The following is a 144179-nucleotide window of genomic DNA, read 5'->3' on the forward strand; positions in this document are numbered from 1 at the left end:
CTGATCCATTAGGCCACACGGTCACTGACGACAAACAATAACTTGTATACGACTCATCTCGAAACGCTCACACCCTGAGGAATTGTGTTTTCGTTCTGCACAGCCGCTGCCCCTTGCTCTTTCCCACCCATTTGTTACATTCAACCTCTTACGAGACAGACCAAATATAGACTGGGAAACAAGACCACAAACATTGTGCATTCGGAATCGAAGGCAGGGCGTCCCTCGCCGCATTTGCTACGATGGCCATTTGCAACTTCTGCAAAAGCGTCGGCGGCGGCGACGACGACGACGACGACGACGACGACGACGACGACGACGACGACGACGACGACCGCGAGAGGCTCTGAGATATGTGGGAAATACATCTATAAAATGTAATTCAGACTGCCTCGTCCCACCTTAGGCTGTACCGCTTTGGCAAATGCTTTATCTGCGCCATTCGCCTTAATCACATCTGAGAGTAATTCTTAATAAAAGGCCTGTCGCTAATAGTTCGTCATCACAGATACTGTTTGCTATACGGCCACGACGCGAAACTGATTTCCAAAATTCGTCTTCCTCCTCTGAGGATGGAACTTACCAGCACTGGTTTACTACACCAGTGATCTACCACTGAGCTAAAGAGGCGCGGCCTAGCAGTACTCTTGCGTACTTCGGCCTTACGGTCGCCTGCATCATCAGACTTCAGCTGACAACACATCATATTAGCTTCTAATATTTGCAGCTATGGCGACCCATTACTGCTTGGCTACACATCTGACACGTAACCGATGTGCTCTCCAAACAACAACACTTGCATTTCAGAACATGTCTTTCACACATGTCTACAAAATCACCTTCACCTTCAAATACAGTCTCCTTGCGACTGACAGAGACGTAGGCAAATGTTAAAGTTGCTATTTACATTATATCACGTTAATCAGAAAAACGGTAATTTACATCTGCAACGGAACAAAATTCCGTTCCGCCCAGCGTTGGGCTCGAACCCAAAACCCTGGGATTAAGAGTCTCACGCTCTACCGACTTAGCTAGCCGGTTGCCTCCGTTAATACCTCCCGGGTAGCAAGTCACACAGTACTCGTTTGGGTTGGGTGGTCCCATACAGAATCTCTCCATGCTGCCTAATGTTTTCCTAACGTCACACTCGTCACGTACTTCACTTTTATTTCATAATCATTTCTGAGAGGTAAAGGAATTGCATGACAACATGCAGAGCTAGTGGCGTCAAAATTAACACACATACTTGATGTGACTCAAAAGCCGAACGATTTACTATCCGACGTTGTTTTAGATGTGCAAGTGCCAGTCAAAACTCGCGGTGACGGCACCCTGCCGACCACTTCGCTAGTTAACACCGGTCTTGTTGTGTGTGTTTCAAGCTCAAGAGCAACTCCAAGCAAAAAATGGTCAACAGCAACATTCAGACGGTTTCGTACTGCTCAATTGCTACATTAAAACGGTATGTTTCTTTTTCAGAACTGGAAAAACACGAGCGTGACAGCATTCGAAAATGTAATCTTCAGATCCGAAGTCCGACGCCTGATCCATTAGGCCACACGGGCACTGACGACCAACTATAACTTGTATACGACTCATCTCGAAACGCTCACACCCTGAGGAATTGTGTTTTCGTTCTGCACAGCCGCTGCCCCTTGCTCTTTTCCACCCATTTGTTACATTCAACCTCTTACGAGACCGACCAAATATAGACTGGGAAACAAGACCACAAACCTTGTGCATTCGGAATCGAAGGCAGGGCGTCCCTCGCCGCATTTGCTACGATGGCCATTTGCTACTTCTACAGAAGCGGCGGCGGCGACGACGAAGAAGACGACGACGACGACCGGGAGAGGCTCTGAGATATGTGAGAAATACATCTATAAAATGTAATTCAGACTGCCTCGTCCCACCTTATGCCGTACCGCTTTGGCAAAGGCTTTATCTGCGCCATTCGCCTTAATCACATCTGAGAGTAATTCTTAATTAAACGCCTGTCGCTAATTGTTCGTCATCACAGATACTGTTTGCTATACGGCCACGACGCAAAACTGATTTCCAAAATTTGTCTTCCTCCTCTGAGGATGGAACTTACCACCACTGGTTTACTACACCAGTGATCTACCACTGAGCTAAAGAGGCGCGGCATAGCGGTACTCTTGCGTACTTCGGCCTTTCGGTCGCCTGCATCATCAGACTTCAGCTGACAACACATCATATTACCTTCTAATATTTGCAGCTATGGCGACCCATTACTCCTTGGCTACACATCTGACACGTAACCGATGTGCTCTCCAAACAACAACACTTGCATTTTAGAACATGTCTTTCACACATGTCTACAAAATCACCTTCACCTTCAAATACAGTTTCCTTGCGACTGACAGAGACGTAGGCAAATGTTAAAGTTGCTATTTACATTATATCACGTTAATCAGAAAAACGGTAATTTACATCTGCAGCGGAACAAAATTCCGTTCCGCCCAGCGTTGGGCTCGAACCCAAAACCCTGGGATTAAGAGACTCACGCTCTACCGACTTAGCTAGCCGGCTGCCTCCGTTAATACCTCCCGGGTAGCAAGTCACACAGTACTCGTTTGGGTTGGGTGGTCCCATACAGAATCTCTCCATGCTGCCTAATGTGTTCCTAACGTCACACTCGTCACGTACTTCACTTTTATTTCATAATCATTTCTGAGAGGTAAAGGAATTGCATGACAACATGCAGAGCTAGTGGCGTCAAAATTAACACACATACTTGATGTGACTCAAAAGCCGAACGATTTACTATCCGACGTTGTTTTAGATGTGCAAGTGCCAGTCAAAACTCGCGGTGACGGCACCCTGCCGACCACTTCGCTAGTTAACACCGGTCTTGTTGTGTGTGTTTCAAGCTCAAGAGCAACTCCAAGCAAAAAATGGTCAACAGCAACATTCAGACGGTTTCGTACTGCTCAATTGCTACATTAAAACGGAATGTTTCTATTTCAGAACTGGAAAAACACGAGCGTGACAGCATTCGAAAATGTAATCTTCAGATCCGAAGTCCGACGCCTGATCCATTAGGCCACACGGGCACTGACGACCAACTATAACTTGTATACGACTCATCTCGAAACGCTCACACCCTGAGGAATTGTGTTTTCGTTCTGCACAGCCGCTGCCCCTTGCTCTTTTCCACCCATTTGTTACATTCAACCTCTTACGAGACCGACCAAATATAGACTGGGAAACAAGACCACAAACTTTGTGCATTCGGAATCGAAGGCAGGGCGTCCCTCGCCGCATTTGCTACGATGGCCATTTGCTACTTCTGCAGAAGGGGCGGCGGCGACGACAACGACGACAGAGGGTGGCTCTGAGATATGTGAGAAATACATCTATAAAATGTAATTCAGACTGCCTCGTCCCACCTTAGGCTGTACCGCTTTGGCAACTGCTTTATCTGCGCCATTCGCCTTAATCACATCTGAGAGGAATTCTTAATAAAACGCCTGTCGCTAATTGTTCGTCATCACAAATACTGTTTGCTATACGGCCACGACGCGAAACTGATTTCCAAAATTCGTCTTCCTCCTCTGAGGATGGAACTTACCACCACTGGTTTACTACACCAGTGATCTACCACTGAGCTAAAGAGGCGCGGCCTAGCGGTACTATTGCGTACTTCGGCCTTACGGTCGCCTGCATCATCAGACTTCAGCTGACAACACATCATATTACCTTCTAATATTTGCAGCTATGGCGACCCATTACTCCTTGGCTAAACATCTGCCACGTAACCGATGTTCTCTCCAAACAACAACACTTGCTTTTCAGAACATGTCTTTCACACATGTCTACAAAATCACCTTCACCTTCAAATACAGTTTCCTTGCGACTGACAGAGACGTAGGCAAATGTTAAAGTTGCTATTTACATTATATCACGTTAATCAGAAAAACGGTAATTTACATCTGCAGCGGAACAAAATTCCGTTCCGCCCAGAGTTGGGCTCGTACCCACAACCCTGGGATTAAGAGTCTCACGCTCTACCGACTTAGCTAGCCGACTGCCTCCGTTAATACCTCCCGGGTAGCAAGTCACACAGTACTCGTTTGGGTTGGGTGGTAACATACAGAATCTCTCCATGCTGCCTAATGTTTTCCTAACGTCACACTCGTCACGTACTTCACTTTTATTTCATAATCATTTCTGAGAGGTAAAGGAATTGCATGACAACATGCAGAGCTAGTGGCGTCAAAATTAACACACATACTTGATGTGACTCAAAAGCGGAACGATTTACTATCCGACGTTGTTTTAGATGTGCAAGTGCCAGTCAAAACTCGCGGTAACGGCACCCTGCCGACCACTTCGCTAGTTAACACCGGTCTTGTTGTGTGTGTTTCAAGCTAAAGAGCAACTCCAAGCAAAAAATGGTCAACAGCAACATTCAGACGGTTTCGTACTGCTCAATTGCTACATTAAAACGGTATGTTTCTTTTTCAGAACTGGAAAAACACGAGCGTGACAGCATTGGAACCTGTAATCTTCAGATCCGAAGTCCGACGCCTGATCCATTACGCCACACGGTCACTGACGACCAACTATAACTTGTATACGACTCATCTCGAAACGCTCACACCCTGAGGAATTGTGTTTTCGTTCTGCAGAGCCGCTGCCCCTTGCTCTTTCCCACCCATTCGTTACATTCAACCTCTTACGAGACCGACCAAATATAGACTGGGAAACAAGACCACAAACTTTGTGCATTCGGAATCGAAGGCAGGGCATCCCTCGCCGCATTTGCTACGATGGCCATTTGCTACTTCTACAGAAGCGGCGGCGGCGACGACGAAGAAGACGACGACGACGACGACGACGACGACGACGACGACGACGACGACCGGGAGAGGCTCTGAGATATGTGAGAAATACATCTATAAAATGTAATTCAGACTGCCTCGTCCCACCTTATGCTGTACCGCTTTGGCAAAGGCTTTATCTGCGCCATTCGCCTTAATCACATCTGAGAGTAATTCTTAATAAAACGCCTGTCGCTAATTGTTCGTCATCACAGATACTGTTTGCTATACGGCCACGACGCAAAACTGATTTCCAAAATTCGTCTTCCTCCTCTGAGGATGGAACTTACCACCACTGGTTTACTACACCAGTGATCTACCACTGAGCTAAAGAGGCGCGGCCTAGCGGTACTCTTGCGTACTTCGGCCTTTCGGTCGCCTGCATCATCAGACTTCAGCTGACAACACATCATATTACCTTCTAATATTTGCAGCTATGGCGACCCATTACTCCTTGGCTACACATCTGACACGTAACCGATGTGCTCTCCAAACAACAACACTTGCATTTTAGAACATGTCTTTCACACATGTCTACAAAATCACCTTCACCTTCAAATACAGTTTCCTTGCGACTGACAGAGACGTAGGCAAATGTTAAAGTTGCTATTTACATTATATCACGTTAATCAGAAAAACGGTAATTTACATCTGCAGCGGAACAAAATTCCGTTCCGCCCAGAGTTGGGCTCGTACCCACAACCCTGGGATTAAGAGTCTCACGCTCTACCGACTTAGCTAGCCGGCTGCCTCCGTTAATACCTCCCGGGTAGCAAGTCACACAGTACTAGTTTGGGTTGGGTGGTCCCATACAGAATCTCTCCAAGCTGCCTAATGTTTTCCTAACGTCACACTCGTCACGTACTTCACATTTATTTCATAATCATATCTGAGAGGTAAAGGAATTGCATGACAACATGCAGAGCTAGTGGCGTCAAAATTAACACACATACTTGATGTGACTCAAAAGCCGAACGATTTACTATCCGACGTTGTTTTAGATGTGCAAGTGCCAGTCAAAACTCGCGGTGACGGCACCCTGCCGACCACTTCGCTAGTTAACACCGGTCTTGTTGTGTGTGTTTCAAGCTCAAGAGCAACTCCAAGCAAAAAATGGTCAACAGCAACATTCAGACGGTTTCGTACTGCTCAATTGCTACATTAAAACGGTATGTTTCTTTTTCAGATCTGGAAAAACACGAGCGTGACAGCATTCGAACCTGTAATCTTCAGATCCGAAGTCCGACGCATGATCCATTAGGCCACACGGTCACTGACGACCAACTATAACTTGTATACGACTCATCTCGAAACGCTCACACACTGAGGAATTGTGTTTTCGTTCTGCACAGCCGCTGCCCCTTGCTCTTTCCCACCCATTCGTTACATTCAACCTCTTACGAGACCGACCAAATATAGACTGGGAAACAAGACCACAAACTTTGTGCATTCGGAATCGAAGGCAGGGCATCCCTCGCCGCATTTGCTACGATGGCCATTTGCTACTTCTGCAGAAGCGGCGGCGGCGACGACGAAGAACACGACGACGACGACGACGACGACCGGGAGAGGCTCTGAGATATGTGAGAAATACATCTATAAAATGTAATTCAGACTGCCTCGTCCCACCTTATGCTGTACCGCTTTGGCAAAGGCTTTATCTGCGCCATTCGCCTTAATCACATCTGAGAGTAATTCTTAATAAAACGTCTGTCGCTAATTGTTCGTCATCACAGATACTGTTTGCTATACGGCCACGACGCAAAACTGATTTCCAAAATTCGTCTTCCTCCTCTGAGGATGGAACTTACCACCACTGGTTTACTACCCCAGTGATCTACCACTTTTTTTTTTCTTTTTTTTTTTTTTTCTTTTTTCTGCCTCCCATCACCCCTTTTAGCCCATCCTTGCGCTCTCCATAATCGCCTTCATCGGCGTCGGCTTCTCACGCCATGTACATTACCATAAACTGATGAGACGAAGTTAATCCCTTTATCGTGGAGAAACTAATGTACCCCTTCTTTGGGCTTATTGATAATGTGAAAAAAGAATGAAGTCTTCAGTAGGTAGAAACAGAAGTTATGTTCAGTTTGTTTCCTTCTTCATCGCTGTTTTTTGTTGTCACACTTAAAGCAAATAGTCTTCCTTGACAAAGAAACGTCAGAGGGCATTTCGAAACTGCCTCTTCTCTCTGAAAATGCTTAAAAAACAAACCATATTCGGTGAGAAGCAACTATTTATAATGGCTTCTTGAAAAATAAATTAATAAACGTTGAACTCAAAGAACGGCAATTCCGGTAAAAACTAAAATAATTATTTTTTTTTCACGATAGTTAAGTAAGTTAGTAGTGGTGAACACTCTCTTACGTTTGTCTTCTGTGTCCGCAGATATTTCTTGTTAATTCTTTTACATCAAAGTCTTGATTAAAAAATTTGCGTATGTTTCTTTATATTTACTAGTCTTCAGTAACATGTGATGCTCAGTTACCAGAGAGATCCAAAAATCCTCTTGGCTTTTCTCTTCCTTCGTGAAGAGGTAATGGACCGTTGCCGCTTTCAGCCAATTGACTGCGTTGCGTTTCGTGTTAGGAAAGGGTACATCATCCGGTGTCAAAAAGTCCGCAGGCGTTATAGCGTTAGGTGACGTTCGAAGGATGAGTGCCAGCTTTCGTCGGACATTCAGCCAGATATCTTTAACCTTGTCGCACACGAAACGATGTTCTTCGTTATCAATTAAACTACACGTTGCACACAAAGGCGAATCCGCTAAGTGGATCGAATGAAGTTTCGAGTTTGTTGCAACTTTCCTATTTACAACAAAGTACCATGTTGCTTTCAGATGAGTAGCTAAGTTACGGTTATGAATATTTGCCCATATCACTTTCCAGTTAGAACATGGATAGTTTTGTTCTATTTTGTTGTTCTTCTTTTCTCCCATCAATTTGCCATATATTTCTTTTACGTTTGTCATGTCTTTTTCCGGAATTCTTGAACGTAGGTAGCTATATTCTATTAAAAACCATCGTAAATGGTAAAGTCCGCTCGGTATGTGCTGCACATTAATGGGTGGAGAGAGGTCATCTGGAGCTATTTCAGATAGCAAGTGCGCGGCGATACAGCTGCCGGATTGTCTCCATTGTTGAAATGTATTGGAGATGTACAGAGCCTGCGACTTTTTAGTAACATTCGTTAAGTTTAAGCCGCCATTATTAGCGGCGAGCGTCAGAGTGTCATACTGGATTTTAAATATGTGGCCACGGCTCACAAAATAGCCTATTTCTGACATAATTTGTTTGGCGATGCCGGCGGGTATTGGCAGTATCTGGGCGACATAATTGACTTTGGAAGTAATAGAGACGTTCGCTAAAGACACTCTCTGAATTTCATTTAATTGTCGAATACTATGTGTCCGTACACTAGCTCGTATGGTAGTTAGTACTTGTCTATAGTTGGCCGCAATAGTTTGACGTATATTTTTTCGGAAATCAATGCCGAGACACTTCAAGGCTGTTAGCTCACGTAACTGACCGTGTGTGCGCATGCCAATGCCACATCCGATATTGAATATGCCGGACTTGGTTTTGTTTAACCTCGCGGCTGACGCTCGTTCGTATTTTTCTATTATGTGCATTGCCGTCTCGACTTCCGCTACATTCATAACGAGAAACCCAACATCGTCCGCATAAGCTTTACATATTATTTTGTTTCATCGTATTTGCAATCCTTGTAACCGCTGAGTCAAGGTAGCGAGCAAAGGTTCGATGGCCATGGCAAAAAGTGCCATGGACAACGGACAACCTTGCCTGACGGGACATGCGATCTCGACTGGCCGGCTAGGCTGTCCATTTATGATGATTCTGGAGGAGTTATTCGTTACCAAACGTCGTATGAGGTCGACGAATCTCGGCGGAAATCCCATTGCGCCCATCGTTTTCAGGAGGTAGGAGTGGCTGATCCTGTCGAAGGCTTTATCGAAATCTAACGACACGATGGCACATTTTAGTCGACATACTTCTGCTATTGAAATTATGTCGCGGTAGTCGGACAGCGTCTGCTGAATTTTCCTATCTTTGCCCACGCTAGACTGATATGGGCCGGTGACGCTGTTTTTAAGTCTGTGGGCTAAGAGCAGCGAAAAAATTTTATAGTCACTGTTCAGCAGAGTGATTGGTCTCAAATTTCCAATTTTCTTGCCAGCCGATTTTTTTGCGATTAACACTATCATACCTTCACGAAAATCTTTCGGTATCTCCTTATTGAGGTTCAGAAGTTCATTACAGATGCATGTAATTCTATGTTTTATATGTTCCCAGAAGACTTGATAAAATTCTGCTGGTATGCCGTCAGCTCCAGGGGATTTATTTTTTGCACTTTGATAGACAGCATAGTGTACATCGTCTTCGGTCGCCTCCGCTATTAGAGCTTCTGCGTACGCGTTACCAACGCGTCCTTGCAGGTGGGTCAGTAAATCGTCCTGTGCTTTTTCGTCTACCTCTTTATGTGAAAACAAGTTGTCGAAATGGGTTAGTATTTCTGCTTTTATGTCGTTGTGCATTGTCAAGGTGGTTCCATTATCAGTTTTAAGCTCCGTCAGTATTTTGCGGAATCCTCGTTTAGTTTCACGAATCACATGATATATCGAAGTGGCTTCTTTTTGCGCCACAGTCTCTGCTCTTGACCTTATTTGGTATCCTTCAAGCTGTTGTCGCCTTAATGTCAGTATTTTTGCCTGGAATTTTTTAATTCTCCCATGGTCCCCAATAGCTGTAGCACCTTGCAGGTAAAGTTCTCGGAGACAATGAAAGTAAAATTCTATCGTTCTTTTCCGCCAAAAGCTCTTCTCCCGGGAGTAGTTGATGAAACATCTCCGGATCTGAGGTTTGGCGCATTTGAGCCACCAATCCAAGGTCGAGTGGTAAGAGCTGAGTTTGGTCTCGCAGGCTCTCCAAGTGGTGAGAAAGGCTTCTCGACAGGCAGGATCTTTTAAGTGTGAAACATTAAGTTTCCATGGCCCTTTATATCGACAGGTTCCTTGTCGTTCCAAATTTAATGTGCATATATATGCAGCGTGGTCCGAAAAAACGGTTGGCCAAACTTCAGACTGCAGGATGCGGTGTTTCAGATTGGGCGAGACATATATTCGATCCAACCGGCTCGCTGAATGATTAGTGAGGTGGGTAAAGCCGGGTGCCGCGCCGTGCTTTTGCTCCCACGAATCAGTTAAACGGAGGTCGGTGACGATACGTTCCAGGTCCGGCGATTTGTTGTAGTTCGGTCTTTGGCATGTATGACACTGTTAAAGTCGCCTCCAAGGATGGTATGGGTGCAGTGTACACCAAACAAAGGAACAATTCCCTCCTTAAAAAACTGTGCTCGTTGGCACCGATTGGTAGAACCAGATGGGGCATAGACATTAAGAATCCTGGTGTTATAAAGCGTGCCGGCAATGCCTCTGCCGTTAGGCAGTTTTGTTACGTCTGTAATGACGACGCCCTCTTTGAAAAGAAATGCGGTACCCAAATCACATCCAATGCCAGGATTGACTATAGCATTATACCCCTGTATGAAGTCAAGTTCGATGTTTGTTACTTCTTGTAAAAACAAAATGTCCACATCAGCTGCATACAGGAAATCTTTTAAATTTTGTAAATTAAATGGGCTACAAATTTTATTGATGTTCAGCGTAGCGATCTTATAGGCCTGCAACGGAACTACGTTAGCCAAGACGGGAGTGTAATTAGGAAAAACTCTGGCAACATATCATTTCGAAAAAAACATTAAGAAATCTGACCCGAGAGACATGTGGACACAAGTCAGTAAAACCGTTCAGACTAGAAATATTCATGACTTGGGAAGGGATCAGTCGGCTTCTCCGTGTCTGGGACAGTATCCGTCGCGGCGATGACATTCAAGACGACGTCATCGCGTGGTGTGGCCATCGTGGTGACTGTAACGGTTCCTGTGGTGTCCATAATTTCGTCCTCCTTTGTAGTGTCGTCGACATCGTCTGCCCACGTATTCGACAGCCCTGTCATCGGTTCGTCATTAAGTGGTGCACTATATTCAGGTGTTTGCTGGTGATTTTTATCTTCGGTTCGGGTAATTGCTACGTCATCGGAGGGCAAACTGGCAGAACCGGAGGTACTATCCAAGGACACAGGGTCTTCGTTAGATGACTGCTGATTGCACTGCAAGTTCTCAGATGCAGATTGACGTATTTTGCCCCCTATTTGCTTCGCCTGTTCACGCAGTTGTGGTGCAGTCTGCTCTGCACCTTGACGCGCGATCCTCCGTTTTTTAGATTTCTTGGGAGATGCGTCTCGTGGTGGACTTTGGACGGTACCTGAAGAAGCCTCAGGTTGCAAAGTAGCACTACTCGAAGTGACTGACGCCAGGTCTGATTTCATTGCACTTGACGGGCTGTGGTCAGTGCCTAAGGCAGCTGCAGGATTCGGAAGAGCACCACTAGAAACGGCTGGTTGCGAGTCCGTTTTCTGTGCACCTGATACGCTTTTGATACCTCCTAAAGAAGCTCCAGGATGCAGAGGAGCACTACCCGAAGCGACTGAGGTCGCGTCCGTATCCATTGCCTCATTGGGCGATTCCACGGCGACAAGGGCAGGAGCAGATATGTCTTCGCAGGAGGGTTGGGTGTCTACAGATGCTACACCTGAGTCGGTCGGGTGGTCGGTCGCTTGTGGGTCGGTATTCGTAGTAACTTCGGGGGGCGCAGTGGCACTTGCAAAACCGCGCGCTACGGCGACATACGTCACGGGCAGCGTTGACATGGCAGGGGGCCTGACGGCATCGCCGGCAGGCAGTTGCGCCACTCGCCTTTGAACACAGTCTGCACGAACGTGGCTGGTAAATTGCAGACAGCACACGTTTTCGGTTGGTCATCATACATCACAACAGCTCTATATCCGCAGACGTTTATAAACGACGGAATGTGCTTCTGCAATTCGACTTTTAATTGGCGCACACCATCCAAAACAGGGAATTTGTGTGCAGCAGACCACCGTTCGGCAATATTACTCAAAACTTTCCCGTATGGAGCAATAACAGCATTTATCTGGTCACTTGTAATTTCAAAGGGAAGTTCAAAGACTCGCACGGTCCGAATACCTAGACCAGCATGGGCAACGGTAACCTCCCCAACATTTCCGTCAGCATGTTTAAATTTCAGAATGCCACCACAAGATCGAACTATCCTTTCACACAATTCTGGACTGGCAAGTTTCACGAAAACCACACTGTTCATAATCGAGAAATGTATGCCGATAATATCATCAAGTCCTATTTTAACATCATCCTCTAACCACTGTTCAACATCAAATGACCTCGGTCGGACAAAGTTACGATCAAACGTGAATTTCAAAGTATCTTTTCGTTGCGGTTGCGACATCTCTTAATTCTTTTTCATGTCTACACAAATACTATAGACAGCGACGCGTTACAGCAAGAGCAGAGACTTACCACGCGGAGCTAACGCAGCACAGCACACAGCACGGCACGTCCGACCTCCAGCGCAGCCGCTGGTTTACTGGTCACTGAGCTAAAGAGGCGCGGCCTAGCGGTACTCTTGCGTACTTCGGCCTTACGGTCGCCTGCATCATCAGACTTCAGCTGACAACACATCATATTAGCTTCTAATATTTTCAGCTATGGCGACCCATTACTCCTTGGCTACACATCTGACACGTAACCGATGTGCTCTCCAAACAACAACACTTGCATTTCAGAACATGTCTTTCACACATGTCTACAAAATCACCTTCACCTTCAAATACAGTTTCCTTGCGACTGACAGAGACGTAGGCAAATGTTAAAGTTGCTATTTACATTATATCACGTTAATCAGAAAAACGGTAATTTACATCTGCAGCGGAACAAAATTCCGTTCCGCCCAGAGTTGGGCTCGTACCCACAACCCTGGGATTAAGAGTCTCACGCTCTACCGACTTAGCTAGCCGGCTGCCTCCGTTAATACCTCCCGGGTAGCAAGTCACACAGTACTCGTTTGGGTTGGGTGGTCCCATACAGAATCTCTCCATGCTGCCTAATGTTTTCCTAACGTCACACTCGTCACGTACTTCACTTTTATTTCATAATCATTTCTGAGAGGTAAAGGAATTGCATGACAACATGCAGAGCTAGTGGCGTCAAAATTAACACACATACTTGATGTGACTCAAAAGCCCAACGAGTTACTTTCCGACGTTGTTTTAGATGTGCAAGTGCCAGTCAAAACTCGCGATGTCGGCACCCTGCCGACCACTTCGCTAGTTAACACCGGTCTTGTTGTGTGTGTTTCAAGCTCAAGAGCAACTCCAAGCAAAAAATGGTCAACAGCAACATTCAGACGGTTTCGTACTGCTCAATTGCTACATTAAAACGGTATGTTTCTTTTTCAGAACTGGAAAAACACGAGCGTGACAGCATTCGAACCTGTAATCTTCAGATCCGAAGTCCGACGCCTGATCCATTAGGCCACACGGTCACTGACGACTAACTGTAACTTGTATACGACTCATCTCGAAACGCTCACACCCTGAGGAATTGTGTTTTCGTTCTGCACAGCCGCTGCCCCTTGCTCTTTCCCACCCATTCGTTACATTCAACCTCTTACGAGACCGACCAAATATAGACTGGGAAACAAGACCACAAACTTTGTGCATTCGGAATCGAAGGCAGGGCATCCCTCGCCGCATTTGCTGCGATGGCCATTTGCTACTTCTGCAGAAGCGGCGGCGGCGACGACGACGACGACGACGACCGCGAGAGGCTCTGAGATATGTGAGAAATACATCTATAACATGTAATTCAGACTGCCTCGTCCCACCTTATGCTGTACCGCTTTGGCAAAGGCTTTATCTGCGCCATTCGCCTTAATCACATCTGAGAGTAATTCTTAATAAAACTCCTGTCGCTAATTGTTCGTCATCACAGATACTGTTTGCTATACGGCCACGACACAAAACTGATTTCCAAAATTCGTCTTCCTCCTCTGAGGATGGAACTTACCACCACTGGTTTACTACACCAGTGATCTACCACTGAGCTAAAGAGGCGCGGCCTAGCAGTACTCTTGCGTACTTCGGCCTTACGGTCGCCTGCATCATCAGACTTCAGCTGACAACACATCATATTACCTTCTAATATTTGCAGCTATGGCGACCCATTACTGCTTGGCTACACATCTGACACGTAACCGATGTGCTCTCCAAACAACAACACTTGCATTTCAGAACATGTCTTTCACACATGTCTACAAAATCACCTTCACCTTCAAATACAGTTTCCTTGCGACTGACAGAGACGTAGGCAAATGTTAAAGTTGCTATTTACATTATATCACGTTAATCAGAAGAACGGTAATTTACATCTGCAGCGGAACAAAATTCCGTTCCGCCCAGCGTTGGGCTCGAACCCACAACCCTGGGATTAAGAGTCTCACGCTCTACCGACTTAGCTAGCCGGCTGCCTCCGTTAACACCTCCCGGGTAGCAAGTCACACAGTACTCGTTTGGGTTGGGTGGTCCCATACAGAATCTCTCCATGCTGCCTAATGTTTTCCTAACGTCACACTCGTCACGTACTTCACTTTTATTTCATAATCATTTCTGAGAGGTAAAGGAATTGCATGACAACATGCAGAGCTAGTGGCGTCAAAATTAACACACATACTTGATGTGACTCAAAAGCGGAACGATTTACTTTCGGACGTTGTTTTAGATGTGCAAGTGCCAGTCAAAACTTGCCGTGACGGCACCCTGCCGACCACTTCGCTAGTTAACACCGGTCTTGTAGTGTGTGTTTCAAGCTCAAGAGCAACTCCAAGCAAAAAATGGTCAACAGCAACATTCAGACGGTTTCGTACTGCTCAATTGCTACATTGAAACTGTATGTTTCTTTTTCAGAACTGGAAAAACACGAGCGTGACAGCATTCGAACCTGTAATCTTCAGATCCGAAGTCCGACGCCTGATCCATTAGGCCACACGGTCACTGACGAACAACTATAACATGTATACGACTCATCTCGAAACGCTCACACCCTGAGGAATTGTGTTTTCGTTCTGCACAGCCGCTGCCCCTTGCTCTTTCCCACCCATTCGTTACATTCAACCTCTTACGAGACCGACCAAATATAGACTGGGAAACAAGACCACAAACTTTGTGCATTCGGAATCGAAGGCAGGGCATCCCTCGCCGCATTTGCTACGATGGCCATTTGCTACTTTTGCAGAAGCGGTCGCGACGACGACGACGACGACGACCGCGAGAGGCTCTGAGATATGTGAGAAATACATCTATAAAATGTAATTCAGACTGCCTCGTCCCACCTTATGCTGTACCGCTTTGGCAAAGGCTTTATCTGCGCCATTCGCCTTAATCACATCTGAGAGTAATTCTTAATAAAACGCCTGTCGCTAATTGTTCGTCATCACAGATACTGTTTGCTATACGGCCACGACGCAAAACTGATTTCCAAAATTCGTCTTCCTCCTCTGAGGATGGAACTTACCACCACTGGTTTACTACACCAGTGATCTACCACTGAGCTAAAGAGGCGCGGCCTAGCGGTACTCTTGCGTACTTCGGCCTTACGGTCGCCTGCATCATCAGACTTCAGCTGACAACACATCATATTAGCTTCTAATATTTGCAGCTATGGCGACCCATTACTGCTTGGCTACACATCTGACACGTAACCGATGTGCTCTCCAAACAACAACACTTGCATTTCAGAACATGTCTTTCACACATGTCTACAAAATCACCTTCACCTTCAAATACAGTCTCCTTGCGACTGACAGAGACGTAGGCAAATGTTAAAGTTGCTATTTACATTACCTCACGTTAATCAGAAAAACGGTAATTTACATCTGCAGCGGAACAAAATTCGGTTCCGCCCAGCGTCTAGCTCGAACCCACAACCCTTGGATTAAGAGTCTCACGCTCTACCGACTTAGCTAGCCAGCTGCTTCGGTTAATACCGGCCAGGTAGCACGTCACACAGTACTCGTTTGGGTTGGGTGGTCCCATACAGAATCTCTCCATGCTGCCTAATGTTTTCCTAACGTCACACTCGTCACGTACTTCATTTTTATTTCATAATCATTTCTGAGAGGTAAAGGAATTGCATGACAACATGCAGAACTAGTGGCGTCAAAATTAACACACATACTTTATGTGACTCAAAAGCCGAACGAGTTACTTTACGACGTTGTTTTAGATGTGCAAGTGCCAGTCAAAACTCGCGGTGACGGCACCCTGCCAACCATTTCGCTAGTTAACACCGGTCTTGTTGTGTGTGTTTCAAGCTCAAGAGCATCTCCAAGCAAAAAATGGTCAACAGCAACATTCAGACGGTTTCGTACTGCTCAATTGCTACATCAAAACGTTATGTTTCTTTTTCAGAACTGGAAAAACACGAGCGTGACACCATTCGAACCTGTAATCTTCAGATCCAAAGTTCGACGCCTTTTCCATTAGGCCACACGGTCACTGACGACCAACTATAACATGTATACGACTCATCTCGAAACGCTCACACCCCTGAGGATTTGTGTTTTCGTTCTACACAGTCGCTGCCCCTTGCTCTTTCCCACCCATTCGTTACATTCAACCTCTTACGAGACCGATCAAATATAGACTGGGAAACAAGACCACACGCTTCGTGCATTCGGAATCGAAGGCAGGGCGTCCCTCGCCGCATTTGCTACGATGGCCATTTGCTACTTCTGCAGAAGCGGCGGCGGCGGCGACAACGAAGACGACGACGAAGACCGCGAGAGGCTCTGAGATATGTGAGAAATACATCTATAAAATGTAATTCAGACTGCCTCGTCCCACCTTATGCTGTACCGCTTTGGCAAGTGCTTTATCTGCGACATTCGCCTTAATCACATCTGAGAGTAATTCTTCATAAAACGCCTGTCGCTAATTGTTCGTGATCACAGATACTGTTTGCTATACGGCCACAACGCGAAACTGATTTCCAAAATTTGTCTTCCTCCTCTGAGGATGGAACTTACGACCCCTGGTTTACTACACCAGTGCTGTACCACTTTTTTTTTTTTTTTTACCGGCTAATTTCGCAGCTATGGCGACCCATTACTGCTTGGCTACACATCTGACACGTAACCGATGTGCTCTCAAAACTACAACACTTGCTTTTCAGATCATGTCTTTCATACATGTCTACAAAATCACCTTCACCTTCAAATACAGTTTCCTTGCGACTGACAGAGACGTAGCCAAAGTTTAAAGTTGCTATTTCCATTACATCTCGTTAATCAGAAAAACGGTAATTTACATTTGCAGCGGAACAAATTTCCCTTACGCCCAGCGTAGGTCTCGAACCAACGACCCTGGGATTAAGTGTCTCACGCTATACCGACGGAGCTAGCCGGCTGCTTCTGTTAATGCCTGCCGGTTAGCACGGCACACAATACTCGTTTGGGTTGGGTGGTCCCATACAGAATCTCTCCATGCTGCCTAATGTTTTCCTAACGTCACACTCGTCACGTACTTCACTTTTATGTCATAATAATTTCTGAGAGGAAAAGAAGTTGCATGACAACACGCAGAGCTAGTGGCGCCAAATTAACACACATTCCTTTTGTGACTCAAAAGCCGAACGAGTTACTTTCCGACGTTGTTTTAGATGTGCAAGTGCCAGTCAAAACTCGTGGTGACGGCACTCTGCCGACCATTTCGCTAGTTAACACAGGTCTTGTTGTGTGACTTCAAGCTTAAGAGCATCTCCAAGCAAAAAATGGTCAACAGCAACATTCAGACGGTTTCGTACTGCTCAATTGCTACATTAAAACGGTATGTTTCTTTTTCAGAACTGGAAAAACGCGAGCGTGACAGCATTCGAACCTGTAATCTTCAGATCCGAAGTCTAACGCCTTCTCCATTAGGCCACACGGTCACTGACGACCAACAGTTACATGTATACGACTCATCTCGAAACGCTCACACCCTGAGGATTTGTGGTTTCGTTCTACACAGCCGCTGCCCCTTGCTCTTTCCCACCCATTCGTTACATTCAACCTCTTACGAGACCGACCAAATATAGACTGGGAAACAAGACCACAAACTTTGTGCATTCGGAATCGAAGGCAGGGCATCCCTCGCCGCATTTGCTACGATGGCCATTTGCTACTTTTGCAGAAGCGGTCGCGACGACGACGACGACGACGACGACGACGACGACGACCGCGAGAGGCTCTGAGATATGTGAGAAATACATCTATAAAATGTAATTCAGACTGCCTCGTCCCACCTTATGCTGTACCGCTTTGGCAAAGGCTTTATCTGCGCCATTCGCCTTAATCACATCTGAGAGTAATTCTTAATAAAACGCCTGTCGCTAATTGTTCGTCATCACAGATACTGTTTGCTATACGGCCACGACGCAAAACTGATTTCCAAAATTCGTCTTCCTCCTCTGAGGATGGAACTTACCACCACTGGTTTACTACACCAGTGATCTACCACTGAGCTAAAGAGGCGCGGCCTAGCGGTACTCTTGCGTACTTCGGCCTTACGGTCGCCTGCATCATCAGACTTCAGCTGACAACACATCATATTAGCTTCTAATATTTGCAGCTATGGCGACCCATTACTGCTTGGCTACACATCTGACACGTAACCGATGTGCTCTCCAAACAACAACACTTGCATTTCAGAACATGTCTTTCACACATGTCTACAAAATCACCTTCACCTTCAAATACAGTCTCCTTGCGACTGACAGAGACGTAGGCAAATGTTAAAGTTGCTATTTACATTACCTCACGTTAATCAGAAAAACGGTAATTTACATCTGCAGCGGAACAAAATTCGGTTCCGCCCAGCGTCTAGCTCGAACCCACAACCCTTGGATTAAGAGTCTCACGCTCTACCGACTTAGCTAGCCAGCTGCTTCGGTTAATACCGGCCAGGTAGCACGTCACACAGTACTCGTTTGGGTTGGGTGGTCCCATACAGAATCTCTCCATGCTGCCTAATGTTTTCCTAACGTCACACTCGTCACGTACTTCATTTTTATTTCATAATCATTTCTGAGAGGTAAAGGAATTGCATGACAACATGCAGAACTAGTGGCGTCAAAATTAACACACATACTTTATGTGACTCAAAAGCCGAACGAGTTACTTTACGACGTTGTTTTAGATGTGCAAGTGCCAGTCAAAACTCGCGGTGACGGCACCCTGCCAACCATTTCGCTAGTTAACACCGGTCTTGTTGTGTGTGTTTCAAGCTCAAGAGCATCTCCAAGCAAAAAATGGTCAACAGCAACATTCAGACGGTTTCGTACTGCTCAATTGCTACATCAAAACGTTATGTTTCTTTTTCAGAACTGGAAAAACACGAGCGTGACACCATTCGAACCTGTAATCTTCAGATCCAAAGTTCGACGCCTTTTCCATTAGGCCACACGGTCACTGACGACCAACTATAACATGTATACGACTCATCTCGAAACGCTCACACCCCTGAGGATTTGTGTTTTCGTTCTACACAGTCGCTGCCCCTTGCTCTTTCCCACCCATTCGTTACATTCAACCTCTTACGAGACCGATCAAATATAGACTGGGAAACAAGACCACACGCTTCGTGCATTCGGAATCGAAGGCAGGGCGTCCCTCGCCGCATTTGCTACGATGGCCATTTGCTACTTCTGCAGAAGCGGCGGCGGCGGCGACAACGAAGACGACGACGAAGACCGCGAGAGGCTCTGAGATATGTGAGAAATACATCTATAAAATGTAATTCAGACTGCCTCGTCCCACCTTATGCTGTACCGCTTTGGCAAGTGCTTTATCTGCGACATTCGCCTTAATCACATCTGAGAGTAATTCTTCATAAAACGCCTGTCGCTAATTGTTCGTGATCACAGATACTGTTTGCTATACGGCCACAACGCGAAACTGATTTCCAAAATTTGTCTTCCTCCTCTGAGGATGGAACTTACGACCCCTGGTTTACTACACCAGTGCTGTACCACTTTTTTTTTTTTTTTTACCGGCTAATTTCGCAGCTATGGCGACCCATTACTGCTTGGCTACACATCTGACACGTAACCGATGTGCTCTCAAAACTACAACACTTGCTTTTCAGATCATGTCTTTCATACATGTCTACAAAATCACCTTCACCTTCAAATACAGTTTCCTTGCGACTGACAGAGACGTAGCCAAAGTTTAAAGTTGCTATTTCCATTACATCTCGTTAATCAGAAAAACGGTAATTTACATTTGCAGCGGAACAAATTTCCCTTACGCCCAGCGTAGGTCTCGAACCAACGACCCTGGGATTAAGTGTCTCACGCTATACCGACGGAGCTAGCCGGCTGCTTCTGTTAATGCCTGCCGGTTAGCACGGCACACAATACTCGTTTGGGTTGGGTGGTCCCATACAGAATCTCTCCATGCTGCCTAATGTTTTCCTAACGTCACACTCGTCACGTACTTCACTTTTATGTCATAATAATTTCTGAGAGGAAAAGAAGTTGCATGACAACACGCAGAGCTAGTGGCGCCAAATTAACACACATTCCTTTTGTGACTCAAAAGCCGAACGAGTTACTTTCCGACGTTGTTTTAGATGTGCAAGTGCCAGTCAAAACTCGTGGTGACGGCACTCTGCCGACCATTTCGCTAGTTAACACAGGTCTTGTTGTGTGACTTCAAGCTTAAGAGCATCTCCAAGCAAAAAATGGTCAACAGCAACATTCAGACGGTTTCGTACTGCTCAATTGCTACATTAAAACGGTATGTTTCTTTTTCAGAACTGGAAAAACGCGAGCGTGACAGCATTCGAACCTGTAATCTTCAGATCCGAAGTCTAACGCCTTCTCCATTAGGCCACACGGTCACTGACGACCAACAGTTACATGTATACGACTCATCTCGAAACGCTCACACCCTGAGGATTTGTGGTTTCGTTCTACACAGCCGCTGCCCCTTGCTCTTTCCCACCCATTCGTTACATTCAACCTCTTACGAGACCGACCAAATATAGACTGGGAAACAAGACCACACACTTTGTTCATTCGGAATCGAAGGCAGGGCGTCCCTCGCCGCATTTGCTACGATGGCCATTTGCTACTTCTGCAGAAGCGGCAGCGACGACGACGACGACGACGACGACGACGACGACGACGACGACGACGACGACGACGACGACGACCGCGAGAGGCTCTGAGATATGTGAGAAATACATCTATAAAATGTAATTCAGACTGCCTCGTCCCACCTTACGCTGTAACGCTTTGGCAAATGCCTTATCTGTGCCATTCGCCTTAATCACATCTGAGAGTAATTCTTAAAAAAACGCCTGTCGCTAATTGTTCGACATCACAGATACTGTTTGCTATACGGCCACGACGCGCAACTGATTTCAAAAATTCATCTTTGTGCTGTGAGGATGGAACTTACGACACCTGGTTAATTAGAGCAGTGCTCTACCACTGAGCTAAAGAGGGGCGGCCTAGCGCTACTTTTGGGTACTTCGTCCTTACGGTCCTCTGCATCATCAGACTTCAGCTGACAACACTTCATATTACCGGCAAATATTTGCAGCTATGGCGACCCATTATTGGTTGGCTACACATCTGACACGTAACAGATGTGCTCTCCTAACAACAACACTTGCATTTCAGAACATGTCTTTCACACATGTCTACAAAATCACCTTCACCTTCAAATACAGTTTCCTTGCGACTGACAGAGACGTAGGCAAAGTTTAAAGTTGCTATTTCCATTACATCTCGTTCATCAGAAAAACGGTAATTTACATCTGCAGCGGAACAAAATTCCATTCCGCCAAGCGTGTGGCTCGAACCCGCGACACTGGGATTAAGAGTCTGACGCTCTACCGAATGAGCTAGCCGGCTACCTCGGTGAATACCTCCGGGTAGCACGTCACACAGTACTCGTTTGGGGTGGGTGGTCCCATACAGAATCTCTCCATGCTGCCTAATGTTTTCCTAACGTCACACTCGTCACGTACTTCACTTTTATGTCATAATCATTTCTGAGAGGTAAAGAAATTGCATGACAACATGCAGAGCTAGTGGTGTCAAAATTAACACACATACTTTATGCGACTCAAAAGCCGAACGAGTTACTTTCCGATGTTGTTTTAGATGTGCAAGTGCCAGTCAAAACTCACGGTCTCGACACTCTGCCGACCATTTCACTAGTTAACACCGGTCTTGTTGTGTGTGTTTCAAGCTCAAGAGCATCTCCAAACAAAAAATGGTCGACAGCAACATTCAGACGGTTTCATACTGCTCAATTGCTACATTAAAACGGTATGTTTCCTTTTCAGAACTGGAAAAACACGAGCGTGACAACATTCGAACCTGTAATCTTCAGATCCGAAGTCCGACGCCTTATCCATTAGGCCACACGGTCACTGACAACCAAATATCACATGTATACGACTCATCTCGAAACGCTCACACCCCTGAGGATTTGTGTTTTCGTTCTACATAGCCGCTGCCGCTTGCTCTTTCCCACCCACTCGTTACATTCAACCTCTTACGAAACCGACCAAATATAGACTGAGAAACAAGACCACACACTTTGTGCATTCGGAATCGAAGGCAGGGCGTCCCTCGCCGGGTTTGCTACGATCGCCATTTGCTACTTCTGCAGAAGCGGCAACGGCGGCGACGACGACGACGACGACGACGACGACCGCGAGAGGCTCTGAGATATGTGAGAAATACATCTATAAAATGTAATTCATACTGCCTCGTCCCACCTTATGCTGTACCGCTTTGGTAAATGCTTTATCTGCGCCATTCGCCTTAATCACATCTGAGAGTCATTCTTTAAAAAACGCCTGTCGCTAAGTGTTCGTCATCACAGATACTGTTTGCTATACGGTCACGACGCGCAACTGATTTCCAAAATTCATCTTTCTCCTGTTAGGATGGAACTTACGATCCCTGGTTTATTTGGCCACTGCTCTACCGCTGAGCTAAAGAGGCGCGGCCTAGCGGTACTCTTGCGTCCTTCGGCCTTACGGTCGCCTGCATCATCAGACTTCAGCTGACAACACTTCATATTAGCTTCTAATATTTGCAGCTATGGCGACGCATTACTGCTTGGCTACACATCTGACACGTAACAGATGTGCTCTCCAAACAACAACACTTGCATTTCAGAACATATCTTTCACACATGTCAACAAAATACCTTCACCTTCAAATACAGTTTCCTTGCGACTGACAGAGACGTAGGCAAAGTTTAAAGTTGCTTTTTCCATTACATCTCGTTAATCTATAAAACGGTTATTTACATCCGCAGCGGAACGAAATTGAGTTCCGCCCAGCGTGTGGCTCGAAATCACGACCCTGGGATTAAGAGTCTGACGCTCTACCGACTGAGCTAGCCGGCTACCTCGGTGAGTAACTGCCGGGTAGCACGTCACACAGTACTCGTTTGGGTTGGGTGGTCCCATACAGAATCTCTCCATGCTGCCTAATGTTTTCCTAACGTCACACTCGTCACGTACTTCACTTTTATGTCATAATCATTTCTGAGAGGTAAAGAAATTGCATGACAACATGCAGAGCTAGTGGCGTCAAAATTAACACACATACTTTATGTGACTCAAAAGCCGAACGAGTTACTTTCCGACGTTGTTTTAGATGTGCAAGTGCCAGTCAAAACTCGCGGTGTCGGCACTCTGCCGACCATTTCGCTAGTTAACACCGGTCTTGTTGTGTGTGTTTCAAGCTCAAGAGCATCTCCAAGCAAAAAATGGTCAACAGCAACATTCAGACGGTTTCGTACTGCTCAATTGCTACATTAAAACGGTATGTTTCTTTTTCAGAACTGGAAAAACACGAGCGTGACATCATTCGAACCTGTAATCTTCACATACGAAGTCCGACGCCTTATCCATTAGGCCACACGGTCACTGACGACCAACCATCACATGTATACGACTGGCGTGGGACCTGTCGTCTCGCGGTGCGTTTTGGCGTTGGCCAGTCCGCGCCAGCGCGCCGTAAGGCACAGAGGTTCGCACTGGGGCGTATCGCTTCCAGTCGGACGTGCCCACAGGGGAAGTGATGCGTCATGTATAGCCTCACCTCCTCAAGTGGCTCTTTCCGCCTTCAAGTGGTGCCAGACGTTAAGCTCGGCATTTCTCGTTCTTGCCCGGGTGTGCCTTGCGACAAAAGGAAGAGCTGCGACCCAACCCGATGCGAAAGCGAAGGGTGCGTGGCACAGGGGGAGCTGTGTCGAGGGACGAACATCTGTCCCTTTCTGTTCGCAGGGCCCAGACCAGCAGGAGCTCTGCATGCCGGCGACTTCGTTTGTCGGCGTGGGATCGCGGCGCGAGTCGGCAAGGGTGCTTCGCCGCGCCCCTGGGTAACCGGGGCGTGTTCTGCCAAACCCAGGAGGTGGTGACATCGCCTGGGCCAGGTTAACTGGGTCCAGACCGCCGAACGTCTGGGGAACGGCCCGCCACCTGAGTAGGAGTGGGTCCTTGGCCGAAAGGTGGAAACTCGTGCTAGTAGGCAGCGAAGGGCGAGAGGTGCATCCGCCTCTCCGGAGTGCGGGGTGCAGTTGCCGGAGAGCGTCGCGTGAAATCGCCGATGACGGAGCCATCGATGGGGACCAGTGCGCTGGCGACGGCGCGCTGAACCCGGCAGCTCGGGAGTGCCCTTGACCTTGGGGCGAGGTCGGTGGGCGAGCTGCAAGAAGTCCCCCCCCATGCCAGAGGAGCCGGTCCGGGGCAAGAGACGGGCTCCCATCTCTTTTATCACTCGTATAATCATGGCGACAACCAATACGAGTGACTCGAGTGCGCCTCAACGGGCTTCTTTTGCGCCGCCTGATCCCTCTCCTCAGGACGAGTCGGGACAGGCCGAAAATGAAACAGTGACGCAGAGACTAGCAAGAATCACGTTGCTCATGGAGCAAAACATTAAAAACGGAAAAATATGTCAAGCAGAACTTTCAACAATCAAAAATGAATTGGCTGCATGGGCCATTGCCCACGCAAAATTGGAAGGAAGGGTGGAAGAACTAGAAAAAGAGAACAATCGATTGAGGAAACAGCCAGTTAAAACCTGGGCTGCCGTGGCAGCGCAAGCTCCCACGAAGCCCAACACGACCAGAGATACCATAGATAAGGTGACAAAGAGGCCAGATACGGCAGTCTTCTTGAGGACCCTGCCGGGCCAAGACACAAGCGTTAAAATAATCCAGGAGCTATTCACGACTACTGTGGACCCTGTAAAAGAGAAAATAAAGATCAAAAGAATTAAACCAAGCAAGAATTCAGTAATAGTGGAAGTCGCATCCGAAGAGGATAAAGAAAAAATATTGATGAACCAGAAACTAAATTCAGTGATCAAGTGTGAGCCTCCAAGGAAAAGAAACCCTCTCGTGATTCTGTACGATGTTCCAACAGTAATGACCAATGAAGAGTTATGCGACACAATCAGAAAACAAAACTTTGAGCATCTGAGTGAAGAAGAGTTCAAAGACTGTTTTAAACTCAGATTCAGGACAGGTCCACGGGGTCGAGATGTGGTACATCACGTCGCTGAGGTTACAGCGCAGATGTGGAAAAGCATTACGACTATGGGCAAAATATATGTCGGCTTTCATGCCATCAACACTAGGGACTATGTCGTGGTACCTCGTTGCCACAACTGTGGCGACTTGGACCACATTCTCAGGCTGTGCACCAGGGAGTCGGCCTGCACAAAATGTGGAGAGAACGGTCACAACCGTAAAGACTGCAAGGCAGCGGCAATCTGCATACCATGCAGGAACCGAGGCAAGAAATCATGCGGAGCCACAGGTCGAAACTGCCCAACATTCAGGATGCTTGAACAAAGACTGATTTCCAGGATTGATTATGGGTGAGCCCGGCATACTGAACAGGATGCCGAAACATAAGTCCCCGAGCAAAAGGAGGAGGGATGCTATGAGGGCTAACAAATTTAAGTTGTTCTTAAGGTCGCTTACGAGCACCGAGAAAACTGAAAACAGAGCCACACAGACTGAGATCTATATGATAAATACGGCAATACAGACAGACCCCCCCATAGCTGCAGCTCCCTCCTCCGAAAGCCGGGGAGCAGAGCCGACAGAACACCAGAAACGGCAAGGGCATCCTGTGGCTGTGGCAGTTTCCAGAGAGGAGCAGAAAAAAGTCATTCAACCAATACAGGAAAACTTGGTAACCAGTAGCTCTAGTACAAGTTCTCCCACACAGGGTACTCCAGTGGTTAGACTACCACCTGTGGACCCTGTAAGAGTGTACCCCAACTTGGAGTACACCATGCAATTAGCAAGACTTGAGCAGCCGGCTACCCTGACCACTGCCCTGAGACATGTGGTTCGTGTAGGACACGAAGAGGGACGAAAGATAACCTTCTCGGTGATGGAGGCTGTGGACAGAATTCAACTAAAATCAGTGAATCTCCCCACTGACTTTGGAGCCCTGCGAGACTTGTTAAGAAAGGTGTTTGAAAGAAGGGGCGAGAAATTCGACCTAAACGACATCTATGAACAGGCAGTATTGGCAAACGGACGAATTGCGTTCGACTGGACTAAGACCTGGCCACATGACCGAGTACACACCTACTTTCCATAATGACCAAAATAAACATAGGACAACTAAACACTCACAATAGTCGACTTGTGATGCAGGAACTCCGAAGGGAGGTGGAGGAGAGGAGATTGGATGTGCTCTGTCTGCAGGAGCCGTACTCCCAAGCTGGGAAAGTCGCATTTGCTGCCGCCACATGGCAAGTAATCAGCAGAGGAGAAGACCCAAGGGCGGCAATTATAATTACAAACAAACTCATGAGAGTTACCACTCTCTCAGTTTACAACTCCCCATTGCAACGTCGTGGAGCTCCAATCTCCAGCAGGAATCATCACCATCATTAATATGTACTTCCAGTATGGAGATGACATCGAAATACACCTAGACCACCTGATGAGGGTGACCACGGCGTTGCGAGGAAGGAAAATTGTAATAACAGCTGATATTAATGCCAAGTCCCCCCTATGGTTCAGTGGCACAAGAGACGCAAATGGAGAAAAGGTGGAAGAATACATTATGGCGTCGCAACTCGTGGTGGCCAACAGGCCTGGTAATCCTCCTACCTACACGGCAGGAGGAGGGCAGGGTACAAATATTGATGTCACTCTCGTGACACCAAATGTAACAAACATCATACAAAATTGGAAAGTAATAGGAAACGCCACCACTAGCGACCATAACTTAATAACTTTCACAGTAGGGGAGAGAGAGTGCCGCTAGGCCATGGGGTGGGAAATACAATTTAACTACAGGAAAGCTGACTGGGAACGGCTGGCGAGGGATTGCGACATTCCTCCATTACCGGAAGATGACATACAACAAGACATAAACGTAGACAACAGAGCAGATGAACTAGTAACTGCAGTAACCAGGGCGGTGAGGGCTGCTGTACCGATCAGGAGGAAGGCCATGGCGGCTTCTCCGTCACCGTGGTCGCCTGAACTGGAAGATCTACGCCAATCTGTCAGGAGGCTAAGGAGGCACTACCAGCGCAGTGTCGTCTGGCAGGAGAGACAAAGGTGGCAATTGCAGTACAGGGAGGCAAAACAGAGGTTCCAGAGTGAACTACGCGAAGTCAGAAGGCGAAGCTGGGAACACTATGTGCTCAGCCAGCTAGCACTGGATCCATGGGGACTCCCCTATAAATTAGTCAGGGAGAAAATCCGCTCTCCTATGGAGCTATCTACAGTCAGGCACGGGGACAGGATGACGGAGTCCTGGCAGGAGACTGCTGGGGTCCTCCTCCGGTCCCTGCTGCCTGATGACAATGCGGATGGGGAGACAGAGGGACAGCGGCAATTGCGAGAACAAGACCGTGAAATATATAATAATGACACGGCGGTCTACCCCTTCTCAGAAGAGGAGGTGGCGACCAACATAAAGCAACTTAAAAGAGGCAAAGCTCCTGGGCCAGACGGCATTGTGGCGGAGGTGGTGCAATTCCTGGCACCCCAGCTGGTTGCGCCGCTTACCCACCTCTATAATGATTGCCTGAGGCAACAACAGTTCCCAAGAAGGTGGAAAACTGGGAACGTCGTCATTATTAAGAAGGGACCGGACAAGGATCCTGCAGAAGTAAAGTCGTACAGGCCGATCTGCCTGTTAGATTTGTTTGGAAAAATCTTGGAAAAACTGTTGGCTGACAGATTGGCAGCACACAGAGTATTGTGCGGGATGAGCAGCAGGCAATTCGGTTTCAGGCCGGGGCGGTCGGCATCTGATGCAATCGCCCTGGCGGCCGAGGTCTGTGGCTCGACCCAACACAAATACGTGGTGGGCATCATGGTGGACATCAGTGGCGCCTTCGACCGCCTGTGGTGGCCCTCGCTCTTCTCCTGCTTGCGGGAGAAAGAGTGTCCAGGGCCGCTATATGGCTGCCTGAGGAGCTACTGTGAGGATCGGGAGGTCTGGCTATCATCCCCTAGCGAAAGGGTAGGGAAAGCTGTCACGAAAGGATGTCCCCAAGGATCGGTCCTAGGGCCGCCCTTTTGGGACATCCACATGGAGCCATTACTAGACAGCCTGCAACGAAGTGAGGATGTGCTAGAGGTGATAGCCTACGCTGATGACCTCCTCCTGATGGTCGGTGGCCGTAGCCGAGAGGACATAGAACCTAAAATAGAGAGAGCAATAGACAGACTCCTACAGTGGTGCCACACCACGAAAATGACCGTATCACCAAGCAAATCGACATACTTACTACTTAAAGGACAACTAATCAGGAACCCCACGGTCAGAATTGACGGCACACCGGTACTGCGAAGACGAGACACACGTTACCTAGGAGTCATCATTGATGAGAAATGGAACTTCGGAAAACACATTGAAACTGTAACCCAAAAAGCTCTGCAAATATTAAACAACCTCATTTCCATAGGACACAAAAGATTTCACCTACCTCCACATCTCATTAAACTTTACAACAATAGTATCTTAACTTCAGTAGTGGGTTACGGCTCCGGGGTCTGGGCGCACAGACTCACGAGCGTTGTGCCCGCCATGGCAGTGAGAAGGGTTCAGAGAAGCATGGTTCTAAGATCTGTGGGCGCTTATAGAACATCTCCAGGAGGGGCCCTATTAGACATAATGGGGCTCTGCCCACTTGACATCAAGATTAGGGAGCAAGCAGCCTGGTATTGGACGAAAAAAGGGAACCAGGGGAAAATAGAAGAAATCATGGGTGTGAGGGTAGAGGACAAAAGGGGGATTAGAAGAAGGGGGGAAGAACTTTGGCAGGGGTCCTGGGAGACAGAAGAAACCGGTCGCAGAACCTTTCAGTTCTTGCCGAACGTGAGGGAGCGTTTAGAAATGAAGCACTTTCAGCCAACACGGGGACTGATCCATTTTCTCACTGGTCATGGACCCTACCCGACATACTTATGTCGGTTTGGGAAGAGGGCTACGCCCACGTGTGACTGTGGCGCGCCGGAAGGCACTCCGGATCATGTGATTTACGAGTGCCCTCTCTTCAATGATGTAGCGACCACACTTCGAGACGGACTTCCGAACCATGACACGTATCAACTCCTCAGACGTGAAGACACTTTTCAGATGATTAATACTCTGGCCAACGAGGTATCACGGAAAGTGCTAAATGAATATCTGAGGGAGATAAACTAAGAATGCGAAAATGAACACCGATATTGTCTAGATCCCTTTTCCCATACCGCCAGCGCGCGGACTGGCCGACTTCACATCTCAGTTGGGATCCGCCGCGCGCAGGATTAGGGGGAGGAGGGGTCAATCTCACCGACTTAGAGATGCACCGGATTTGACTTAGGATAAGTTAGTTTCGTAGGACTTAGAATAGGATATTATGTTAGGTTAGGGAACTGCAGCGAGTTAACATCTTGGCCAGCCCAGTGCCAGGGGCAAGCTCTTTGGGGTTAGCTCGAAGAGCAAGGCTTGCAAAGTAGGTTTATATATTCTACTGGCACCTATGTGACGCTGCAGGTGTAGAAATTAGCAATTAGTGACAGTAATAGTTTCTTAAGTAGTAGGGATAGTTGGTGCAGTGCCCATTGTTGTAGTAACCTGTAGCACATCATATTTTGTAGTATGCTGCATTGTAATAGTAATAAATGTATTAATATTATGACCCACTAATGCTATTAAGGAAGTGGGTTAACATTGTATAATTATTATTATTGATGTATACGACTCATCTCGAAACGCTCACACCCCTGAGGATTTGTGTTTTCGTTCTACACAGCCGCTGCCGCTAGCTCTTTCCCACGCATTCGTTACATTCAACCTCTTACGAGTCCGACCAAATATAGACTGAGAAACAAGGCCACACACTTTGTGCATTCGGAATCGAAGGCAGGGCGTCCCTCGCCGCATTTGCTACGATCGCCATTTGCTACTTCTGCAGAAGCGGCGGCGACGACGACAGGCTCTGAGATATGTGAGAAATACATCTATAAAATGTAATTCAGACTGCCTCGTCCCACCTTATGCTGTACCGCTTTGGTAAATGCTTTATCTGCGCCATTCGCCTTAATCACATCTGAGAGTCATTCTTTAAAAAACGCCTGTCGCTAATTGTTCGTCATCACAGATACTGTTTGCTATACGGCCACAACGCGCAACTGATTTCCAAAATTCATCTTTCTCCTGTTAGGATGGAACTTACGACCCCTGGTTTATTTGGCCACTGCTCTACCGCTGAGCTAAAGAAGCGCGGCCTAGCGGTACTCTTGGGTACTTCGTCCTTATGGGCGTCTGCATCATCAGACTTCAGCTGACAACACTTCATATTGCCGGCTAATATTTGCAGCTATGGCGACCCATTACTGCTTGGCTACACATCTGACACGTAACCGATGTGCTCTCCAAACAACAACACTTGCATTTCAGAACATGTCTTTCACACATGTCTACAAAATACCTTCACCTTCAAATACAGTTTCCTTGCGACTGACAGAGACGTAGGCAAAGTTTAAAGTTGCTATTTCCATTACATCTCGTTAATCTGAAAAACGGTTATTTACATCCGCAGCGGAACAAAATTGAGTTCCGCACAGCGTGTGGCTCGAACCCACGATCCTGGGATTAAGAGACTGACGCTCTACCAACTGAGCTAGCCGGCTACCTCAGTGAATACCTGCCGGGTAGCACGTCACACAGTACTCGTTTGGGTTGGGTTTTCCCATACAGCATCTCTCCATGCTGCCTAAAGTTTTCCTAACGTCACACTCGTCACGAACTTCCTTTTATGTCATAATCATTTCTGAGAGGTAAAGAAATTGCATGACAACATGCAGAGCTAGTGGCGTCAAAATTAACACACATACTTTATGTGACTCAAAAGCCGAACGAGTTACTTTCCGACGTTGTTTTAGATGTGCAAGTGCCAGTCAAAACTCGCGGTGTCGGCACTCTGCCGACCATTTCGCTAGTTAACACCGGTCTTGTTGTGTGTGTTTCAAGCTCAAGAGCATCTCCAAGCAAAAAATGGTCAACAGCAACATTCAGACGGTTTCGTACTGCTCAATTGATACATTAAAACGGTATGTTTCTTTTTCAGAACTGGAAAAACACTAGCGTGACAGCATTCGAACCTGTAATCTTCAGATCCGAAGTCCGACGTCTCGTTACATTGACTCTGGGGTTGATCCGCCGGGAACACAGCGTCTGCTTCATCCTCAGTACCAGTGACATCAACCACTGGGGAGTCATCCGTCGTTACCTCCATCGCTGAGTGTGGTAGCGGCGGTGCCGCGTCAGCACTCGGTTCTTTGACGTTATCGGCCAAAACATCATTCAAAAGAGGGGCATCTACAGCCGGGGTCGCGGGTGGAAGACCACAAGCCGCGGCAGCGTATGTCAGTGGCAGTGCCGTCGTCACAGGGGGGCTAGCGGCTTCACCGACAGGTATCTGCGTCACGCGTCTTTGTATACATTCAGAGCGCACGTGGCCGGGCGCACCACAGCCGGCACACGTTTTTGGCTGCCCATCATATATGACAATTCCGCGATGTCCACCTACGTAAATATATGAAGGTATGTGCTTCTGTAGATCGATCTTAACCTGCCTGACGCCGTTAAGCACCGGAAATTTGTGGGCTTTGGACCAACGCTCCGCAAAATTGTTAATGACCCTCCCGTAAGGTGTTAATGCAGAATTTATTTGCGCGGCTGATATTTCAAACGGGAGTTCGAAAATACGTGCCGTTCGGATGCCCATTCCAGCATGCGTAATGCTGACGTCACTGACGGTACCATCTATATGTTTAAACTTCAGTACACCTCCACTGGACTCCACAATTCTATCACACATTTCAGAGGACGTTAATTTCACATAAACAACACTAGTCACGATAGAGAAATTTATCCCTACAATGTCATCAAAAGTAATCTTAGCTGTTTCCTCTAACCATGCTTCAACTTCAAACGAATTTGGTTTCGAAAAGTTCCTATCAAAGGTAAACTTCAAGGTATCTTTCCTGTTAGTCGGATTCATAATTCCATATCAGATCCTACAGAACGGAACGAATACTAATAAGCAGACGCTGTAAGCACGCGACTCACCGCCTGACGTAAACACTTCCTGCCACAGCGCGCTGGCCCTGGAGGTCCGCTCACCACCGCTGCCGTAGGCAGACTGTCCATTAGGCCACACCGTCACTGACGACCAACTATAACTTGTATACGACTCATCTCGAAACGCTCACACCCTGAGGATTTGTGTTTTCGTTCTACACAGCCGCTGCCGCTTGCTCTTTCCCACCCACTCGTTACATTCAACCTCTTACAAGACCGACCAAATATAGACTGAGAAACAAGACCACACACTTTGTGCATTCGGAATCGAAGGCAGGGCGTCCCTCGCCGCATTTGCTACGATCGCCATTTGCTACTTCTGCAGAAGCGGCGGCGGCGACGTCGACGATGACCGCGAGAGGCTCTGAGATATGTGAGAAATACATCTACAAAATGTAATTCAGACTGCCTCATCCCACCTTATGCTGCACCGCTTTGGTAAATGCTTTATCTGCGCCATTCGCCTTAATCACATCTGAGAGTAATTCTTAAAAAAACGCCTGTCGCTAATTGTTCGTCATCACAGATACTGTTTGCTATACGGCCACAACGCGCAACTGATTTCCAAAATTCATCTTTCTCCTGTGAGGATGGAGCTTACGACCCCTGGTTTATTAGACCACTGCTCTACTGCTGAGCTAAAGAGGCGCGGCCTAGCGGTACTCTTGGGTACTTCGCCTTTACGGTCGTCTGCATAATCAGACTTCCGCTGACAACACTTCATATTACCGGCTAATATTTGCAGCTATGGCGACGAATTTCTGCTTAGCTACACATCTGACACGTAACCGATGTGCTCTCCAAACAACAACACTTGCATTTCAGAACTTGTCTTTCCCACATGTCTACAAAATCACCTTCACCTTCAAATACAGTTTCCTTGCGACTGACAGAGACGTAGGCAAAGTTTAAAGTTGCTATTTCCATTACATCTTGTTAATCAGAAAAACAGTAATTTCCATCTGCAGCGGAACAACATTCCGTTCCGAACAGCGTGGGGCTCGAACCCACGATCTTGAGATTAAGAGTCTGACGCTCTACCGACTTTTTTTTTTTTTTTTTTTTTTTTTTTTTTTTTTTTTTTTTTTTTTTTTTTTTTTTTTCCGACTGAGCTAGCCGGCTACCGCGGTGAGTACCTGCCGGGTAGCACGTCACACAGTACTCGTTTGGGTTGGGTGGTCCCATACAGAATCTCTCCATGCTGCCTAATGTTCTCCTAACGTCACACTCGTCACGTACTTCACTTTAATGTCATAATCATTTCTGAGAGGTAAAGAAATTGCATGACAACATGCAGAGCTAGTGGCGTCAAAATTAACACACATACTTTATGTGACTCAAAAGCCGAACGAGTTACTTTCCGACGTTGTTTTAGATGTGCAGGTGCCAGTCAAAACTCGCGGTGTCGGCACTCTGCCGACCATTTCGCTAGTTAACACCGGTCTTGTTGTGCGTGTTTCAAGCTCAGGAGCAACTCCGAGCAAAAAATGGTCAAAAGCAACATTCAGACAGTTTCGTACTGCTCAATTGCTACATTAAAAGGGTATGTTTCTTTTTCAGAACTGGAAAAACACGAGCGTGACATCATTCGAACCTGTAATCTTCAGATCCGAAGTCTTATCCATTGGGACACACGGTCACTGACGACCAACTATAACATGTATATGACTCATCTCGAAACGCTCACACCCCTGAGGATTTGTGTTTTCGTTCTACACAGCCGCTGCCCCTTGCTCTTTCCCACCCATTCGTTACATTCAACATCTTACGAGACCGACCAAATGTAGACTGAGAAACAAGACCACACACTTTGAGCATTCGGAATCGAAGGCAGGGCGTCTCTCGCCGTATTTGTTACGATGGCCATTTGCTACTTCTGAAGGTGCGGCGGCGGCGGTGACGACGACCGCGAGAGTCTCTGAGATATGTGAGAAATACATCTATAAAATGTAATTCAGACTGCCTCGTCCCACCTTGTGCTGTACCGCTTTGGCAAATGCTTTATCTGCGCCATTCGCCTTAATCACATCTGAGAGTAATTCTTAAAAAAACGTCTGTCGCTAATTGTTCGTCATCACAGATACTGTTTGCTATACGGCCACAACGCGCAACTGATTTCCAAAATTCAGCTTTTTCCTGTGAGGATGGATCTTACGACGCCTGGTTTATTAGAGCAGTGCTCTACCACTGAGCTAAAGAGGCGCGCCCTAGCGGTTCTCTTGGGTACTTCGCCCTTACGGTCGTCTGCATAATCAGACTTCAGCTGACAACACTTCATATTACCGGCTAATATTTGCAGCTATGGCGACCCATTACTGCTTAGCTACACATCTGACACGTAACCGATGTGCTCTCCAAACAACAACACTTGCATTTCAGAACATGTCTTTCACACATGTCTACTAAATCACCTTCACCTTCAAAAACAGTTTCCTTGCGACTGACAGAGACGTAGGCAAAGTTTCAAGTTGCTATTTCCATTACATCTCGTTAATCAGAAAAACGGTAATTTACATCTGCAGCGGAACAAAATTCCGTTCCGCCCAGCAAGTGGCTCGAACCCACGAACCTGGGATTAAGAGTGTGACGCTCTACCGACTGAGCTAGCCGGCTACCTCGGTAAATACCTGCCGGATAGCACGTCACACAGTACTCGTTTTGGTTGGGTGGTCCCATACAGAATCTCTCCATGCTGCCTAATGTTTTCCTAACGTCACACTCGTCACGTACTTCACTTTTATGTCATAATCATTTGTGAGAGGTAAAGAAATTGCATGACAACATGCAGAGCTAGTGGCGTCAAAATTAACACACGTACTTTATGTGACTCAAAAGCCCAACGAGTTACTTTCCGACGTTGTTTTAGATGTGCAAGTGCCAGTCAAAATTCGCGATGTCGGCACTCTGCCGACCATTTCGCTAGTTTACACCGGTCTTGTTGTGTGTGTTTCAAGCTCAGGAGCCACTCCAAGCAAAAAATGGTCAACAGCAACATTCAGACGGTTTCGTAGTGCTCAATTGCTACATTAAAACGGTATGTTTCTTTTTCAGAAATGGAAAAACACGAGCGTGACATCATTCGAACCTGTAACATTCAAATCCGAAGTCCGACGCCTGATCCATTAGGCCACACAGTCATTGACGACCAACAATAACATGTATACGACTCATATCGAAACGCTCACACCCCTGAGGATTTGTGTTTTCGTTCTACACAGCCGCTGCCCCTTGCTCTTTCCCACCCATTCGTTACATTCAACCTCTTACGAGACCGACCAAATGTAGACTGAGAAACAAGACCACACACTTTGTGCATTCGGAATCGAAGGCAGGGCGTCCCTCGCCGCATTTGCTACGGTGGCCATTTGCTACTTCTGCAGAAGCGGCGACGACGACGACGACCGAGAGAGGCTCTGAGATATGTGAGAAATACATCTATAAAACGTAATTCAGACTGCCTCGTCCCACCTTATGCTGTACCACTTTGGCAAAGGCTTTATCTGCGCCATTCGCCTTAATCACATCTGAGAGTAATTCTTAATAAAACGCCTATCGCTAATTGTTCGTCATCACAGACACTGTTTGCTATACGGCCACGACGAGAAACTGATTTCCAAAATTCGTCTTCCTCTTCTGAGGATGGAACTTACGACGCCTGGTTTATTAGAGCAGTGCTCTACCACTGAGCTAAAGAGGCGCGTCCTAGCGGTTCTCTTGGGTACTTCGCCCTTACGGTCGTCTCCATAATCAGACTTCAGCTGACAAAACTTCATATTACCGGCTAATATTTGCAGCTATGGCGACCCATTACTGCTTAGCTACACATCTGACACGTAACCGATGTGCTCTCCAAACAACAACACTTGCATTTCAGAACATGTCTTTCACACATGTCTACAAAATCACCTTCACCTTCAAATACAGTTTCCTTGCGACTGACAGAGACGTAGGCAAAGTTTAAAGTTGCTATTTCCATTACATCTCGTTAATCAGAAAAACGGTAATTTACATCTGCAGCGGAACAAATTCCGTTCCGCCCAGAGTGTGGCTTGAACCCACGACCCTGGGATTAAGAGTCTGACGCTCTACCGACTGAGCTAGCCGGCTACTTCGGTGAATACCTGCCGGGTAGCACGTCACACAGAACTCGTTTGGGTTGGTTGGTCCCATACAGAATCTTTCCATGCTGCCTAATGTTTTCCTAACGTCACACTCGTCTCGTACTTCACTTTTGTGTCATAATCATTTCTGAGAGGTAAAGAAATTGCATGACAACATGCAGAGCTAGTGGCGTCAAAATTAACACACATACTTTATGTGACTCAAAAGCCGAACGAGTTACTTTCCGACGTTGTTTTAGATGTGCAAGTGCCAGTCAAAACTCGCCGTGTCGGCACTGTGCCGACCATTTCGCTAGTTAACACCGGTCTTGTTGTGTGTGTTTCAAGCTCAGGAGCAACTCCAAACAAAAAATTGGTCAACAGCAACATTCAGACGGTTTCGTACTGCTCAATTGCTACATTAAAAAGGTATGTTTCTTTTTCAGAACTGGAAAAACACGAGCGTGAAATCATTCGAACCTGTAATCTTCAGATCCGAAGTCCGACGCCTTACCCATTAGGCCACACGGTTACTGACGACTAACTATTACATGTATACGACTCATATCGAAACTCTCACACCACTGAGGATTTGTGTTTTCGTTCTACACAGCCGCTGCCCCTTGCTCTTTCCCACCCATTCGTTACATTCAACCTCTTACGAGACCGACCAAATGTAGACTGAGAAACAAGACCACACACTTTGTGCATTCGGAATCGAAGGCAGGGCGTCCCTCGCCGCATTTGCTACTTCTGCAGAAGCGGCGGCGGCGACGACGACGACGACGACGACGACGACAACAGGCTCTGAGATATGTGAGAAATACATCTATAAAATGTAATTCAGACTGCCTCGTCCCACCTTGTGCTGTACCGCTTTGGCAAATGCTTTATCTGCGCCATTCGCCTTAATCACATCTGAGAGTAATTCTTAAAAAAACGTCTGTCGCTAATTGTTCGTCATCACAGATACTGTTTGCTATACGGCCACAACGCGCAACTGATTTCCAAAATTCAGCTTTTTCCTGTGAGGATGGATCTTACGACGCCTGGTTTATTAGAGCAGTGCTCTACCACTGAGCTAAAGAGGCGCGCCCTAGCAGTTCTCTTGGGTACTTCGCCCTTACGGTCGTCTGCATAATCAGACTTCAGCTGACAACACTTCATATTACCGGCTAATATTTGCAGCTATGGCGACCCATTACTATTTAGCTACACATCTGACACGTAACCGATGTGCTCTCCAAACAACAACACTTGCATTTCAGAACATGTCTTTCACACATGTCTACAAAATCACCTTCACCTTCAAAAACAGTTTCCTTGCGACTGACAGAGACGTAGGCAAAGTTTAAAGTAGCTATTTCCATTACATCTCGTTAATCAGAAAAACGGTAATTTACATCTGCAGCGGAACAAAATTCCGTTCCGCCCAGCAAGTGGCTCGAACCCACGAACCTGGGATTAAGAGTCTGACGCTCTACCGACTGAGCTAGCCGGCTACCTCGGTAAATACCTGCCGGATAGCACGTCACACAGTACTCGTTTTGGTTGGGTGGTCCCATACAGAATCTCTCCATGCTGCCTAATGTTTTCCTAACGTCACACTCGTCACGTACTTCACTTTTATGTCATAATCATTTCTGAGAGGTAAAGAAATTGCATGACAACATGCAGAGCTAGTGGCGTCAAAATTAACACACATACTTTATGTGACTCAAAAGCCCAACGAGTTACTTTCCGACGTTGTTTTAGATGTGCAAGTGCCAGTCAAAATTCGCGATGTCGGCACTCTGCCGACCATTTCGCTAGTTTACACCGGTCTTGTTGTGTGTGTTTCAAGCTCAGGAGCCACTCCAAGCAAAAAATGGTCAACAGCAACATTCAGACGGTTTCGTAGTGCTCAATTGCTACATTAAAACGGTATGTTTCTTTTTCAGAAATGGAAAAACACGAGCGTGACATCATTCGAACCTGTAACATTCAAATCCGAAGTCCGACGCCTGATCCATTAGGCCACACAGTCATTAACGACCAACAATAACATGTATACGACTCATATCGAAACGCTCACACCCCTGAGGATTTGTGTTTTCGTTCTACACAGCCGCTGCCCCTTGCTCTTTCCCACCCATTCGTTACATTCAACCTCTTACGAGACCGACCAAATGTAGACTGAGAAACAAGACCACACACTTTGTGCATTCGGAATCGAAGGCAGGGCGTCCCTCGCCGCATTTGCTACGATGGCCATTTGCTACTTCTGCAGAAGCGGCGACGACGACGACGACCGAGAGAGGCTCTGAGATATGTGAGAAATACATCTATAAAACGTAATTCAGACTGCCTCGTCCCACCTTATGCTGTACCACTTTGGCAAAGGCTTTATCTGCGCCATTCGCCTTAATCACATCTGAGAGTAATTCTTAATAAAACGCCTATCGCTAATTGTTCGTCATCACAGACACTGTTTGCTATACGGCCACGACGAGAAACTGATTTCCAAAATTCGTCTTCCTCTTCTGAGGATGGAACTTACGACGCCTGGTTTATTAGAGCAGTGCTCTACCACTGAGCTAAAGAGGCGCGTCCTAGCGGTTCTCTTGGGTACTTCGCCCTTACGGTCGTCTCCATAATCAGACTTCAGCTGACAAAACTTCATATTACCGGCTAATATTTGCAGCTATGGCGACCCATTACTGCTTAGCTACACATCTGACACGTAACCGATGTGCTCTCCAAACAACAACACTTGCATTTCAGAACATGTCTTTCACACATGTCTACAAAATCACCTTCACCTTCAAATACAGTTTCCTTGCGACTGACAGAGACGTAGGCAAAGTTTAAAGTTGCTATTTCCATTACATCTCGTTAATCAGAAAAACGGTAATTTACATCTGCAGCGAAACAAATTCCGTTCCGCCCAGAGTGTGGCTTGAACCCACGACCCTGGGATTAAGAGTCTGACGCTCTACCGACTGAGCTAGCCGGCTACCTCGGTGAATACCTGCCGGGTAGCACGTCACACAGTACTCGTTTGGGTTGGGTGGTCCCATACAGAATCTCTCCATGATGCCTAATGTTTTCCTAACGTCACACTCGTCACGTACTTCACTTTTATGTCATAATCATTTCTGAGAGGTAAAGAAATTGCAGGACAACATGCAGAGCTAGTGGCGTCAAAATTAACACACATACTTTATGTGACTCAAAAGCCGAACGAGTTACTTTCCGACGTTGTTTTAGATGTGCAAGTGCCAGTCAAAACTCGCCGTGTCGGCACTGTGCCGACCATTTCGCTAGTTAACACCGGTCTTGTTGTGTGTGTTTCAGGCTCAGGAGCAACTCCAAACAAAAAATTGGTCAACAGCAACATTCAGACGGTTTCGTACTGCTCAATTGCTACATTAAAAAGGTATGTTTCTTTTTCAGAACTGGAAAAACACGAGCGTGAAATCATTCGAAGCTGTAATCTTCAGATCCGAAGTCCGACGCCTTACCCATTAGGCCACACGGTTACTGACGACCAACTATTACATGTATACGACTCATATCGAAACTCTCACACCCCTGAGGATTTGTGTTTTCGTTCTACACAGCCGCTGCCCCTTGCTCTTTCCCACCCATTCGTTACATTCAACCTCTTACGAGACCGACCAAATGTAGACTGAGAAACAAGACCACACACTTTGTGCATTCGGAATCGAAGGCAGGGCGTCCCTCGCCGCATTTGCTACTTCTGCAGAAGCGGCGGCGGCGACGACGACGACGACGACGACGACGACAGGCTCTGAGATATGTGAGAAATACATCTATAAAATGTAATTCAGACTGCCTCGTCCCACCTTATGCTGTACCGCTTTGGCAAATGCTTTATCTGCGCCATTCGCCTTAATCACATCTGAGAGTAATTCTTAAAAAAACGCCTGTCGCTAATTGTTCGTCATCACAGATACTGTTTGCTATACGGCCACAACGCGCAACTGATTTCCAAAATTCAGCTTTCTCCTGTGAGGATGGAACTTACGACGCCTGGTTTATTAGAGCAGTGTTCTACCACTGAGCTAAAGAGGCGCGTCCTAGCGGTTCTCTTGGGTACTTCGCCCTTACGGTCGTCTGCATAATCAGACTTCAGCTGACAACACTTCATATTACCAGCTAATATTTGCAGCTATGGCGACCCATTACTGCTTAGCTACACATCTGACACGTAACCGATGTGCTCTCCAAACAACAACACTTTTATTTCAGAACATGTCTTTCACACATGTCTACAAAATCACCTTCACCTTCAAATACAGTTTCCTTGCGACTGACAGAGACGTAGGCAAAGTTTAAAGTTGCTATTTCCATTACATCTCGTTAATCAGAAAAACGGTAGTTTACATCTGCAGCGGAACAAAATTCCGTTCCGCCCAGCGTGTGGCTCGAACCCACGACCCTGGGATTAAGAGTCTGACGCTCTACCGACTGAGCTAGCCGGCTACCTCGGTGAATACCTGCCGGGTAGCACGTCACACAGAACTCGTTTGGGTTGGGTGGTCCTATACAGAATCTTTCCATGCTGCCTAATGTTTTCCTAACGTCACACTCGTCACGTACTTCACTTTTGTGTCATAATCATTTCTGAGAGGTAAAGAAATTGCATGACAACATGCAGAGCTAGTGGCGTCAAAATTAACAGACATACTTTATGTGACTCAAAGCCGAACGAGTTACTTTCCGACGTTGTTTTAGATGTGCAAGAGCCAGTCAAAACTCGCCGTGTCGGCACTGTGCCGACCATTTCGCTAGTTAACACCGGTCTTGTGTGTGTTTCAAGCTCAGGAGCAACTCCAAGCAAAAAATGGTCAACAGCAACATTCAGACGGTTTCGTACTGCTCAATTGCTACATTAAAACGGTATGTTTCTTTTTCAGAACTGGAAAAACACGAGCGTGACATCATTCGAACCTGTAATCTTCATATCCGAAGTCCAACGCCTTATCCATTTTTTTTTGTCGCGCTGACCACTTTTTTTTGTTATTTTTTTTTTAATTAAAGACTGTTCAGTTATGAGTAGGTGGAGACAAGGTGGGCAGGGGTCGGAACCCGAGGCCTGGCTGCAATGCCTCCCCCGTCCCGTCCCTGAATCACTCCCTCAAACAAGCTTTGTTATTTATTGTTGTTTTATTTTATTATTTTTATTATTTTTTTTCTTCACCAGGAACAGGGTAATTGAACAAAAGATCTTTATTGGTACAAACTTAAATACAAGAAAAATGCCATCCTTCCGGCGAAAATAACATAAGACATGATATTTGTATAAGGTGTAGGAAAAAAAAACTAATAATACTGATGGAAGCTAAGAGGTGTAAAGCATTTTACAGTGGAGTGAGGGAAAAGCCAGTGTTTATCAGGTGTAGTGCATAAAAGAAAGGAGGCGTGTGTCCATGCGCCTACTCCACTATGGGTTACAATGTAGAAAGCAGCGCGAGGGGTCTCCGATGTCAGCAAGGGGGGGGGGGGGGGGGCGGGAGTGCTGTCGGCGTGTGGTACCATCCAACTGAGCGGGGGTTACGTAAAGATCGCGTGTAGGTAATTAGCGAAGAAGGCGCGGTAGCGCGGTCGCTGTTCGACTTCGCTGTGGGCGGTTTGTAAGTACTGCCAGAAATCAAGGCGTGATTTGTCGCCATCATTATATATGTAGGTGATGGTCCATCCCTTGACCCATACAATCGCATGATTTTTGGTGGCGGGGAAATAAGTATTCTCAGGATGGATAAAAGTCCATGGGTCAATCGAGTCCGGCGGAACACGGAGGTAACAGGCAACGAACTGTCCGGCAAGTTTCCAGACGTCACTGGTGGCAGCACAAGTCAGTTGATGGACATCGTCATCCATGAGGTGGCAGATGGAGCAGAGTGGAGAGTCCTTTAGTCCGATGGCGTGAAGACGATGATTTGTGGCGAATTTTTCATTTGCGACCTGGTACCATGTTGTCCGGACTTTGGAGGGAAGAAAAGGCTGGTGGATGTGACGCCAAACCGTGGGCCACCGCGTGGACGGATGTCGCAGTTCGATATTGTTGCTGGATATGGAACGAAGGAGTGGGGTGTAAAAATCTTTAGGTCGAGGAGAACGCGTGGTCGGTAAGTGTGTGTGAGCATAACTGAAGTCGATGATGAAATCAGAAATGTGCGTCAGATGGTGCTTGATGTGTCCGACTGGTACTGGTGGTGTTATGGTCGCGGGCACAAGAATTTCCAGCAAGCTGCGCGTAAGGGAGGTGCCCCCGTGCCACTGCTTGTGCATGGTGGATATGTACAAGGACGCCGCGCGGAGTCGCACATTGACAAGTCCGAGGCCACCCGCTCGCGGGGGAAGGGTGAGCGTGTCGTAGCGGACCTTAAAGAGCGTACCAGCCGTAAGGAAGTATCCGAAGGCAGCCTGGAGGCTACGTCCAATAGTTGATGGCAGCGGGAGGACCTGTGCAATGTGGACCATTCTGGACGCCACATGTTGATTGAGGTATTGGACACGTTGTAAAGAATCGAGTCGTCGGAGAAGATTTTGTCGCACCGTCGTGCGGATGGTTTGAAGAGCACGCCGAAAATTGATGGCAGCGGAGCGGCGCACGGTGGAAGTGAAAATGATACCAAGGTATCGTAGTTTCTGTACACACGGGAGAGGTGCTAAGTCGTCGTGTGAGAGGCCGCGTCCAATGGGCATCGCCGCGGATTTAGTCACATTCATGTTACTGCCCGCTGCAGTGCCGTACGTTGATATCAAATCAAGTACCGTGTGTGTTTCACTTCGTGAGCGGATCAAGAGGAGGAGGTCGTCCGCATACGCACGACATCGAAAACTGTGCTGTCGCAAAGTGAGATCAGAAAGGTGGCTCGTCAGACTCCCGATGAGTGGCTCCAGGCTGATGGCATAGAGTAGGGTCGAAAGTGGGCAGCCTTGCCGTACGGAACGTCGGATCGCCACTGGTCCCGCCACACGCCCATTAACCTGAATCAGCGATTCGGCGGTGCCGCACAGGCGCCGGATTACGTCAATAAAGGCTGGTGGAAAACCCATGCGGTTCATCACGGAGAACAGAAAAGGATGCCGCACTTTGTCGAATGCGCTGTCAAAATCAATGGCAACCACTGCGGCGCGGAGTCTGCACGCCGCTGCCAGTGCAATTAAATCGCGACATTCTCCTGTGGCCGTTTGTACATTAACTGACCCGCCCGGAGTTGTCTGTTCCGGGGATAGAATGCTAGGCAGGACCTTGCGGCATCGCGTTGCCAAGAGGCGTGTAAAAATTTTACAGTCTGCGTTAAGTAGAGTCAGGGGACGGTAATGTGCTGTCGTCACACCTGGTGTCGGTTTGTGGATGGGTATAATAATTCCCGTGACGAAGGACGGCGGTACGCCGTTCCCCATCGTCAGCAGTTCATGAAACATCGTTGTCCACCGTGACGCCATTAGTGTGAAGAAAGCGCGATAAAATTCTATCGGCCATCCGTCGACGCCAGGTGACTTATTCAGAGCACCTTTTTTGATTGCATCGTGGATTTCGTCGCGCGTAATGGGCTCCATCAGCTCATCCGCTTCGTCGCTGGTGAGGGTGCGAGTTACGTGTGGTAACACAGACTCCTCAGCGTGGTTGTTGGTAGTCTCCTCCTGGTACATTGTGCGGTAGTGGTCAACAAAGGCACTGACGATTTCGGCCTGGCAAGTGACGTGCTGGCCGCGACAGGTTGTGATCTCGGTGATGAGTTGTTGTCGCCGATGTTTCCTATCGGAGGCGATATGATGCGTGGTCGGATGTTCCTGTTCCGCCGAATCTTGATATCGGGTTCGCACCATAGCCCCCTGCAGTCGACGGCGTGTCAAAGTTACAATTTGGGCCTTAATCCTGCTGCGTTCCCTCTGGGTGTCGGGTGTGGGCGGTTGGGCGTCCAGGTCGCGGAGTACGGCGTAGAAATAGTCGGTAGTGTGCCGGCGCCACATAGCAACTTCCTTTCCATACTGAATCAAAGTACGTCGAATGGCAGGTTTGGCATATTCCAGCCACCAGGTCAAGGTCGTGCAGTATTTAGGTAAGCGACGTTCACAGGTGGCCCATGTCTCGGTGACACGTTGAAGACATTCGGGATCATGAAGATGGGAGGTGTTTAGCTTCCACGGTGCACGACCACGCCAGACCACTTGCTTGGGGAAGAGAATGTTGCAGATGTAGGAACAGTGGTCCGAAAAGGCCAGGGGCCAAAGTTCTGCACCTTGGACTGCAGGTGTGAGTTCCCGAGAGACGTAAATTCTGTCCAGGCGGCTCGCGGAGTGACTCGTCTGGTAAGTATGTCCAGGGGCGTCGCCGTGCTGAACTTCCCAAGTGTCGCGGAGCAACAGATCTCGGACGACAAGACGCAGTTCTTGACAGGTGTTGTAGTGGGGCACTTGATCTTTAGGGTGCAAGACACAATTAAAATCACCCCCAAACAAGTAATGGTCGCAGCGTCCAAGAAACAGAGGAGCGATTTCTTCTGAATAGAAGAGTGCCCTGTCGCGTCTGCGTGTGGAGCCCGACGGAGCGTAAATGTTGACGATAAGCGTCCCCATGACGGTGACGGCCATGCCTCTGGCAGATGGAAGGTATGTGATATCGGCCACTGGAATGCCTTCTCTGGCGTAGATGGCTACGCCGCGTCCCAGGTGGTCACCAGGAGAAGGATAAGTGTTATATCCCGCGACGTCTGGAAGTGTGGCCAAGTGTACTTCCTGTAGTAGTGCTATATCGACGTCTGACGCCCATATCATCTCTCGCAGCAGTTGAAGTTTCACGGGTGAGCTGATGGTGTTAGTGTTGATCGTCGCTATTCGGTAGGTTTGGAACCGTCCCCCGCCGTGAAGGGGAACTCCACCGGCGGAGGATGAAGAGGGGCGAGGCAACGGCGAGTCGTGCCGTGCGCCACCTGACGGCGTTATCAGCGGCGTAACGATGCTTCCGTCTGGGGTAACTCTGTCCCCAGCGTGTGGTCCGGGTCCTCGTCGACGTCCTCACTCCACACCATTGAGGGCGCTGTCGTTGTGATGGTCGTACGTTCCACTTCGGTCGTAGAGGCGGAGGACGTCTCGGCGGCAGCAGCATCGGTGGAGTCCATTGGTTCAGGAGCACCTGAGCGAGCCAGTTGAGTTGGCATCGAAACATCCACAGTCGGCGTCATGTTGTCGTCATTCGTATCGTCGTGTAGGTTCTCTGAGGCCTCGTCGTGTTGGACGGCCTCTGGAGCATCAGGGGGAAGTGATCCGTCTCGTTCCGAGACCGTACGACGCCTCCTCTTGCGTCTCTTAGGTGAACGTTGCTTGCGGGTTCGTCCCTCTGTGTCGGAAGACGGAAGGGAGTCGCGTCGCTCTGAGAGGAAGGCCGTTGCGGGAACGTCAAATGAAGGGGTGTCCATATGTTCAGGCTGGTGGGTGTCGGAAGTCGTCGCTGTTGGTAGTGGCGCCGTAGTAGCGTCTGGCTTTCAGCGCGACGTGTCGGCCCCGGCGGTATCCATAGCAGCTGGAAGGGTCACCGGTACATGGTCTGATGAGCGGCGGCCGATGGGAGGAGAAGAGAGCGCCGATGCGTAGGTGATCGGTAAAATCGTCGTCGGAGCCGTAGGTGCCACGGTAGCGCCTGGCAATTGGGTGATCCGTCGCTGAAGACACTCAGATCTGAGGTGGCCTTCTTTTCCGCACCCAGAACAGGTCTTGGGTTGGCCGTCGTATATGACAACCGCTCGGCACCCGCTAATTTGCAGGTAAGATGGCACGTGGCGATGGAGGTCGATGGTGATCTGCCGTACACCGTTAAGAACGGGGTACGTTTGGAATTGCGCCCAGCGTTCGGCAGTGTGGCCATGTACAGTACCAAAGGGGCGGAAAGCCGCGATAACGTCTTCCGCCGGTAGCTCGAACGGGAGTTCGAAAACTCGTATGGTGCGCATTCCTAAGCCGGCATGGTCGACAGTGACCGCTCCGACATTGCCGTCGGCGTGGCAAAAGCGTAATCCATGGTTGGTGTCACGAAGTATTCTTTCACACACCGCGTCGTTGACAACTTTCACGTACACAGTACTGCTTAATATGGACAAATTGATGCCCAAGATGTCGGAAGCTGGGATCTTAGCAACGTCGCGTAGGAAGCGTTCCACTTCCAAGGCCTTTGGTCGTGCGTAATCGTTGCAAAAGTTGAATCGTAAAGTTGATTTTCAAAAACGATTGGCCATGGCTCTAGTGCATGTAAGCGACACGTAAGTGACGGCCGCTGAAATGTAAACAACAGCGAGCGCGCGCGCTCCGCAGGTGGAAACAACAACACGTCCGCACTGCACGGCGGCGAAAGCCAGACTGAATCCATTAGGCCACACGGTCACTGACGACCAACTATAACATGTATACGACTCATATCGAAACGCTCACACCCCTGAGGATTTGTGTTTTCGTTCTACACAGCCGCTGGCACTTGCTCTTTCCCACCCATTCCTTACATTCAACCTCTTACGAGACCGACCAAATGTAGACTGAGAAACAAGCCCACACACTTTGTGCATTCGGAATCGAATGCAGGGCGTCCCTCGCCGCATTTGCTACGATGGCCATTTGCTACTTCTGCAGAAGCGGCGGCGGCGACGACGACGACGACGACGACGACGACGACGACGACGACGACGACGACGACGACGACAGGCTCTGAGATATGTGGGAAATACATCTATAAAATGTAATTCAGACTGCCTCGTCCCACCTTATGCTGTACCGCTTTGGCAAATGCCTTACCTGCGGCATTCGCCTTAATCACATCTGAGAGTAATTCTTAGAAAAACGCCTGTCGTTAATTGTTCGTCATCACAGATACTGTTTGCTATACGGCCACAACGCGCAACTGATTTCCAAAATTCAGCTTTCTCCTGTGAGGTTGGAACTTACGACGCATGGTTTATTAGAGCAGTGCTCTACCACTGAGCTAAAGAGGCGCGTCCTAGCGTTATTCTTGGGTACTTCGCCCTTACGGTCGTCTGCATAATCAGACTTAAGCTGACAACACTACATATTACCGGCTAATATTTGCAGCTATGGCGACCCATTACTGCTTAGCTACACATCTGACACGTAACCGATGTGCTCTCCAAACAACAACACTTGCATTTCAGAACATGTCTTTCACACATGTCTACAAAATCACCTTCACCTTCAAATATAGTTTCCTTGCGACTGACAGAGACGTAGGCAAAGTTTAAAGTTGCTATTTCCATTACATCTCGTTAATCAGAAAAACGGTAATTTACATCTGCAGCGGAACAAAATTCCGTTCCGCCCAGCGTGTGGCTCGAACCCTCGACCCTGGGACTAACAGTCTGACGCTCTACCGACTGAGCTAGCCAGCTACCGCCGTGAATACCTCCCGGGTAGCACGTCACACAGTAATCGTTTGGGTTGGGTGGTCCCATACAGAATCTCTCCATGCTGCCTAATGTTTTCCTAACGTCACACTCGTCACGTACTTCACTTTTATGTCATAATCATTTCTGAGAGGTAAAGAAATTGCATGACAACATGCAGAGCTAGTGGCGTCAAAATTAACACACATACTTTATGTGACTCAAAAGCCGAACGAGTTACTTTCCGACGTTGTTTTAGATGTGCAAGTGCCAGTCAAAACTCGCGGTGTCGGCACTGTGCAGACCATTTCGCTAGTTAACACCGGTCTTCTTGTGTGTGTTTCAATCTCAGGAGCAACTCCAAGCAAAAAATGGTCAACAGCAACATTCAGACGGTTTCGTACTACTCAATTGCTACATTAAAACGGTATGTTTCTTTTTCAGAACTGGAAAACACGAGCGTGACATCATTCGAACCTGTAATCTTCAGATGCGAAGTCCGACGCCTTATCCATTAGGCCACACGGTCACTGACGATTAACTATAACATGTATACGACTCATCTCGAAACGCTCACACCCCTGAGGATTTGTGTTTTCGTTCTACACAACCGCTGCCCCTTGCTCTTTCCCACCCATTCGTTACATTCAACCTCTTACGAGACCGACCAAATGTAGACTGAGAAACAAGCCCACACACTTTGTGCATTCGGAATCGAAGGCAGGGCGTCCCTCGCCGCATTTGCTACGATGGCCGTTTGCTACTTCTGCAGAAGCGGCGGTGGCGACGACGACGACGACGACGACGACGACGACAGGCTCTGAGATATGTGAGAAATACATCTATAAAATGTAATTCAGACTGCCTCGTCCCACCTTATGCTGTACCGCTTTGGCAAATGCTTTATCTGCGCCATTCGCGTTAATCACATCTGAGAGTAATTCTTAAAAAAAACGCCTGTCGCTAATTGTTCGTCATCACAGATACTGTTTGCTATACGGCCACAACGCGCAACTGATTTCCAAAATTCAGCTTTCTCCTGTGAGGATGGAACTTACGTCGCCTGGTCTATTAGAGCAATGCTCTACCACTGAGCTAAAGAGGCGCGTCCTAGCGGTATTCTTGGGTACTTCGCCCTTACGGTCGTCTGCATAATCAGACTTCAGCTGACAACACTTCATATTACCGGCTAATATTTGCAGCTATGGCGACCCATTACTGCTTAGCTACACATCTGACACGTAACCGATGTGTTCTCCAAACAACAACACTTGCATTTCAGAACATGTCTTTCACACATGTCTACAAAATCACCTTCACCTTCAAATACAGTTTAGTTGCGACTGACCGAGACGTAGGCAAAGTTTAAAGTTGCTATTTCCATTACATCTCGTTAATCAGAAAAACGGTAATTTACATTTGCAGCGGAACAAAATTCCGTTCCGCCCAGCGTGTGGCTCGAACCCACGACCCTGGGACTAAGAGTCTCACGCTCTACCGACTGAGCTAGCCAGCTACCACGGTGAATACCTCCCGGGTAGCACGTCACACAGTAATCGTTTGGGTTGGGTGGTCCCATACAGAATCTCTCCATGCTGCTTAATATTTTCCTAACGTCACACTCGTCACGTACTTCACTTTTATGTCATAATCATTTCTGAGAGGTAAAGAAATTTCATGACAACATGCAGAGCTAGTGGCGTCAAAATTGACACACATACTTTATGTGACTCAAAAGCCGAACGAGTTACTTTCCGACGTTGTTTTAGATGTGCACGTGCCAGTCAAAACTCGCGGTGTCGGCACTGTGCCGACCATTTCGCTAGTTAACACCGGTCTTGTTGTGTGTGTTTCAAGATCAAGAGCCTCTCCAAGCAAAAAATGGTCAACAGCAACATTCAGACGGTAACGTAATGCTCAATTGCTACATTAAAACGGTATGTTTCTTTTTCAGAACTGGAAAAACACGAGCGTTACAGCATTCGAAGCTGCAATCCTCAGATCTGAAGTCCGACGCCTCATCCATTAGGCCACACGGTCACTGACAACCAACGATGACATGTATACGACTCATCTCGAAACGCTCACACCCCTGAGGATTTGTGTTTTCGTTCTACACAGCCGCTGCCCCTTGCTCTTTCCCACCCATTCGTTACATTCAACCTCTTACGAGACCGACCAAATGTAGACTGAGAAACAAGACCACACACTTTGTGCATTCGGAATCGAAGGCAGGCGTCCCTCGCCGCATTTGCTACGATGGCCATTTGCTACTTCTGCAGAAGCGGCGGCAGCGACGACGACGACGACGACGACAGGCTCTGAGATATGTGAGAAATACATCTATAAAATGTAATTCAGACTGCCTCGTCCCACCTTATGCTGTACCGCTTTGGCAAATGCTTTATCTGCGCCATTCGCCGTAATCACATCTGAGAGTAATTCTTAAAAAAACGCCTGTCGCTAATTGTTCGTCATCACAGATACTGTTTGCTATACGGCCACAACGCGCTACTGATTTCCAAAAATCAGCTTTCTCCTGTGAGGATGGAACTTACGACGCCTGGTTTATTAGACCAGTGCTCTACCACTGAGCTAAAGAGGCGCGTCCTAGCGGTACTCTTGGGTACTTCGCCCTTACTGTCGTCTCCATAATCAGACTTCAGCTGACAACACTTCATATTACCGGCTAATATATGCAGCTATGGCGACCCATTTCTGCTTAGCTACACATCTGACACGTAACCGATGTGCTCTCCAAACAACAACACTTTCGTTTCAGAACATGTCTTTCACACATGTCTACAAAATCACCTTCACCTTCAAATACAGTTTCCTTGCGACTGACAGAGACGTAGGCAAAGTTTAAAGTTGCTATTTCCATTACATCTCGTTAATCAGAAAAACGGTAATTTACATCTGCAGCGGAACAAAATTCCGTTTCGCCCAGCATGTGGCTCGAACCCACAACCCTGGGAGTAAGAGTCTGACGCTCTACCGACTGAGCTAGTCGGCTACCTCGGTGAATACCTGCCGGGTAGCACGGCACACAGTACTCATTTGGGTTGGTTGGTCCCATACAGAATCTCTCCTTGCTGCCTAATGTTCTCCTAACGTCACACTCGTAACGTACTTCACTTTTATGTCATAATCATTTCTGAGAGGTAAAGTAATTGCATGACAACATGCAGATCTAGTGGCGTCAAAATTAACACACATACTTTATGTGACTCAAAAGCCGAACGAGTTACTTTCCGACGTTGTTTTAGATGTGCAAGTGTCAGTCAAAACTCGCGGTGTCGGCACTGTGCCGACCATTTCGCTAGTTAACACCGGTCTTGTTGTGTGTGTTTCAAGCTCAGGAGCAACTCCAAGCAAAAAATGGTCAACAGCAACATTCAGACGGTTTCGTACTGCTCAATTGCTACATTAAAACGGTATGTTTCTTTTTCAGAGCTGGAAAAACACGAGCGTGACATCATTCGAACCTGTAATCTTCAGATCCGAAGTCCGACGCCTTATCCATTAGGTCACACGGTCACTGACGACCAACTATAACATGTATACGACTCATATCGAAACGCTCACACCCCTGAGGATGTGTGTTTTCGTTCTACACAGCCGCTGCCCCTTGCTCTTTGCCACCCATTCGTTACATTCAACCTCTTACGAGACCGACCAAATGTAGACTGAGAAACAAGACCACACACGTTGTGCATTCGGAATCGAAGGCAGGGCGTCCCTCGCCGGATTTGCTACGATGGCCATTTGCTACTTCTGCAGAAGTGGCGGCGACGACGACGACGACGACGACGACGACGACGACGACGACAGGCTCTGAGATATGTGAGAAATACATCTATAAAATGTAATTCAGACTGCCTCGTCCCACCCTATGCTGTACCGCTTTGGCAAATGCTTTATCTGCGCCATTCGCGTTAATCACATCTGAGAGTAATTCTTAAAAAAACGCCTGTCGCTAATTGTTCGTCATCACAGAGGCTGTTCGCTATACGGCCACAACGCGCAACTGATTTCCAAAATTCATCCTTCTCCTGTGAGGATGGAACTTCCGACCCCTGGTTTATTAGAGCAGTGCTCTACCACTCAGGTAAAGAGGCGCGGCCTAGCGGTACTCTTGAGTACTTCGCCCTTACGGTCGTCTCCATAATCAGACTTCAGCTGACAACACTTCATATTACCGGCTAATATTTGCAGCTATGGGGACCCATTACTGCTTAGCTACACATCTGACACGTAACCGATGTGCCCTCCAAACAACAACACTTGCATTTCAGAACATGTCTTTCACACATGTCTACAAAATCACCTTCACCTTCAAATACAGTTTCCTTGCGACTGACAGAGACTTAGGCAAAGTTTAAAGTTGCTATTTCCATTACATCTCGTTAATCAGAAAAACGGTAATTTACATCTGCAGCGGAACAAAATTCCGTTCCGCCCAGCGTGTGGCTCGAACCCACGACCCTGGGATTAAGAGTCTGACGCTCTAACGACTGAGCTAGCCGGCTACCTCGGTGAATAGCTGCCGGGCAGCACGTCACACAGTAATCGTTTGGGTTGGGTGGTCCCATACAGAATCTCTCCATGCTGCCTAATGTTTTCCTAACGTCACACTCGTCACGTACTTCACTCTTATGTCATAATCATTTCTGAGAGGTAAAGAAATTGCATGACAACATGCAGAGCTAGTGGCGTCAAAATTAACACACATACTTTATGTGACTCAAAAGCCGAACGAGTTACTTTCCGACGTTGTTTTAGATGCGCAAGTGCCAGTCAAAACTCGCGGTGTCGGCACTCTGCCGACCATTTCGCTAGTTAACACCGGTCTTCTTGTGTGTGTTTCAAGCTCAGGAGCAACTCCAAGCAAAAAATGGTCAACAGCAACATTCAGACGGTTTCGTACTGCTCAATTGCTACATTAAAACGGTATGTTTCTTTTTCAGAACTGGAAAAACACGAGCGTGACGTCATTCGAACCTGTAATCTTCAGATCCGAAGTCCGACGCCTTATCCATTAGGGCACACGGTCACTGACGACCAACTCCAACATGTATACGATTCATATCGAAACGCTCACACCCCTGAGGATGTGTGTTTTCGTTCTACACAGCCGCTGCCCCTTGCTCTTTCCCACCCATTCGTTACATTCAACCTCTTACGAGACCGACCAAATGTAGACTGAGAAACAAGACCACACACGTTGTGCATTCGGAATCGAAGGCAGGGCGTCCCTCGCCGCATTTGCTACGATGGCCATTTGCTACTTCTGCAGAAGCAGCGGCGGCGGCGACGACGACGACGACGACGACGACGACGACTACGACGACGACGACGACTTCTGAGATATGTGAGAAATACATCTATAAAATGTAATTCAGACTGCCTCGTCCCACCTTATGCTGTACCGCTTTGGCAAATGCTTTATCTGCGCCATTCGCCTTAATCACATCTGAGAGTAATTCTTTAAAAAAACGCCTGTCGCTAATTGTTCGTCATCACAGATACTGTTTGCAATACGGCCACATCGCGCAACTGATTTCCAAAATTCAGCTTTCTTCTGTGAAGATGGAACTTAGGACGCCTGGTTTATTAGACCAGTGGGCTACCACTGAGCTGAAGAGGCGCGGCCTAGCGGTACTCTTGAGTACTTCGCCCTTACGGTCGTCTCCATAATCAGACTTCAGCTGACAACAATTCATATTACCGGCTAATATTTGCAGCTATGGGGACCCATTACTGCTTAGCTACACATCTGACACGTAACCGATGTGCCCTCCAAACAACAACACTTGCATTTCAGAACATGTCTTTCACACATGTCTACAAAATCACCTTCACCTTCAAATACAGTTTCCTTGCGACTGACAGAGACTTAGGCAAAGTTTAAAGTTGCTATTTCCATTACATCTCGTTAATCAGAAAAACGGTAATTTACATCTGCAGCGGAACAAAATTCCGTTCCGCCCAGCGTGTGGCTCGAACCCACGACCCTGGGATTAAGAGTCTGACGCTCTAACGACTGATCTTTTTTTTTTTTTTTTTTTTTTTCCCACGCGTGCAGAGCACATTGGATTAGCAGTCCAACGCCTTAACCATTTTTTTTTTTGTTAACAGCCGAACGCGCTAGCCGATTTTTTTTTTATTTTTTTTTTTTTTTTTTTTTTTTTTTTTTTTTTTTTTTTTTTTTTTTTTTGTAAGGAACTTGGCAGCATGAGGCAGGCGGAGGCAAAGCGGGCAGGGGTCAAAATCTCGAGGCCTGGCCGCGATGTCTCCACCCAGTCCTGTTGCTGAGGCGTGTCTTTATCATAGTTTTCAATAAGAAATTTTACAACTTGTGTATACGTAGATATATGCTGTTTTGCCTTCGAAATCCTGAACCAAAAGATGCTTCATTTGAAACAAAAAATTTATGTCATGCCGAGGCAATAGAGATTGAAGGTGATAGCTTTAGTGCTCTTTTTTTTTTTTTTTTTTTTTTTTTTTTTTTTTTTTTCCTCATCCACTGCTTCTCGGCAACCTAGCATACTTCTTTGTAATAGATAATAAAGTTGTGGGAAGTAGTGGACCCTGAACCTGTATATTATTTTTTTTTAATTTCTGTTTAGTTTTTTGTTTTATTGTTATTATTATTATTTTTGTTTGTTTGTTATTTTTTTTTTGTAAAAGAAAAATCTTCATGGAATTTGAAGAAGGAATTTTATGTTAAGGCACTAATTCCATAGCCTCCTTTCCTTCTTAAGATTAATAATAATAATAAAAAAGTATGTTCCCTTCCATGGAAACAAATGAGACTTCCTTCTCAGTCATAAAATGAATGTATAAGAAAACAATTTATCTTTAACCCTGCGATACTGGCTTTCGGCTTCGGCTTCTTCTGTGCAATAAACAAAATAGTCTTCTTTGCCAGCAGAAGATAAGTGATTGTAATATGAAACTGTAAAAGTGTACTTCTCCCCAATTGTTTTTGTTTAAGCGTCGTTTCGCTTAAATAAACGATTTTTGTTTATCTCGTTGGCTTGTCAACCAATGCCCAGTCGCTCGAATACAATTTTAAGCATATTGCCGTAGTTTTTCTTGTGGTCTTTATATTTCAGGGCGTTATAAAAAGCACACTTTAAGTACATGTAAAAATCAGTGGAATTGTCATTTCCCAGGTGATTAATTACGTAATTCACATAGTGTCCCATTAACCAATGGACCGAGTTGTTTTTTGCTGCTGGAAAATAGCAAGTCTGAGGCCTGAGGAATGTAACAGGGGGAAAATTTTCCACCGAAGATCTCGTAAGAAAAGCCAGTTGTTCCCTAATCCAATTACAGAGTTGTAGATTGCCACCGCACGTGAATCTGTGCACTAACGTGTCGATCAATTTACATTTGAGACATAGGTTCGTGTCGCTGACGCCGATTGCATGTAACCTTTCATTGGTGCTTACGGTCTCATTCACTGTTTTATACCACGCTGACTTGACGTCCGATGGTAGACCACGCATATTAATATTTTTCCATATGGCGTCCCAATCAGTGTGTGGGTATTTACTTTCCAATTTGTTTCTCCCCTCCATTTTCTTTCGATGGGACAGAATATCGCGGGCCGTGATCCGTCGTGAGTTGATGATGACACCGCCGAGATAGCTGAATTCCACAAAATATACACGAACGTACTGGAGCCGGTTATTTATTTTTTGCACATTCACCGGCGCCTGTAAACTGGCAGGCCTGACAACTTCAAATAATTTAGTTGTAATGCTATCAGCGTGGTCGCTAAGGATAGTGGCGGTCCTTTTTATAAAAAGCGCAGACGCCTTATTTCTGATGTCAACTAACCCCAAACCTCCATTCCTGGGATCTAAGGTCGCAGTTTGTGCGTCGACTCTGAATATATCCCCTCTCCAAAGATAGCTGGCAATGGTAGACATTATCTTTTTTCCAATCATTTTCGGTAGTGGGAAGATCTGTGCTATAAAGTAACTCCTGGAGAGAATGCAGTGGTTAATGAAAATCACCCTCTGAACTTGGTTCAAGTTACGGTGGAGGTTTTCTCTTGTTGTTCCAAGAAGTTGTCCCGACGTATTTCTCCAATTGATAGCTGCCATTTTTAACGGACAAGGTGTCAGTGTTATTCCTAGTGCTTTGCATTGGGTGACCATTGTGGCCCAGGCTAAGGTGGTATGTTGAAAACCCCGCAGGTTTAGGAGTTTGCTTTTGTTTGCGTTGACACCTGCTCCGGAGACTCTACAGTACTTTTTAATTAGCGTTTCCAATTTCAAAATGTCATCGGGATTTCGCAGGACGACTCCGACATCATCGGCATAGGCGTTTATGACTGTTCGGTGACCAGATAATGTGATGCCAGTTAGAGTGGCATGAACACTGCGGAGGAAAGGTTCTAATGAAAGCACGAATAGGAACATGGAGAGGGGGCTTCCTTGAGGAACGCCGCGCCTGATCTGAATCTGCTTTGTCCTCTGGCAGTTAACTGATATACAAACGCTGAAGCCTGTTGCAACATTGCTGATCACACTTACGACTCGCTCATTAAAACCTATTTTGTTCAGTGTGGCACTAAGGAATCTATGATCCACACGATCAAATGCTTTCTGGAAGTCAATAAACATGATAGCACATTTTATGGTGGTCACAGCAGTGATGGCAATTATATCTCTATATTCAGCTATGCTTTTGAAAATGCTCTTGGTAGGCACACAGGACTGGTATGGACTTACTATCTTTTTAGCCAACTGAGAGAGTCTGTTGTTTAAAATTCTGCCGATGATTTTATAATCAGAGTTTAACAGGGAGATAGGACGAAAGTTGTTGAGGTTTCTTTTTGCAGCATTTTTTGGGATTAGTACTATTGTGCTCTCTTTAAAAACAGCAGGTAAATGCTTTCCCTGAAGCACCTCGTTCGTCATTCGGGTAAACATGTCACCAATCAGTGGCCAGTATCGTTTATAAAATTCAACAGGCAAACCATCCGGTCCCGGCGATTTCCTCAGAGGAGATTTGCAGATGATTCTGTGGATATCTTCGTTAGTACACTCAACGAGAAGGTCTTCGTTTTCCTCGTCCGAGACCTGTGGAGCTATGTAAACAAGGAACTCATCGAAGGACTCTTCACATACCGGGTTGGCAGTGTATAGGTCTTCGTAATATTTGTGCACTGCATTGACGATGTCTCTCTGAGTCGTGAGTGTCTCGCCAGTTTCAGACTGAAGTCCATCAATGAAGGTGCGTCTCCTGTTTCTTTCGTGCTTCAGTAGATGGTACAAGGAAGCATGTTCATCCTCCACGACTGTCTTAGCCTTGGATTTTAATTTCAGACCCTCCATCTGCTGTCTTTTAAGACTGAGCAATTTGGCCTTAGTTTGCTTGATATCTGCCAGACGGACGTTGGAAGTGTTTGCCTGCTCATATAAATTTCGCAGCATGGTATAATAAAATTCGATGGAATTTTTCAAGTCTTTCGATCGTTGTACACTATACTGGATGAGAACTTTTCTCAGTTTAGGCTTTGCCCTGTTGCACCACCAGTCTAGTACTGAGACGTGTCTATCTGCAGAGCGGAGGCACAATGCCCACGCTTCTGTCAAACTTTCTTCTAATCCGTCGTCCTGCATCAGTGACGTATTAAGGTGCCATGAACTTCTAAAACGGCGAGTGGGTTGCGCAGTAAGGTTGATGGAAGCTAGCACGGAGCTATGATCAGAAAAGTAAACTGGAATCGCCTCTGCTTTAATGAAGGAGCTAACTAGACTTTGCGATATGTACAGTCTGTCGATCCTGCTACGTGAGTGAGGACCTAGGAATGTAAATGCCACAAAAGTGGGATACATTATTTCCCAAGCATCTTTAAGCTGTAAAACAGTGACGAAACGCTTCAGTTCACTGCAGTTATTAAAATTCGGAACCTGGTCTTTCTTATTTATCACACAATTAAAATCACCGCCTATTATAAGATCTTTTGGGTTTTTCCGTAATAAATAAATGATTTCTTCTTTATAGAACTGTGCTCTTTCCATTCTATTGGATGTGCCAGAAGGGGCATACAGATTGATAAGGGTAGAACCAAAGACTTTTATACCTATCGCTCTGCCGGAGTCCAACCTCTCGATATCCGAGACAGGAATCCCCTCCCTGACTAAAATTGCTGTACCGACGTTGGTGTCAAGTGAGACATTTAAAATCGCCAAATATCCAGGCACTGTAAGATTAGTCAGCACTACTTCCTGTAGGAAAGCAATGTCCGTCCCTGACTCATATAAATAATCCTTGAGCGCTGTAACTTTAGTCACGGATGTAATCCTGTTAATATTGATAGTCGTAATTGTATATGCCTGGGACATTTAGTTTGCATAAAAAGTAAATAAGTGATGAAAAAGATAACAAAAAAAAAAAAGAAAAGAGATGTGCAGCTTCTAGAAGAGAGAAACGACTCCGCTTAAACAAACATCTAAAAGAATAGTCAGTATTTGAAGCTCGGTAAACACTTCATCTGGTTCCTCTGAAATATGACTAAGACAGTAGTACAATTAGAAATGAAACTGGTTCAACAAAATCCCTTTTTTTTTTCATCTTACAGCCTCATTTTGGTGCAGGATTCCGAACATCTCGGGTTTTAGTTTTACCGAGGGGCTTTGCATCACTAATGTCACTTGAAGGTACCTCCTTAGGTCTTTCCGTGATGATTTCATACAAGACGTTCTTGGCCGTCGCTTCCTCTTGTGCTGGTTGTTGTTTGCTTTGGTTACGGGAAGCTTTGAGAGTAGGTAGCGGTTTGAGTCGGCGTCTTCGGACATCTTGGTTCAACGCGCCGTCATTCGGATTGTCTATCTTTACCACCGTTGTGACCGAAGCTGCCTCAACAGCGTCCTTTTTACGAGTGCCATTTCCTTGTTCTTCCGTCACTAGCTCCAGAGCACTGACTGAGTCGGCGGTTTGTGGGTCTGTAAGTTCTTGAGTTGGGTTCCGCTCCGTCACCTCTTGTGCTTCGGAGTGCGCCTCTTCCGTCTCCGCGACAATCGTTACTGCGTCCCCTCCGTGGACCGTTTGTACCTGTTCAGCCGCCGACAGCGGCCGGGTTGCCTCAGCGGCTGTCGTCACGTCAATACATGTACTGTTTGTTTCCTCGAGCACATCCGCATTACACTGCTTCTGCTTGCGGGTGGAAGGCGAATTACGGGCGGACTCGCCGTCCGAGCCGTCATCGGTCGTTTCCAACGGTCGCTTCTTATTCTGGAGATCGCAATCGGGGACAGAAGGGTGTGATGTAATGACGCTCAGGGGAGGGAACTCCGTAGTAGTTATGGCGGGCACTGCAGAAGTACATGCACCACTGTCGTTAACCGAAAGAAGGGAAGTGCTATTTGGTAAGACATCGCTGAGGGTCAGTTTTTGACGCTGTGTTAGATTGTTCCGAAGAACAAAAACACGGCGCGGACAATCTTGTCGGAAATGACCTGTCTCATTGCAAATATTGCACGTGCGCTCCTGACCAGAATACACAACATGTGCTTTATGGCCTGCAACGGATATATGGGACGGGATGTTGGCTTTCACCTCCATTTCAACGGATCTAATGCCATTAAAACACTGTATCTTGTATAGCTTCGACCAACTTTCGTTATAGATAGATTTAACTTCGCCATATTTAGATAGAGCGTCCTTGATCAACTGATTATCAATTTCAATTGGAACATTCAAAATCCTGACATTGGTGTACATGATATCAGCTTTTCGTACAGAGACATTACTTTTTGAACCGTCTCGATGAACAAATTCGACGGAATTACCCCATTTTGCAAGCAACTTATCGACTGTCACTGAGTTCAGAAATTTAACAAAAACACAGTATTTTTCAGCATCTAATTGCGTGGTATGAACAGAGTCAGAATTAATACCGATTACCTCAGTCAGCCAATCGTGGATTTCCAGCGCAGTGGGTTGGACCGGCCGTGTTCCTTTCTCGAACGAGAAGACTAAAGTATTCTTCCTGACGGTGTCAGACATGGTCGTCGGTTCCGACGAAATTCCGGCAACAACCGAAATTGCGGCGAAGCACGAAACGTGGAACGGACGAAAGCACTATAAAAACACTTATCAGAGACACCACTCAAAAAATAACAGCGAAAATGTACAGCTAACTTCACGTAAACACCAAACACCGGCGATAGCGCTAACGTACGCGGAGTAAACAACAAGCACGTCCGACCGCGGCGACGGCTAAAGCCAGAATGTATCCATTAGGCCACACGGTCACTGACGACCAACATTTACATGTATACGACTCATCTCGAAACGCTCACACCCCTGAGGATGTGTGTTTTCGTTCTACACAGCCGCTGCCCCTTGCTCTTTCCCACCCATTCGTTACATTCAACCTCTTACGAGACCGACCAAATGTAGACTGAGAAACAAGACCACACACGTTGTGCATTCGGAATCGAAGGCAGGGCGTCCCTCGCCGCATTTGCTACGATGGCCATTTGCTACTTCTGCAGAAGCGGCGGCGACGACGACGACGACGACGACGACGACGACGACGACGACGACGACGACAGGTTCTGAGATATGTGAGAAATACATCTATAAAATGTAATTCAGACTGCCTCGTCCCACCTTATGCTGTACCGCTTTGGCAAATGCTTTATCTGCGCCATTCGCCTTAATCACATCTGAGAGTAATTCTTAAAAAAACGCCTGTCGCTAATTGTTCGTCATCACAGATACTGTTTGCAATACGGCCACAACGCGCAACTGATTTCCAAAATTCAGCTTTCTTCTGTGAAGATGGAACTTAGGACGCCTGGTTTATTAGACCAGTGGGCTACCACTGAGCTGAAGAGGCGCGTCCTAGCGGTACTCTTGAGTACTTCCCCCTTACGGTCGTCTGCATAATCAGACTTCAGCTGACGACATTTCATATTACCGGCTAATATTTGCAGCTATGGCGACCCATTACTGCTTAGCTACACATCTGACACGTAACCGACGTGCTCTCCAAACAACAACACTTGCATTTCAGAACATGTCTTTCACACATGTCTACAAAATCACCTTCACCTTCAAATACAGTTTCCTTGCGACTGACAGAGACGTAGGCAAAGTTTAAAGTTGCTATTTCCATTACATCTCGTTAATCAGAAAAACGGTAATTTACATCTTCAGCGGAACAAAATTCCGTTCCGCCAGCGTGTGGCTCGAACCCACGACCCTGGGATTAAGAGTCTGACGCTCTAACGACTGAGCTAGCCGGCTACCTCGGTGAATAGCTGCCGGGCAGCACGTCACACAGTAATCGTTTGGGTTGGGTGGTCCCATACAGAATCTCTCCATGCTGCCTAATGTTTTCCTAACGTCACACTCGTCACGTACTTCACTCTTATGTCATAATCATTTCTGAGAGGTAAAGAAATTGCATGAAAACATGCAGAGCTAGTGGCGTCAAAATTAACACACATACTTTATGTGACTCAAAAGCCGAACGAGTTACTTTCCGACGTTGTTTTAGATGCGCAAGTGCCAGTCAAAACTCGCGGTGTCGGCACTGTGCCGACCATTTCGCTAGTTAACACCGGTCTTCTTGTGTGTGTTTCAAGCTCAGGAGCAACTCCAAGCAAAAAATGGTCAACAGCAACATTCAGACGATTTCGTACTGCTCAATTGCTACATTAAAACGGTATGTTTCTTTTTCAGAACTGGAAAAACACGAGCGTGACGTCATTCGAACCTGTAATCTTCAGATCCGAAGTCCGACGCCTTATCCATTAGGGCACACGGTCACTGACGACCAACTATAACATGTATACGACTCATATCGAAACGCTCACACCCCTGAGGATGTGTGTTTTCGTTCTACACAGCCGCTGCCCCTTGCTCTTTCCCACCCATTCGTTACATTCAACCTCTTACGAGACCGACCAAATGTAGACTGAGAAACAAGACCACACACGTTGTGCATTCGGAATCGAAGGCAGGGCGTCCCTCGCCGCATTTGCTACGATCGCCATTTGCTACTTCTGCAGAAGCGGCGACGGCGACGGCGACGACGACGACGACGACGACGACAGGCTCTGAGATATGTGAGAAATACATCTATAAAATGTAATTCAGACTGCCTCGTCCCACCCTATGCTGTACCGCTTTGGCAAATGCTTTATCTGCGCCATTCGCGTTAATCACATCTGAGAGTAATTCTTAAAAAAACGCCTGTCGCTAATTGTTCGTCATCACAGAGGCTGTTCGCTATACGGCCACAACGCGCAACTGATTTCCAAAATTCATCTTTCTCCTGTGAGGATGGAACTTCCGACCCCTGGTTTATTAGAGCAGTGCTCTACCACTCAGCTAAAGAGGCGCGGCCTAGCGGTACTCTTGAGTACTTCGCCCTTACGGTCGTCTGCATAATCAGACTTCAGCTGACAACAATTCATATTACCGGCTAATATTTGCAGCTATGGGGACCCATTACTGCTTAGCTACACATCTGACACGTAACCGATGTGCCCTCCAAACAACAACACTTGCATTTCAGAACATGTCTTTCACACATGTCTACAAAATCACCTTCACCTTCAAATACAGTTTCCTTGCGACTGACAGAGACTTAGGCAAAGTTTAAAGTTGCTATTTCCATTACATCTCGTTAATCAGAAAAACGGTAATTTACATCTGCAGCGGAACAAAATTCCGTTCCGCCCAGCGTGTGGCTCGAACCCACGACCCTGGGATTAAGAGTCTGACGCTCTAACGACTGATCTAGCCGGCTACCAAGGTGAATAGCTGCCGGGCAGCACGTCACACAGTAATCGTTTGGGTTGGGTGGTCCCATACAGAATCTCTCCATGCTGCCTAATGTTTTCCTAACGTCACACTCGTCACGTACTTCACTCTTATGTCATAATCATTTCTGAGAGGTAAAGAAATTGCATGACAACATGCAGAGCTAGAGGCGTCAAAATTAACACACATACTTTATGTGACTCAAAAGCCGAACGAGTTACTTTCCGACGTTGTTTTAGATGCGCAAGTGCCAGTCAAAACTCGCGGTGTCGGCACTGTGCCGACCATTTCGCTAGTTAACACCGGTCTTCTTGTGTGTGTTTCAAGCTCAGGAGCAACTCCAAGCAAAAAATGGTCAACAGCAACATTCAGACGGTTTCGTACTGCTCAATTGCTACATTGAAACGGTATGTTTCTTTTTCAGAACTGGAAAAACACGAGCGTGACATCATTCGAACCTGTAATCTTCAGATCCGAAGTCCGACGCCTTATCCATTAGGGCACACGGTCACTGACGACCAACTATAACATGTATACGACTCATATCGAAACGCTCACACCCCTGAGGATGTGTGTTTTCGTTCTACACAGCCGCTGCCCCTTGCTCTTTCCCACCCATTCGTTACATTCAACCTCTTACGAGACCGACCAAATGTAGACTGAGAAACAAGACCACACACGTTGTGCATTCGGAATCGAAGGCAGGGCGTCCCTCGCAGCATTTGCTACGATGGCCATTTGCTACTTCTGCAGAAGCGGCGGCGACGACGACGACGGACGACGACGACGGACGACGACGACAGGTTCTGAGATATGTGAGAAATACATCTATAAAATGTAATTCATACTGCCTCGTCCCACCTTATGCTGTACCGCTTTGGCAAATGCTTTATCTGCGCCATTCGCCTTAATCACATCTGAGAGTAATTCTTAAAAAAACGCCTGTCGCTAATTGTTCGTCATCACAGATACTGTTTGCAATACGGCCACAACGCGCAACTGATTTCCAAAATTCAGCTTTCTTCCGTGAAGATGGAACTTAGGACGCCTGGTTTATTAGACCAGTGGGCTACCACTGAGCTGAAGAGGCGCGTCCTAGCGGTACTCTTGAGTACTTCCCCCTTACGGTCGTCTGCATAATCAGACTTCAGCTGACGACATTTCATGTTACCGGCTAATATTTGCAGCTATGGCGACCCATTACTGCTTAGCTACACATCTGACACGTAACCGACGTGCTCTCCAAACAACAACACTTGCATTTCAGAACATGTCTTTCACACATGTCAACAAAATCACCTTCACCTTCAAATACAGTTTCCTTGCGACTGACAGAGACGTAGGCAAAGTTTAAAGTTGCTATTTCCATTACATCTCGTTAATCAGAAAAACGGTAATTTACATCTTCAGCGGAACAAAATTCCGTTCCGCCCAGCGTGTGGCTCGAACCCACGACCCTGGGATTAAGAGTCTGACGCTCTAACGACTGAGCTAGCCGGCTACCTCGGTGAATAGCTGCCGGGCAGCACGTCACACAGTAATCGTTTGGGTTGGGTGGTCCCATACAGTATCTCTCCATGCTGCCTAATGTTTTCCTAACGTCACACTCGTCACGTACTTCACTCTGATGTCATAATCATTTCTGAGAGGTAAAGAAATTGCATGACAACATGCAGAGCTAGAGGCGTCAAAATTAACACACATACTTTATGTGACTCAAAAGCCGAACGAGTTACTTTCCGACGTTGTTTTAGATGCGCAAGTGCCAGTCAAAACTCGCGGTGTCGGCACTCTGCCGACCATTTCGCTAGTTAACACCGGTCTTCTTGTGTGTGTTTCAAGCTCAGGAGCAACTCCAAGCAAAAAATGGTCAACAGCAACATTCAGACGGTTTCGTACTGCTCAATTGCTACATTAAAACGGTATGTTTCTTTTTCAGAACTGGAAAAACACGAGCGTGACGTCATTCGAACCTGTAATCTTCAGATCCGAAGTCCGACGCCTTATCCATTAGGGCACACGGTCACTGACGACCAACTATAACATGTATACGACTCATATCGAAACGCTCACACCCCTGAGGATGTGTGTTTTCGTTCTACACAGCCGCTGCCCCTTGCTCTTTCCCACCCATTCGTTACATTCAACCTCTTACGAGACCGACCAAATGTAGACTGAGAAACAAGACGACACACGTTGTGCATTCGGAATCGAAGGCAGGGCATCCCTCGCCGCATTTGCTACGATGGCCATTTGCTACTTCTGCAGAAGCGGTGGCGGCTGCGACGACGACGACAGGTTCTGAGATATGTGAGAAATACATCTATAAAATGTAATTCAGACTTCCTCGTCCCACCTTATGCTGTACCGCTTTGGCAAATGCTTTATCTGCGCCATTCGCCTTAATCACATCTGAGAGTAATTCTTAAAAAAACGCCTGTCGCTAATTGTTCGTCATCACAGAGGCTGTTCCCTATAGGGCCACAACGCGCAACTGATTTCCAAAATTCATCTTTCTCCTGTGAGGATGGAACTTCCGACCCCTGGTTTATTAGAGCAGTGCCCTACCACTCAGCTAAAGAGGCGCGGCCTAGCGGTACTCTTGAGTACTTCGCCTTTACGGTCGTCTCCATAATCAGACTTCAGCTGACAACAATTCATATTACCGGCTAATATTTGCAGCTATGGGGACCCATTACTGCTTAGCTACACATCTGACACGTAACCGATGTGCCCTCCAAACAACAACACTTGCATTTCAGAACATGTCTTTCACACATGTCTACAAAATCACCTTCACCTTCAAATACAGTTTCCTTGCGACTGACAGAGACTTAGGCAAAGTTTAAAGTTGCTATTTCCATTACATCTCGTTAATCAGAAAAACGGTAATTTACATCTTCAGCGGAACAATATTCCGTTCCGCCCAGCGTGTGGCTCGAACCCACGACCCTGGGATTAAGAGTCTCACGCTCTAACGACTGAGCTAGCCGGCTACCTCGGTGAATAGCTGCCGGGCAGCACGTCACACAGTAATCGTTTGGGTTGGGTGGTCCCATACAGAATCTCTCCAGGCTGCCTAATGTTTTCCTAACGTCACACTCGTCACGTACTTCACTCTTATGTCATAATCATTTCTGAGAGGTAAAGAAATTGCATGACAACATGCAGAGCTAGTGGCGTCAAAATTAACACACATACTTTATGTGACTCAAAAGCCGAACGAGTTACTTTCCGACGTTGTTTTAGATGCGCAAGTGCCAGTCAAAACTCGCGGTGTCGGCACTGTGCCGACCATTTCGCTAGTTAACACCGGTCTTCTTGTGTGTGTTTCAAGCTCAGGAGCAACTCCAAGCAAAAAATGGTCAACAGCAACATTCAGACGGTTTCGTACTGCTCAATTGCTACATTAAAACGGTATGTTTCTTTTTCAGAACTGGAAAAACACGAGCGTGACATCATTCGAACCTGTAATCTTCAGATCCGAAGTCCGACGCCTTATCCATTAGGGCACACGGTCACTGACGACCAACTATAACATGTATACGACTCATATCGAAACGCTCACACCCCTGAGGATGTGTGTTTTCGTTCTACACAGCCGCTGCCGCTTGCTCTTTCCCACCCATTCGTTACATTCAACCTCTTACGAGACCGACCAAATGTAGACTGAGAAACAAGACCACACACGTTGTGCATTCGGAATCGAAGGCAGGGCGTCCCTCGCCGCATTTGCTACGATGGCCATTTGCTACTTCTGCAGAAGCGGCGGCGACGACGACGACGACGACGACGACGACGACGACGACGACAGGTTCTGAGATATGTGAGAAATACATCTATAAAATGTAATTCAGACTGCCTCGTCCCACCTTATGCTGTACCTTTTTCTTTTTTTTTTTTTTTCTTTTTTCTTTTATTGTCATTTTATACCTACAAAGGTAGGCCGGCAGCGGCCTAATATGCCGCTCTTCGGCCACAAGAAACATACAAGAGATAAAAACAGGAAGACATAATCTCAAAACACAGACATGGAGGACAAAAATCAGAAGACAACAGAGAATAAAAAGAAATGAAGTCGTTCACCGACGCAGCACTGTTTCAGTTTTAAAAAGACGGGCAGCACAGCACGGAACAGAGAACACTAGCACAGGTGAACGGTGGAGCAGAAAACGAAGAAACACTCGAGGCACAGACGGGACGAAAGACACGGACACTGCGGAGATGGGCTTCGGCGCTTGCAGGGGCACTGTCCACACCGAATAGCTGGGGGCCTGCCAAGGGAAAAAACAGGGGGAGGGAAGGAGGGAGGAGGATGGGAGAAAACGAAAAAAGGGGGGTGGAAGCCCAGGGAGAGGGGGAGGGGAGGTAAGGATGAAAGGAGGGAGAGAGGGAGGGAGAGAAGGGAGAGAGGGTGCCCACAGGAAAATGAGAGGAGAGGGGAAGGCAAGGCTCAAAGTTGGTAGGAGGGGTAGATGGAGGGGAGGAGGGCATCATCCGGGAGGGGGAGTCGGCGGAAGCCACCTTGGGAGAGGGTGTGGAGAGTGTGAAGATGGAGAGTAGGTGGGATACAGGAGTACAGGCGCGGCAGTGGGTTGGGGTGGGAGAGGATGGAAGAGACAAGCGGGTGGGGAGGATCAAGCTTGCGGGAGGTGTAGAGGATCCGTATCCGTTGGAGGAAGAGAAGGAGGTGTGGGAAGGGGATGAGGTCATAGAGGAGCCGCGTGGGGGAAGGGAGGCGGATGCGATAGGCGAGGCGGAGTGCATGCCGTTCAAGGATTTGAAGGGATTTGTAAAAGGTAGGCGGGGCAGAGATCCAGGCGGGATGGGCATAACAGAGGATAGGGCGGATGAGAGATTTATAGGTGTGGAGGACGGTGGAGGGGTCCAGACCCCATATGCGGCCAGAAAGGAGCTTCAGGAGGTGGAGTCGGGAGCGTGCCTTGGCTTGGATTGTCCGGAGATGAGGGGTCCATGAGAGGCGACGGTCAAGGGTGACGCCCAGGTAGTTGAGGGTGGGTGTGAGGTTAATAGGACGGCCATAAATGGTAAGATAGAAATCAAGGAGACGGAAGGAAGGGGTGGTTTTGCCTACGATGATTGCCTGGGTCTTGGAAGGATTGACCTTGAGCAACCACTGGTTACACCAAGAGGTGAACCGGTCAAGATGGGATTGGAGAAGGTGTTGGGAGCGTTGCAGGGTGGGGGCAAGGGCAAGGAAGGCGGTGTCATCGGCGTACTGGAGAAGGTGAAGGGGGGGTGCAGGTGGAGGCATGTCCGCCGTATAAAGAAGGTAAAGAAGAGGGGAAAGGACGGAACCTTGGGGCACACCGGCAGAGGGGTAGAAGGTGTAGGAATCAGTGTTGTGGATAGTGACATAGGAAGGGCGGTGGGAAATGAAGGAGGCGATCAGACGGACGTAGTTAATAGGAAGAGCAAAGGTTTGGAGCTTGAAGAGGAGACCAGAATGCCACACTCGGTCATAGGCGCGTTCAAGGTCAAGGGAGAGGAATATGGCGGAGCGACGGGAGTTGAGTTGTTCGGAGAGGAGGTGAGTGAGGTGAAGGAGAAGGTCATCGGCAGAGAAGGATGGTCGAAAGCCACATTGGGTGGAGGGAAGGAAGCGGTGCCGGTGGAGATGCTGGTGGATGCGGCGGATTAGAATGGATTCCAGGACCTTGCTGAAGACCGAGGTAAGGCTTATAGGACGGTAGGAGGAGACAGCGGAAGGTGGTTTATCGGGTTTGAGGAACATCAGGATCCGGGAGGTTTTCCACAGGTCGGGGTAGAAGCCGGTGGACAAGACCACATTGTACAGCCTGGCCAGGGTGGAGAGGAAGGGGGCGGGAGCTTCACGGAGGTGACGGTAAGTAACACGGTCGTGACCAGGAGCAGTGTTGCGTTTGGTGCGGAGTATATCGATGATGTCTTGAGTAGTTATAGGGGTATTGAGTTCAGTGTGTGTAATGTTGTCCAAGTACTGGAAGCCAGGAGCTAGTGGAGGGATAGAGGTGTCAGTTCGATCGCGGACATCGGGGAAGAGGGAATAATCGAACTGGGGATCGTCAGGGATGGTAAAGACATCGGTGAGGTAGGAGGCAAAATGGCTGGCCTTACTAAGGTTGTCAGGAAAGGGATTGTCATTATGAAGGAGAGGATAGTAAGGGGGGGGTTTTGATCCAGTAAGGCGGCGGAAGGCTGACCAGTATTTGGACGAGTTAATAGGTAGGGTAGCATTAAGACGGGTGCATGTCTGTCGCCAGTCCCGGCGTTTCTTAGCCGCGAGCAAGTTCCGGATGTGTCTGGAGTTGCCGGTGGCGTTGTAGTATGTCCCGGTCACGCGTGTGGAGGAAGGCACGGTAGAGACGACGGGATTCTCGAAGGAGGAGGACGGCCTGTGGGGGTAAAGTGGGACGGTGCGGGTGGATGGCGACGGTAGGGATGTGGGCCTCCACGGCCTCAGACAAGGTCTGCTGGAGAAAGGATGCGGCATGGGTTATGTCATGTGGGCGGTGGTAGGTGAGGGGGTGGCTATCGACCCAGGTAGTAAGGGTATCCCGGTATGCATTCCAGTCGGCACGGGAGTAATCATGGACATACTTGGGGGGAGGGTCAAGGCGAGGATCGGGACGGGGGCGACGACCGTCTGATATGGTAAGAAGGACAGGGAGATGGTCACTGCCAATAGGGTCGAGGACGACACCGCTATGCGGCCAAGGAGATTGGGGGAGGCTAGGACGACATCGGGTGTGGTATTGGATTCAGGGCGGGTGTGTTGGGGAAGAGGAAGGACATCTCCTTGGATGGTGGCGAGGAACCGATGCCACCGCCGTAACTGGGTGGCGGAGCGACGATGGATATTGAGATCTGCGGCAATCACGTAGGAGGAGAAGGTACGGTCGATGTGGGAAAGGAAGTCAAAAGGAATAGGGGCAGAGGGGCGGACATAGATGGTGGCGCAGGTAACGGTGAGGCCGGGGAAGAATAGACTAAGGATCAGGTGTTCCGTGGGGTTGGGAAGGAGGGGTTGGAGCCGAACAGGGATCTGGCGATGGTGGCCAATGGCAACTCCGCCACGCGCTATCGGGAGGGGGTTGTCAGAGCGGTGAAGGAGGTAGGGCGAGGTATGGACAGTATGGTGGGGCTGGAGAAATGTTTCGTTTAGGAGGAAGGCATCCACGCGGTGGGTGGTGAGGGTATGCATAAGGAGATTCTTGTTGACAGGAAGGGAACGGATGTTGTTAAACAGGATACGTTGCTGTCGCGCCATAGTGGGAATTTAGACGAGGGTGTCGAGACGGGAGAAGGTAAAATGGGCCTGGTTATGGGAGTAGGTGGCGTAAGTGTTGAGCTGGAAGACGGAACGGGCGGCAAGGGATACCTGCTGGAGGGTGTGGGGGCGCTGAAAGGGGTGGATGTTCTGAAGGACAACGGTTACAAAGCGGATGATGTCCTCAGCTGTGGGGGGGGGGACGGAGGGAATTGCCGGGAGGGGTGGGGGCATCCAAGGGGCGGACAGGGACAGTGAGTTCAGGAGCGGAGGGAGGGGGTCGGGCCTTGCACTTTTGGGAGTAGGTTGGGTGTTGGAGGTTACAGGTGTTACAGGAGGGGGGGGACTGAAGGTTGGGGCACTGCCGGAGGAAGTGCGCTTCTTTGCAGTGCGGGCAGACGGGGGCCTCGCGGCACTCAGATGTAGGATGTGCATTATAGCGCAAGCACCTCTGGCAGCGGATGGACTGTGGAGGGGAGCGGGAGGGGTCGACCTTATAACGGCGGTTGAAAAGGAGGGCACCCTCCTTGAGGAGGAGGTCTATGGAGGGAGCATGCTCGGAGAACACCCGCATGAGGCGGGTGGGGCCGGCTGGATTGTGAATCCGGCGGACAGCTCGAACCTCTAGATAGGGATGGGCCTTCAGCTCCGCCAACACCTCCTCCTCCGTGATCATCGGGCTAAGCCGAGTGATCACGGCAGTGAGGGTCGGTGGGCGATGGGGCGGCTGGGGTTGTCCGGATGAGGAGGGGGGGGGAGCAGGGGCAAGGGAGGCATGGGGACCAAACCGGGTGAGGGGAATGCGGGAGAGGATGTCGGAGTGGAGGGTGGGGCTGGGGGATGTGATCAGGACGGAGTCCCGACGGGGGGTGAGAAGGGAGATCGGGGCTCCGGGGAAGTGCTGGCGGAGGAGAAGGGTAAGATTGCGGGCCTCCAGGAGAGAGGGATCAGGGTGAGAAAGGAGGTACCTGTAGGAGGGGGAGGTAGAGGAGGGAGTAGATAGGGAAGGTGAGGTGGTATCCATGGCATCCTGGGGGGTTGGAGGGGGGAGAGTCTGCGACTTCTTGGGAGCAGAAGAGGCTGGGGTGCCGCTGGGACGTTTCACAGCGGGAGAGGGACGGGAAGAGGTGTGGGGGATGGGGACGACCGGGAGATGGCGGGAGACGGCAGGTCCCACCGGCGGTGCAGGCACTGGTGGTGGTGCTGGTGCTGGCGCTGGAGCTGGCGCCACAGAAGATGCAGTGGCAGTGGTTGGCACTGGCGATGGCGAGGGCGATGGTGATGGTGATGGTGATGGTGATGACGATGATGATGGTGTGGCGTGGGTGGTGGCCCGACGGGCAACAACCCTGACGGGGGTGGCATGAGTCACATGTGGGAGGGGAGGGAATGGGTCACGTGAGGCATGGGGGGTAGGAACAGGGGAGGGAGCAACAAAAGGAGCGGGGGTGGGAAGAGTGAGGAGGGGGGGAATATATGGGGGAGGCGGTGAATGAGCACACCACGTGATGGTGGTGGCAGCAAGTGAGGGGGACGTGTACACGATTGCAGTGGTAGTGGCGGTAGTTGTGGGGGTTGTCATGGTGAGAGGATAAGTGGGAGAGGGGAAAAGAGGAAAAATAACAGGGGACAGTCAAAGGACAAGGACAAGAGACTGACGAAGAGGAAGGGTAAGACGTAAGCAGAGACGACAGAAAGAAAGACGGGCAGGGAGCGGCGGCGGCGGCGGCGGCGGCGGCGGCAGCGGCGGTCGGCAACAGCAGCAGCGGCAGGAACCGGATACGGTGGCGGCGACGTCGGCGGGAGACCGGCGGCGGCGGCGGCGGCGGCGGCGGCGGCGGCGGCAGGAACCGGATACGATGGCGGCAACCGGCGTCGGCGGGAGACCGGCGGCGGCGGCGGCGGCGGCAGCGGCGGCTGGGACCAACGGCGGCAAAGGCTCGGGACAACGGCAGCTGCAGCGATCACTGAATCTCCTAGCACTTCGAAATTAACGACAATAATATCGAAGGGCGCAACCCTCTCGAGTTACGCCGAAGAACGTATGCTGTACCGCTTTGGCCAATGCTTTATTTGCGCCATTCGCCTTAATCACATCTGAGAGTAATTCTTAAAAAAACGCCTGTCGCTAATTGTTCGTCATCACAGATACTGTTTGCAATACGGCCACAACGCGCAACTGATTTCCAAAATTCAGCTTTCTCCTGTGAAGATGGAACTTAGGACGCCTGGTTTATTTGACCAGTGCTCTACCACTGAGCTAAAGAGACGCGTCCTAGCAGTACTCTTGGGTACTTCGCCCTTACGGTCGTCTGCATAATCAGACTTCAGCTGACAACACTTCATATTACCGGCTAATATTTGCAGCTATGGCGACCCATTACTGCTTAGCTACACATCTGACACGTAACCGACGTGCTCTCCAAACAACAACACTTGCATTTCAGAACATGTCTTTCACACATGTCTACAAAATCACCTTCACCTTCAAATATAGTTTCCTTGCGACTGACAGAGACGTAGGCAAAGTTTAAATTTGCTATTTCCATTACATCTCGTTAATCAGAAAAACGGTAATTTACATCTGCAGTGGAACAAAATTCCGTTTCGCCCAGCATGTGGCTCGAACCCACGACCCTGGGAGTAAGAGTCTGACGCTCTAGCGACTTTTTTTTTGTTTTTTTTTATTTTTTTTTTAAATTTCTAATAAGACGCTACCCCCTTTTTTTTTATCTGGACAGGAAAGGAAAAACTACAAAAAAATGTCTATTTGCCACCGCCACTTGTATTCTAACAAAAAAATAAAATTAAATGCACCTCTTCAGGCGTTGGCACCTATCTACACCTATTCCAAAACAACTAACCTTTTACTGCAAAGGTGTAGGAAAGGAAGAAAGTAGGGGGGAAGAAACATAGAGAGTAGCGATAAAAAAATGAATTTTGTTGTGAACAGGAACTTTTTTTATATAATTTATTGTATTGCATTTTTGTTTTCTTTATTTTTCTTTGTTTTTTTTTGTATGTATGTTTTTATTTATTCATTTTTTTTGTATTATGGCAGTCGTTGCACCAGAATTCTAGGAGTCGCTTGCGCCGTCTGATTGGCGGAACATCCAAACATGTCTTCTCGAAATTTTAGTGGGGATTCCGTGTGTAGTACGTTCAGAACATCATATCGGCAAAAAAGCATCAGCATCTCATTGCTTGGACGTTCCAGCTGGAAGGCGGGTCATGAAAGGCGCTCCGTAGAAAATTGGAAAAGAACTGCTTGTATCTGGGGTTGCGAACAAGTGCACAATGTCGATCGTTAAGGTACGTCCAATAACCTAGTTCTGAATTCTCATCGGGCCCAAAAAGGTAGCGGACTGTATGACCGCGTATCCAATTCACGGCATTAGTTTTTGTTGTGGGGTAATGAATCACATCCGGGAATAGAAGCGTCAGGAAAGTAATCTGAGCAGGCGGCTGTCGGGTGAGGAAAGCCAGGATACGCTGCGCGAGCCTCCAGACGTCAGCAGACGGACCACATGAGAACCGATGAGCGTCCGTGTCCTCTACACCACAGTGAACACAGAGTGGTGTGTCAGCAAGGCAGATGCGGTGCAAACGAGACGGGTTGACCTGTTTGCCATTGACGGTGATATACCAGGTGGACTGAACTCTGGTGTCGAGGTAACCAGCATGCACTGCTTTCCACACACGGCACCATATGATCTGGGGAAACTTGTGTTTAATGGGGTTGGGGGTTTGACACTTTTGTAAGGTGTCGTATACAGTCTTTGTCTGGAGTATACGGAGAAGGGGTAAGGAGTGCAGAATGTAACTGATTTCAAAGAAGAAGTACCGAAAGTGATAAAAGGGGGGTGGAATGTCGGATAACATGACCGGGGCTGACATGGAGACTGGTGCGTATTCACGCAAAAGCAGTCCGGTCAGGCTCGTCGGGCAGCGACGCCAGACTTTCAGTTGGGAGCTAACAAAAAGTGCGGTAACTCTGTCTGGCACATGGAATAAGCCCACTCCACCACGCTCCCGCGGGAGGGCAAGGGAGGAATATTGAACTTTAAATAACATCCCGGCACAGACAAAGGATCCCATCGCCATCAACATACGACGTGCGAGGGTAATCGGAACCGGGAACACTTGTGCCACATGGGGGATGCGTGAGGCGTGATAAACATTCACGTATTGCGCGCGCTGTATAATGTCGAGGGATCGAAGCCGGTGGTCCACAAGGCCAGCCCTGATCGTTTGTAGGAGACGTCGACCGTTGGTTGCCGCTGAGCGACGGAGGTCATTCATAAAATCAATGCCCAAACAGCGGACGCTGGTGGCCACACTTAGAGGAGCGACAGATCTTTCTGGTAGACCCTCACCAATGAGCAGAACCTTCGATTTGGAAATGTTAAGAGAACTGCCCGATGCCTCCCCATAAGTCGTCACCCAAGTCAGAGCAGCGCGAACATCGTCTTCATTGCGGAGGTAGAGGACTAGATTGTCAGCATAGGCTGTACAACAGAAGCGGTGCCCATGCAATGTCAGGCCCACCAGGCGTTGGCGAAGCCCCTGTAGGAGGGGCTCTAATGCCAAAGCATACAGTATCGTGGAAAGTGGGCATCCCTGTCGGACAGAGCGCTCGATCGCTAGAGGCGCGGTGAGGTGACCATTACAGAGTATTCTTGAAGTTGCGCCGCTCAAGAGCCGCATTACCACGGTGATTGTACGAACCGGAAAACCGATGTGTTGGAGGACCGATTTCAGAAAAGTATGGTCGACACGGTCGAAAGCTTGACGGAAGTCAAGCGATGCCAATGCGCCAGGTAAATGTCGCGAGCGCGCGAGCGCAATCATGTCCCTATAACGGCAAAGGGCCGTATGGATGTTATTGTCACCGCCCAACGAAGTCTGATCAAGGGAGGTGACGGATCTTGCTGCCTTCTTGAGGCGTGAGGCCAACAAACGGGTGAAAATTTTCATGTCACTGTTGAGTAGAGTGATGGGCCGGTAATCACAGATCCGTGATCGCCCATGTGGCTTAGGGACCAGGATGATGACCCCATCAAGGAAGGTGGCTGGGATCATCGTTGTGGGTGACATCAATTCACGACAGATGGACGTCCAAGCAGGTAACAAAAGGTAGCTAAAATACTTGTAAAAGTCGAGGGGGAGGCCGTCAGGTCCAGGGGACTTGTTGGCAGCCCCCACCTTGATTGCATCTAGGACTTCATCAGAGGTCACTTGTTCCTGAAGTTCTTGAGCCACATCCTCTGGCATGGTGTTGACAGTCATTGCTGCCACCTCCTCAATTAAGGTCGGGGGATGAGGGACGGCAGCGAACAGTTGACGGAAATGAGAATAGAAAGCGTGACCAATGTCGCATTGCGTAGTGTGTCGTCGTCCTTCCGCATCTGTGAGATCGTGGATGAGGGTTCGACGACGACGTCGGCGTTCCCTGAGAAGGTGGTACATCGATGGCGTTTCATGAGGCATATGGTCACGGGTGCAGGATCTGACAAGAGTCCCTTCTAAGCGCCGTCGCGTGAGGGAAGTGATCTGCGCTTTAGCACGATGCACCATTATCTGACGATCAGGAGAGAAGGCCATCGAAGTGCAGTCACGAAGGACTGCATAATAAAAGTCCATGGTGCTCGCTTGCCAGGCTTTGAAGTCTTTGCCATATCCTATCAGCGCCCTGCGCAGAGCTGGTTTCGCGCATGAGACCCACCACGATAAGGTGGATGCATAGGCGGGGCGACGACGATGACAGAGGGCCCACGCATCCTCAACGATTCGTCGGCAGTCAGGGACAGTCAGGTGGGAAACGTTGAATTTCCACAAGCCGCGGCTGTGCCACACTTGTTGGCGGGCGAGGACGACATCGCAGATGTAGGCGTCATGGTCAGAGAAAGCCAGAGGCCATACTTCGGCATGTCGAGTGTCGGCAGCAAGGGAACGTGTGAGGTATATACGATCGAGACGACTAGATGAATGCGCCGTATAATATGTGAAACCTGCACGGGTGCCATGCACCTTTGTCCATGTGTCAACAAGCTGGAGTTTGTCGATGATGACGGAGAGGGCCGTACAAGGGGAATGATGCGGTAATTGATCTTCAGGCCTTTGCGTGGAGTTGAAATCGCCACCGAGGACCATATCATCTAGGGGACCCTCAAACAGCGGCGTTACCTCGTCAGCAAAGAAAGTGTGTCGATCACGACGTCGACTGGAGCGGGACGGCGCATATACATTGAGGATACGGACGCCGAACAGCGTGAGAGCCATACCCCTAGCATTAGCGAGGTACACTACATCTTCAGCAGGGAGTCCAGAACGGAGGAGGATGGCAACTCCACTACCGTTGTCAGAAGCATGGGAGATGTGTGCCACGTAGCCAGTGGGGGCATGGAAATCGGCGACAAACACTTCTTGGAGGAGGGCAATGTCGACATCAGCAGCATAAATGGTCTCACGGAACATTGCCAGTTTATGGGGGGCCCGAATGGTGGCCAGATTCATCGTCGCTATGCGGTAATGTTGGGGGCGTGCTCCCACCATTTGCACAGATGTTCCGGCAGAGATGTCTGGCTGGCGTGTAACATCTGACGTAGTCACCGTTGTCGTGATCACTGGCTGGAAGGTGGGTCAGGCACCTCCATGGGGCACTGCCTGATGGGAGGACCACCATCTCGAACTGCTCCTTCGTCGATATCATCAGCCCAGGAGACTGGAACAGACGGTGAGCGACTGTCACACTCCTCGAGGGCGAGTTGTAGCGACGCTGCTGTAGTGGGGTCCAGGGAGGCACCCTCCTTGGAATCCGTCATATTCGTGTGAGATCGTTCTTCAGATGGGACATCAGGAGCAGCCTCTCCTGTCGTCAGAACGCTCGAAGGGAGATCACTGTCGTGTATCAGCTCCACTGCCTGTGATGCCACATGAAGAAGTGTGTCGTCAGATGGCGTTTGACTCCTCTTCTTCCGTTTTCTGGGCGACCGTTGCTTTCGGAGGTGCTGTTCTGAATCAGAATGTGGATGTTCGATGTCCGAGGTCGCGCCAGTCTGAAGAAAGGCAGAGGTAGGCACCGCATTCGCGTCGATGTCCATCGAGCTCTGGAGAGTTGGTGGTGTCGTAGCCGTCAGAGGAGATGGTGCCGGTGAGGCCATGGCAGCACCGTCATTTCCAGTGGGGAGTGCCGGGTGGAGAAGAGGTGCTTCCTGAAGTGACGCATCGGGGCTGCGTACGGCTGTGGCGTAGCTATCTGGTAAAGAAGCGGACGTCACTTTGGGAGCTGAGTCACTGGTCGGGACCTGGAGCAAACGTCGGCGGAGACATTCTGACCGAACATGGCCCTCCTGTCCGCAACCGGCACACGTCCGCGGCTGGCCATCATACATAACGATGGCTCGCACGCCACCTATCAGCAGATAGGATGGTACATGTTTCGAGAGTTCGATTTTGATTTGGCGGACACCATTCAACACGTTGTATGTCGTGAATGTCTGCCATTTCTCCGCGATGTGCCCCACAACATTGCCATAGGGTCGGAAAGCTTTGACGACCACATCTTGCGGCACTTCGAAAGGGAGCTCAAAAACCCGGATTGTTCGAAGTCCGAAACCAGCGTGATCGACCGTCACCTCTCCAATATGCCCGTCAGAATGTTTGAACTTGAGTCCGCGTGCGTGTTGTCGAACTACGTTAGCACACGCTTCCTCCGTCGTCATCTTAATATAGACGATGCTGCTAGTGATAGAGAAATGAATACCTATCACTTCCTGAGGGTCCAGACGTAGCTCTTCGCGAATGAATTGCTCAATTTCAAAAGCGCGTGGTCTAGCATGTTCGGCTTGGAATGTTACTTTAACTGTCGCTCGGCGGTAACAGTGCGCCATGAGGTGCAATAGAAATGGACGCTACACAACACGAAATACCGCGACGCGGAAGTAAACAAACTACGGTGCGCTGTCCGGCGCGCGAAGGCGGTCCGCACGCGACCACGGCCGAAAGCCGACTGGCTACCACCGACTGAGCTAGCCGGCTACTTCGGTGAATACCTGAAGGGTAGCACGGCACACAGTACTCGTTTGGGTTGGGTGGTCCCATACAGAATCTCTCCATGCTGCCTAATGTTTTCCTAACGTCACACTCGTCACGTACTTCACTCTTATGTCGTAATCATTTCTGAGAGGTAAAGTAATTGCATGACAACATGCAGAGCTAGTGGCGTCAAAATTAACACACATACTTTATGTGACTCAAAAGCCGAACGAGTTACTTTCCGACGTTGTTTTAGATGTGCAAGTGCCAGTCAAAACTCGCGATGTCGGCACTGTGCCGACCATTTCGCTAGTTAACACCGGTCTTGTTGTGTGTGTTTCATGCTCAGGAGCAACTCCAAGCAAAATATGGTCAACAGTAACATTCAGACTGTTTCGTACTGCTCAATTGCTACATTAAAACGGTATGTTTCTTTTTCAGAACTGTAAAAACACGAGCGTGACATCATTCGAACCTGTAATCTTCAGATCCGAAGTCCGACGCATTATCCCTTAGGACGCACGGTCACTGACGACCATCTATAACATGTATACGACTCATCTCGAAACACTCACACCCCTGAGGACTTGTGTTTTCGTTCTACACAGCCGCTGCCCCTTGCTCTTTCCCACCCATTCCTTACATTCAACCTCTTACGAGACCGACCAAATGTAGACTAAGAAACAAGACCACACACTTTGTGCATTCGGAATCGAAGGCAGGGCGTCCCTCGCCGCATTTGCTACGATGGCCATTTGCTCCTTCTGCAGAAGCGGCGGCGACGACTACGACCGCGAGAGGCTCTGAGATATGTAAGAAATACATCAATAAAATGTAATTCAGACTGCCTCATCCCACCTTATGCTGTACCTTTTTTTTTTTTTTTTTTTTTTTTTTCCTTTATTGTGATTTTAATACCTGTGACAAACAGGTAGGCCGGCAGCGGACCAAGTATGCCGCTCTTCGGCCTCAGAGTATACACAGAACAGAGATGAGTGAGATATAAAAACAATCAAGACGGCGGGGTACAAACAGTAGACAAAACAGAGTTAAAACGGAGTCGGTCACGTGCGTAGCACAATGGATAAAAGCGGAGAAACACGGTGCACAAACGCAGATGGCAGATGGCCACACGTGAACCAGCGGAGCACAAACGACGAAACACAAACACACTGCAGGAGAGTCGAGGCACAAACACATGCGATGGTCTTCGGCGTAGGACGATGAAAGTAACTGACGGAAGACAGCAGAGTCGTGGCCTGCCAAGGGGAAAAGGTGTGGGGAAGAGGAGAGAGAGGGGGAGGGGAAGATGCCAGTGGAGGAGAGGGATGGAGGAGAAGGGGGAGGGTAGGGGGAGTGGAAGCCCAAGGAGAAAGGGGAGGGGAGGGAGGGAGAGAAGGGAGAGAGGGTGCCCACAGGAAAAGGAGAGGAGAGGGAAGGTAAGGCTCAAAGTTGGTAGGAGGGGTAGATGGAGGGGAGGAGGGCATCATCAGGGAGGGGGAGTTGACGGAAGCCACCGAGGGAGAGGGTGTGGAGGGTGTAAAGATGGAGAGCAGGTGGGATATAGGAATGCCGGCGCGGCAGCGGGTTGGGGTGGGAGAGGATGGGAGAGACAAGAGGGTGTGGAGGATCAAGCTTGCGGGAGGTGTAGAGGATCCGTAACCGTTCGAGGAAAAGGAGGAGGTGCGGGAAGGGAATCAGGTCATAGAGGATCCGCGTGGGGGAAGGGAGACGGATGCGATAGGCGAGGCGGAGCGCATGGCGTTCTAGGATCTGAATGGACTTGTAGAAGGTAGGAGGGGCAGAGATCCAGGCGGGATGAGCATAGCAAAGGATAGGACGGATGAGGGACTTGTAGGTGTAGAGGATGGTGGAAGGGTCCAGACCCCATGTACGGCCAGAAAGGAGCTTAAGGAGGCGGAGGCGGGAGCGTGCCTTGGCTTGGATCGTCCGGAGATGTGGGTTCCAGGAGAGGCGACGGTCGAGGGTGACACCAAGGTACTTGAGAGTAGGTGTGAGGGTGATGGGACGGCCATAAATAGTAAGATAGAAATCAAGGAGACGGAAGGAACGAGTGGTTTTGCCTACAATGATCGCCTGGGTCTTGGAAGGATTGACCTTGAGCAACCACTGGTTACACCAAGTGGTGAACCGGTCAAGATAGGATTGGAGAAGGTGCTGGGAGCGTTGCAGGGTGGGAGCGAGGGCAAGGAAGGCAGTGTCATCGGCGTACTGGAGAAGGTGTAGGGGAGGTGCAGGTGGAGGCATGTCTGCCGTGTAAAGGAGGTAGAGAAGAGGGGAAAGGACGGAACCTTGGGGCACACCGGCGGAGGGGTAGAAGGTGTAGGAATCAGTGTTGTGGATGGTGACATAGGAAGGACGGTGGGAAAGGAAGGAAGCGACCAGACGGACATAGTTGAGAGGAAGAGCAAAGGTTTGGAGCTTGAAAAGGAGACCGGAATGCCACACACGGTCATATGCGCGTTCGAGGTCGAGGGAAAGGAAGATGGCGGAACGACGGGAATTGAGTTGTTCGGAGAGGAGGTGAGTGAGGTGAAGGAGGAGGTCATCGGCTGAGAAGGACGGCCGAAAGCCACATTGGGTAGGGGGGAGGAGGCGGTGTTGGTGAAGGTGCTTGTGTAGGCGGCGGGTAAGAATGGATTCCAGGACCTTGCTGAAGACTGAGGTAAGGCTGATGGGACGGTAGGAGGAGACAGCGGAAGGCGGTTTGTCGGGCTTGAGGAACATCAGGATCCGGGAGGTTTTCCACAGGTCGGGGTAGTAGCCGGTGGACAGGACCACATTGTAGAGCCTGGCCAATGTGGAGAGGAAGGAGGCAGGAGCTTCACGGAGGTGACGGTAAGTAACACGATCGTGACCGGGAGCAGTGTTGCGTTTAGGGCGAAGTGTAGCAATGATATCTTGAGTGGTGATTGGGGTATTTAGTTCTGTGTGTGTGATGTTGTCCAAGTACTGGAAGCCAGGAGCAAGCGGGGGGACAGAGGTATCAGTTCGATCACGGACATCAGGAAAGAGGGAATAATCGAACTGGGGATCGTCAGGGATGGTAAGGATATCGGAGAGGTAGGAGGCGAAATGGTTGGCCTTACTAAGGGCATCAGGGAAGGGGTGGTCATCATGAAGGAGAGGGTAGTAGGGAGAGGGTTTAGATCCGGTAAGGCGGCGGAAGGCTGACCAGTACTTGGACGAGTTGATAGGTAAGGTGGCATTAAGACGGGTGCATGTCTGTCGCCAGTCCCGGCGTTTCTTTGCCGTGAGTAAGTTCCTGATGTGTCGCTGTAGTTGCCGGTGGCGTCGTAGTGTGTCCTGGTCACGTGTGTGAAGGAAGGCACGGTAGAGCCGGCGGGATTCACGCAGGAGAAGGACGGCCTGTGGGGGTAAGGTGGGGCGGTGCGGATGGATGGCAATGGTAGGGACGTGGGCCTCCACGGCCTCAGACAAGGTCTGCTGGAGAAAGGAGGCAGCACGGGTAACGTCGTCAGGTTGGTGGTAGGTGAGGGGGTGGCTATCGACCTGGAGAGCAAGGGAGTCCCGGTAGGCATTCCAGTTGGCACGGGAGTAGTCATGGACATATTTCGGGGGAGGGTCATGGCGCGGGTCGGGACGGGGGCGACGACCGTCTGATACAGTGAGGAGGACAGGGAGATGGTCACTGCCAATGGGATCAAGGACGTCCACCGCTATGCGGCCAAGCAGGGTGGGGGAGGCTAGGACGACATCGGGAGTGGTATTGGATTCAGGGCGGGTGTGTTGGGGAATTGGAAGGACGTCGCCTTGGAGGGTGGCAAGGAACCGATGCCACCGCCGTAACTGGGCGGCAGAACGACTATGGATGTTAAGGTCGGCGGCGATCACGTAGGAGGAGAAGGTACGGTCGATGTGGGAAAGGAAGTCGAAAGGAATAGGTGCAGCGGGGCGGACATAGATGGTGGCACAGGTAAGGGTAAGGCCGGGGAAGAAGAGACTAAGGATCAAGTGTTCTGTGGGGTCAGGAAGGAGGGGTTGGAGCCGGACAGGGATCTGGCGGTGGTGGCCAATGGCAACTCCGCCACGCGCTATCTGGAGTGGATTGTCAGACCGGTGAAGGAGGTAGGGCGAGGTGTGGACGGTGTGGTGGGGCTGAAGAAAGGTTTCGTTCAGAAGGAAGGCGTCCACACGGTGGGTCGTAAGGGTATGCATAAGGAGGTGCTTGTTGGTGGGAAGGGAGCGGATGTTATTGAACAGGATACGGTGCTGTCGTGCCATAATGGGAATTTAAACGAGGGTGTCGAGACGGGAGAAGGTGAAATGGGCCTGGTTGTGGGAATAGGTGGCGTAGGTGTTGAGGTGGAACACGGAACGGGCAGCGAGGGAAATCTGGTGGAGGGTGTGGGGACGCTGAAAGGGATGGACGTTCTGGAGCACTATTGTGACGAACCTGATGATGTCCTCTGCGGTGGGGGGAGGACGGAGGGAATTGCCAGGAGGGGTGGGGTCATCCAAAGGGCGGAGAGGAACAGTGAGTTCAGGAGCGGATGGAGGAGGTCGAGCCTTGCATTTCTGGGAGTAGGTAGGGTGTTGGAGGTTGCAGGTATTGCAGGAGGGAGGAGACTGAAGGTTGGGGCACTGCCGGAGGAAGTGCGCTTGCTTACAATGCGGGCAGACTGGGGCCTCGCGGCACTCTGATGTTGGGTGTGCGTTATAACGCAGACACCTCTGGCAGCGAATGGATTGTGGTGGGGAGCGGGAGGGGTCAACCTTATACCGGCGGTGGAAGAGGAGGGCACCCTCCTTAAGGAGATGGTCGATGGAGGGAGCGTGTTCGGAGAAAACTCGCATAAGGCGAGTGGGGCCCGCAGAGTTGAAAATGCGGCGAACAGCTCGCACCTCCAGGTACGGGTGGGCCTTCAACTCCGCCAGCACCTCTTCCTCCGTGATCGTCGGGCTAAGCCGAGTGATCACGGCGGTGAGGGTCGGCGGGCGACGTGGGGGTTGGGGTTGACGGGGGGAGGAAGGGGAAGGAGCAGGGGCAAGGGAGGCATTAGGTCCAAATCGGGTGAGAGGAATTCGGGAGAGGATGTCGGAGTGTAGGGTAGGGCTTGGGGAGGTGATCAAGACAGAGTCCCTACGGGGGGTAAGAAGGGAGATGGGGGCTGCAGGGAAGTATTGGCGGAGGAGCAAGGTCAGGTTGCGGGCCTCCAGGAGAGAGGGATCAGGACGGGAGAGGAGATACTTGTAGGAGGGGGAGTTAGAAGAGGAAGTAGAGGGGGCTGGAGGGGAGACATCCATGGCATCTAGGGGTGGGGGAGGGGGAAGATGCTGGGACTTCTTGGGTGCGGAGGAGGCGGGGGTGCCACTGGGACGCTTAACAGCGGGGACAGGATGGGAGGAGGTGTGGGGCACAGGAGTGACGGGGAGATGACGGGAAGCGGCAGGTCCCGGTGTCGGTGCTGGTGCTGGTGCTGCTGTTGGTGCTGCTGTTGGTGCTGCTGCTGGTTGTGGCGCTGCTGCAGGTGGTGGTGCTGGCGCCGGCGATGGTGCGGCATGGGTCGTAGCCCGACGAGACACAACCCTGGCAGGGGCCGCATGAGTGGTGTGGGGGAGTGGGGGAAAGGGGTCGTGTGTGGAGGCTTGGGGAGAAGGAGCAGGGGATGGGGCGACAAAGGGAGCTGGGGTGGGAAGGGTGAGGAGGGGCGGGATATAGTAGGACGGGGGCGACTGAGCACACCAAGTAAGAGTAGTGGCAGCGAGGGAGGGCGTCGTATAGACGATGGCGGTGGTAGTGGCGGTGGTGGTGGGGGTGGTCATGATGGCAGTAAGGAAAACTGGAAACACAGAAAAGAAGAATGGGGACAGACAAGGGACAAAGTCAGGAACAGATTACAGATGACAGATGAGAGACGTCGAGGAGCGAAAGGATGAAGGCAAAGACGAAGACGAGAATAGCGACGACAACGAAAGCAGGAGAGGAAGACGAAGCACTGGGTCCTGGCGGCGGCGGCGGCGGCGGCGGCGGCGGGGGCCGGAAGCTGCGGCGGCGGCGGCGGCGGCGGCGGCGGCGGGGGCCGGAAGCTGCGGCGGCGGCGGCGGCGGCGGCGGCTGGGTCCGGAAGCTGCGGCTGGGTCCGGCGACGACTGCTACTGCCAAACTGGCGGCACTGGAAACTGCTGCTGCTGCTGCTGCTGCTGCTGGCGGTTCCGGAACTGCGACTGCGACTGCGACTGCGACTTCTGCGAAGCCCTAACACTTCGATACGTAGCAGGACTCTGCAAGGTATCGAAGGGCGGAACTCTTCCGAGGTCCGCCGAAGAATGGTGATGCTGTACCGCTTTGGCAAATGCTTTATTTGCGCCATTCGCCTTAATCACATCTGAGAGTAATTCTTAATAAAACGCCTGTCGCTAATTGTTCGTCATCACAGAGGCTGTTCGCTATACGGCCACAACGTGCAACTGATTTCCAAAATTCATCTTTCTCCTGTTAGGATGGAACTTACGACTCCTGGTTTATTAGAACACTGCTCTACCGCTGAGCTAAAGAGGCGCGGCCTAGCGGTACTGTTGGGTACTTCGTCCTTACGGTCGTCTGCATCATCCGACTTCAGCTGACAACACTTCATATTACCGGCTAATATTTGCAGCTATGGCGACCCATTACTGCTTAGCTACACATCTGACACGTAACCGACGTGCTCTCCAAACAACAACACTTGCATTTCAGAACATGTCTTTCACACATGTCTACAAAATCACCTTCACCTTCAAAAATACAGTTTCCTTGCGACTGACAAAGTCGTAGGCAAAGTTTAAAGTTGCTATTTCCATTACATCTCGTTAATCAGAAAAACGGTATTTTACATCAGCAGCGGAACAAAATTCCGTTCCGCCCAGCGTGTGGCTCGAACCCACTACCGTGGGATTAAGAGTCTGTTGCTCTACCGAATGAGCTAGCCAGCTACCTTGGTGAATATCTGCCGGGTAGCACGTCACACAGTACTCGTTTGGGTTGGGTGGTCCCATACAGAATCTCTCCATGCTGCCTAATGTTTTCCTAACGTCACACTCGTCACGTACTTCACTTTTATGTCATAATCATTTCTGAGAGGTAAAGAAATTGCATGACAACATGCAGAGCTAGTGGCGTCAAAATTAACACACATACTTTATGTGACTCAAAAGTCGAACGAGTTACTTTCCGACGTTGTTTCAGATGTGCAAGTGCCAGTCAAAACTCGCGGTGTCGGCACTCTGCCGACCATTTCGCTAGTTAACACCGGTCTTGTTGTGTGTGTTATTCACGATCAAGAGCATCTCCAAGCAAAAAATGGTCAACAGCAACATTCAGACGGATTTGTACTGCTCAATTGCTACATTGAAACGGTATGTTTCTTTTTCAGAACTGGAAAAACACGAGCGTGACATCATTCGAACCTGTAATCTTCAGATCCGAAGTCCGACGCCTTATCCATTAAGACACACGGTCACTGATGACCAACTATAACATACATACGACTCATCTCGAAACACTCACACCCCTGAGGATTTGTGTTTTTGTTCTACACAGCCGCTGCCCATTGCTCTTTCCCACCCATTCGTTACATTCAACCTCTTACGAGGCCGACCAAATGTAGACTGAGAAACAAGACCACACACTTTGTGCATTCGGAATCGAAGGCAGGGCGTCCCTCGCCGCATTTGCTACGATGGCCATTTGCTACTTCTGCAGAAGCGGCGGCGGCGGCGACGACTACGCCGAGGACGACGACGACGACGACGAGGACCGCGAGAGGCTCTGAGATATGTAAGAAATACATCTATAAAATGTAATTCAGACTGCCTCGTCTCACCTTATGCTGTACCGCTTTGGCAAATGCTTTATCTGCGCCATTCGACTTAATCACATCTGAGAGTAATTCTTAAAAAAACGCCTGTCGCTAATTGTTCGTCATCACAGATACTGTTTGCTATACGGCCACAACGCGCAACTGATTTCCAAAATTCAGCTTTCTCCTGTGAGGATGGAACTTATGACGCCTGGTTTGTTAGACCAGTGCTCTACCACTGAGCTAAAGAGGCGCGTCTTAGTGGTACTCTTGGGTACTTCGCCCTTACGGACGTCTGCATAATCAGACTTCAGCTGACAACACTTCATATTACGGGCTAATATTTGCAGCTATGGCGACCCATTACTGCTTAGCTACACATCTGACACGTAACCGACGTGCTCTCCAAACAACAACACTTGCATTTCAGAACATGTCTTTCACACATGTCTACAAAATCACCTTCACCTTCAAAAATACAGTTTCCTTGCGACTGACAAAGTCGTAGGCAAAGTTTAAAGTTGCTATTTCCATTACATCTCGTTAATCAGAAAAACGGTAATTTACATCTGCAGCGGAACAAAATTCCGTTCCGCCCAGCGTGTGGCTCGAACCCACGACCCTGGGATTAAGAGTCTTTTGCTCTACCGACTGAGCTACCCAGCTACCATGGTGAATACCCGCCGGGTAGCACGTCACACAGTACTCGTTTGGGTTGGGTGGTCCCATACAGAATCACTCCATGCTGCCTAATGTTTTCCTAACGTCACACTCGTCACGTACTTCACTTTTATGTCATAATCATTTCTGAGAGGTAAAGAAATTGCATGACAACATGCAGAGCTAGTGGCGTCAAAATTAACACACATACTTTATGTGACTCAAAAGTCGAACGAGTTACTTTCCGACGTTGTTTCAGATGTGCAAGTGCCAGTCAAAACTCGCGGTGTCGGCACTCTGCCGACCATTTCGCTAGTTAACACCGGTCTTGTTGTGTGTGTTATTCACGATCAAGAGCATCTCCAAGCAAAAAATGGTCAACAGCAACATTCAGACGGATTTGTACTGCTCAATTGCTACATTGAAACGGTATGTTTCTTTTTCAGAACTGGAAAAACACGAGCGTGACATCATTCGAACCTGTAATCTTCAGATCCGAAGTCCGACGCCTTATCCATTAAGACACACGGTCACTGATGACCAACTATAACATACATACGACTCATCTCGAAACACTCACACCCCTGAGGATTTGTGTTTTTGTTCTACACAGCCGCTGCCCATTGCTCTTTCCCACCCATTCGTTACATTCAACCTCTTACGAGGCCGACCAAATGTAGACTGAGAAACAAGACCACACACTTTGTGCATTTGGAATCGAAGGCAGGGCGTCCCTCGCCGCATTTGCTACGATGGCCATTTGCTACTTCTGCAGAAGCGGCGGCGGCGGCGACGACTACGCCGAGGACGACGACGACGACGAGGACCGCGAGAGGCTCTGAGATATGTAAGAAATACATCTATAAAATGTAATTCAGACTGCCTCGTCTCACCTTATGCTGTACCGCTTTGGCAAATGCTTTATCTGCGCCATTCGACTTAATCACATCTGAGAGTAATTCTTAAAAAAACGCCTGTCGCTAATTGTTCGTCATCACAGATACTGTTTGCTATACAGCCACAACGCGCAACTGATTTCCAAAATTCAGCTTTCTCCTGTGAGGATGGAACTTATGACGCCTGGTTTGTTAGACCAGTGCTCTACCACTGAGCTAAAGAGGCGCGTCCTAGTGGTACTCTTGGGTACTTCGCCCTTACGGACGTCTGCATAATCAGACTTCAGCTGACAACACTTCATATTACGGGCTAATATTTGCAGCTATGGCGACCCATTACTGCTTAGCTACACATCTGACACGTAACCGACGTGCTCTCCAAACAACAACACTTGCATATCAGAACATGTCTTTCACACATGTCTACAAAATCACCTTCACCTTCAAAAATACAGTTTCCTTGCGACTGACAAAGTCGTAGGCAAAGTTTAAAGTTGCTATTTCCATTACATCTCGTTAATCAGAAAAACGGTAATTTACATCTGCAGCGGAACAAAATTCCGTTCCGCCCAGCGTGTGGCTCGAACCCACGACCCTGGGATTAAGAGTCTTTTGCTCTACCGACTGAGCTACCCAGCTACCATGGTGAATACCCGCCGGGTAGCACGTCACACAGTACTCGTTTGGGTTGGGTGGTCCCATACAGAATCTCTCCATGCTGCCTAATGTTTTCCTAACGTCACACTCGTCACGTACTTCACTTTTATGTCATAATCATTTCTGAGAGGTAAAGAAATTGCATGACAACATGCAGAGCTAGTGGCGTCAAAATTAACACACATACTTTATGTGACTCAAAAGCCGAACGAGTTACTTTCCGACGTTGTTTTAGATGTGCAAGTGCCAGTCAAAACTCGCGGTGTCGGCACTCTGCCGACCATTTCGCTAGTTAACACCGGTCTTGTTGTGTGTGTTATTCACGATCAAGAGCATCTCCAAGCAAAAAATGGTCAACAGCAACATTCAGACGGTTTTGTACTGCTCAATTGCTACATTGAAACGGTATGTTTCTTTTTCAGAACTGGAAAAACACGAGCGTGACATCATTCGAACCTGTAATCTTCAGATCCGAAGTCCGACGCCTTATCCATTAAGACACACGGTCACTGACGACCAACTATAACATGCATACGACTCATCTCGAAACACTCACACCCCTGAGGATTTGTGTTTTCGTTCTACACAGCCGCTGCCCATTGCTCTTTCCCACCCATTCGTTACATTCAACCTCTTACGAGGCCGACCAAATGTAGACTGAGAAACAAGACCACACACTTTGTGCATTCGGAATCGAAGGCAGGGCGTCCCTCGCCGCATTTGCTACGATTGCCATTTGCTACTTCTGCAGAAGCGGCGACGACGACGACAGGCTCTGAGATATGTGAGAAATACATCTATAAAATGTAATTCAGACTGCCTCATCCCACCTTATGCTGTACCGCTTTGGCAAATGCTTTATTTGCGTCATTCGCCTTAATCACATCTGAGAGTAATTCTTAAAAAAACGCCTGTCGCTAATTGTTCGTCATCACAGAGACTGTTCGCTATACGGCCACGACGCGCAACTGATTTCCAAAATTCATCTTTCTCCTGTGAGGATGGAAATTCCGACCCCTGGTATATTAGAGCAGTGCTCTACCACTGAGCTAAACAGGCGCGGCCTAGCGGTACTCTTGGGTACTTCGTCCTTACAGTCGTCTGCATCATCAGACTTCAGCTGACAACACTTCATATTACCGGCTAATATTTGCAGCTATGGCGACCCATTACTGCTTGGCTACACATCTGACACGTAACCGATGTGCTCTCCAAACAACAACACTTGCATTTCAGAACATGTCTTTCACACATGTCTACAAAATCACCTTCACCTTCAAATACAGTTTCCTTGCGACTGACAGAGACGTAGGCAAAGTTTAAAGTTGCTATTTCCATTACATCTCGTTAATCAGAAAAACGGTAATTTACATCTGCAGTGGAACAAAATTCCGTTTCGCCCAGCATGTGGCTCGAACCCACGACCCTGTGAGTAAGAGTCTGACGCTCTACCGACTGAGATAGCCGCCAACCTCGGTGAATAGCTGCCGAGTAGCACGGCACACAGTACTCGTTTGGGTTAGGTGGTCCCATACCGAATCTCTCCATGCTGCCTAATGTTTTCCTAACGTCACACTCGTCACGTACTTCACTTTTATGTCATAATCATTTCTGAGAGGTAAAGAAATTGCATGACAATATGCAGAGCTAGTGGCGTCAAAATTAACACACATACTTTATGTGACTCAAAAGCCGAACGAGTTACTTTCCGACGTTGTTTTAGATGTGCAAGTGCCAGTCAAAACTCGCGGTGTCGGCACTCTGCCGACCATTTCGCTAGTTAACACTGGTCTTGTTGTGTGTGTTATTCACGATCAAGAGCATCTCCAAGCAAAAAATGGTCAACAGCAACATTCAGACGGTTTCGTACTGCTCAATTGCTACATTATAACGGTATGTTTCTTTTTCAAAACTGGAAAAACACGAGCGTGACAGCATTCGGACCTGTAATCTCCAGATCCGTAGTGCGACGCCTTATCCATTAGGCCACACGGTCACTGACGGCCATCTATAACATGTATACGACTCATATCGAAACTCTCACACCCCTGAGGATTTGTGTTTTCGTTCTACACAGCCGCTGCCCCTTGCTCTTTCCCACCCATTCGTTACATTCAACCTCTTACGAGACCGACCAAATATAGACTGAGAAAGAAGACTACACACTTTGTGCATTCGGAATCGAAGGCAGGGCGTCCCTGCCGCATTTGCTACGATGGCCATTTGCTACTTCTGCAGAAGTGGCGGCGGCGACGACGACGACGACGACGACGACGACGACCGCGAGAGGATCTGAGATATGTGAGAAATACATCTGTAAAATGTAATTCAGACTGACTCGTCCCACCTTATGCTGTACCGCTTTGGCAAATGCTCTGGCGTGAGGTCGGTCGCTCGACGGCGCGTTCGGCGCGGGCCCGCCCGTAGCCGGCGCGCCGTAAGGCACGGAGGCTCGCACTGGGGCGTATCGCTTCCAGACGGGCGTGCCGCGGCACTCCTCACAGGGGAAGTGATGTGTCTCTTACAGCCTCTCCTTCCCAAGTGGCTCTTTCCGCCTTCCCGTGGTGCCAGACGTTAAGCTCGGCATTTTGCCTTGCGACAAAAGGGAGAGCTGCGACCCAACCCGATGCGAAAGCGAAGGGTGCGTGGCACAGGGGGAGCTGTGTCGAGGGACGAACATCTGTCCCTTTCTGTTCGCAGGGCCCAGACCAGCAGGAGCTCTGCATGCCGGCGACTTCGTTTGTCGGCGTGGGATCGCGGCGCGAGTCGGCAAGGGTGCTTCGCCGCGCCCCTTGGTAACCGGGGCGTGTTCTGCCAAACCCAGGAGGTGGTGACATCGCCAGGGCCAGGTTAACTGGGTCCAGACCGCCGAACGTCTGGGGGACCGGCCCGCCACCTGAGTAGGAGTGGGTCCTTGGCCGTAAGGTGGAAACTCGGGCTAGTAGGCGGCGAAGGGCGAGAGGTGCATCCGCCTCTCCGGAGTGTGGGGTGCAATTGCCGAGGAGCGTCGCGTGAAATCGCCGATGACGAAGCCATCGATGGGGACCAGTGCGCTGGCAACGGCGTGCTGAACCCGGCAGTTCGATAGGGCCCTTGACCTTGGGGCGAGGTCGGTGGGCGAGCTGCAAGAAGTCCCCCCCCCCCATGCCAGAGGAGCCGGTCCGGGGCAAGAGACGGGCTCCCACTTTCTTCTTTATCACTCGTTAATCATGGCGACAACTATAACGAGTGATTCGAGTGCGCCTTCGAGGGCTTCCGCTGTGCCTGATCCCTCTCCACAAGACGAGGTGGGGCAGGCAGATGTTGATATTGAAACCGTCGCACAGAGGCATAACAGAATCGCCCTGTTGATTGATCAGAATGTGAAAAATGGTAAGATCAGTCAGGCTGCTTTGACCATTATTAAGAATGAACTTTCGGCCTGGGCTATTGCCCATGCAAAATTAGAAGGCCGTTTAGAAGAATTAGAAAAAGAAAACAGCAGGCTGCGAAAACAACCAGCCAAATCCTGGGCGGCAGTGGCTGCGCAAGCGCCCATTAAGCCAACTACCACAAAAGATACAATCGACAGGGTAGCAAAGAGACAAGACACGGCAGTTTTTCTTCGGACGCTGCCAGGACAGGACACAAGCGTAAAAAAGCTACAAGAACTTTTAACTACCTCAATAGATCCTGTAAAGGACAAAATTAGAATCAAGAAAGTTAAACCCAGCAAGAACTCTGTAATAGTAGAAGTAGCCTCAGAAGAAGACAAAGAAAAACTACTAAAAAACCAAAAACTGAATGCAGTAATGAAATGTGAACCTCCACGGAAAAGGAATCCTTTGGTGATTTTGTATGACGTGCCAACTATAATGACTAACGACGAGTTAAGCGAGACAATAAGGGGACAAAATTTTGAAAGCATGAATGCCGAAGAATTCAATAATAAATTCAAACTCAAATTCAAAACACGACCCCATGATCGGGACGTTGTCCATCACGTGGCCGAGGTAAATCCACAAATGTGGAAACAAATTACTGGAATGGGCTGGCTATATGTCGGGTTTCATGCAATTAATGTAAGGGATTACATCGTGGTACCTCGTTGCCACAATTGTGGGGACTTGGACCACATTCTCAGGCACTGCACCAGGGGGTCGGCGTGCTCCAAGTGCGGTGACAAAGGACACGTACGAAAGGACTGCAAGGCTGCCAGTGTTTGTATTCCCTGTAAGAGCAGAGGGAAAAAACCATGTGGAGCTACAGGACGGAGTTGCCCTACATACAGGATGTTAGAACAACGCCTAATATCTAGAATCGATTATGGCTGAGTCTGACACAACCTAAAGGATGCCAAAGCGAAAATCCCCGAGCAAGAGAAGGAGGGATGCTATGAGGGCTCACAAGTTCAGGGAATTTTTGAGATCGCTTTCGAGCTCAGAAGTCGAAACAGCAGACACAGCTGTCCAGACAGAGGCATACATGGTAGACAAAGGACAGCAAACTGAATTTCCCATGCCACTCATGGCTCCCTCCCCTCGAAGCCGGGGATCTGAGCCGAAAACAGACCATCCACGGCAAGGGCATCCTGTGGTAGTGGCAACCCCCAAGGAGAAAATTGAAAAACCACCCATACAGGAAAATATAGTCACAAGTTCGAGTTTGGGTTGCACCACTGATACATCAATTGTCAGGCTTCCGCCTGTCGATCCGGTGAGGGTGTACCCAAACCTCGAATTTACGATGCAGCTGGCAAGACTGGAGCAGCCGGCAACCCTGACCACTGCCTTGAGACATGTGGTCCGAATTGGACATGAGAACGGTAGAAAGGTAACCTTCTCGGTGATGGAGGCTGTAGATAGAATACAGCTAAAGTCGGTGAATCTCCCCACGGACTTCGGAGCCCTGCGTGACCTGCTAAAGAAACTGTTTGAAAGACGAGGAGAGAAATTTGACTTAGAGGATATATACGTCCAATCAGTGTTGGCAAATGGAAGAATAACTTTCGATCCGAACAAGACCTGGCCATATGACCGAGTACACACATATTATTCATGACGACTAGGACATCTGTCGGCCAACTAAATACGCACAACAGTCGACTTGTGATGCAGGAACTCCGTAGGGAAGTGGAGGAGAGGAGACTGGATGTACTCTGTTTGCAGGAGCCTTACTCTCTGGCTGGCAAAATTGCTTTTGTGGCCACCACATGGCAAGTCATCAGCTGTGGGGATGCCCCCAAAGCAGCTGTGGTAATCACCAACAAAAAATTGCAGGCAACCTTACTTTCGCAGTACTCAAACAGTCACTGCAACGTCATAGAACTGCAATCTCCAGCAGGCACTATAATACTCATTAACATGTATTTCCAATATGGAGATGATATTGACATACATTTAGACCACCTAACAAGAGTAGCTATGGCGTTGCAGGGACGGAGAGTTGTCATAACTGCGGACATAAGTGCGAAGTCCCCCCTATGGTACAGTGGCACAAGGGACGAAAATGGTGGAAAGGTGGAAGAAGTGATTATGTCGTTGCAGCTTGTGGTGGCAAACAAACCGGGAAACTCTCCCACCTATGCGGCGGGAAAGGGGCAAGGCACGAACATCGATGTGACCTTGGTCACGCCAAATGCGGCAAACCTAATACAGAACTGGAAGGTGATAGACAGTGCCACCACAAGCGATCACAACCTTATCACTTTTACCTTAGGGAGCAGGGAGTGCCACTGGGCCAGGGGTGGGAGGTGCAGTTGAACTTCAGGAAAGCCAACTGGGAACGCTTAGCCAGAGAGTGTGACATTCCTCCGTTACCGGATGGGGACAGACAAATTGACATTGACAACAGAGCTGAGGAACTGGTGTGTGCAGTGACTAGAGCGATGAAGGCGGCCGTGCCAACTAGGAGGAGGGCCATGGCGGCCTCGCCGACACCATGGTCTCCTGAGCTGCAGGAGCTGCGTCAGTCTGTCAGAAGGCTGCGGAGGCACTACCAGCACAGTGTCGTCTGGTGGGAGAAGCAGAGATGGTTACTGCTATACCGGGAGGCAAAGGAAAGATTTCAAAAAGAATTAAAAGCGGTCCGAGTTAGAAGCTGGGAGACATTCGTGACCAATCAGCTGGCCTTGGATCCATGGGGGATTCCGTATAAACTAGTAAGAGAAAAGATCCGCTCCCCTATGATGCTGTCCACAGTCAGGCATGGGGATGGGATGACGGACTCATGGCAGGAGACTGCTGAGGTCCTACTCCGATCCCTGTTGCCTGACGACGACAGAACAGAGGATACTGAGGAACAGCGACGGTTGCGGGATTTAGATCTGGGCGACTATACAAATGATGAGGCAGTCCTCCCTTTCTCGGAGGAGGAGGTCGCTGCCCTCATAAAGACAATAAAGAGAGGGAAAGCCCCCGGGCCAGACGGCATTGTGGCGGAGGTGGTGCAGTTCTTGGCCCCACAACTGGTCGCTCCTTTAACCCAGCTGTACAACGAGTGCCTTCGGCAAGGCAAATTCCCGAGGATCTGGAAGGCAGCAAACGTTGTAATCATTAAGAAAGGCCCCGATAAAGATCCAGCTGAGGCAAAGTCTTACAGACCCATCTGCCTTCTGGATGTGTTCGGGAAAATCCTTGAAAAGCTGCTTGCTGATAGGCTGACTGCCCACCGAGTGCTGCACGGGATGAGCGACAGACAGTTTGGCTTCAGGCCTGGGCGTTCCGCATCTGATGCGATCGCCCTGGCGGCCGAGGTCTGTGGTTCGGCCCCGTGCAAGTACATCGTCGGCATCATGGTGGACATTAGTGGCGCCTTTGACAACCTGTGGTGGCCTTCGCTCTTCTCCTGCTTGCGGGAGAAAGAGTGCCCAGGGCCGCTATACGGTTGCCTTAGGAGCTATTGTGTAGATCGGGAGGTCTGGCTATCATCCCCTAGCGGGAGGATTGGAAAACCCATAACAAAGGGATGTCCCCAGGGTTCCGTCTTAGGTCCCCTATTTTGGGATATCCACATGGAGCCACTCTTAAATGCATTGCAACAGAATGAAGATGTGCTAGAGGTGATAGCCTACGCTGATGACCTCCTTCTACTGGTTGGCGGCCGAAGTCGCGAGGATATTGAACCTAAAATAGACAGAGCCATGACGCAACTACTATCATGGTGCCGTAATACCAAGATGACCATCTCACCGACTAAATCAACCTATCTATTACTAAAGGGACAGTTAATAAGAAACCCGACTGTAAGAATTGAGGGCACACCAGTACTCCGACGACGAGAGGGACGATACTTAGGGATCATCATCGATGAAAGGTGGAACTTCGGAAAGCACATTGAAACCGTGACACAAAGAGCTCTGCAAATTCTCAATAACCTCACCACCATAGGTCATAAAAGATTTCATCTCCCCCCTCACCTTATCAAATTGTATCATAATAGCATATTAACATCAATAGTGGGTTACGGCGCGGGAGTCTGGGCACACAGGCTCACGAGGGTTGTGCCCGCCATGTCGGTGAGAAGGGTTCAAAGGAACATGATATTAAGATCTGTGGGGGCATACAGAACATCTCCGGGAGGGGCCCTATTAGTAATAATGGGGCTTTGTCCTCTGGATATCAAAATCAGGGAACAGGGTGCTTGGTATTGGGCAAAGAAAGGGGACATAGAGAAAGTAGAAGAAATCTTGGGAGTTAGGGTCAGGGATAAGGGCGAGATACGGAAGAGGGGTGAAGAGCTATGGCAAGAAGTTTGGGAGGCAGAGGAATCCGGCAGAAGAACTTTCAGCTTCCTGCCGAATGTGAGGGAAAGAATGAGCATGGGTTATTTTGAACCAACTAGGGGTTTGTTCCACTTTCTCACTGGACATGGGCCTTACCCGACGTATCTATGTCGGTTTGGGAAGAGGGCAACGCCTACGTGTGACTGTGGTGCATCGGAGGGAACTCCCGACCATGTGGTCTACGAGTGCCCCCTTTTCGATGATGTAGCAACTACACTTAGACAACAATTACCCAACCATGACACTTATATGTTATTAAGACAAGACGAGACCTTTCGACTGCTAAATCAGTTGGCAAATGAGGTATCACGAAAGGTCCTAACACAATATATGAGAGAGCTTTAAGACTTAAAGAAATCACATACTAGGTCAATACCCCAATCCCGTACCGCCTGTGCGTGGACTGGTCGACTGGTAAAGTTGGAATCCGCCACGTGCAGGATAGGGGGAGAGGGGCGACCATACCGGATTTGACAACGCACCGATTTTGACTTAGAATAGTTCATTAGGTTAGGAAATTAGAATAGGAATTAATATAGAAACCTGCAGCGAATAAAAGTATTGGCCTGCCCTGTGCCAGGGCGCGTTCACCGGGGTTAGCTCGGTGAGCAAGGCACACAAGTAGGATTGTATATTTACTGGAATGTTTGTAACGCTGCAGGCACTAGAGACTAGTGTAAGTAGTAATATTAGGAGTAGCAGATTTGTTAATTAGTAGGTCTGCCCATTCAACTAACAATACTGTCTGTAGAATAGAATTAGAAATGTATAAGCTGTACCTAAGTAATGTATTATATCATGACCCACTAATTCATAAGGTGGTGGGTTTTATTGTATAAAAACATTTTGTTAGAAATAAAGATTTTTTTAAAAAAAAAAAAAAAATGCTTTATCTGCGCCATTCGCCTTAATCACATCTGAGAGTAATTCTTAATAAAACGCCTGTCACTAACTGTTCGTCATCACAGACACTGTTTGCTATACGGCCACGACGCGCAATTGATTTCCAAAATTCATCTTTCTCCAGTGAGAATGGATCTTACGACCCCTGGTTTATTAGAGCAGTGCTCTACCACTGAGCTAAAGAGGCGCGGACCAGCGGTACATTTGGATACTTCGTCCTTACCGTCGCCTGCATCATCAGACTTCAGCTGACACCACTTCATATTACTGGCAAATATTTGCAGCTATGGCGACCCATTACTGCTTGGCTACACATCTGCACGTTATCGATGTGCTCTCCAAACAACAACACTTGCATTTCAGAACATGTCTTTCACACATGTCTACAAAATCACCTTCACCTTCAAATACAGTTTCCTTGCGACGGACAAAGACGTAGGCAGAGTTTAAAGTTGCTATTTCCATTACATCTCGTTAATCAAAAAAACGGTAAATTACATCTGCAGCGGAACAAAATTGAGTTCCGCCCAGCGTGTGGCTCGAACCCACGACCGTGGGAACAAGAGTCTGACACTCTACCGACTGAGCTAGCCGGCTACCTCGGTGAATACATGCCGGGTAGCACGTCACACAGTACTCGTTTGGGTTGGGTGGTCCCATACAGAATCTCTCCATGCTGCCTAATGTTTTCCTAACATCACACTCGTCACGTACTTCACTTTTATGTCATAATCATTTCTGAGAGGTAAAGAAATTGCATGACAACATTCAGAGCTAGTGGCGTCAAAATGAACACACATACTTTATGTGACTCAAAAGCCGAACGAGTTACTTTCTGACGTTGTTTTAGATGTGCTAGTGCCAGTCAAAACTCGCGATGTCGGCACTTTGCCGACCATTTCGCTAGTTAACACCGGTCTTGTAGTGTGTGTTTCAAGCTCAAGAGCATCTCCAAGCAAAAAATGGTCAACAGCAACATGCAGACGGTTTCGTACTGCTCAATTGCTACATTGTAAAGGTATGTGTCTTTTTCAGAACTGGAAAAACACGAGCGTGACAGCATTCGGACCTGTAATCTTCAGATCCGAAGTGCGACGTCTTATCCATTAGGCCACACGGTCACTGACGACCAACTATAACATGTACACGACTCATCTCGAAACGCTCACACCCCTGAGGATTTGTGTTTTCGTTCTACACAGCCGCTGCCCCTTGCTCTTTCCCACCCATTCGTTACATTCAACCTCTTACGAGACCGACCAAATATAGACTGAGAAACAAGACCACACACTTTGTGCATTCGGAATCGAAGGCAGGGCGTTCCTCGCCGCATTTTCTACTTCTGCAGAAGCGGCGACGACGACGACGACGACGACGACGACGACGACGACGAGAGGCTCTGAGATATGTGAGAAATGCATCTATAAAATGTAATTCAAACTGCCTCGTCTCACCTTATGCTGAACCGCTTTGGCAAATGCTTTATCTGCGCCATTCACCTTAATCACATCTGAGAGTAATTCTTAAAAAAACGCGTGCCGCTAATTGTTCGTCATCACAGATGCTGTCTGCTATACGGCCACGACGCGCAACTGATTTTCAAATTTCATCTTTCTCCTTTGAGGATGGAAGTTACGACAGCTGGTTTAATATAGCAGTGCTCTACCACTGAGCTAAAGAGGCGCGGCCTAGCGGTACTCTTGGGTACTTCGTCCTTACCGTCGTCTGCATCATCAGACTTCAGCTGACAACACTTCATATTACCGGCTAATATTTGCAGCTATGGCGACCCATTACTGCTTGGCTACACATCTGAAAAGTAACCGATGTGCTCTCCAAACAACAACACTTGCATTTCAGAACATGTCTTTCACACATGTCTACAAAATCACCTTCACCTTCAAATACAGTTTCCTTGTGACTGACAGAGACGTAGGCAAAGTTTAAAGTTGCTATTTCCATTACATCTCGTTAATCTGAAAAGGGGTAATTTACATCTGCAGCGGAACAAAATTCCGTTCCGCCCAGCGTGTGGCTCGAACCCACGATCCTGGGTTGAGAGTCTGACGCTCTACCGAATTTTTTTTTTTTTATCTCCTGTGAGGATGGAACTTACAACCCCTGGTTTATTAGACCAGCGCTCTACCACTTTTTTCTTTTTTTTTGCTTTTTTTTAAATTTGCATTTTTTTTCTTCATTGTAATTTGTATATTCGTTTGTTTTCTATCCATCTTCTTTGCTCGTTTCTGCTGTCTGTTTTGCGCTTTTGTTTCATTCAAAATACACCAAATTTAATATGTCGTAGAAATAACTGCTCCTGGGAAGGACATATTCTTGATCTCATACGTTGCTTTATTCAGAATCACAATGAGACAAATGGAAGTCTTTGCAGTGAGTATAACCTTGACTATAGTACAGGAAAAACGAATTGTTATAACAGATATTCATGTTATCCACGTCCTACTTCATCTCAAGGACGATGTGAAGAAAATTTTGAAATGTTGACTGATACCGGTGCCATTATTTGTTGGTTGTGCGCCAGTGTCGGTGTGAGAGATATACTTGAAAATCTAAGACATTATTAGGCGCACTGCCGGACAGAATAAAGTGGATAAAATGTCCCATGAGCCATAGGTAGCTGTTATGTTTGGCTGTAGGGAAGAGTCGGTAGTCCGGGCGCAGATTGTCGTGGATCTGAATCGCATGAGGCGCAGTCCGGTTGAGCACAGCGAGTTTTTTGCGCGTCCAATTCCAGATGTGCACTTGATCCTTGCAGACAAACAGATGTGTAATAGTCTCAACCATGTGGCACAAGTCGCAGTAGGGACTGGGTGCAATATTAATCCTGTGCCGCTTTTCTTTCGTCGGAATAGTTTCAGCGACCACGTCATACCATTTGGAGCGGACATCTGTCGGAAGCGTTGGATTATGGATGTTAGCCCAAACGAGGGACCAATTGCAAGCCGGATACTTCTTTTCCAAGGGGCCAGGCAGTGACGGCCGAAGTAAGTGGTGGTACAGTTTTACCGTCGGCTTCTTGAAAAGCTCGTCGTCGAGATAGCTACTTTCAAGGTAATACAGTGCTATATGCTGAAAGTGCGGGTCGACGTGGCCAATGTCCACAGGCGGAGATAAGTTGCGGGGGCGGGACAGTTGATAGAGCCGCTTCGTGACGGTGTCCTCGCTGGCGGTGAGTATCTGCCATGAGCGTTTCAGATACAGGGCTAGGGCATGAATGCCGGGGTTTTTCAAGCCAAGGCCTCCCATATCGCATGGCAGTGCTGTCGTGGTGAAGGAAACCTTAAAAATATTGAGCTTCCAAACGTACCAGGCGGCCGCCGCTAGGAGTGATCTTGCTACTGTGGGTGGCATAGGTAGGACGGCGGCAACAAATTGTAATTTGGAGAGGGCATAAGAGTTGACGAAAAAGGCTCGCTGCCGACGATCGAGGTGTCGCATGTTCTTGTCGCGCAGGAGTGCTTTTATCGCCTGAATTTTGGGTATCCAATTTTTGTGAGACATGTCCAGAGGCCGGGCCGTAACGTAGAGACCAAGGTGTTTTCTAGTCTGTACACAGGGCAGCCAAGCGTCGCCTGTGATAGATCGTTCTTGACCAAGCGTTAAGGCGGCGGATTTATTGACGTTTAACATGGCACCACTATCTCTTTGGAATTCCTCAAGAATGCGTTTCGCTGCGGTGACATCGCGAACGTCGTTAAGAAGCACGCTGACATCGTCTGCGTAAGCTTGGACCACAGACTTGATACCATAAAACTGGAATCCAGGGAGGCTATGATGTAGATGGCGCAACAAGGGTTCCATGAGGATCGCATAGAGCGTCGTTGAAAGAGGACAGCCTTGCTTGATACCCCGTGAGAGCTGGACGTACTCCGTCAATGTATTATTGATCAGGAAGCGTGTACGGGTACCACTGATACAGTTGTTGATGAGGTGGATAAAATTAAGACTGAAGCCCATTGATCCCATCACGCCGCTGAGATAGTGATAGCTCGATCGTAAGCCTTATCGAAGTCAAGAAATGCTATGGCCATAGGAGTGCGGGTGGCCCAGGTGAGGGAGACGAGATCCCGATATAGCGCCAAAATGGTGGACAGCGACCGACCACGGATCGCACTCATTTGGTATGGTCCCAGAAGATAGGGTAACAGCTGCCGTAATCGGGCATTGAGGGCGCGCGTCAGAAGCTTAAAGTCGGCATTGAGCAGAGTAATGGGCCGCAGATCTTTGGTGGTGGTCGGCGTCGGCGTCTTAGGTATTAAAACAGTTAACCCCTCTGTAAAGGCTGGGGGTACAGCAATCCCACGTAGTACTTCATTGTACATCTCTGTGAGTTCGTCCCCTAATATAGGCCAATATTTGACGTAAAACTCGACAGAGAGTCCGTCCGTGCCCGGAGATTTATTTCGTGGCGCAGCAAGCAGGGCATCCTTCAGTTCTTCTTTGGTAAAGGGAGCAAGCAGGTCCCGATTGAGGTCGTCGGTAAAGCGGTACGGCGGGGGTCCATAATGATACCATTCCCGCACTTTCTCATGTGGTACACCAGCACAGGTGTAAAGTGCAGCAAAGTGGTTGGTAACATGGTTTTTGATGTCTCGCTGTAGGGTATAACAAGCACCGTCTGCATCCTGCAACTTATGAATAAGTTTCCTACGCGCTGCACGTAACTGTTGGACGATATGATGGACTGACGTCTGCTGTTGCGTCAAGTTTGTGGAGTCACGTGCTCGAATCTGGTGGCCGACGGCGGTGCAGCCCGTCAAGGATGTAATCTTGGCTTGGAGTCTGCGTACGTGCGTGATGTTATTAGGCACCTGATGATAATCCCGGTACAATTCTCGCAGGGCACAGAAATAGAATTCAGTGATTTCCTTCTCACCGCGAGCACGAATCCGGGCGTGGTGCTTGATGCAAGTAATGAGTTTCCCCTTTGCATGAAGCGTCCACCAATCAATCCACGTGGAATACGTGGGCCTGTTTGATGTTACGGAGTGCCAAACTCACCGGATCTCACGCTCTAAAGTGGCGTCTTGTAAGAGGCGACAGTTGACTTGCCATCGTCCGAAGCCTCTATAAACTTTCTGCGGTGTGTGATTAAAGACGATGTGGTAAGCGATATGGTCACTGAAATTAACGGGCCAATATTCGCAAGTTCCCACGTCGTCTAAAAGACCGCGTTGCACATATATGCGATCTAACCTGCTGGAAGATGTCTGCGTAAAGTGAGTAAAGGCAACTTCATCTGGGTGTAAGGTCGCCCACGTGTCGACTGACTGCAATTCTGTAACCAGTGTTAGCAGTTCCTGGCTGAAGTTAAAGTTCGGCGTTTGATCGGTGCGGCGCAATACGCAGTTAAAGTCACCACCCATAATAATACGCAGACGCAAGTCGGTGATTAGATTCGCTATCTCACCCGTGTAAAACTCCCTCCTCGCCGCTCGCGCGTTGGAACCGGAAGGGGCGTACACATTAAGAAGGAGTACATCAAGGAACTGTGCGGCAATGCCTCGTCCGGTAGGTAACATGGACAAACAAGAACATTCAATGCCTTCCCGATACAGAATGATCGTACCTGCCTCCGTCCCTATATTGACAATGGCGTCATAACCGGGGACGTCGGCTAGGAGTGGAGTCAGTGCTTCCTGTACGAACAGAATATCTATATCAGCGGCCCGTAAATAATGTCGAAGGCTGTGGATTTTTGCTTGAGAGATAATGCGGTTAACATTTATGGTAGAAATCTTATAGGATTGTCGTGAACGGAGCGATGTGGGATGAGTGGTCATCTGCAGATGAAAACAGGTACGATTTTTATCCCTTCAACAGTCGTCCGCTTCGGAGGTCGTATAAGTCTAGACGTCGCCGTCCGTGGACGCTGCATTGCGCCGAGACGTAAGCAGCGTATCACCAGTTGCCATCGGTTCTTCACGCTTGGGATTGCCAGTCATATCTTCAATATCATCCGCCCAATTATCGACAGACACAGCCGTCGTCGCGCCTGCTGCAGCAGTTCCGGAACCGCATTGCGGGCCGTCACCCTGCAAATCTGCAACTTGGGCCGTCCGCGGTGGTGCACTAATATGTGCCCTCCCCGTGTCAAGGTTGGATACATCATCGTCAATATTCATGGGTGAGGCCAACGACGGAAGACAATCTTCGGTCTCCGAAGTGTCATCGCAGATCATGCGGCCCGCGTGTTTGGCCTTTTCACGCAAGGGAGGTGCCGATTGAGCTGCCGCCGGACGAGCGATCCGACGTTTCTTGTGCTTTTTCGGGGAGGACCCACTGACAGAGGCTTCCGCATTCTTTAAAGGAAGAGGAAGAGTCTCTGTCTCTTGCTGGCTGTCAGTGGCGGTAGTGGCCGCCTCCACAACGTCAACCCTGGCTTCCTCACGTGAGGCGTCACGGGGCACCGCGGCTAGCAAGCCAGCGACCGGCAAGGCTTCCTGAGCGGTAGAGATTTCCATAGGTACATCTCCGTCATTCGTAACATCGGCCACACTAAGTCCGACTTCCGCAGCCGACGCAGTGGGTGTATTTGCACGGACCGCCGCTACATAAGTAGTCGGTAATATTGTCGGTTGCGGGGGAGGGCCCAGTTCACCCGCTGGCAGCTGCGTTACACGTCGTTGGATGCACTGTGCCCGGACGTGTCCCGCGGAATTACAGCCTGAACATGTACGAGGCTGTCCCTCATATATGATTATCGCCCTATATCCACAAATCGTTAGGTAGGACGGAATATGCCGTTGCAATTCGATCTTAATTTGCCGCACACCGTTCAAAACAGGGTACTTATGGAACGGGGCCAACTTTTCGGCAATGTTACTGATAATTTTGCCATAGGACTTAATAGAAGCATTAATTTGTTCAGCCGAGATTTCAAAAGGCAACTCGAAAATCCTGACGGTACGAATACCAAGACCAGCGTGGACAACAGTCACCTCACCAACATTCCCGTCACTGTGTCGAAATTTATAGGTACCGCCACATGAATCGATGATTTTGTCGCACAATTCTGGGTCACGCAATTTGATATAAACTGTGCTACTGACAATAGACAAATGGATACCAATGATATCGGTGGGAGGCAATTTTACGTCTTCATCGAGAAATCGTTCGACTTCGTAATATTTCGGTCGAGAAAAACTTCCATCAAACATAAACTTCAAAGTATCTTTCCGCTCTGGGTGATCCATGTTAGGTTCTATTCGTTACAAACAAGATGTTTGCGCGCCGCAACGGCCCTCGACTCACCACGTGCCGCACCGCAAGCCGCAGCTGAGCACGTAAACAACGCTCCAGGCACGTCCGACCTGCACGACGGCCGCGCCTCGACTGACGGTTTTCTAAAGACATCACACACATCCATGCCCGAGGCAGGATTCGAACCTGCGACCGTAGCCGTCGCACGGTTCCGCACTGCGCGCCTAGAACCGCGAGACCACCACGGCCGGCACCGACTGAGCTAGCCGGCTACCTCGGTCAATACCTGACGGGAAGCACGTCACACAGTACTCGTTTGGGTTGGGTGGTCCCATACAGAATCTCTCCATGCTGCCTAATGTTTTCCTGACGTCACACTCATCACGTACCTCACTTTTATGTCATAATCATTTCAGAGAGGAAAAGAAATTGCATGACAACATGCAGAGCTAGTGGCGTCAGAATTAACAAACTTAATTTATGTGACTCAAAAGCCGAACGAGTTACTTTCCGACGGTGTTTTAGATGTGCAAGTGCCAGTCAAAACTCGCGGTGTCGGCACTCTGCCGACCATTTCGCTAGTTAACACCGGTCTTGTTGTGTGTGTTATTCAAGCTCAAGAGCATCTCCAAGCAATAAATGGTCAACAGCAACATTGAGACGGTTTCGTACTGCTCAATTGCTACATTAAAACGGTATGTAACTTTTTCAGAACTGGAAAAACAGGAGCGTGACAGCATTCGAACATGTAATCTTCAGATCCGAAGTCCGACGCCTTATCCATTAGGCCACACGGTCGCTGACGACCAACTATGACATTTATACGACTCATCTCATAACGCTCACATCCCTGAGGATTTGTGTTTTCGTTCTACACAGCCGCTGCCCCTTGCTCTTTCCCACCCATTCGTTACATTCAACCTCTTACGAGACCGACCAAATACAGACTGAGAAACAAGACCACACACTTTGTGCATTCGGAATCGAATGCAGGGCGTCCCTCGCTGCATTTGCTACGATGGCCATTTGCTACTTCTGCAGAAGTGGCGACGACGACGACGACGACGACGACGACCGCGAGAGGCTCTGAGATATGTGAGAAATACTTTTGTAAAATATAATTCAGACTGCCTCGTCCCACCTTATGCTGTACCGCTTTGGCAAATGCTTTATCTGCGCCATTCGCCTTAATCACATCTGAGAGTAATTCTTAAAAAAACGCCTGCCGCTAATTGTTCGTCATCACAGATGCTGTTTGCTATACGGCCACGACGCGCAACTGATTTTCAAAATACATCTTTCTCCTGTGAGAATGGAACTTACGTTCGCTGGTTTATTAGAGCAGTGCTCTACCACAGAGCTAAAGAGGCGCGGCCTAGCGGCACTCTTGGGTACTTCGTCCTTACGGTCGTCTGCATCATCAGACGTCAGCTGACAACGCTTCATATTACCGGCAGATATTTGCAGCTATGGCGACCCATTACTGCTTGGCTACACATCTGACACGTAACCGATGTGCTCTCCAAACAACAACACTTGCATTTCAGAACATGTCTTTCACACATGTCTACAAAATCACCTTCAACTTCAAATACAGTTTCCTTGCGACTGACAGAGACGTAGGCAAAGTTTAAAGTTGCTATTTCCATTACATCTCGTTAATCAGAAAAACGGTAATTTACATCTGCAGCGGAAAAAAATTCCGTTCCGCCCAGCGTGTGGCTCGAACCCAAGACCCTGGGATTAAGAGTCTGACGCTCTACCGACTAAGCTAGCCGGCTACCTCGGTCAATACCTGCCGGGTAGCACGTCACACAGTACTCGTTTGGGTTGGGTGGTCCCATACAGAATCTCTCCATGCTGCCTAATGTTTTCCTGACGTCACACTCGTCACGTACTTCACTTTTATGTCATAATGATTTCTGAGAGGTAAAGAAATTGCATGACAACATGCAGAGCTAGTGGCGTCAAAATTAACACACATACTTTATGTGACTCAAAAGCCGAACGAGTTACTTTCCGACGGTGTTTTAGATGTGCAAGTGCCAGTCAAAACTCGCGGTGTCGGCACTCTGCCGACCATTTCGCTAGTTAACACCAGTCTTGTTGTGTGTGTTATTCAAGCTCAAGAGCATCTCCAAGCAATAAATGGTCAACAGCAACATTGAGACGGTTTCGTACTGCTCAATTGCTACATTAAAACGGTATGCTTCTTTTTCAGAACTGGAAAAACGCGAGCGTGACAGCATTCGAACCTGTAATCTTCAGATCCAAAGTCCGACGCCTTATCCATTAGGCCACACTGTCACTGACGACCAACTACGACATGTATACGACTCATCTCGAAACGCTCACACCCCTGAGGATTTGTGTTTTTGTTCTACACAGCCGCTGCCCCTTGCTCTTTCCCACCCATTCGTTACATTCAACCTCTTACGAGACCGACCAAATATAGACTGAGAAACAAGACCACACACTTTGCGCATTCGGAATCGAAGGCAGGGCGTCCCTCGCTGCATTTGCTACGATGGCTATTTGCTACTTGTGCAGAAGCGGCGGCGGCGGCGACGGCGAGGACGACGACGACGACCGCGAGAGGCTCTGAGATATGTGAGAAATACATCTATAAAATGTAATTCAGACTGCCTCGTCCCACCTTATGCTGTACCGCTTTGGCAAATGCTTTATCTGCGCCATTCGCCTTAATCACATCTGAGAGTAATTCTTAAAAAAACGCGTGTCGCTAATTGTTCTGCATCACAGATACTGTTTGCTATACGGCCACGACGCGTAACTGATTTCCAAAATTCGACTTCCTCCTTTGAGGATGGAACTCACGACCCTTGGTTTACTAGACCAGTGCTCTACCACTTTCTTTTTCTTTTCTTTGTTTTTTGGGTGAGAGCCAGGTATCGTAGCCACTTTTTTTTATTTTTTTTATTTTTTTTCTGATCCATTTTTTTCTTCTGTTTTGTAAAATGCGGTAAACAATCAGGGAGAGGCAAAGTGGGCAGGGGTCGTGCAATCCGAGGCCTGGCCACAATGTCTCCCACCGTAACTGTCACCATGTCACCCTACCTGTTCTGCGAAATAAAGAAAAAACTGCGGCTTGACTGCGCCGCCGGTAACAGAAAAACAGAAAATAATCCGAAGACGAAATGGTGCTTCCAAACGCAGTTTAAATTAATTATGTCCATTTCATTTTTATGCAGGAGAATAGGGAAATCCGTGCATTTTGCACCGCATGATTGCACCTCGCTCCTCAATCAATGTTAATAATTGATGAACAAAATAAATTAAAATTCTTCTACCGTTGTTCTCTCTATCGTATCTTCTGTTATAATAAAAAAAAAAAACTAGGAAATGCAGTTCTGTGAAAGGCATCCGCCAATGAGACGTAACGCGCTACATCAAACGAGCTGTTATTTTCTGAATCCGACGAATTATCAAGATGACACACTAGTAAAGTCGTCCCCGCACTAACGTCTTTTGTCTTCACTCTGGGCGGCCGATAGGAGAGTAGAATCCAACATGTCGGAAAATGGCTGTATGCACTCCATCCTATATTGGCTGTGAAATGATTGTGTGGCTTAAAAAGTTTGCAAAATTAGCTTTATAGCTTTTAGTCTTCTGCAGTCGGTGGTGCTGTATCATTAAATACAGAAGAAAGTCTTCTTTACTCGTTTCGTTCACATTGAAAAAATAGTAAACTGTGTGGCCTTTAAGCCAGTTTACTGAATTTCGTTTGGTCTGCGAGTAAGGCACCACCTCCGGAGTGAGGAAGTCGGCTGGCGTTATGGTGGCAGGGCATGTTCTAGTGATGCTTGCCAACAACTGTCTTATGACCGTCCAAACATCTCGCACTGTTTCGCAGACAAATCTGTGTTCCTCGCTATCTTGTACCCGGCATATGTTGCATAAGGGTGAATCGGCCAGATAAATGGAATGGAGCCTGGCATTGGTTGCTGTTTTACGGTTCACCGTTAGATACCAAGACGCTCGCACGTGAGACGGTAAATGGCGTGAATGAATATTATCCCAAATGACCCGCCAATTGTGAGCTGGATATTTCTCTTCGATGTTATTCCGGGATGTGAACTCGATCAAAGTCTTATACAATTGCTTCACCACCGTTATTTCCTTCTCCGGAATTCTTTGTCGAGCATAACTATATTCCAAAAGGAAGTATTTTAAATGGTAAAGGTCGTGTGGAATATGATGTACATCAATCGGGGGGTTGAGGTCCGCCGGTGATATTTCGTTGAGCAGGTAAGCAGTGAGGCAATGTGGAGATTTTGTCCACAGCTTATACATACTGCTTAGATAGAGCGCCTGTGCCTTCTTATAAACATCAGTGAGGTTTAATCCGCCCTTCCGAGTAGGGAGCGTCAACGTAACAAATTTAACTTTGAAGATATTGCCTCTGGTCACGAAATGGCCAAGAGCGGACAGCATTCTATTCGCAATGCCACTGGGAAGAGGCAACACTTTGGCTACATAGTTGATCTTCGAGACGATATAGGTGTTGACCAGTTCAACTTTTTGGAGAGCATTCAGTTGCCTCATACTATGCTGTTGTACACATGCCCTTACCTTGTGAAGTAAATCCCTATAATTTACAGCAATGGTATTCTGTATCTTCCGGCGAAACTCAAGACCTAAGCACTTTATACTGGTAAGTTCCCGTAATCGGGTATGGTTGGGGAAATGTATTCCCCGTCCGACATTCATGATTCCAGATTTTTGCCAGTTCACCTTCGCCCCTGATGCCGCCGCATATCGTTGAAGTATTTCAAGTGAGGACCTCACTTCTTGCGCGTTCACGACAAGAAAGCCGACATCATCTGCGTACGCACGGCACACAATCTTCTGTCTATTGATTTCCAATCCCTGCAAACGTTCAGTTAGCGTAGCAAGCAGAGGTTCTATGGCGATGGCAAAAAGAGCCATCGACATCGGACAGCCTTGCCTCACCGAACACGCGATATCAATCGCACCACTGAGGCGACCATTAATTTGGATTCGCGAAGTACTATTACGGATCATATTGTCGATTACTTGCGTGAACTGGTGGGGAAATCCCAATTCTCGCATGTCGTGGAAATGGAATCGGTGGCTCACTCTGTCGAATGCTTTTTCAAAGTCTATCATTAAGAGGGCGCATTTTAATTTGCAGGCCTCCGCTACGGCTATCACATCTCTGTAATCCGTGAGCGTGTGGTAAATAGATCTATTTCTACCAACACTCGTTTGATACTGTCCTGTGATTGTGGACATACATTTTTGAGCCGTTGGCTGAGGACACGGGCGAATAGTTTATAATCACTATTTAACAACGTGAGAGGTCTCAAGTTTGTTGGGTTGTCACTGCAAGGGGTCTTGGGCAGTAAAACAACAATTCCCTGTCGAAATTCCTGCGGAATAACGTTACATGGGTTCATGAGTTCGTTACAAATTGCAAGTAGTTTCGATTTCATCTGCGGCCAGGAGGTTTGATATACTTCTGCAGGTAGACCGTCCGAACCTGGAGATTTATTTTTCGGACTCCGTAGGATAATGTCTGTTAATTCATCTTCTGTCACCTCTGTAATAAGCTCATTTGCCTCTGTGGGGCCGAGTCTCCGTGATAAATTTGTCGTAAAATCCGCAAACACGGTATCATCTGTTATTTTATTGGACATCAGGTTCTCGATAGTACTCTTCAATCGCACTCAAGATTGCACTTTGTTTAGTAACTATGGCACCGGTGCTGGTTCGGATCTGTGTAAGGATTTTCCGACGGCCTCGTCGACTTTCACGTAACAATTGATACATAGCAGCCTCTTCTTCTTGCACCGTCGTAGGAACTCGCGCCCGAACTTGAAAACCTTCCAACTGTTTCCGTTGCAGCGTTAAAATTTTTGCCTGAATTCTTTTGATCTGTGCAAAATTGCCGATATCGGTCGCGTCAAATTTATGTAACTCCCGAAGACACTGAAAGTAAAATTCCATCGTCCGTTTGTGCCACTGATTTTTCTGACGGGAGTAAATCACTAAAGTTTTCCTAAGTTGAGGTTTGGCGCATTGGAGCCACCACTCGATCGCGGAGTTGTAGGAATTGAATTTACGTTCACATACCGTCCAAGTGGACAGGAAGGCTTCTCGACATGCAGTATCTTGCAAATGTGCAATTTTGAACTTCCATAACCCTCGACTCCGGTAGGTTTCCTGTTGTTTCATGTTGACGGTACAGATATAGGCAGCATGGTCGGAAAATACAGTAGGCCATATTTTGGTCTGTAGCAGGTGTTGCTTTAAATTACACGATATGTAAATTCTATCTAACCTACTTGCCGAATGACTGGTAAAATGTGTAAAACCCACTGCCATTCCGTGCGTGGACGTCCAGGTGTCAGTTAAGGGGAGTTCTTGAATGATCTGTTCTAATTCAACACACCGATTAAAGTGCGGAGTTTGTTCTATTTGACTAAGCACACAATTTAAATCTCCGCCAAAAATGACATCAGTGTAGTTGGTCCCGAAGAGGGGAAGGATCTCGTGGCGGAAAAATTCTGCACGGCGTTGCCTATTACTGGACCCAGAAGGTGCGTAAATATTAATCAGTCTGATGTTATTGACAGTTACTGCTATCCCTCTGCCGGTCACAAGTTTTGCCTCACAATTGGCAATGATCCCTTCTTTTAAGAGTAATGCTGTTCCAAGTTCGAAACCGTTGCCAGGGTTTATGAACGCGTTATACCCGGCTATGTGGTCTAACTCGATATCACTTACTTCCTGAAGCACTGCTATATCTATGTCAGCTGCGTATAACAAGTCTTGTAAATTTTTCAGATTCAAATCGCTACGTATCTTATTGATATTGAGAGTCAGGATCTTGTAGGCCTGCAAGGTGGTCATTGATGTTCCGTACGAAAGGAGTAGACGTTAGGATACGTCAGCTAGCTGTCAATTGGAGGCGCTGACAGTTTCGGTCGTTTGAGTAGCCATGGCCACGTGGACTTTGCTTCCATCAACCGCTGAGAGAGGGGGCAAGGAGCCAGTCGCGGGTGTTGAATCCTCCTGCTTCTCTACATCATCTTCATTCGTTTAACACTCGTCTGCCCAATTAGGAGAGGAAAGGGTGCCTACTGGTTCAGGAAACGGTGGGGCTCAGTGTGCTGAATCGGCATCTCGTCTTGTCTGCTGTCGGACGTCGCGGGCGGCTCCGACACGGTGTTGTCAGATCGTGGTGTGTTACGTGAGCGCGAAGTCGAGGCGACAGCGTCAGCTGGTCCTTCTTTTAAATTCTGGCCGATTAATTTTGCCTTTCCCCGCAAGCTCGGTGCTGTATCTTCCGTATCTTGATGAGCCATCCTCCGTTTTTTATTTTTCTTTGGAGATCTATTACCGCGTATTACTGCGTCAGATTTCGGCATCGTTTCAGTCACTTGTTCGGACATGGTAGCAGGAGCCAGGGACACCTCCGTTAACTCAGCACCCTGTATGGGTTGTTCTACCACCATATCACTGGTCCTGTTAGTGTCATGGATTTCAGAAACAGCCATCCCGGACGTGACTGGAGTGTCCGGTGATGCTACATTAACTGCGAGACTGGGTCCGGCAGGTGGATCACGAATCGGTTGTATTGCCGGCTCACCGCGAGCAACCGACACGTACGATGTCGGTAATGTTGACATTGCGGGAGGGCGAACACTCTCTCCGGTTGGAAGTTGAATTACACGACGCTGTAAACATTTCGCACGCACATGTCCCGTCGAGTTACATCTAGCACATGTCCTAGGTTGGCCATCATACATTACGACTGCACGGTACCCACAAACCGTGACGTACGACGGAATGTGTCGTTGCAAGTCTACTTTAAGCTGCCTGACGCCATTCAACACCGGATATTTATGAGCCGGAGACCAACGTTCAGCAAAGTTACTCAAAACTTTGCCATATGGCGATATCGCAACATTTATCTGATCGGCTGGTACCTTAAAGGGTAGTTCAAAAATGCGAATTGTTCGAAGTCCAAGCCCTGCGTGGGAAACAGTAACTACACCCACATTGCCATCACTATGCAAAACTTCAAACCGGAACTGAAGGAGTCAACTATTTTGTCACAAAAATCGGCATCTCTCATCTTGATATAAACTATGCTAGACAACATCGACAAATGTATACCAATAATCTTATCGATTATAATTTTCAACACGTCTTCGAGGAAATCCTCGATTTCGAAAGAGGTTGGTCGAGCAAATGAATTATCGAAAGTTAACTTCAAAGTATCTATCCTCATAGCTTGTGTCATCACTGATTCATCAACATCATTCCTCACACGCAAGAATAACCGCTGCTAGCGAGCGACTTACCCCGTAGAAGTAAACAAGCCAGCCACAGCGCTGAGCACAGACAACCGCACGCCACGGCCGCTGCAGGCAGACTTGAATTCAACTTTCTCCTGTGAGGATGGAACTTACGACGCCTGGTTTATTAGAGCAGTGCTCTACCACTGAGATAAAGAGGCGCGGCCTAGCGCTACTCTTGGGTACTTCGTCCTTACGGTCGTCTGCATCATCAGACTTCAGCTGACAACACTCCATATTACCGGCTAATATTTGCAGGTATGGCGACCCATTACTGCTTGGCTACACATCTGACACGTAACCGATGTGCTCTCCAAACAACAACACTTGCATTTCAGAACATGTCTTTCACACATGTCTACAAAATCACCTTCACCTTCAAATACAGTTTCCTTGCGACTGACAGAGACGTAGGCAAAGGTTAAAGTTGCTATTTATGTTATATCACGTTAATCAGAAAAACGGTAATTTACATCTGAAGTGGAACAAATTTCCGTTCCGCCCTGCGTGTGGCTCGAACCCACAACCCTGGGATTAAGAGTCTCACGCTCTGCCGACTTTGCTAGCCGGCTGCCTCGGTTAATACCTGCCGGGTAGCAAGTCACACAGTACTCGTTTGGGTTGGGTGGTCCCATACAGAAGCTCTCCATGCTGCCTAATCTTTTCCTAACGTCACACTCGTCACGTACTTCACTCTTATTTCATAATCATTTCTGAGAGGTAAAGGAATTGCATGACAACATGCAGAGCTAGTGGCGTCGAAATTAACACACATACTTAATGTGACTCAAAAGCCGAACGATTTACCTTCCGACGTTGTTTTAGATGTGCAAGTGCCAGTCAAAACTCGCGGTGACGGCACCCTACCGACCACTTCGCTAGTTAACACCGGTCTTGTTGTGTGTGTTTCAAGCTCAAGAGCAACTCCAAGCAAAAAATGGTCAACAGCAACATTCAGACGGTTTCGTACTGCTCAATTGCTACATTAAAACGGTATGTTTCTTTTTCAGAACTGGAAAAACACGAGCGTGACTCCATTCGAAGCTGTAATCTTCAGATCCGAAGTCCGACGCCTTATCCATTAGGCCACACGGTCACTCACAACCTACTATAACATCTATACGACTCATCTCGAAATGCTCACACCCCTGTTGATTTGTGTTTTCGTGCTACACAGCCGCTGCCCCTTGCTCTTTCCCACCCATTCGTTACATTCAACCTCTTACGAGACCGACCAAATATAGACTGAGAAACAAGACCGCACACTTTGTGCATTCGGAATCGAAGGCAGTGCGTCCCTCGCCGCATTTGCTACGATGGCCATTTGCTACTTCTGCAGAAGCTACGGCGGCGGCGACGACGACGACGACGACCACCACCACCACCGCGAGAGACTCTGAGATATGAGAGAAATACATCTATAAAATGTAATTCAGACTGCCTCGGCCCACCTTATGCTGTACCGCTTTGTCAAATGCTTTATCTGCGCCATTCGCCTTAATCACACCTGAGAGTAATTCTTAAAAAAACGCCTGTCGCTAATTGTTCGTTATCACAGATACTGTTTGCTATACGGCCACGACGCGCAACTGATTTCCAAAATTCATCTTTCTCCAGTGAGGATGGAACTTACGACCTCTGGTTTATTAGAGCATTGCTCTACCACTGAGCTAAAGAGGCGCGGCCTAGCGGTACTCTTGGGTACTTCGTCCTTACGGTCGTCTGCATCATCAGACTTCAGCTGACAACACTTCATATTACTGGCTAATATTTGCAGCTATGGCGAACCATTACTGCTTGGCTACACATCTGACACGTAACCGATGTGCTCTCCAAACAACAACACTTGCATTTCAGAACATGTCTTTCACACATGTCTACAAAATCACCTTCACCTTCAAATACAGTTTCTTTGCGACTGACAGAGACGTAGGCAAAGTTTAAAGTTGCTATTTCCATTACATATCTATAATCAGAAAAACGGTGATTTACGTCTGCAGCGGAACAAAATTCCGTTCCGCCCAGCGTGTGGCTCGAACCCACGACCCTGGGATTAAGAGTCTGACGCTCTACCGACTGAGCTAGCCGGCTACTTCGGTGAATACCTGCCGGGTAGTACGTCACACAGTACTCGTTTGGGTTGGGTGGTCCCATACAGAATCTCTCCATGCTGCCTAATGTTTTCCTAACGTCACACTCGTCACGTACTTCACTTTTATGTCATAATCATTTCTGAGAGGTAAAGAAATTGCATGACAACATGCAGAGCTAGTGGCGTCAAAATTAACGCACATACTTTATGTGACTCAAAAGCCGAACGAGTTAGTTTCCGACGTTGTTTTAGATGTGCAAGTGCCAGTCAAAACTCGCGGTGTCGGCACTCTGCCGACCATTTCGCTAGTTAACACCGGTCTTGTTGTGTGTGTTTCAAGCTCAAGAGCAACCCCAAGCAAAGATGGTCATCAGCAACATTTAGACGGTTTCGTACTGCTCAATTGCTACATTAAAACGGTATGTTTCTTTTTCAGAACTGGAAAAACACGAGCGTGACAGCATTCGAACCTGTAATCTTCAGATCCGAAGTTCGACGCCTTATCCAATTTTTTTTTTTTTTTTTTTTTACTATTCCCATTTCCAAACCAAAGATACTTCTAAACCTAATGCATAGTCCCGCATTGGTGACAAAGTAGATTTTTTTTTTTTTTTTGTGCGTGTGTTGTATTCCATTTTCAGAGATTTGTCCTGGGCCTTCACGGCTACCGTAGCGGCGAGAGGGCCCACGAAGTCCCCACCGTACTTCACCCCATGCAGCAATCCCCTGCTTCTGGTCTGCAACACTCTTTCTGTTGTTTGTTGTTCTTTCTAGTGCTTTCGTTGTGTTGTTGGTTTTTTTATCAACTTTTATAATTGTTTATTTTTTTATTATAATTTATTTATTTATTTATCTTTTTATTTTATTTTATTTTGTTTTTTAAATAGAAAATGAAAAAAGGAACTCTGGTCCGCTAGAAAAATAGAAGAAAATAAAATAGTCCTTGTCGTAACACTGTTCAGTATACGTCACTGTGACATTTGAAGAAGAAAAGAAAAAAAAACAAAGCAATGTAGAATGAAGGAAAGAAAAAAAATACTTCTTTCATCGAAGAACGACTTCTAAAAAATTCGCATATCGTTTCCTGTAATGTATCGTCTGTGAAAGTATGTGAAACTGTAATGCCAGGTAAAGACAGAACGCCGCCTCACTCTTGGGTTCTTGCGTCTGTAAATAATGAACATAATGACCCTTCAACCAATTGACAGAGTTCCGTTTGGTGTTCGGGTACGGCACTGAATCCGGATACAGGAAATCTTCAGGTTTAATACAAAGCTGGGAAGTCCTCATAATCGTAGCCAGTTTTCGGCGAATGCATGGCCAAACTGCTTGGACAGTGGTGCACAGAAAACGATGTTCATCAGTATCAGGCAAGTTGCACGTAAGGCACAAAGGTGAGTCAGCCAAATGTAGAGCATGAAGTCGTGAATTGGTACTTATTTTACGGTTCACGACCCTGTACCAAGAGGCTTTCACTGACGTTGGTAAATCACGGCTATGTATGTTTTTCCATATCACTGGCCAGCGATGATTGGGGTATTTGTGTTCGATGTTGTTCCTGTTCTTGGTTGCCAGTAGTTTATTATAAACTAACTTCACCACGGAAAGCTCATTTTCTGGGAGAGTTGACCGTAAGTAACTGAACTCAATGAAAATGCTCTTAAAGTGAGTCAGCGCAGGCGGAATATGTTTAACAGAGACGGGAGGCTGCAGGCAGGCCGGCGCTATTTCGGTTAACAAGTGAGCCGTTAGACTGTTCGGTAACGACCTCCACCGTTTGTAGATGGTGCATACGTACAAAGCTCGTGACTTGGAACGAACATCTGTTAAATTTAAGCCTCCATCGGTCGTGGAGAGAGTGAGCGTATCATACTTGACTTTAAAAATGTGTCCACGTGTGACAAAATGGCCGAGAGCGGACATCATACGCTTCGCTGTCTCCTGTGGCATGGGCAGTACTTGTGCAACGTAGTTAATCTTTGAGGTGAGGTAGACATTAGCGAAGGTGACTTTCTGCAGTTCATCAAGGCTCCTTAGGTAGTGGGTCTGCATGCAAGCACGCATACTTGCCAGGAGATGCCTATAGTTCACCGCAATTGTGTGCTTTATGTTGCTCCTGTACTCAATACCAAGGCATTTCATTTTAGAAAGTAGTTGCAACTGACCGTGATGGTGCAGCGAGATGCCGCGTCCTACGTTCATAATGCCAGATTTCCTGGCATTCAACTTCGCACCCGCAACAAGTTCGTAGTTTTTGACGATCTGAAGGGCGTCCTCGACTTCACCTTTGTCCATGACCAAAAATCCGACGTCATCCGCATATGCAGTACAAACAATCTTAATGCCGTGGATGGTTAATCCTTGTAGACGCTATGTCAAGGTGACAAGCAAAGGCTCAATGGCAATGGCAAACAAGGCCATTGACATAGGGCATCCCTGTCGCACTGAATTAGTAATATTAATCGATGCGCTCAGCTGGCCATTCACCATGAGTCGAGTTACTCCTTTACGAAGGAGCTCATGTATAAGATTGATAAAACGTAGTGGAAATCCCATGGCATGCATCGTCCGGATGAGAAACTGATGGTTTACTCTGTCGAATGCCTTTGAAAAGTCAAGGGAAACTAGCGCACACCGTATCTTGCACGCATCTGCAATGGCTATGACGTCCCTGTATTGAGACAAATTTTGGAAGATCGTCCTACCGACACCTACACTGGTCTGGTACTGACCAATGACAGTATTCATCAACATTTTCAATCTATTAGAAATAATACGTGCTAAAATTTTGTAGTCACTGTTCAGTAAAGTAAGCGGCCGAAAATCGTCAACAGAACTGCACATTGGGCGTTTAGGGATTAAAACCACGATGCCTTCCACGAGAGCCTTAGGAACATTAAAATCAGGCCGTAAAATTTCATTAAACATACTCAACAACTTGAGCTTTAATTTGTCGCAGAAAGTAAGATAAAATTTGGCAGTGAGACCGTCGGGTCCCGGCGATTTATTTTTCGGACTTCGTGATAGCGCAGAATCCAATTCGTCTTCATCAATTTCTCGCATGAGAGTTTCGACTTCAGCAGCACCCAAAGTCCTTTGCAAGTTATTGAGTAATTCATCGTGAGTTCCGTCGTCGGTATGTGTCGTTGCCAGCAGATCTGCCAGGTGATTGTGAAGTGCGTTTCGTATGTCTTGTTGCCGCGTGAGCGCAACGCCTTCACTCAACTGAAGACGAGTTATTAATCTCCGCCGCCCCCTCTTATTTTCACGAATGACGTGAAACATGGATGTCATTTCGTCGTCTATCACATTCTGGGGCCTGGACCTTATTTGAAAGCCTTCTGCCTGCTGCCGCTGAAGTTTTAATAATTTTGCCTTAATTTTTTTAATCTGCATAAAATTTTCAGGTACAGTCACATCGGACTGGTAAAGCTCCCTGAGACAAGTAAAATAAAACTCAGACGTTTGCCGTTGCCACCAGGATTTGTCCCGAGCGTAGCGTTTAAACATTTTTGATAAAGTTGGTTTGGCATGTGTTATCCACCATTCAGTAACGGAGGCATACTGTGCAACCCGTCGTTCACATGCCTCCCATGTTTCGTTAAAGACACGATGACAGTCAACAGCGTTAAGGAGAGCATTGTTAAGTTTCCAGAAACCTCTGCCGCGAAATGTGCCTTGCTTGACCATGTTAACAGTACAAATATATGCGGCATGATAGGAAAAAATTGTGGGCCAAACTTCGGATTGGAGGACTTGAGTCTTTATACACGCCGATACATAGATTCTGTCTAGCCGGCTTGCAGAGTGGTTCGTGACATGAGTGAACCCAGGTGCCGCTCCGTGCGTATGCTCCCATGTGTCAATGAGGTTCATTTCTTGGACGATACGTTCTAGTTCTCCAGATTTGTTAAAATTAGGCGTCTGGTCTTTTGGACTTAAGACACAACTGAAGTCACCCGCAAAAATTATACGATCGTAGGTTCCCCTAAAAAGTGGGACTATGGCGCTTGTGAAGAACTCAGCCCTAGCATGCCTATTGCTACTGCCGGACGGGGCGTAAACATTGATTATGCGTGTCCGATGGAAAGTGACAGCGATCCCTCTATGATCAGGCAGTTTTTCTGCGTCGGTCGCTACAATCCCTTCTTTTAACAGAATCGCTGTCCCTAAATTCGCACCGCTCCCGGAATTGGAGAGAGTAGCATAACCAGTTATTCGGTCAAGTTCAATCGCAGCGACTTCTTGAAGTAACAGAATATCGATATCCGCTGCGTATACAAAATCTTGTAAATTACGGAGCCGCCAGTACGACTGTATCTTATTGATGTTTAACGTGGCAATTTTATAGGCTTGGGGCTCGTTCATGGGAGAAGGCACGTACTATTAATTAAACAGTCTTAGAAGGATGGCTAACGAAATTGAGGCCAAGCGCGTCAGTCGGAGTTCCTGTAGTTCCCGGTACGGTTGGTGTATGCTGCTCTGTGGGGGGTGCCGAAGATTCCGTCTCAATGGTCCGCATGACAGCCGCATCATTGCTCGCATCCAATACTTCCATTTCCTGTGCCCAATTCCGAGTGAGGGTGGCCTCTGACACAAGCGATCCTGCGTTTCCTTGAGCGTGGGTATCCGGCAAAACGACTCTACTCGAGGTATCACTATCTTCCACCCGTCGTGGATTCACAGGGGGAGACACTACAGGATCAATGTCCATTCGACCATTCCTTGATGTGCAAGTCTCCCGTTCTTTTTGGAAGGCTTCCTCTTAGGGTTCGCAGTATCATCAACATCCGAAGTGGACTGTTGACTCTGGGGTTGATCCGCCGGGAACACAGCGTCTGCTTCATCCTCAGTACCAGTGGCATCAACCACTGGGGAGTCATCCGTCGTTACCTCCATCTCTGAGTGTGGTAGCGGCGGTGCCGCGTCAGCACTCGGTTCTTTGACGTTATCGGCCAAAACATCATTCAAACGAGGGGCATCTACAGGCGGGGTCGCGGGTGGTAGACCAGAAGCCGCGACAGCGTATGTCAGTGGCAGTGCCGTCGTCACAGGGGGGCTAGCGGCTTCACCGACAGGTATCTACGTCACGCGTCTTTGTATACATTCAGAGCGCACGTGGCCGGGCGCACCACAGCCGGCACACGTTTTTGGCTGCCCATCATATATGACAATTCCGCGATGTCCACCTACGTAAATATATGAAGGTATGTGCTTCTGTAGATCGATCTTAACCTGCCTGACGCCGTTAAGCACCGGAAATTTGTGGGCTTTGGACCAACGCTCCGCAAAATTGTTAATGACCCTCCAGTAAGGTGTTAATGCAGAATTTATTTGCGCGGCTGATATTTCAAACGGGAGTTCGAAAATACGTGCCGTTCGGAAGCCCAGTCCAGCATGCGTAATGCTGACATCACTGACGGTACCATCTCTATGTTTAAACTTCAGTACACCTCCACTGGACTCCACAATTCTATCACACATTTCAGAGGACGTTAATTTCACATAAACAACACTAGTCACGATAGAGAAATTTATCCGTACAATGTCATCAAAAGTAATCTTAGCTGTTTCCTCTAACCATGCTTCAACTTCAAACGAATTTGGTTTCGAAAAGTTCCTATCAAAGGTAAACTTCAAGGTATCTTTCCTGTTAGTCGGATTCATAATTCCATATCAGATCCTACAGAACGGATCGAATACTAATAAGCAGACGCTGTAAGCACGCGACTCACCGCCTGACGTAAACACTTCCTGCCGCAGCGCGCTGGCCCTGGAGGTCCGCTCACCACCGCTGCCGCAGGCAGACTGCCATCCATTAGGCCACACGGTCACTGACGACCAACTACAACATGTATACGACTCATCTCGAAACGCTCACACCCTGAGGATTTGTGTTTTCGTTCTACACAGCCGCTGCCCCTTGCTCTTTCCCACCCATTCGTTACATTCAACCTCTTACGAGACCGACCAAATATAGACTGAGAAACAAGACCACACACTTTGTGCATTCGGAATTGAAGGCAGGGCGTCCCTCGCCGCATTTGCTACGATGGCCATTTGCTACTTCTGCAGAAGCGGCGGCGACGACGACGACGACCGCGAGAGGCTTCGAGATATGTGAGAAATACATCTGTAAAATGTAATTCAGACTGCCTCGTCCCACCTTATGCTGTACCGCTTTGGCAAATGCTTTATCTGCGCCATTCGCCTTAATCACATCTGAGAGTAATTCTTAAAAAAACGCCTGTCGCTAATTCTTCGTCATCACAGATACTATTTGCTATACGGCCACGACGCGCAACTGATTTCCAAAATTCATCTTTCTCCTGTTAGGATGGAATTTACGACTCCTGGTTTATTAGAAGACTGCTCTAACGCTGAGCTAAAGAGGCGCGGCCTAGCGGTACTCTTGGGTACTTCCTCCTTACGGTCGTCTGCATCATCCGACTTCAGCTGACAACTCTTCATATTACCAGCTAATATTTGCAGCTATGACGACCCATTACTGTTTGGCTACACATCTGACACGTAACAGATGTGCTCTCCAAACAACAACACTTGCTTTTCAGAACACGTCTTTCACACATGTCTACAAAATCACCTTCAAATACAGTTTCCTTGTGACTGACAGAGACATAGGCAAAGTTTAAAGTTGCTATTTCCATTACATCTCGTTAATCAGAAAAACGGTAATTTACATTCGCAGCGGAACAACATTCCGATCCTCCCAGAGTGTGGCTCGAACCCACGACCCTGGGATTAAGAGTCTGACGCTCTACCGACTGCGCTAGCCGGCTACCGCGGCGAATACCTGCCAGGTAGCACGTCACACAGTACTCGTTTGGGTTGGGTGGTCCCATACAGAATCTCTCCATGCTGCCTAATGTTTTCCTAACGTCACACTCGTCACGTACTTCACTTTTGTGTCATAATCATTTCTGAGAGGTAAAGAAATTGCATGACAACATGCAGAGCTAGTGGCGTCAAAATTAACACACATACTTTATGTGACTCAAAAGCCGAATGAGTTACTTTCCAACGTTGTTTTAGATGTGTAAGTGCCAGTCAAAACTCGCGGTGTCGGCACTCTGCCGAACATTTCGCTAGTTAACACCGGTCTTGTTGTGTGTGTTTCAAGCTCAAGAGCATCTCCAAGCAAAAAATGGTGAACAGCAACATTCAGACGGTTTCGTAGTGCTCAATTGCTACATTAAAACGGTATGTTTCTTTTTCAGAACTGGAAAAACACGAGCGTGACAGCATTCGAACCTGTAATCTTCAGATCCGAAGTCCGACGGCTTATCCATTAGGCCACACGGTCACTGATGACCAACTATAACATGTATACGACTCATCTCGAAACGCTCACACCCCTGGGGATTTGTGTTTTCGTTCTACACAGCCGCTGCCGCTTGCTCTTTCCCACCCACTCGTTACATTCAACCTCTTACGAGACCGACGAAATATAGACTGAGAAACAAGACCACACAGTTTGTGCATTCGGAATCGAAGGCAGGGCGTCCCTAACCGGATTTGCTACGCTGGCCATTTGCTACTTCTGCAGAAGCGGCGGCGGCGGCGCCGACGACGACGACGACGACGACGATTACGACGACCGCGAGAGGCTCTGAGATATGTGAGAAATACATCTATAAAATGTAATTCAGCCTGCTTTGGTAAATGCTTTATCTGCGCCATTCGCCTTAATCACATCTGAGAGTAATTCTTAAAAAAACGCCTGTCGCTAATTGTTCGTCATCACAGATACTGTTTGCTATACGGCCACGACGCGCAACTGATTTCCAAAATTCATCTTTCTCCTGTTAGGATGGAACTTACGACTCCTGGTTTATTAGAACACTGCTCTACCGCTGAGCTAAAGAGGCGCGGCCTAGCGGTACTGTTGGGTACTTCGTCCTTACGGTCGTCTGCATCATCCGACTTCAGCTGACAACACTTCATATTACCGGCTAATATTTGCAGCTATGACGACCCATTACTGTTTGGCTACACATCTGACACGTAACAGATGTGCTCTCCAAACAACAACACTTGCATTTCAGAACATGTCTTTCACACATGTCTACAAAATCACCTTCACCTTCAAATACAGTTTCGTTGTGACTGACAGAGACATAGGCAAAGTTTAAATTTGCTATTTCCATTACATCTCGTTAATCAGAAAAACGGTAATTTACATCTGCAGCGGAACAAAATTCCGATACTCCCAGAGTGTGGCTCGAACCCACGACCATGGGATTATGATTCTGACTCTCTACCGACTGCGCTAGCCGGCTACCTAGGTGAATACCTGCCGGGTAGCACGTCACACAGTACTCGTTTGGGTTGGGTGGTCCCATACAGAATCTCTCCATGCTGCCTAATGTTTTCCTAACGACACACTCGTCACGTACTTCACTTTTGTGTCATAATCATTTCTGAGAGGTAAAGAAATTGCATGACAACATGCAGAGCTAGTGTCGTCAAAATTAACACACATACTTTATGTGACTCAAAAACCGAACGAGTTACTTTCCGACGTTGTTTTAGATGTGTATGTGCCAGTCAAAACTCGCGGTGTCGGCACTCTGCCGACCATTTCGCTAGTTAACACCGGTCTTGTTGTGTGTGTTTCAAGCTCAAGAGCATCTCCAAGCAAAAAATGGTCAACAGCAACATTCAGACGGTTTCGTAGAGCTCAATTGATACATTAAAACGGTATGTTTCTTTTTCAGAACTGGAAAAACACGAGCGTGACAGCATTTGGACCTGTAATCTACAGCTCTGAAGTCCGACGCCTTATCCATTAGGCCACACGGTCACTGACGACCAACTATAACATGTATACGACTCATCTCGTAACGCTCACACCCCTGAGGATTTGTGTTTTCGTTCTACACAGCCGCTGCCGCTTGCTCTTTCCCACCCACTCGGTACATTCAACCTCTTACGAGACCGACCAAATATAGACTGAGAAACAAGACCACACACTTTGTGCATTCGGAATCGAAGGCAGGGCGTCCCTCGCCAGATTTGCTACGATGGCCATTTGCTACTTCTGCAGAAGCGGCGGTGGCGACGCCGCCGCCGCCGCCGACGACGACCGCGAGAGGCTCTGAGATATGTGAGAAATACATCTATAAAATGTAATTCAGACTGCCTCGTCCCACCTTATGCTGTACCGCTTTGGTAAATGCTTTATCTGCGCCATTCGCCTTAATCACATCTGAGAGTAATTCTTAAAAAAAATGACTGTCGCTAATTGTTCGTCATCACAGATACTGATTGCTATACGGCCACGACGCGCAACTGATTTCCAAAATTCATCTTTCTCCTGTTAGGATGGAACTTACGACTCCTGGTTTATTAGAACACTGCTCTACCGCTGAGCTAAAGAGGCGCGGCCTAGCGGTACTCTTGGGTACTTCCTCCTTACGGTCGTCTGCATCATCCGACTTCAGCTGACAACTCTTCATATTACCAGCTAATATTTGCAGCTATGACGACCCATTACTGTTTGGCTACACATCTGACACGTAACAGATGTGCTCTCCAAACAACAACACTTGCTTTTCAGAACACGTCTTTCACACATGTCTACAAAATCACCTTCAAATACAGTTTCCTTGTGACTGACAGAGACATAGGCAAAGTTTAAAGTTGCTATTTCCATTACATCTCGTTAATCAGAAAAACGGTAATTTACATTCGCAGCGGAACAACATTCCGATCCTCCCAGAGTGTGGCTCGAACCCACGACCCTGGGATTAAGAGTCTGACGCTCTACCGACTGCGCTAGCCGGCTACCGCGGCGAATACCTGCCGGGTAGCACGTCACACAGTACTCGTTTGGGTTGGGTGGTCCCATACAGAATCTCTCCATGCTGCCTAATGTTTTCCTAACGACACACTCGTCACGTACTTCACTTTTGTGTCATAATCATTTCTGAGAGGTAAAGAAATTGCATGACAACATGCAGAGCTAGTGTCGTCAAAATTAACACACATACTTTATGTGACTCAAAAACCGAACGAGTTACTTTCCGACGTTGTTTTAGATGTGTATGTGCCAGTCAAAACTCGCGGTGTCGGCACTCTGCCGACCATTTCGCTAGTTAACACCGGTCTTGTTGTGTGTGTTTCAAGCTCAAGAGCATCTCCAAGCAAAAAATGGTCAACAGCAACATTCAGACGGTTTCGTAGAGCTCAATTGATACATTAAAACGGTATGTTTCTTTTTCAGAACTGGAAAAACACGAGCGTGACAGCATTTGGACCTGTAATCTACAGCTCTGAAGTCCGACGCCTTATCCATTAGGCCACACGGTCACTGACGACCAACTATAACATGTATACGACTCATCTCGTAACGCTCACACCCCTGAGGATTTGTGTTTTCGTTCTACACAGCCGCTGCCGCTTGCTCTTTCCCACCCACTCGGTACATTCAACCTCTTACGAGACCGACCAAATATAGACTGAGAAACAAGACCACACACTTTGTGCATTCGGAATCGAAGGCAGGGCGTCCCTCGCCAGATTTGCTACGATGGCCATTTGCTACTTCTGCAGAAGCGGCGGTGGCGACGCCGCCGCCGCCGCCGACGACGACCGCGAGAGGCTCTGAGATATGTGAGAAATACATCTATAAAATGTAATTCAGACTGCCTCGTCCCACCTTATGCTGTACCGCTTTGGTAAATGCTTTATCTGCGCCATTCGCCTTAATCACATCTGAGAGTAATTCTTAAAAAAAATGCCTGTCGCTAATTGTTCGTCATCACAGATACTGATTGCTATACGGCCACGACGCGCAACTGATTTCCAAAATTCATCTTTCTCCTGTTAGGATGGAACTTACGACTCCTGGTTTATTAGAACACTGTTCTACCGCTGAGCTAAGTAGGCGCGGCCTAGCGATACTCTTGGGTACTTCGTTCTTACGTTCGTCTGCATCATCCGACTTCAGCTGACAACACTTCATATTACCAGCTAATATTTGCAGCTATGACGACCCATTACTGTTTGGCTACACATCTGACACGTAACAGATGTGCTCTCCAAACAACAACACTTGCATTTCAGAGTATGTCTTTCACACATGTCTACTAAATCACCTTCACCTTCAAATACAGTTTCCTTGCGACTGACAGAGACGTAGGCAAAGTGTAAAGTTGCTATTTACATTACATGTCGTTAATCAGAAAAACGGTAATTTACATCTGCAGCGGAACAATATTCCGTTCGGCCCAGCGTGTGGCTTGAACCCACGACCCTGGGATTAAAAGTCTGACGCTCTACCGACTGAGCTAGCCTGCTACCTCGGTGAGTAGCTGCCGGGTAGCACGTCACTCAGTACTCGTTTGGGTTGGGTGGTCCCATACAGAATCTCTCCATGCTGCCTAACGTTTTCCTAACGTCACACTCGTCACCTACTTCACTTTTATGTCATAATAATGTCTGAGTGGTAAAGAAATTGCATGACAACATGCAGAGCTAGTGGCGTCAAAATTAACACACATACATTATGTGACTCAAAAGCCGAACGAGTTACTTTCCGACGTTGTTTCAGATGTGTAAGTGCCAGTCAAAACTCGCGGTGTCGGCACTCTGCCGACCATTTCGCTAGTTAACACCGGTCTTGTTGTGTGTGTTTCAAGCTCAAGAGCATCTCCAAGCAAATAATGGTCAACAGCAACATTCAGACGGTTTCGTAGTGCTCAATTGCTACATTAAAACGGTATGTTTCTTTTTCAGAACTGGAAAAACACGAGCGTGACAGCATTCGAACCTGTAATCTTCAGATCCGAAGTCCGACGCCGTATCCATTAGGCCACACGGTCACTGACGATTAACTATAACATGTATACGACTCATCTCGAAACGCTCACACCCCTGAGGATTTGTGTTTTCGTTCTACACAGCCGCTGCCACTTGCTCTTTCCCACCCACTCGGTACATTCAACCTCTTACGAGACCGACCAAATATACTGAGAAACAAGACCACACACTTTGTGCATGCGGAATCGAAGGCAGGGCGTCCCTCGCCGGATTTGCTACGCTGGCCATTTGCTACTTCTGCAGAAGCGGCGGCGACGACGACGACGACGACGACGACGACGACGACGACGACGACGACCGCGAGAGGCTCTGAGATATGTGGGAAATACATCTATAAAATGTAATTCAGACTGCCTCGTCCCACATTATGCTGTACCGCTTTGGTAAATGCTTTATCTGCGCCATTCGCCTTAATCACATCTGAGAGTAATTCTTAAAAAAAAATGCCTGTCGCTAATTGTTCGTCATCACAGATACTGATTGCTATACGGCCACGACGCGCAACTGATTTCCAAAATTCATCTTTCTCCCGTTAGGATGGAACTTACGACTCCTGGTTTATTAGAACACTGCTCTACCGCTGAGCTAAATAGGCGCTGCCTAGCGATACTCTTGGGTACTTCGTTCTTACGTTCGTCTGCATCATCCGACTTCAGCTGACAACACTTCATATTACCAGCTAATATTTGCAGCTATGACGACCCATTACTGTTTGGCTACACATCTGACACGTAACAGATGTGCTCTCCAAACAACAACACTTGCATTTCAGAACATGTCTTTCACACATGTCTACTAAATCACCTTCACCTTCAAATACAGTTTCCTTGTGACTGACAGAGACGTAGGCAAAGTGTAAAGTTGCTATTTACATTACATCTCGTTAATCAGAAAAACGGTAATTTACATCTGCAGCGGAACAATATTCCGTTCGGCCCAGCGTGTGGCTTGAACCCACGACCCTGGGATTAAAAGTCTGACGCTCTACCGACTGAGCTAGCCTGCTACCTCGGTGAGTAGCTGCCGGGTAGCACGTCACACAGTACTCGTTTGGGTTGGGTGTTCCCATACAGAATCTCTCCATGCTGCCTAACATTTTCCTAACGTCACACTCGTCACCTACTTCACTTTTATGTCATAATAATTTCTGAGTGGTAAAGAAATTGCATGACAACATGCAGAGCTAGTGGCGTCAAAATTAACACACATACTTTATGTGACTCAAAAGCGGAAAGAGTTACTTTCCGACGTTGTTTCAGATGTGTAAGTGCCAGTCAAAAATCGCGGTGTCGGCACTCTGCCGACTATTTCGCTAGTTAACACCGGTCTTGTTGTGTGTGTTTCAAGCTCAAGAGCATCTCCAAGCAAAAAATGGTCAACAGCAACATTCAGACGGTTTCGTACTGCTCAATTGCTACATTAAAACGGTATGTTTCTTTTTCAGAACTGGAAAAACACGAGCGTGACAGCATTCGAACCTGTAGTCTTCAGATCCGAAGTCCGACGCCTTATCCATTAGGCCACACGGTCACTGACGATTAACTATAACATGTATACGACTCATCTCGAAACGCTCACACCCCTGAGGATTTGTGTTTTCGTTCTACACAGCCGCTGCCGCTTGCTCTTTCCCACCCACTCGGTACATTCAACCTCTTACGAGACCGACCAAATATACTGAGAAACAAGACCATACACTTTGTGCATTCGGAATCGAAGGCAGGGCGTCCCTCGCCGGATTTGCTACGATGGCCATTTGCTACTTCTGCAGAAGCGGCGGCGGCGGCGGCGGCGGCGGCGCCGACGACGACGACGACGACGACGACCGCTAGAAGCTCTGAGATATGTGAGAAATACATCTATAAAATGTAATTCAGACTGCCTCGTCCCACCTTATGCTGTACCGTTTTTTTTTTTTTTCCTTTATTGTCATTTTATATCTACAAAGGTAGGCCGGCAGCGGCCTAATATGCCGCTCTTCGGCCACAAGAAACATACAAGAGATAAAAACAGGAAGACATAATCTCAAAACACAGACATGGAGGACAAAAATCAGAAGACAACAGAGAATAAAAAGAATTGAAGTCGTTCACCGACGCAGCACTGTTTCAGTTTTAAAAAAAACGGGCAGCACAGCACGGAACAGAGAACACTAGCACAGGTGAACGGTGGAGCAGAAAACGAAGAAACACTCGAGGCACAGACGAGGACGAAAGACACGGACACTGCGGAGATGGGCTTCGGCGCTTGCAGGGGCACTGTCCACACCGAAAAGCTGGGGGCCTGCCAAGGGAAAAAACAGGGGGAGGGAAGGAGGGAGGGGGAGATAGGATGCCAGGGAGGAGGAGGGGAGAAAACGAAAAGAGGGGGGTGGAAGCCCAGGGAGAGGGGGAGGGGAGGTAAGGATGGAAGGAGGGAGAGAGCGAGGGAGAGAAGGGAGTGAGGGTGCCCACAGGAAAATGAGAGGAGAGGGGAAGGCAAGGCTCAAAGTTGGTAGGAGGGGTAGATGGAGGGGAGGATTGCATCATCCGGGAGGGGGAGTCGGCGGAAGCCACCTTGGGAGAGAGTGTGGAGAGTGTGAAGATGGAGAGCAGGTGGGATACAGGAGTACAGGCGCGGCAGTGGGTTGGGGTGGGAGAGGATGGAAGAGACAAGCGGGTGGGGAGGATCAAGCTTGCGGGAGGTGTAGAGGATCTGTATCCGTTGGAGGAAGAGGAGGAGGTGTGGGAAGGGGATGAGGTCATAGAGGAGCCGCGTGGGGGAAGGGAGGCGGATGCGATAGGCGAGGCGGAGTGCATGCCGTTCAAGGATTTGAAGGGATTTGTAAAAGGTAGGCGGGGCAGAGATCCAGGCGGGATGGGCATAACAGAGGATAGGGCGGATGAGAGATTTATAGGTGTGGAGGACGGTGGAGGGGTCCAGACCCCATGTGCGGCCAGAAAGGAGCTTCAGGAGGCGGAGTCGGGAGCGTGCCTTGGCTTGGATTGTCCGGAGATGAGGGGTCCAGGAGAGGCGACGGTCAAGGGTGACGCCAAGGTACTTGAGGGTGGGTGTGAGGTTAATAGGACGGCCATAAATGGTAAGATAGAAATCAAGGAGACGGAAGGAAGGGGTGGTTTTGCCTACGATGATTGCCTGGGTCTTGGAAGGATTGACCTTGAGCAACCACTGGTTACACCAAGAGGTGAACCGGTCAAGATGGGATTGGAGAAGGTGTTGGGAGCGTTGCAGGGTGGGGGCAAGGGCAAGGAAGGCGGTGTCATCGGCGTACTGGAGAAGGTAAAGGGGGGGTGCAGGTGGAGGCATGTCCGCCGTATAAAGAAGGTAAAGAAGAGGGGAAAGGACGGAACCTTGGGGCACGCCGGCAGAGGGGTAGAAGGTGTAGGAATCAGTGTTGTGGATAGTGACATAGGAAGGGCGGTGGGAAATGAAGGAGGCGATCAGACGGACGTAGTTAATAGGAAGAGCAAAGGTTTGGAGCTTGAAGAGGAGACCAGAATGCCACACTCGGTCATAGGCGCGTTCAAGGTCAAGGGAGAGGAATATGGCGGAGCGACGGGAGTTGAGTTGTTCGGAGAGGAGGTGAGTGAGGTGAAGGAGAAGGTCATCGGCAGAGAAGGATGGTCGAAAGCCACATTGGGTGGAGGGAAGGAAGCGGTGCCGGTGGAGATGCTGGTGGATGCGGCGGGTTAGAATGGATTCCAGGACCTTGCTGAAGACCAAGGTAAGGCTTATAGGACGGTAGGAGGAGACAGCGGAAGGTGGTTTATCGGGTTTGAGGAACATCAGGATCCGGGAATTTTTCCACAGGTCGGGGTAGAAGCCGGCGGACAAGACCACATTGTACAGCCTGGCCAGGGTGGAGAGGAAGGGGGCGGGAGCTTCACGGAGGTGACGGTAAGTAACACGGTCGTGACCAGGAGCAGTGTTGCGTTTGGTGCGGAATATATCGATGATGTCTTGAGTAGTTATAGGGTTATTGAGTTCAGTGTGTGTAATGTTGTCCAAGTACTGGAAGCCAGGAGCTAGTGGAGGGATAGAGGTGTCAGTTCGATCGCGGACATCAGGGAAGAGGGAATAATCGAACTGGGGATCGTCAGGGATGGTAAAGACATCGGTGAGGTAGGAGTCAAAATGGTTGGCCTTACTAAGGTTGTCAGGAAAGGGATTGTCATTATGAAGGAGAGGATAGTAAGGGGGGGGGGGGGGTTTGATCCAGTAAGGCGGCGGAAGGCTGACCAGTATTTGGACGAGTTAATAGGTAGGGTAGCATTAAGACGGGTGCATGTCTGTCGCCAGTCCCGGCGTTTCTTAGCCGCGAGCAAGTTCCGGATGTGTCTCTGGAGTTGCCGGTGGCGTTGTAGTGTGTCCCGGTCACGCGTGTGGAGGAAGGCACGGTAGAGACGACGGGATTCTCGAAGGAGGAGGACGGCCTGTGGGGGTAAAGTGGGACGGTGCGGGTGGATGGCAACGGTAGGGATGTGGGCCTCCACGGCCTCAGACAAGGTCTGCTGGAGAAAGGATGCGGCATGGGTTATGTCATGTGGGCGGTGGTAGGTGAGGGGGTGGCTATCGACTCGGGTAGTAAGGGTATCCCGGTATGCATTCCAGTCGGCACGGGTGTAATCGTGGACATACTTGGGGGGGAGGGTCAAGGCGAGGATCGGGACGGGGGCGACGACCGTCTGATATGGTAAGAAGGACAGGGAATTGGTCACTGCCAATAGGGTCGAGGACGTCCACCGCTACGCTGTAACGCTTTGGTAAATGCTTTATCTGCGCCATTCGCCTTAATCACATCTGAGAGTAATTCTTAAAAAAACGCCTGTCGCTAATTGTTCGTCATCACAGATACTGTTTGCTATACGGCCACGACGCGCAACTGATTTCCAAAATTCATCTTTCTCCTGTTAGGATGGAACTTACGACTCCTGGTTTATTAGAACACTGCTCTACCGCTGAGCTAAAGAGGCGCGGCCTAGCGGTGCTCTTGCTACTTCGTTGTTACGGTCGTCTGCATCATCCGACTTCAGCTGACAACACTTTATATTACCGGCTAATATTTGCAGCTATGACGACCCATTGCTGTTTGGCTACACATCTGACACGTAACAGATGTGCTCTCCAAACAACAACACTTGCATTTCAGAACATGTCTTTCACACATGTCTACAAAATCACCTTCACCTTCAAATACAGTTTCCTTGTGACTGACAGAGACATAGGCAAAGTTTAAAGTTGCTATTTCCAATACATCTCGTTAATCAGAAAAACGGTAATTTACATCTGCAGCGGAACAAAATTCCGGTCCTCCCAGCGTGTGGCATGACCCCACGACCCTGGGATTAAGAGTCTGACGCTCTACCGACTGCGCTAGCCGGCTACCTCGGCGAATACCTGCCGGGTAGCACGTCACACAGTACTCGTTTGGGTTGGGTGGTCCCATACAGAATCTCTCCATGCTGCCTACTGTTTTCCTAACGTCACACTCGTCACGTACTTCACTTTTATGTCATAATCATTTCTGAGAGGTAAAGAAATTACATGACAACATGCAGAGCTAGTGGCGTCAAAATTAACACACATACTTTATGTGACTCAAAGGCCGAACGAGTTACTTTCCGACGTTGTTTTAGATGTGTAAGTGCCAGTCAAAACTCGCGGTGTCGGCACTCTGCCGACCATTTCGCTAGTTAACACCGGTCTTGTTGTGTGTGTTTCAAGCTCAAGAGCATCTCCAAGCAAAAAATGGTCAACAGCAACATTCAGACGGTTTCGTAGTGCTCAGTTGCTACATTAAAATGGTATGTTTCTTTTTCAGAACTGGAAAAACACGAGCGTGACAGCATTCGAACCTGTAATCTTCAGATCCAAAGTCCGACGCCTTATCCATTAGGCCACACGGTCACTGACGACCAACTATAACATGTATACGACTCATCTCGAAACGCTCACACCCCTGAGGATTTGTGTTTTCGTTCTACACAGCCGCTGCCGCTTGCTCTTTCCCACCCACTCGGTACATTCAACCTCTTACGAGACCGACCAAATATAGACTGAGAAACAAGACCACACACTTTGTGTATTCGGAATCGAAGGCAGAGCGTCCCTCGCCGGATTTGCTACGATGGCCATTTGCTACTTCTGCAGAAGCGGCGGCGGCGACGACGACGACGACGACGACGAGGAGGACGACGACGACGACGACGACGACGACAACGACCGCGAGAGGCTCTGAGATATGTGAGAAATACATCTATAAAATGTAATTCAGTCTGCCTCGTCCCACCTTATGCTGTAAAGCTTTGGTAAATGCTTTATCTGCGCCATTCGCCTTATTCACATCTGAGAGTAATTCTTAAAAAAACGCCTGTCGCTAATTGTTCGTCATCACAGATACTGTTTGCTATACGGCCACGACGCGCAACTGATTTCCAAAATTCATCTTTCTCCTGTTAGGATGGAACTTACGACTCCTGGTTTATTAGAACATTGCTCTAACGCTGAGCTAAAGAGGCGCGGCCTAGCGGTACCCTTGGGTACGTCGTTCTTACGGTCGTCTGCATCATCAGACTTCAGCTGACAACACTTCATATTACCAGCTAAAATTTGCAGCTATGACGACCCATTACTGTTTGGCTACACATCTGACACGTAACAGATGTGCTCTCCAAGCAACAACACTTGCATTTCAGAACATGTCTTTCACACATGTCTACAAAATCACCTTCACCTTCAAATACAGTTTCCTTGTGACTGACAGAGATATAGGCAAAGTTTAAAGTTGCTATTTCCATTACATCTCGTTAATCAGAAAAACGGTAATTTACATCTGCAGCGGAACAAAATTCCGTTCCTCCCAGCGTGTGGCTTGAACCCACGACCCTGGGATTAAGAGTCTGGCGTTCTACCGACTGCGCTAGCCGGCTACCTCGGCGAATACCTGCCGAGTTGCACGTCACACAGTACTCGTTTTGGTTGGGTGGTCCCATACAGAATCTCTCCATGCTGCCTAATGTCACACTCGTCACGTACTTCATTTTTATGTCATAATCATTTCTGAGAGGTAAAGAAATTGCATGACAACATGCAGAGCTAGTGGCATCAAAATTAACACACATACTTTATGTGACTCAAAAGCCGAACGAGTTACTTTCCGACGTTGTTTTAGATGTGTAAGTGCCAGTCAAAACTCGCGGTGTCGGCACTCTGCCGACCATTTCGCTAGTTAACACCGGTCTTGTTGTGTGTGTTTCAAGCTCAAGAGCATCTCCAAGCAAAAAATGGTCAACAGCAACATTCAGACGGTTTCGTAGTGCTCAATTGCTACATTAAAACGGTATGTTTCTTTTTCAGAACTGGAAAAACACGAGCGTGACAGCATTCGAACCTGTAATCTTCAGATCCGAAGTCCGACGTCTGATCCATTAGGACACGGTCACTGACGACCAACTATAACTTGTATACGACTCATCTCGAAACGCTCACACCCTGAGGAATTGTGTTTTCGTTCTGCACAGCCGCTGCCCCTTGCTCTTTCCCACCCATTCGTTACATTCAACCTCTTACGAGACCGACCAAATATAGACTGGGAAACAAGACCACAAACTTTGTGCATTCGGAATCGAAGGCAGGGCGTCCCCCGCCGGATTTGCTACGCTGGCCATTTGCTACTTCTGCAGAAGCGGCGGCGGCGCCGCCGCCGACGACGACCGCGAGAGGCTCTGAGATATGTGAAAAATACATCCATAAAATGTAATTCAGACTGCCTCGTCCCACATTATGCTGTATCGCTTTGGCAAATGCTTTATCTGCGCCATTCGCCTTAATCACATCCGAGAGTAATTCTTAAAAAAAAACGCCTGTCGCTAATTGTTCGTCATCACAGATACTGTTTGCTATACGGCCACGACGCGCAACTGATTTCCAAAATTCATCTTTCTCCTGTTAGGATGGAACTTACGACTCCTGGTTTATTAGAACACTGCTCTACCGCTGAGCTAAAGAGGCGCGGCTTAGCGGTGCTCTTGCTACTTCGTTGTTACGGTCGTCTGCATCATCCGACTTCAGCTGACAACACTTCATATTACCGGCTAATATTTGCAGCTATGACGACCCATTACTGTTTGGCTACAAATCTGACACGTAACAGATGTGCTCTCCAAACAACAACACTTGCATTTCAGAACATGTCTTTCACACATGTCTACAAAATCACCTTCACCTTCAAATACAGTTTCCTTGTGACTGACAGAGACATAGGCAAAGTTTAAAGTTGCTATTTCCAATACATCTCGTTAATAAGAAAAACGGTAATTTACATCTGCAGCGGAACAAAATTCCGTTCCTCCCAGCGTGTGGCTCGAACCCACGACCCTGGGATTAAGAGACTGACGCTCTACCGACTGCGCTAGCCGGCTACCTCGGCGAATACCTGCCGGGTAGCACGTCACACAGTACTCGTTTGGGTTGGGTGGTCCCATACAGAATCTCTCCATGCTGCCTAATGTTTTCCTAACGTCACACTCGTCACGTACTTCACTTTTATGTCATAATCATTTCTGAGAGGTAAAGAAATTGCATGACAACATGCAGAGCTAGTGGCGTCAAAATTAACACACATACTTTATGTGACTCAAAAGCCGAACGAGTTACTTTCCGACGTTGTTTTAGATGTGTAAGTGCCAGTCAAAACTCGCGGTGTCGGCACTCTGCCGACCATTTCGCTAGTTAACACCGGTCTTGTTGTGTGTGTTTCAAGCTCAAGAGCATCTCCAAGCAAAAAATGGTCAACAGCAACATTCAGACGGTTTCGTAGTGCTCAGTTGCTACATTAAAAGGGTATGTTTCTTTTTCAGAACTGGAAAAACACGAGCGTGACAGCATTCGAACCTGTAATCTTCAGATCCGAAGTCCGACGCCATATCCATTTTTTTTTTTTTTTTTTTTTTCGAAGGCCTCCCTTCTCCCCACACAGCCCATCCATTCGCTCTCCTTTTATGCCTTCTTCGGCGAGCTTCTATGCTATATCGACTGATTTTTTTTTTCAAATTTACTGTGACAGTTAGGGAAATGAAATGATGTTTGGCTTCTTCGCCATGTGAGGCTTCTCCTCCGTAGAACTGAAAATTGAAAAATAAAGGCTTCTTGGGAATTAATAAATTGTCACCCTTGCTTCATACTGAAAAAAATTAAACAAAAATAGAAAGATCGTAACTGAGGAACACGTGCAAGAAGCTTCCACTGCATTGTGTGCATCGAAACCACCATCCGATATTACCGAGATCCTGGAAAATCATCATAGATGAAAGTAGTTGCTGGAGATATGGGGTTCATCCAGCAGTAAGTGTGAAGCCGCAGTGCCGTTTCGGGGTTCTGTCCGAGGCCTTCACGGCTACCGTAGCGGCCCTGGGGCACACGAAGTCCCCACCGTACTTCACCCTCAACAGCGATCCCCTACTTTGGCCTGTGACGACATTTTTCATAGACGAGGGCTATGAAGATGTTTATCCAATCCCTTGTCTCTGAAACAGAATGTGTAACATGTTACCAAAAGTTTTTTTTGTGGTCCCTGCGCGTACATATCTGATAATATTTTGCTCGTTCGTATAATTCGTATTCTAAAACACGGTCATTGCCGTGTTCAGATATAACGTAATGTACATAATTGCCAAACAACCACAACACAGCATTGGTTTTCTGGACAGGGAAGAAAACACCATCGGGGAAGAGTAATTTTTCAACATTGATCTCAGTACTAACAGTTCTGGTTATAAAGGCTACCCGCCGTTGGAGTCCCCTCCATATTTCGGCGTATCCGCCACAGAGAAAGCGGTGGATCAATGTGTCAACTGCGTCACATCGGGTGCACACAATCGTGTCACTAAGACCAATGGAATGCAACTTTTCGTTAGTGGAAACTACGTTATTAACAACTCGGTACCAGGTTGCCTGAATGTCGGAAGACAGTTCACGATTACTAATATTTTTCCAAATTCTTTTCCAGTCTTTGTCGGGATATCTGCACTCCATTTTGTTGACATGTTCTTTCGTTGTTAAGAGTTCCATTAATTTCCTGCAATTCCTTGATTGTGGATTCGTGACAATACTGTCCATGTAGCTAATCTCTAAAAAGAACTGGCGAATATATTTCAATTTATAATTAATTCCGCCTATATTTATGGGTGGACGTAAATTTTCTGGCTGTAGGAGTCGATACAGCCTGGCTGTAATACTATGTGGATGTTTTTCTATAATTTGTAGGGTCCTCTTTATATATAACGCCGTAGTCTTCCGCCATATATCTGTTAAACCTAGGCCACCTTCAGCGGAAGGTAACGTAACTGTACCGACTGCTACTCTAAAAATATTCCCTGTCCATATAAATCGGCAAATGATACTCATTATACGTTTGGCAATGGGTTTCGAAACTGGCAATATTTGACCTATATATATAGCTTTTGATAAAATGGACCAATTAATTATTCTGATTCGTTGTTTAATGATCAGATGTCTGGTCTGATTGAGTATTGTGGCTCCTCTGATTGTATCCAGTACTTTCTTCCAATTGTAGGTCATGGTCTGAAGCGGACATCGGTAAAAGGTGACACCCAGAGCGGTGTGACGATCGACGGAGCGTGCCCATTCCAAACGGACATCTTGAAGACCTTTAAGATTTAAAAACGAACTCTTCACCTCGTTAACCCTAGCGCCTGTAGCTTCACAAAAGATCTGAATATTCGTAGTTAATTTCTCTAAATCTTCGTTACTACGAATAACCACCCCAACGTCATCAGCATATGCATTGGTGACGTTGTTAACGCCAGATATCGTGATGCCCTCAAGATCGACATCGAGTCTCCTTAGTAAAGGCTCCAGTGCAACAACATACAGGAGCATTGACAAAGGACTTCCCTGCGGGACGCCGTTGCGAATTTCAATGGGTGGAGTGAAATGCCCATTTACAGACACTTGTGTTTGGATGCCTTCAACAATGTTAATTAAAACTTGCACAAAATGTTGACTAAAACCCACATAGGTCAACGTTCTGAACAAAAATAAGTGGTTGACCCTGTCAAAAGCCTTTGAGAAGTCGATAAAGGCAAGGCCTCCTGGTGAGGATGACGTTGCAAAAATTGCAGAGACATCCCTATATTCACAAACAGTTTTAAAAATATTCCGCCCCGAGAGACAGGTTTGGTGGTCACCTATGATCTTCTCCATTAGAGGTCTCAGTCTTTCCTTCAGTACACGTGCAATTATTTTATAATCCGAGTTCATCAAACATATTGGTCTCAATTGATTGAGATCTTTAACTGTCGCGTTCCTTCCCTTTGGTATTAGCACAGTTACGCTTTCTTTGAACTCGCGTGGAACAGTAACACCTTGCAACACTTCATTTATCACTTCTGTGAATTGATTACCGATGAGAGGCCAAAATGTACAATAAAACTCTACAGGCAAGCCATCAGGCCCTGGGGACTTACGGGTAGGCGAATATTTAAGTATATCAAACACCTCCTCACATGTGATCGCAGTGGTAAGGGACACATTGTCCTCGTCATTGATAACGTTGTCGATACCTGTAGTTCGTAGCAAATCGTTCGCACAGTCTAGATTATACCGGGTATCAGTATATAACGTACGATAAAATCCATAAACTGCATTTAAAATGTCAGAGTGTTCCGTCAGCACCCGGTTATCGCCCACTCTAAGACAAGCAATAAACGCTCGTCTTCTATTTCTTTCATGTTCGAGTAAGTGGTACAGCGATGCGTTTTCGTCCTCCACCGTTGTCGGGACACGAGATTTAATTTTTAAACCCTCCAGCTGTTGTCGCTTGAGACTTATGAGGTGAGCCTTGATCTTCTTTATTTCAATGAAAACCTCATCAGTCATCTGCTGAGCTGATAGTTCCCTTAAGCATGTATAGTAAAATTCAACGGTATTGCGAGACCACATCGCTCGCTCCCTCCCGTAAGCTATTAGGGATGATCTCAATTTCTTTTTAGCACATGAGGTCCACCACGCAAGGCGAGAGCTGTATTTATGGCGCATACGTAGAGCAGCCTGCCATACCTCCGCTACTGTTCTTGATAAGGCACCCTCGAACAACATATGGGTATTCAGCTTCCATAAGGGGCGACCCCAATACGTTCCTTGTTTCTGAAACCGAATGCTGCATTTCACTGCGAGATGGTCCGAAAAGGTAGTGGGAATTACTTCGATACTACTGATTTTATTTTCCAGGTTTGCTGTGACGTATATTCTGTCTATTCTGCTTTGCGAGCGACTACTGATGTACGTAAATTTGACTAACGTGGGGTATTTGCTTTCCCACACGTCTGTCCACTTCATGTTTGTCACCAAAGCCGCCAGTTCCCTGGAGAAGTTAAAATTTGGTCGCTGATCCTTTTTGTGAAGTACACAATTAAAGTCACCACCGATTAAAGCTTCCGCCGGATTCCCCTTAAGTAAATAGACCATATCGTTCTTAAAAAAATTAGTCCTATCATCTCTAACGTTGTTACCAGAGGGGACATATACATTTAAAACAGTAGTAGTAAAAATTTTACAACTGATGCCCCTCCCATTTTCTAACAGACAGATATCCTTCACATCAATACCATCTTTGACAAGGATCGCAGTCCCACATGTGGCTTCCGGTGCAATATTTAAAATCTCTTGAAAACCTGGGACATAAAAGTTGTGGACATTAAATTCCTGTAGGAGGGCTATATCAGTATCCGACTGGTAAAGGAAATCTTTTAAAGAAGCGACTTTCGTTTCACTGCGAATCCGATTTATATTGATCGTGGTCACATTATATGTCAGTTCCGTTGGCATAGGTGCAGGTAAAAGAAATTGGCTAATGAAGTATACCCCATGCAGAGTCACGTCTGTACCATTCCATTCTGTCTGTCAGAAAGAAAAATAGACATTAAAAAAAAAAAATTAAATGCCACTAGCATGTGTCAGGTCCATCTCCATTCCGTGGTCGGTGCGATCTTCTTGGGCATCGGCCCAATCAAGTCCTTTTCCTGAGACAGTTCGGTCTAAATCCATAGTAGTGCCGGTCTGCAAACCTGCGACGCCAAGCGGTGCGCGAGGTTGTTGTTGAAGATCATCTGCATCGGCACGACTCATCTCCGCTTCAGTAAACTCGTTAACTCGTGCTACTGGGCATTGTTCTCGTAGTCGTTCATTATCTCTTAAATGTTTTAACTTTTCCCGCAATGCAGGAGCTAAACTCTCTGCTGCTTTGTGTGCCAATCTCCTCTTCTTGCCTTTCTTCGAAGATCTCTTCGGCGATCTAGCAGGAGATGAAGTTTGCGACCTGTCAGGAGAAGTACCGGATGATACGTCTGACGTCGCCTGTTCCTTTTTTCGGACAAAAGTCCGCGTATCGCATTCCACAACGGCAGAAGGAGGCGCATCTTTTTCCATGGCTCCCACTGGTAGCAACCCAGTCTCCAATTCTACACTATCGCTCGTTGTGGTTTCCTTGACGCAAGTGTCTTCTGTGGGCGCCAACGTGAAACCAATGTCCAGATTGCTATCTTCGTTCATAGTTCCCGCAGAGTGGATGCCTGGAGCGTCCACTCCTCGGAAGCTAGTGGCAATATCCTCACGTTGGTGGGAATCCTGACGACGCAAGGAAACCTCCGTTGCGGGTATTTGGGGATCTTCGGCCGAGTCCGCGGAAGAACGAGCAACCACAGTGGGAGAGTTGGAAAAAGTTGGCGTCGGCATAGATTCGAGGGGCGCGGAGCTGATCGGCAGACCATCCGCAAATCTAGAGCTGGAAGCCGGAGTATCATCGACAACCGCCCGCGAGGCAGCAGGCTCCCCGCGCACAGGCGGCACCGACTCGCCTCGGCTGCGGAAGTCAGCAGCGGCAGCGTATGACAACTTCATACCAACAACAGGGCCGGAACTCGGCATCTCGTCACGCGGTAACTGCGGGACACGCCTCCGTGAACATTCTGCACGAATGTGTTCCGTGGAATTGCATAAAGCGCAAGTCCGCGGTTGCCCTTCATAGATAATCAAAGCACGATACCCACAAATATTAAGATAAGAGGGGACATGCTTCTGTAATTCAATCTTAATTTGCCTTACGCCGTTCAAGACAGGAAACATATGAGCTTCAGACCACCTTTCTGCCACATTGGAAATAATTCTGCCATAAGGCCGAAGGGCAACATTAAGTTCTTCGGGCGGAATTTCAAAAGGGAGCTCAAACACTCTGATCGTACGAATCCCGTACCCAGCATGACTAACAGCAACGTCACTCACATTCCCATCAGAATGATTAAACTTCACGCTACCTCCGCAACGATCCACAATGGAACTACATAATTCTGGACTTTTCATCTTCAGATACACAGCATTTGTCACAAACGAGAGATAAACTCCGACAACATCATCACCGTTAATCAATACTTTTTCGATAAACCATGCTTTAATTTCAAATGCTTTAGGTCGAACGAAATTTCGATCGAAAGTAAACTTGATTGTGTCTTTCCTCAAATAATTCGACCTATTCATTCTAGAACTTCATGAATACAAGTGCAACACGAATAGCGGCTTAGCAGCACCACTAACCTCAAACGCAGCGACTCAGCCTGTGTTTACTACAGCCAGACGTCCAGCTCCGCCACACGTCCGTCCCGCTCGGCGGCTGACTCGCAACTGTTAGGCCACACGGTCACTGACGACCAACTATAACATATATACGACTCATCTCGAAACGCTCACACCTCTGAGGATTTGTGTTTTCGTTCTACACAGCCGCTGCCGCTTGCTCTTTCCCACCCACTCGGTACATTCAACCTCTTAGGAGACCGAAAAAATATAGACTGAGAAACAAGACCACACACTTTGTGCATTCGGAATCGAAGGCAGGGCGTCCCTCGCCGGATTTGCTACGAAGGCCATTTGCTACTTCTGCAGAAGCGACGACGACGACGACGACGACGACGACGACGACGACGACGACGACGACGACAGGCTCTGAGCTATGTGAGAAATACATCTATAAAATGTAATTCAGACTGCCTCGTCCCACCTTATGCTGTACCGCTTTGGTAAATGCTTTATCTGCGCCATTCGCCTTAATCACATCTGAGAGTAATTCTTAAAAAAAACGCCTGTCGCCAATTGCTCGTCATCACAGATACTGTTTGCTATACGGGCACGACGCGCAACTGATTTCCAAAATTCATCTTTCTCCTGTTAGGATGGAACTTACGACTCCTGGTTTATTAGAAGACTGCTCTAACGCTGAGCTAAAGAGGCGCGGCCTAGCGGTACTCTTGGGTACTTCCTCCTTACGGTCGTCTGCATCATCCGACTTCAGCTGACAACACTTCATATTACCAGCTAATATTTGCAGCTATGACGACCCATTACTGTTTGGCTACACATCTGACACGTAACAGATGTGCTCTCCAAGCAACAACACTTGCATTTCAGAACATGTCTTTCACACATGTCTACAAAATCACCTTCACCTTCAAATACAGTTTCCTTGTGACTGACAGAGATATAGGCAAAGTTTAAAGTTGCTATTTCCATTACATCTCGTTAATCAGAAAAACGGTAATTTACATCTGCAGCGGAACAAAATTCCGTTCCTCCCAGCGTGTGGCTCGAACCCACGACCCTGGGATTAAGAGTCTGACGCTCTACCGACTGCGCTAGCCGCCTACCTAGGCGAATACCTGCCGGGTAGCACGTCACACAGTAATCGTTTTGGTTGGGTGGTCCCATACAGAATCTCTCCATGCTGCCTAATGTTTTCCTAACGTCACACTCGTCACGTACTTCACTTTTATGTCATAATCATTTCTGAGAGGTAAAGAAATTGCATGACAACATGCAGAGCTAGTGGCGTCAAAATTAACACACATACTTTATGTGACTCAAAAGCCGAACGAGTCACTTTCCGACGTTGTTTTAGATGTGTAAGTGCCAGTCAAAACTCGCGGTGTCGGCACTCTGCCGACCATTTCGCTAGTTAACACCGGTCTTGTTGTGTGTGTTACAAGCTCAAGAGCATCTCCAAGCAAAAAATGGTCAACAGCAACATTCAGACGGTTTCGTAGTGCTCAATTGCTACATTAAAACGGTATGTTTCTTTTTCAGAACTGGAGAAACAGGAGCGTGATAGCATTCGAACCTGTAATCTTCAGATCCGAAGTCCGAGGCCATATCCATTAGGCCACACGGTCACTGACGACCATCTATAACATGTATACGACTCATCTCGAAACGCTCACACCCCTGAGGATTTGTGTTTTCGTTCTACACAGCCGCTGCCATTGCTCTTTCCCACCTACTCGTTACATTCAACCTCTTACGAGACCGACCAAATATAGACTGAGAAACAAAACCACACAATTTGTGCATTCGGAATCGAAGGCAGGGCGTCCCTCGCCAGATTTGCTACGCTGGTCATTTGCTACTTCTGCAGAAGCGGCGGTGGCGACGCCGACGACCGCGAGAGGCTCTGAGATATGTGAGAAATACATCTATAAAATGTAATTCAGACTGCCTCGTCCAACCTTATGTTGTACCTTTTTTTTTTTTTTTTTTTTTTTTTTCTTTATTGTGATTTTAATACCTGTGACAAACAGGTAGGCCGGCAGCGGACCAAGTATGCCGCTCTTCGGCCTCAGAGTATACACAGAACAGAGATGAGTGAGATATAAAAACAATCAAGACGGCGGGGTACAAACAGTAGACAAAACAGAGTTAAAACGGAGTCGGTCACGTGCGTAGCACAATGGATAAAAGCGGAGAAACACGGTGCACAAACGCAGATGGCAGATGGCCGCACGTGAACCAGCGGAGCACAAACGACGAGACACAAACACACTGCAGGAGAGTCGAGGCACAAACACATGCGATGGTCTTCGGCGTAGGACGATGAAAGTAACTGATGGAAGACAGCAGAGTCGTGGCCTGCCAAGGGGAAAAGGTGTGGGGAAGAGGAGAGAGAGGGGGAGGGGAAGATGCCAGTGGAGGAGAGGGATGGAGGAGAAGGGGGAGGGTAGGGGGAGTGGAAGCCCAAGGAGAAAGGGGAGGGGAGAGAGGGAGAGAAGGGAGAGAGGGTGCCCACAGGAAAAGGAGAGGAGAGGGAAGGTAAGGCTCAAAGTTGGTAGGAGGGGTAGATGGAGGGGAGGAGGGCATCATCAGGGAGGGGGAGTTGACGGAAGCCACCGAGGGAGAGGGTGTGGAGGGTGTAAAGATGGAGAGCAGGTGGGATATAGGAATGCAGGCGCGGCAGCGGGTTGGGGTGGGAGAGGATGGGAGAGACAAGAGGGTGTGGAGGATCAAGCTTGCGGGAGGTGTAGAGGATCCGTAACCGTTCGAGGAAAAGGAGGAGGTGCGGGAAGGGAATCAGGTCATAGAGGATCCGCGTGGGGGAAGGGAGACGGATGCGATAGGCGAGGCGGAGCGCATGGCGTTCTAGGATCTGAATGGACTTGTAGAAGGTAGGAGGGGCAGAGATCCAGGCGGGATGAGCATAGCAAAGGATAGGACGGATGAGGGACTTGTAGGTGTAGAGGATGGTGGAAGGGTCCAGACCCCATGTACGGCCAGAAAGGAGCTTAAGGAGGCGGAGGCGGGAGCGTGCCTTGGCTTGGATCGTCCGGAGATGTGGGTTCCAGGAGAGGCGACGGTCGAGGGTGATATGTTGTACCGCTTTGGTAAATGCTTTATCTGCGCCATTCGCCTTAATCACATCTGAGAGTAATTCTTAAAAAAACGCCAGTCGCTAACTGTTCGTCATCACAGATACTGTTTGCTATACGGCCACGACGCGCAACTGATTTCCAAAGTTCATCTTTCTCCT

The sequence above is a fragment of the Schistocerca gregaria genome, unplaced genomic scaffold (assembly GCF_023897955.1).
Source record: "Schistocerca gregaria isolate iqSchGreg1 unplaced genomic scaffold, iqSchGreg1.2 ptg000077l, whole genome shotgun sequence".
NCBI classification, from domain to species: domain Eukaryota; kingdom Metazoa; phylum Arthropoda; class Insecta; order Orthoptera; family Acrididae; genus Schistocerca; species Schistocerca gregaria.